Source organism: Myripristis murdjan, chromosome 10 (assembly GCF_902150065.1).
Source record: "Myripristis murdjan chromosome 10, fMyrMur1.1, whole genome shotgun sequence".
Taxonomy (NCBI): domain Eukaryota; kingdom Metazoa; phylum Chordata; class Actinopteri; order Holocentriformes; family Holocentridae; genus Myripristis; species Myripristis murdjan.
The window spans coordinates 6,710,677-6,854,855 of record NC_043989.1 but is presented as its reverse complement, the minus strand read 5'-3'; the positions used below and the strand labels follow the sequence as shown (position 1 = coordinate 6,854,855).

General features: G+C 41.6%; 1 protein-coding gene across 1 annotated transcript; it reads left to right on the top strand.

Annotated features, from left to right (window-relative positions):
• Window positions 1-24,437: 24,437 nt before the first annotated feature.
• On the top strand, window positions 24,438-140,064 carry glra1 (glycine receptor, alpha 1). Its single transcript, XM_030062805.1, has 11 exons — window positions 24,438-24,600; window positions 49,640-49,764; window positions 50,100-50,111; window positions 58,939-58,977; window positions 80,106-80,173; window positions 96,212-96,435; window positions 100,642-100,724; window positions 102,103-102,240; window positions 113,558-113,772; window positions 123,020-123,166; window positions 138,496-140,064. The coding sequence occupies exons 1-11, from the start codon at window positions 24,530-24,532 to the stop codon at window positions 138,781-138,783; spliced, it is 1,410 nt and encodes a 469-aa protein (XP_029918665.1). The 5' UTR covers window positions 24,438-24,529; the 3' UTR covers window positions 138,784-140,064.
• The last annotated feature ends 4,115 nt before the right edge of the window (window positions 140,065-144,179 follow it).

Genomic DNA, 144,179 nt, shown 5'->3' with positions numbered 1-144,179 from the left:
ATGCATCCACCAAGTCTGGTCCTTTAAGTCCTTCCCTGTCAGGAGAATGGGAGCTTCACTGGGAGTGTGCTGCTCCAGGATGAATTAAATACACTACTCACAAAAAGTTAGGGATATTCGGCTTTCGGGTGAAATTTCAGGATGAACCTAAAATGCATTCTAACCTTTACAGGTGAACTTAATGTGACCTTCTGTAAACTTTTGAATGCACATGTCCAACTGTTCAATGTTTCAGTACTTTTTGCACAAGTTGCTGTTCTCTAACAAGGAGTTTAACGGCAAAATTCACATCAGGTGTTTGATGCTCCAGCTCATCGAGGTCGTATCATTAGGGAACGGCTGCTGGAGACTGGGGTATCTCAAATGGAGTGGCCTGCACTTTCTCCAGACCTGCATCCCATAGAAAACCTATGGGATCAGCTTAGTTGCCGTGTAGAGGCTCGGAGCTCTGTACCCCAGAACCTCAATGTCCTGAGGGCCGCCCTTCAGAAGAGTGGGATGCCATGCCTCAGCAGACAATAAGTCGACTTGTGAACAGCATGAGACGTCGTTGTCAAGCTGTAATTGATGCTCAAGGGCACATGACAAGTTATTGACACTGACATTTTTTGTTGTGGTATATCCACCACTGTTGTTGGCTTTTGTTTCAACAAATTGTTTGAAATGAGGAAATCACCAGTGCATGCTTCTACTTAAATGCCCTACTTTCATGATATAATATCACTGTAGCGTGAACCTTTTTCCATTTTCCATAAATTTCACCCAAAAGCCAAATATCCCTAACTTTTTGTGAGTAGTGTAGTTACAAATAAGTAAAAAGTGCTGATACTTTGCCAAGCTTGTGCAGTATCATTTTAAAAATTGCTATGTTATACTTCACTATGCTATTACACTCTAAAGTGAAGATTTCTTTTGGCACAGTCTGCTAAAACACATACAGTTACAGTAAGGAAGGTAAATGTTATCACTGACTGCAATTAGAGCCCAAGCCTTGGGTGTCATGATTTATGACCAACTGACCTTTAAGGACCATTTGGATTTCGTGGCTTGCTTATGCTGATTTGCCCTGTACAACATCAGGAAAATCAGACCATACCTGTCAGAACATGCAGCACAACTCCAGGTACAGGCGCTTGTGATTTCACACCTCGAATACTGCAGCTCCTTCCTGGTAGGGCTCCCAGCAGGCACGCTCAAGCCTCCGTAGATGATCCAGAAGGTGGCGGTGCGTCTTGTATACAACCAGCCCAAAACTGCACGTTGCACCACTGCTCATATCCCTTCAATGGTTCCCAGTTGCTGCTCAAATCAAATGCAAGTCCTTGACACTGGCCTGCAAAGCAGCAACAAAACCTGCTCCTACCTACCTGGACTGCCTCTTTCAGGTTTACGCTCCCTCCTGCCCTCTTCGCTCCTCCGTGGAGCAACGCCTGGTGCCTCCAGCACAACAAGGCCCTAAATCAACAGCTAGTCTCTTCTCCTCGGCAGTGGAAAGAGCCACCAAACTCCATTCGATCCACAGAGTCCCTCCCAATCTTTAAGAGAAGGCTAAAAACCCAGCTCTTTAGGGAACACCTTCTCACCTAATGGCTTGTGTAATCCCCCATATGATAATAATAATAATAATAATAAAAACCCTCTTCCTTCCTCTATGCACTTTATGCACTCTATTTCCTTCTTTGTAGTGTATAAAAAAAGCGCATATGTATGTTGCTATGGATAAAAGCCAAATGTGAATTGTAATTGTAATGGTAATGGTAAGTCGCTGGAGTTGAATTTACATGACCACACGTTTACTTTGACCAAATTAATTCCTGTTCCCGGAATCCTCCACTTAACCCTTTCCTGGGTGAAAACTGTTACTCTCATTTTTTTTTTTTTTTTTTTTTTTTTTTTTTGTGCAAGGAGAGCACTATTTGCATTTTCAGACATCATGCTCATTTCACAAAACATCATTAAACCAAACAGCACAGATGGACTCACAGACCTTTAGATCTCAGACACCATCAGCAACAGAGAGAGTCAATCAGATAGTGTGTGTGTGTGTATGTGTGTCCAGCCAGGCAGAAACAGAAAACAGATGAATGACTCCAATGCATCAGAGCAATGATACCACCCCCATCCCAACTCACCAATTTAAACCTGAGGTCAGCAGCCATGCATATTCTGATCGATGATGTTAATTCTGAGGTTGCACTCTGTCTAACATCAGCAGTCGTCAGCCGGCTGAGGACCGACAGTGATGTCTGACATGACCGAGGATCAATTTGAACTTCTGATCCGCAGCTATAAAGGAGCACTGACCCACCTGAATTTCTTCTGCCTGTTATTTTTTTAATTTATTTATTCTTTTTGGCTCGTGGAATTGAAGTAGTCTTCTCTGTCAAATAATTTTAACGAAAAAGTAGTTTATGAATGTATCCACTCTCCGGGCAAACAAATTAATCACAGGTAGTTATTCATATTTAACGTTTAAGATATGAGATAAAATCTATCTCCTTCCACATTTGGTCCGGTTTTACATTTTTTTGCAAATTAGTCTTATGCCTTCACAATACATCTTGCTGGGATTCTGGGGTGCGGGGTGTGCTGCTTTAAAATTCTGCTGCAGTGTGGAGCACCTTTGTCACGTATGGATGGCATTTAATTCCACTTCCTGAGGTTTCAAAGGAACAGAGTAAACTTTTATCCTTCCATCGCTGCACTCTATATGAGAGCTCAGAGGGGGCACTTTCCCTTCTCTAACTTTATCGTAGAAGTCACAGAGGAAATTGGACCAAAAGGAGAACCCTCTGTACTCTAACACAGTTTACACTTTAGGCTCCCAGCTGGCATTGTTATCCGGAGTGAAGTAACAGTAATGAGATCTTGATATAAAAATACAAGTAAATACACTTTTTTGGCATAAATTATAAAATAGGTGCATGGGATGATAGCTGAAATGAGCTAAAAGGTAAATGGTGACAGCCATTATTGAATGGAGTGCATTTCTATAGCACTTTTCTCATATACTGACCAAAGTGCTTTACAATGTTTGCCTCACATTCACCCATTCACACTCATATTCACTCACTCAATGCCACGGTGAATGCAAGGTGCCAAACTGCCCATCAGGAGCAGATAGGGGCTTCAGTTTCTTGCTCAAGGACACTTCAACACACTATGTGGAGCAGCCGCGGACCAAAGTGGGAACCCTCCAATTACCAGATGAACAGATGAATCGCCTGAGCCACACCGCTCCTCAAAACGAATGTTTTATGGCAATATTCAGTGTCTTTAAATTTGCATGCCTGAAACATTTTGTGCTTTCCCCCGGACTTTTACTGTTGTTCAGACTGGAAAAGCCTCTGAAACAGCATTCAGACCATCATGGGACACTAAGGGGCTTTCTTGATCAAAGTGCTTTGAAGGCAGCGTGTTCTTCTCATCGTTTGCAATAGGATCACTGTGTATTTATGCTTTTTCTAAAAATGCCAGGAGCACGACAAGGCGCTGCATGTTTTTTTGCTGTGCCAGACACTGGGGGTGCTGGGTCGACTTTTTTGAGTTAAGTGGAAACCCAGAGTAGAAAAATGTTTTGACCAAAAAAAAAAAAAAAAAAAAAATCTTTTGACCAAGCACTGCACTTGTCCTCTGACACTTTTTAACAAGCTGTCCAGTCTGTCTGGAGGATGGAGGAGGGGCTGGACAAATACCACAAAGACTACTCATGAATACACAAAGTTCAAAACAAGGATCAAGATGGAGGAGAAGCTGATATTATTGGTAAAATAAAAAGCAAACAAAGATACTCTAATAAAACTCTAAAAATACTCAATTAATCAATCAAGAGGGACCACATTTTAATTTCATTATACAACCTGTTGTATAATGACCAATAAACTTCCTTGTATCCTTGTATCCTTGTAAAAGAAGATGCTGCATTACCAGGGAAGATGATGCATCACCTTTCCAAAAGCCAATTCATGCTCTTGAGGGTTTGCAGTGTTTACGGCACACAGAGTGCATTCTGTTTTCTTGCATGTCTCTCAGTTTATGGTTATTGTGGTCAAAGCGGCTTGAGACAACAGAGTTTGATCCACCGCCATAGTCATACGGCACCGTACAATCACAATGAGGCCTAGCAGAGAGCACCAAAAGATGTTGGTTAGGTTAACAATTTAGTATCATAATGTTGTGAAGATCTATGACTTGTATAAAAAAAAGGTCCAGTATTTATTTCAGTGACCAAAGGATGTAAGAATCAGTCATAATCTGTGTGCGAGTGCCTTTTCTTCCATTGAAGTGAATAGACTGAGGACCTGCGGCTGGTCTCTTAAGGTGGGCGGCAGCAGAGTTGAAGTCACCTGAATCGATAACGAAAAAGGTTCTGAGTTGGGCCTTCTCACTTGTAGACCGTCTCTGGAGCAAGTGCTGTACCCTGTGCTGACATTTTGAAACGCAATATTTCTTGACAAGACTGCAGAACTATGCAGCTATAACAGATGATTGAACTTTTACTTCCACATTATATTCTGCACCTTCAAGCACTCTGAAGTGGTCTTGTCCGGCCGTTTTCAGAAGAATGTCTGACGTTTTTCGGCTGGGGAAAAAAATGTTTTGCAAAAGACAGACCCTAAAATTCTCCATCAAAACCCAAATTAATACAATTCTTTCAAAGTATCAGAGTGGACAACACCGAGTGGTCAATATCTGAATACGTTTTTTAAAAATTGTCAGTGTCAGCAATCCAAAATGTCTGTCAAACCTTGTTTCCAGCACGGACCATGCACTGTATACTGGAAAAAGAAAATTATTTGGGGGGGCTAAACATCCACTGGAGGTGAAACTTCCATGTCAATATGCAGAAGATACAGCCCATTTAATCAGATTATGTATTGCAAAGGGGCCAAACATGCTATTATTGCTGTGTTCCAAAGCACCAAACCGTTTTAAGCTATAAGGTCACGAAACAATTTCCCGTCTTTTTGTTTTGCGCTCAATCTAGCTCTGCGATAATGCAGCTCAGTCCCTAGGCATGTACGCAAAAACCGCCACACAATTACAGAACAACCCCATGCATCCAGATCCGTTTCCTAGATACCCACATGAACTTGTGGCATCATCACGAAATGAATTTTTTGCTCTGCATGCGTTTTTTTTTTTTTTTTTCCTTCCTCCTCTGCTTTACTCTACAGCACTTGAGCACCTAAGGGAAATGTAATTGTATCCTCCTCCTAGCAATAATACAAGCAGACTAGCCTCATGCATTATTCATGTTATCCAAGTTGGCGCGCCGGATTTCAAATTAGAGGTCATCTTGTGTTCTGGCTGAGGACGTCGTGCCGTGTTATCCGTCCCTGCGGGAATAACCTGCTCCAGTCTGGATGTACGTGCATGTGTAGTTTAGTGCATTTCCAAATGTGTGTGTGTGTGTGTGTGTGTGTGTGTGTGTGTGCGCACTGATGCATGTGTGTCTGTCAGCACCTAGTGTGTATGCATGCATTTGTGTTTGTGTGTCTCCCTGGCGGATGCATGTACGCTTGTGTATGTCCTCTATTCATGTGTGTATTTGAGCCCATGGATGAGAACGCATGAGTCTCTGCCTTAGTGTGCGTGTGTGTGTGTGTGTGTGTGTGTGCGCATATGTGTATTCACTATTGTCCCCCCTTTGTGGGATTACAGCAGATCTCTGTTGGCTGTCATTGGTTGGAGAGAGCTGCATAAAACTTTCATGGTATCTGCAGCTGGAGGCATATGTCTGTGTGACCTGACTTATGTGTACGTGTGTGTATGTATGTGTGTGTGTGTGGTGTGTATGAGGTTTAGGGTCCATGTAATGCAAATTTGTCCAGTCTGGTCAGGCCAAACACATGGCACGAGTACAGAGAAACAGATGCTTTTTTTTTTACCCTCACTTTTATTCATTTTTTTTAGCTTTCATTTTCCCAGACAAATAAATTAAGAAAAAAATTATTCTTGTTTACAATGAGGGAGATGGAAAAAAAAAAAATAATAGTGATAGGAAAACCATTTTTAAGTTAATAAAAAAAAAATTCCGTCCCACAAAACTAATTAATTTCAAGCGAATGAGTCAATGCAGCAAAAATTTAATACAAGTACGCTTTCCATTACATGGTTAAGCAAATAAAACGCAGCCTCTTGTAGATGCCAAATGATGATGTATCCTACTATGTCATCATCACCGCCACCGCCGTCGCCATGGGCAACCAGCTTGCTTGCTACCTGTGTATGACTGTGTCTGGCTTTGCAAAGACGGGCAGAATCCCGTCTCCCATTTGTCATTTAATATCGCCGTTACAGTCTTTGGATATATAAGACAGAGGAGTGTCTTGGTCATCTGACCTCACCGCCACCTCAGCTTAAAGGTCAGAGGTCAAGGAATAACTGGTCATGTGATTATATCCTACATGTATATCCTGTTTTTAGTTGTCAAATGCTTTTCAATTGCAAATTATCATGTTTATTTTTCAATTTCAAATAAAACATTTACCCACCTCAAGTGACTGGATAAAGCTTTTGCTGCATTTTGGAGATTTTATGCTATTATTTGTTTCATTAAGTTTTTTTTCTTTTCTTTCTTTCTTTTTTTTTTTTTTACTAAATATGGCAAAAAGGGCATTAAGGAGTCCTGATGGAGACATGGTTACAGTCTCACGTAAACAACCATCACAGGGTTTCTATATTTTAGCATAAATTTGCAAAAACATGCAAATACAAATTATAGATGAATTCATTTGCACATGCATGGCCATCCTACCCCCACCACTCTCCACACACACACACACACACACACACACACATGCATATGCAAACAGGGAATACACCCATTCATATTCTTATGCATGAGTTAAAGCTCCATCTCACTTACTGTGACCCTGTGTCTCCCTACAGAGGTTTAATACTTGAGTATGCACTTGGAGACATGCAGAAACACACACACGTACACTCACATACGCACATGAAAAGATAATAGACATGCATTCATATGCACATGTGCAGACACACACACATGCACACGCTCTCCCATCCACTATGACTCTCCTCTCTCCTTCTGTGTCCCTCCCTCTTATACTGCTATGAAGTTTATATTCTATTCAAATACATTCACACACACACACACACACACACATGCACCCAGAAGTAAACTATCTGTGTTCATATGCAAATGCACACATACACTCTCACATATCCTTGCATTTTCGCCGCTGTCTGTCGCTCTGTGGTATCTTCCTCCTAATAGAGTCACTGTGCTGTATGGTGTGAGTGAATTCACACACACACACAAATACACACACACACACACACACACACACACACACACACACACACACACACATGCATACAAAATAAGCATGCATTCATATGCATATGCACAGAGACGCACTCTTCCTCTCACTCATGTACTCCTTCACCCTCCATGCTCCTCTCTCCCACTCTTAACAGTTTATTTTCTGTTTATTAATGCAGTCACATGTGCAATAATGTGCATTTTTAGGTGTGGACACACATTATCTCCATCTCACTACCTTAACAGTTTCAGCATAATTATGGGAAAAAAAGGATAATCATGTTTCTTAACAATAATTATTTTTCTCGGTTTCAGGAAACATTGTTATTGTACTTTTGCACATATTATGCAATCAGAAAAAAGTAAAATCTTGATTACCAGCCTTGTTCAACTGTCACACTGACCAAAATTAATGGACAGACCTCAGATTACTGTCAGGATCCTAGTGTTTCCTCCCCCTTTTTTGTATTGGTTTTTCCCTGTCTCTCTGTCTGTCTGTCTGTCTGGAGCTGCATCACACTCACCTGCACACCTGTCAGTCCTCTACAATCAACCCACCTGCCAGCCATCTGCAATCAAGCCTCTCTGCATATAAGCCTGGTTCAGCTCTCCACTCCTCGCCAGATTGTTTGCTAGCCTCTGTGGTAGTGCACCTTGGCCCATTATATCTTTGAAAGATTCTCTTTGAAGCTCTTGGTCTTGTTGCCTGATATTGTTTTTGTTTTTTCCTAGTCATCCGTTCCTGTTTTTCCCTGCCACCACTTCACTGGACCCTGGACCTGCTTCCTCACACTCACCTGGATTCTCCCTGGTTTTTCTACATCTCCTCACCACCCAGCAATAATCACCAGCACCAGCTAAGACAGCCAGAACTCCTTGCAATAAACCTTTTTGCATCAATCTTTTGGTTGTTTTTGTCTGCATTGTGGGTCCAGCTCTAACGCTCATTATGACAATTACTTGTGTTTAAATGCTTGTGAAGGGTGTCAGAACCCATTTAACCCAGCATTGGAACTTGTGCAAACTGGCTTGATTTCATTCAAAAAACATGGCTGGCAAGCTTTACAACCCCGGTTTCTACCAAACAGGACCAGTTTGTCAGCATTTTGAGACTTGGTCTGCAGCACAGTCCAATAACACTTTTAAAAAGTGATGTGGGCCACTGGTCATTCACAAGGATGGCGTCACAGCACCAACCACACAGCAAGATTATGGTCCCAAATTGCTGACAGTGTCAGAATTTTATTGATCATAAAGCTGCCAGTGAGCCTGCCACACAGAAGAAAACAAATTCATACTAAGACCAAAGAGCTTGCAACATTTCTTTCATCTTTTGTTGAGATGGCCAAAATCACAGCGTGTGAGCTCCCTGATGTCGCATGTTGATGAGGTCATACAGTTGATACATCTCTTCTTCATGGCTCCACTGGTCTTTGCTGAAGGTATCATTATCAAAATACCAATAAATAACCGAACCTACTGAGAGAGCTTGGGGACATAGCCATCTTATAATAAACTTTTTTTTTTTTGCAGCAATACAACCTGCCATCCGGAGACGTATCTCATTTACAAAGAAAATCTATATTGTATTATCATTCTATACTGTTGCATTTGGAGAGCACATGTTTCCATAACTTCAAGAGAAAATGAATTACTTCCTCCCACTAAGCCCCCACTACACAACATCCCCATACCACAGTGCATCTACACTGCCAGGAATATTTCATATATACATTGCGCAAGCTGAGCCAACGTCATTGTAAATCTCCAATTCAGATTTTTTTTTTTTTTTTTTTTCATTTTTGTCAGCACAGCATTCAAAAGCTGTGATTGATCAGGCATAATGGAAGCATTTGACATTGCCAAATCGTGTTATTATTAACTGTGGAAACAGAAAAATGTGATCATTATTGACAAGAATGCATCGAAGCATGTGATCATATGTATGAACAGCTCCTCTCCTATTATACCTGCTCTTGCTCTCTCTCTCTCTCTCTCTCTCTCTCCATCTTTCTGTCTTAAAAATATTTTTTTTTGCTCTTGCCCCTGGTGCGATCTGTCCATCCAGATAGTTTATGTGTGATTTGGTGAGGTTTGCAGTCTGCCATGGTCTCCCCTGTCTCCCCAATAAATTGGTACTGAGTGGGTATTCCTCTGTGCAGCTCAAATGCATCAAAAATTTACAGATACCCACAATAATCCACAGTCCTTGGGGTGAGGAACTCTACCAAACTGTGTCTATCTGCCCAAAATGAGGATGAATTAGAGCCAGATAGGCTCAGTTTGCCGCTGTTCTTTGGCAGGAAATAGATCCAAATGAAACTTTCACCCACTTTCGGCTGTGGATTATGCCATGTCATTGTGTTTGAAAAGAGCTGTTGCTGTTGTTTTTTCGCTTGTATTTTTTCGACGGTGTGAGCTCCATAAAAAATACCCATCCAGCTCCATTGTACTGGTGTTAGGGAGACAGATGATCATGGCAGACTAGAAACCTCAGCAAATCACATTGAAACTGTCTGGATGGTACAGATTGCATCAATAAATGGAGAAATATTGCTTTTTGCATTTTGGGTGGACATTTTCGGCATGTATTCAGACACGTGTGTGGACACGCTCTCTCTCTCTCTTACGCTGTCATCTCCCTCCTGCTCTTGCAGTATCTCTTTGTCTCCCTCCCTCTCTCTCTCTCTCAGTCTCTCCATCCCCTCCCTCCATCTTGACTGAGCAGCCTGCGTGTGAAGTGCGATGTCAGGCCCTCCCGCTGCTCGTCGATCATGATTTCCTGGTAGAGCTCTCAATAACTCAGCGGGTCCTCATGCACCATGAGAGCGCAATTAGGTCGGCTGACAACTACATTTTTCTCCTCAGAAATAAAGTGCTGCGACCCGTTGGTATTAATCTCGATGGAGATTTTGACTAATATAATGAACGGATGGTTTCCTGCCGCGCCCGGCGGTTGTATACAGTTGCCTGTCTTGCCCTGAATGTTTGTGCAAAGTGAGGAAGAGGTTTCATTTATTTTATTTATGTATTTGTTTATTTTCAGGGGTAGAAATTTCGGGGGAATGCCACAGGAAGTGGGTCAGCCGTGCTTAAAGGTTGCCGTACACCAAAGAAAAGGTCACAGATTCTTTTTTTTGATACCTAAGACATAAACATGGAAGAGGAGAAGTGCTACTGTGCAGTAATGGTGCAATGCTGTCATGGCAAAAGGCAGAAGAGGCCATGGTTGTTGGCTGATGATAGAGATCATCAAACGAGTATCATGTACAGATTTGATCACACTCGCAAGGATCCTCTTTCACAGTGTTGATTTCGATAGTTGTGCTGAATGTTACGTCTCCCCTCTGTCTGGGATTTGTTTTGGAGTGCACCTCCAAAGCCAGCATTTCAGAGAAAACACATTTACGGAGGTGGAATCGGACCTCACAACCTCCTTCATCCTGGAAATACACAATAGCACCCATTTCAGCACAGCCAAGGAAAACAACATGTAAACTGATAACTAGGTTTTAAAAAGTTTAAAGGAACAGTTCACCCTGAATGCGATTAAAAAAAAAAGAAAAGAAAAGAACATTGTCTCCTCACCCCAGTTCAACAGGGCTGGATGAGTATTGTTTAGTGTGTATCAAACAGTAAAAAATATACATGTGAAAAACTGCAGCAACAAACAGTGGTGGCGCTTTCCAAAAACAATAACACACATAGCCAATTTTAGTTGGAAACAATTTCCTTCCAGAAAACTCCAGAAACAGACAAAGACGACAGATAGACACAGTTTTCTGGCAAAGGTGGGCAGATAATCTCTGTTGCTTGTTTGCTAAGTCAACATCACATTTGAAATCACTTCTTTGAAACTTTATTTATAGACATGTTTTGGATATTTAATTTTATCCTGTTTAATAGTGCATTTAGCCTCCTTTTACAGTACTTTTCTCCTGCTTGAGCTTCTTATATTATTTCCTTCTTACGTATTTTTTTTTGTTTTTGTCCTGCTGCAATGCACGTTGTAATCTCTGCATCAGTAAAATGTAGAGATTACAGTTTGGTTGGCAAAGTGTTCATTTTCGAGTCGCTGTAGGTAGCTGGTAGCTGCAGGTCACTGTGGCTGTCTGACATTTCAACCAACCGTGGAGAAAACTAGCCAGCCGTCTCAAGGACGGCAGAGCTGACGCAAAAGAGGGTGGCGGGGGATGGCGGTGATCGAGAGGGAGAGGGGAGGGGGTGGAACGTTCGAAAGAGAGCGAGAGGAAGGAGGTGAGGGACAGAAATGGACAGAAAGAGGAAGAGATGGAGCAGAGTGACAGAGATGATGAGCTGAAGGGAGAGATGGGGGGAAAAGAGACACGGGGCCAGAGTGAATGAGACGGGGAGAGAGACAGAGAAAGAAGAGGACGAGAGACAAAGAGATAAAGTGAGAGAGAGAGAGTTTTGGCAATAGAGAGAGAGAGTAAGAGAGATTAACAGAGAGAAGATAGGAGAGAAAACGAGAGAGAGGGGGGTGAGAGAGGTAGACAGAGAGCAGGAGAGGGAGCAGAGCACTACTATTCATCAGTCTGGCTAAATTAAGGAGATTGCTAAATGTGGTCCCCTGTGTGAATATGAAGAAATGTGCCTCTTAATGTGATTGCCAGCGGCGGCCATGCCATAACTCAAGGTTAAGGTTGGATGTGAGCGGGGAAGCAGAGAGAGGGGGGGGTGTTCGTGGATTATACGAGGACATTTACAATGTGATGATGCCAGGCATGCATCAAGGGGAGAGAGGAGGAACAGGCCAGCCAGGCAACACATGAGTTACACTTTTAACATTTTTATTCATGCAGCTGAAGTGGATTGTCTCTTTTGGCATCCCTCCTGCTTCACATTCACACAGTAAAACTCATTCACACCAGGCAGCTGCTCAGTTTCAACCTCACTGTCTCACTGTCGGCCACTTGCAACTTCATTCATATCCTTTCATTCATAGTTTAGGATTTTCACCTATCACATGCACAGTGTCTATAAAAGACACCATCAACACATAAACCATTTAACTCCTTGAACTCTGATTTTCCTTTGAATTTTCCTTTAAGAAGCTTCACTGTTAGAAAAAAAAAAACATTTTCTCCCATATTGTACAACAATGTCACATACATATTCTGTATCTGCTAGCTGCATTTTTAACTGAAGCTACATCACACTTGTATTGAAGCAAATATTCATCATTTTATACACATTTCCCTGCAACCCATTCATGCACTAAACAGCAGCAGCCAGGAAACATTGTTTACCTGGTCCAGGCACTTTTCCCCAGTGGCACTTTTTCTTAGCTGCTACTGTCTATATTTGCATGGGATCCTATGGGAAGCAGGCACTCTAAAAAAAAAACATACATACATTGAAATACCGCTGCCAGCTTGTCAGAACAATCTCTTGTGAAGTGAAGTCTTTGGTCAGCTGACCAGTCACAAGAGGAAAACCTGATGCAGAACTTTGTTACGTCGATAGTGTGTTAACAACGTCACTGGCTGTTTTTGTCATATCACCCCCCCCCCCCCCCCCCCCCCCCCCCCCCCCCCCCCCCCCCCCCCCAAACAAAAATCTCTCGGCAGGGCAACGTTACAGAGGTTAACTAGGCTTTTATACATAAGATATGACGTTTACATGCACCTGCAAAAGACAAGATTCTTGATTAACCCAGTTATTAACAGGACAGTGGTACGTACATTAACACAGTCACTGCTTCCAGAGAGAATGACGAACTTTACAGTTTTTATAAGATCAGTTTTCTGCAGAAACTTTGATACTAATTGAATTATGGACAGCCCACAAGGCGTTAATTGATCGTCCTGTGTTGTGCTCGAGTCCTCCAACATCCATGACCGCAGCTGACTGGAATTAAAGATAACGAGCTGCTCATTTCCAGAGATTGTACTTTGTTGGGGAAATCATGCCACTGATGAGAGCTTCTTCTGCTTTGCCTGAATAAAAAATGTCAGGTTTTTCACCACATCATGTTGGTTTGTCATTTGTTTTGTCTGTCAATCATATGTGACTTACCCAGCCACAGTCTCACTGAAGCTGTTGGTTCACTGAGCAGCTCCACAGCAGCAAACTCACGGTATTATACAGACAACAAAGATAACATGAAACTGTTAGTAGAATAAAACGTCCAGTTTTATGATAGGCAGAAATGGGTTGCAGTTAAAATGCGTGATGAAAGTGGCATTAAATTGTGATTATGTGGTTCGACTAATGTGAGGAAGCCATTTTCCAGATACTTGTGTTACTTACCACCTACTCAGATATATTGGAGCCTTCATAAAAAGACAAGATTCATAGTTGTAAATACCAGTTGGGTGTCGACATGAGCACTGTTTTCAAGTTGGAGGATCGTGCTTACAATGAACACCATATGGCACGAACGCAACATTAGGTGTCTTGTTCAGCCCAGCTGCCACACTAAAAATTGGCATTTTACATTTCTGCAAACTAAGGATATGTTGAAATGTCATGTTGTAAAATTTTGTGTTGTAAAATGAGCAAAAAAACTGTTTTTGGTCCTGTGTCAAGCAAGAGCTGTGCTTGTTTTTAGGTCAAGCTCGCTGTCTAACATTTGCTAGCTATTATTAGTTGTTAGGCCATAGATTATTAGATGTTAGCTCGCATTTTGTAACATTAATCATGACATTTTCCTAACCATAACCATGATAGCTAACCTTAACCATGAACTATTCCTAACCTTAATCAAGTGGTTTTGACTGAAGCTAGCAAAGCAAACAAAAGTGACTAAAGTAGCTGACGAGCTTACGTTAACATTGCCGTGATGCAGGCTCCACCACTTTGGCTATGAGTGTAAATGTTGATATGCAGCGTATTTTTTGGTTCAAAAAACGTTGACATTTCAATTTATTTGTTGGTTTGCAAAAATGTCTAAATGGCAACATTTTATTCTGGAGACTGGGTTGCCTTGCTCAAGGGCAGGTGTTATGAAAGGAGGGGAGACTCTCCTTCATTTTTTTCCATACCTAGTTTTTCCCAGCTGGTCAAGGGTATTGAGCCATCAGGCTTGCAGTTACAGCCCAGTTTCAGTGCCCTTCGTCCTGCAGCCCTCTCTACACACCAGCTGCCTCACAGAGCCCTTCTACAAAATAATGAAAAGGAATGGCTTCTTTTTCTTCAACCTCTAAAGCACTGACAGTGTTATGTGACGGGTCGTAACGTGTGAAAAACACACCCTTCAAGACTGGTTAACTGCTATCATGAAAAATATTAGCTTTGTTGCCTTGTTGAGGAAAAAAGGATGAGGGACAGAGACTGAAAGGAGCAGACGCTGCCAGGGTGACACTGTCAAGGTCTTCCCTCTGTTGCCCTAGGATATTTACATCACTTTTTTTTTTTTTTTTTTTGTTTCAGGCATTTTGCTCACTCTGTTCACTCTTATTTGCAAGGAGTGCAGCAATGGAATGAGTTTCAAAGAATCAAGTCATGGTTGGTCATGAATGAAATCTTCCCTCCCAGTATAAAAGTTGTGGTCATGAGCTGGGAAAATGAACCTGGCTCGTTGGAGTTTTTTTTTTGGAGGTTAAAGATTTTTAAAGTGCATTTACTTGCAGAGAGAGACCTGTAATCTCACTGAATGAGGTGAAAGTGCAGCTAAATGGAATAATTACAATTAACATTTAATGAACGAAAACCAGAGATGTGCATTTTTGGAGAAAAGGTGCGTGTTTGCTCAGAGTGGAATTTACCTCTTAACTTTGTGTAAAAGTAAGCAGTGTAAAAAAAAAACAACAGTATGAGAGTGAAGCAGGAAAGAAGAGACTTTTTAAATGGAGTAATAAAGCAGAGAAGCAATAAATACGAGTTTTTCCAGTTGAAAGCAAACACATGGTGACAGGATGAAGGAAAGAGGAAAGAGAGAGACGGGGAGGAAGATAAAAGGCTGAGTCTGGGAGAAATACAAAGTGTGTAAGACAACCCGAGCAATTAATTACAATTAATTACAGCCGGAGTGAAGTTGCACTGATTGAGCCTCAACTGGAAAGCAAAAGACCTGAAAGTTTGAGGAGACGAGTAGAAAAAAGTAATGACAACAGTAGAAACAATGACAGTGGAAGACAAACCACTCAAAAAGTCAGGGTATTTACAGTTAAAAGAAAAAGAAAAGGTGTTTAAAAGTTAAAAGAATGAAAAAGGAACAGCAGGAAACGCATAAAGGAGAATTCTGAGTGGAACAAAGCAGTTAAAAGGTGAAATCAGGAAAGGAGAGTTTTTAAAGTTTAATGGGTGTAATAAAGCAAAGAAGCGGCCTATTAATTAAGAGTAATTATGGTGGAAATTGCTGAGTCAGCAATCACACTTTCGTTCTATTCACTCCCCATTCTCATTCTTCATATACTTTTTTTTAGTCACTTAACTACTCCAACATACTTTCACCTACAAACTCCATTCAAACTTTGTGCATTACTTGTATTGAGCTCAACAGTTTCAAGCAAGTGAGATTCATTCTTTAGTGTCCTCTATAGAGGACATATGAGAAAAGAGGAAAAGATGATTCTCTGCAATGCTGTGATCATAAAATAAAAATTCAACATGTGTCTGATCTGAGGTCCACTTGCCACATTAGCTAGTGAACCAAAAAGTTAATTGCAAATTTCGGTCGCTGCAGATCCAGATGGTGAAGCACAGACACATTAAACAGCAAAATACAGCTATGAATTTCAAATTTAAATCTTGAAAAGAGACAAAAATGCACAAAATGATAGATGACAATGTAGGGAGAGAGCTGAACGTTCAGTTATTACAGACTTGAATTGTTATGATGGGTGAATATGTACTATTTTGCAGCATGTTTTCAAACCAAATATTTTATCATCTCAGTATGGCTTGAATGGTCAGGATTTTCTTTTTGGCTTTCAAAAATGTACACTCAGTACGCAGGGTGTGCACTATTCTTGGAGATAAACACACACAATACAGTAATTGAACTGAAATGAGTGAGACGGTGAGTAAGAAAGACATAAACAGAGTAGGAGAGACATATTTATACACAGAGAGAGAAATACTGGTCTGCCCTCTCCATACTGTAGGTGTATATGCTCACCGTGGCCGATCCATTTCAGATATCCTCGCTCTCTGCCAGCGATACCGAGTGTTGCAGCACGGCCTCCTATACCGGCGATCGATTATCTGTTCTGATATGAAAAATGTTACAGATTAGGCCTTTCCCCAGGTCTTTCTTTGAAGCCTCCGAAAGTGGACATGATGACCTTTAGTAACAGATAACTGCTACTCTGATGCTCCTTTCATTAGGAAACTGGAGCTATTGATCCTTCCTGGAGGCCTGCTGCTAAACATTGTCTTTACTGGGAGCTTCTGCTCGCCCTCCAGCACCAAGCCTAATACTTTACCTGATATAAGATGCTCTTTATTGATAATAAATGTAATCCCGCTGAGCCAGGAGGTAATATGAATAAACAGACAAACACGCACATATACACATGGACGAATACACACAAAAATGTACATTTGTAGATTGAGGATGAATACAAACCCACGCATCATCACCCATTCATCACATCCATGAATATGCTCCCACACACACACATGCATGTAAACATTTATATTTCTATTAGCAGGGACACAAATGCACACTGCAAAATTTTTCGCTGTGAATTCACAGTAAATTATTGGATAAGTTTTGCATGACTTTCACAGTAAGGGTTACAGCAATATACTGTGAAATGTACTCACAGCAATGTACTGTAATTTCACATCTGTGATATTACAATGCATTGTTGTAAAAGCACAACTGTATACTGTAACTTCACAGCTTCAATGACAAAGCAATTACTGTGATATTACAGTACATTACTGGGGAATTACAACCTTTTGCTGTAAGAAATTCAAGAATTCAAGAAATCCAACTTCCTAGTCCTAGTCAAACTTTTCAAAGCATCTGAAAATGCCAAGAAACTGTGCAGAAACTTGCCATTCAACCACCCAGCTGTGTCACAATAACAGTAAGAGGATGGGAATGAGGCCTACATGGCAAGGTAAGAGAGGAAGGGAGAGAGCGATGAAGGGATGTCGTGAAGGGGTCAGGCGCTCCTCTCACTCTCAAACATTCTATAATCCACACGCAACAGCAATGTACAAAAATCTTGTAGTGCAACGTTGTCTTCAAAAAAAGTACAAAAAGAACTACTCAAAACTGAGCCTGACAACTGCTAGAGTGCCCACTCAAACTCCATTAGTTTCCTCAAAAGGTGCTCATATGAGGGTTATTTGTTGTCCGCTTCCTGGTCTTTGAGCCTCTTTCAGGATTGATGCCCAAGAAGTACCTGTTAATAAGCAAAGATAGTTTCAGTTTTAAATAGACTTATGTATTGCAGGCAGCATTTATCATGATGAGTCATCATCCTTCATAATCTTATCATATGCACACTCAACAGTTCAGTAAAAGCATAACGTACAGTATTTAGGTATTCAAATTTAAATAATAAGATCGGCTGTGGTAAAGAGCAAACACTAACATTAGCTAGGTAGCGTTAGCTAGCCTATATCAGACCACACGGGCAAATGCTACAGCTAGCTAACGTTAGCTAGTTAGCTAATAGTGCTAATATCATTTAAAACACCATGGGTGTACTGCAAACAGATGTTATGGATGCAGCTCACCTTCTCCATTCAGCCCAGAAGAGAAGAGGGAAATGGTCTCTTCAGGTTCAGTGTGAGTTTGGTTATGTCATGTGACTTACCAGGGAATATTTGAATACAAACTTTCACTGTAATAATACTGCTGAATGCTGTGAAATCCTAGCATTTTTTTTTTTTTTTTTTTTTTTTTTTACTGTGTTGCAGTGATAATTACAGACCTTGTTGTGATATAACAGGGGTGTTTTGATTGCAGGATTTTACTGTAAAATAACAGTTAAATGCTGTAAAATCCAAGGATACTGTAGTTTTTACAGGTATTCATTGGGATATTACAGGGGAACTTAATTACAACAAGTTACTGTAAAATAATACTGTTAATTATTGTGAAATGCTGGTAATTTAGCAGGTGTGCATGCACAGATATACATACATACATACATACATACATACATACATACACATATGCATACTAAACTGATGATTTTCACAGTGAATTAATCAATTCATTTAGCCTATAAAGTGTCAAAAACAATGACAAATGGGAAGCTCATTTACCCCCAAATTGCCTCATTACTCTGACCAGCACCCAAAAAAACCTAAAGTATTAATTTTTCAGTGATATGAACTGATAAAAGTCAGAAAGTCTCAGCAACTTGGTTGTTTTTAGTGAAACTGGAATGAGAAAATACTCTAATTAAACTAAAGTGAATAATCCATTATTGAAATTGATGAATTTTCAAAATCAAGTAATTGACTAATCCTTTTAGCAGTAATGCATATTCATGTGTGCACATACACACAAACAGATGCGTACTCAAATGTATGCACACACTGCCCAATACACACTAATGCATGATCATACACCCACAGAAAACATATACATACACTATATGGGCAAAAGTACACATTACACCTAGACTGCATGCATGGCTGCTGGATTTGATACACCTGTGGCAATGGGACTGAATGAAACAACTGAATTCGGTGATTAAGAGGTGTGGCCCAATACTTTTGTCCACCTAGTATATCTACACATCTATGCATGCAGGTGCACAACACACATACCTTTCATATATGCTTGTGCACATACACTACACACATACTGGGGAGGTGTATTGTGTAAGATGCTGTGTGTTTCCGAGTTACCACTTGTCAGTTTAAATGTCAGATTGTGTGTGTGTTGCTGCAGCGGTCCAGCACAGCAGAGCAGCCGAGAGGAGACACTGAGGGGGAAAGAAAGCACCAAAAGAGGCTCAGAGTCCAGGTCTATACAGGGGCTGACATGGAGAGCCTGGCAACAGGGAATTGGAGGGAGTAGAAATATCGTCATTGAACCTGAAGACGGAGGTTCAGCCCCTCAAGATATCAAGTATATCCTCCCTGCTGAAGTGTCCTGGAGCAAGATGCGGAATCCCTATCGGCTTGAAAAACAAAACTTCCCTGCAGGCATCAATAAAGCATCACATCAAAAAGGCTCAGAGTGGGATGTTACCCTGCGCTGACGCTGCAAGCAACACAATCAACAAGTCATTGTAATCCATACATTTCCTACAGAGCTGAGCAACCAGGGAAATCTCTGGATGCTGAAAAAACATGAGTAGAAAATGGTTGCATCCATCTCTTTGAACAAAACAAACAAAACAAAAAAAAAAAAAACACAAGTCATCAAACAGCATTGGCTAGCGAAGTTAACTCATCAAAAAACATGGAGCACTAGAAAACAAAATGCCAGACACAGTGAAAAAAAAAAAAACTCCTTGATTTGAATGTCGATGGTACAATATGTAATAGTTTAGGCTATGTCCACACAGTGATGTATTTTTTTTTAATTACAACTTTCTCTTTGCATTTGCACCTTCTGTCTACCGGTCACCAAGAACACAACTTATGGAAAAAGCTCTCTAGAGTGGAGTTTTTGAAAACTCTGTTTTCCTGCTGTTGTGTGGACAGGTGGAAACAAAACAATTTGAAAATGCTGATGTCACCGGTGCGACTTTGCTTCTTTGTGCTGACCTCACTGAGGTTACTTGCATTCATCAGTGATTTTTAGGAGGAGCTCCTCTTCTGTCCATACAAACTATTCACCTTGTGTTTACTATTCCAGGTTCCAGGTATCTATATTTGCAGTTGCCTTTGCAGACATCTGGGATGTTAACAAACTGCTCCAGTCACTCATCAGCTTCTTTACGCATGCTCACATTGCAAAAACATTTGTGTTTTTATGTGGACTGAGATATTTTCAAAAATCTTTCTGTTTGGATGGAGCTTTTTTTTTTTTTTTTTTTTTTTAAATGGATAAATAAAGTGAGAGGCACTCTAACTTCCTGCATCAACCACTGTCAGTGTACCCTTCAGCAAGGCTGTTAGCTGCCAGCAGCTCTGGTGTAGCTGCTCAGTGGACAGCAGAGCCACAAACACATTCCTCTTCCTCTGCATGGCCACTGGAGGAGCTGCAGGTTTGCTGCCGTGTTTAATGGCATCACAGTCAAAGTTAGAAGAGAGGCTTTCTCATTCATTTTCCCTGCTGAGATATTGCAAGCAGGGAACATCGACGGATTTGAACCTGCAGCGTTGCAGCCACACACCCTCCTGCCTCTTTCAGCTGCTGCTTCGTACTGAAGCTCATGCTGTCCAGAGCCTCAGAGGAATCTTGCAGAGGCATGTGCACTGCTGCAGCCAGTAATATGTCAGCTGGACGGTTCGACCCACGGCAAACGCTGAAAAGTCCAAGTGAAGCCAATTAAATTCTGCTGTGACTGTAAACAACTGCTATTGCACTTGACTCTACATTTACATCAACAAACCTATAATAGGCCTGTGATGGTTGAAAGCTGAGCATTACTGAAAAATTCATTATACATCCCTTGCTGATTTCTACTTTCCACCAAATTAACAAAAAAAAAAAAAAAAGAAGAAAAAAACTCATCCTGTTGGAAAGCCAGATCTGCTCACACTGTGTTCGTTAACTGAGTTCCGTTTCCATAGTGATGACCGACTCACTTCCTGTGTGATTTTTTTTTTTTTTTTTTTGCATTTCACACACATTTACGACACCACTGGTTAGTGTTTTTCCTCCAAAGTGCATCCTACGGTCACAATAAAACAGACTGAGTATTATTTTATGTTTTCTCTTTTTGTGCTTGTGTTGAATACAGATCCAGATTTCTAATTAAATTGAGGAATAAAGGATTTTACATTGCTGACCTAAGGGTTACTCTAACAGTCATCTAATAATGTCATAACTAATAGGTCCAGCTGTTTAGACTGTAGAGTGCATGTACTTTACCTATGAACCTATGAATCCCTGCAGAAAGAAAAGCCTCCCTCGCTACATTAATGAAAACACTGTATCCATATTTAGCAGCAGTGTGTATTTCTGTGCCTCTGTACTTCTGTGAGTATTCTCTTTTTTTCCCCTCTCTGTTGCTTTCAAGCATGTTCGTATTCTGTGTGTGTGTGTGTGTGTGTGTGTGTGTGCATGTGTGTGTCTGTGTGTGTCAGTGCCCCCACCTCCCCTCCCCTGCTCTTCAATCCCAGTATCACTCGGCCTTGTGATCCCTTTAGTGGCTGCAGGCATTAGAAACAGAGTCACGTTCCAGCGGACACTTCGGACAAAGCGGTCCTCAGGAGGAGGAGTGTGTGTGTGTGTGTGTGTGTGTGTGTGTATCAGCACTCTTCTAATACATTTAGAAGGAAATTATATCACATATCTCAGTAAAAAAATGAAATACTGTACATCTTCTGCTGGTAAAAGACGAGAGCCACAGAATTACACCCATAAGTCCTAAACACCATGGGAGATGGTATTGGAATATTATGCAGTATAGTGATACATAAGCACCATAAGTCAGCATAAATTCACTATAGTTCACCATAGACACACCACAACTCCTTACAGGAATATTATGCCTGTTTTGTAATTTATTAAGACAATTATATATATATATGAAAAAAAAATCAATATGTATTGCATCTAAATAATTACACATCTAAGTCATCGCTTGTTTTTAAAACTGCTGACCATACAGGGTTACAAAAACTGGCTCTTATGAAACTTGCCCTCGATGTTGCCATATACTGTATTCAGCCTAAATACAAAATCATTATCCATTGTCTGACCTTGACAGTGACTGCCAGTGACTTCATAGTGTCGTAACAGAGGAACAAAAATACAGTTTAGGGATGATGAAAGGAAAACTTGTACAGGATGAGGTTACAGTGAAACGTAATGTAAATGTACATTGTGAATCCCAATGGGCTATCTTTCCCTATGTTTCAGCCAGTAAACCTATTTACAAACTATTTTATGCTATAATCGACAATATAATAGATTTACAGACTGTAAATGACATGGCAAACAAAACAGGAACTATATATTTAATTATATTTATTGTATATCATAAATTGTTCATACTCCAGAGAATGCCTGTGTTTAAGCCCCATAAAGGGTTTTGTGTCTTTTTTTTTTTTACCTATTCATTGCATCTGTGTAAATATTGGTATTCGTTATGTCTACAATATTCCTATAGTATTTTTGTTTGTTTTAGTTAAAGTACAATCAATCATACAAACATACAAATACAAACTCACTATTGTAGGCCCTACAGTAGTAATATGTATGCTATATATTTGTTATCATAGGAGACAAAATAAAACCATAAAGATTTTTAAGCATAAATAACTGTTACTGCAAATGAATTTACCAGAAGGTCAGAACTGATTACCATATAGACTATTTATAATATGATATTGTCACACCACAGGAGATTGAAAAAAAAAATGCCATGAAGCCATGAATCCCTATAAGTCTTGTATAGTTTTTTTTAACGAGTAACACACACACACACACACACACACACACACATTGAAACACCATAAGTTACTTCAGCAACATTATAGGGAAATCACTGGAAAAACACAAATGCTATAATGTTACCACAAAATCACAGTTCCAATTGGATTTTTATGGTTATATCAAAGGAGATAAACAATACCATTAAGCACGTAAAGGTCACTGTAAACTCACTGCTGACTACCACAGACACTGTGAGTCTCTTTAGCCGTGTTATAAGGTCACCATAAACTCACAATAAGTTCCTATTATAGTGATTTTTCCTTAGGGGGGTCTATGCGTGTGTGCGTGTGTGTGTGTGTGTGGTGGGGGGGCATAACCCGCATGCGAGTGACACCTCCTCTGGCCAATCACAAGCTGCTTCCAGAACCGCGGGGGCCAATGGCAGCCGCGTGTGGGCGTGTCTGCCCAAGGTGAGGTGCGTTTTTTGGAGTTTGCTAAATGACTGCAGCAAGGAAATACAGTGTCGGAGCGCACCGAGGCTGGCTCAGCTCTCTACTGTATGTCTATGTGAGTGTGTGTGTGTGCGTGCCAGGCAGGGGCGAGTGCAGCTGCTATCCTGCCATGGAAGAGGCTTGCCCGGCCCGTCCACATCAGCCCACCGCACCGGTTTCCACGTTATTCTAATAGTCTCATTCCTCCTGGGGATTTAATCGAAGCGGTCCGCCGGATGGGAGCGGATGCGGAGCGCAGCGGCCGCCGGTGCGTCTCCAACTTGACCACCAGACAATGGGAGTAGCTGTGCTGTGCAGCTGCAGCGCCAACTACTCGCCCTTGGGAGACAACAACTACGAGAGGGAGAGCGAGAAGAGGCAGAAGGAGAGGAAGAAGAGGAGGCAAACTACCTGCAGACCTCCGTCTCTCAGCAGCGCCGGGACTCCCGCAACAGCCGGTGCGCACGGAGCCAGAGCAACGCGCCTGCTGTCTCTGGGATGCATGTGAGAGCAAACCTGCAGAAGATACCGCCAGATACAAGGGGGAACAAACACTTGTGTGTGCGGGGGTATATTCCGTGCATGTTTTGCGTTGGCAACTGTGGATTTAGGAGTATACACACATGCACAGTTTCTCAATCGCCTGGAGAAGTGAGACACTGAGACGCAGCGCGCATTTTTTTTCTTTTTTCTTTTGGTTTTCCATCACTGAAGGAATATGTTTTATTTCCCCTTCGACTGCCGTGGATCGCACAGACGAGACCTCAGAGTAATTGGGTGTAATTGCGTGTCAATTAACAACAGCCTGTGAGCAACTATCCCCTCAACCCCCCCAACCCCCCCACCCCCATCCACCCCTTACTCGGACCCCCCCAGCCCCCCTCCTTCTCCCCGCTTCCCCCAACCAAACCTGGACGAGATTCTTCCCGCAGCCCGCCGGTGTCTGTGCCGCTGTCCGTGGTCCTGAAAGAACAAACACAACAACAACTAAAAGTCCTGAGTGGATTTTTTTTTTTTTTCGGGGGGCCGCTTGAGGAGGATTTCCAGCTCCACGGTGGCGGCGTGAGAGCGGACACAAAGATGATTTCGTGGCCGGTGAGGTTATGAGCATCCCGCGGTTCGGTGCCGGCGACTCTGGGACCTGAAACAAGCGACGGAGAGGACGAAGAAATTTCGGCTCACCTTGGGGGTCTGGAACCATACCCCCTTCCTCCTCCACCTCCTCCTCCTCCACCCCCAAGGATTTGGGAATTCAGTCTCTCCAGAGAGTAAACCCCCCTCCCCACCACCAACACCTCCAACCCCCCCAAAATGAGACTGGCAAAAATGTGCCGAATAAACGTGCTGGGGATCTATTTGTGGGAAACAATAGTGTTTTTCAGGTAAGCAGAGGCATGAAATTGACTTCATATGGGCAAACAATGATGTGTGTATGTGCTGAAGGGGGGGTTAGGAAAGGATCATTTGCATTTTTATTGCTTTGCTGCTGTCTGGGACGCGCACGGAACGGGTGCCGGCTAGGGCAAAAGTCTTGAACCAGGTAAAAGAGACAGTTTGTCGGCCTAAAGTGACACGCTTGGCAAACTTGCCTCAGGTTTTTGTGTTATTTCTTTCTCTGTGTTAGCCTGCCTGCACGTAGTGAGTTGCACTGAGTCGCCAGCTGCATTGAATTGAGGCGGCAGTGGCACAAACAGCGACCGCTTGCGGACGGTGTGTGTCTCTGAATGTCAACAGGCGTGTGTGTGCGAGCATGTAGGGGAAGAGGGGACAGGGCTGCAAAGGGAAGCCTCTCTCTCTCTCTCTCTCTCTCTCTCTCCCTCTCTTTTTCTGTCTCTCAACACACACACACACACACACACACACACACAATTTGTATGTGCACACACAGTTTACACCACAGTCTTTGCATTTCATGATGTTCTTATCAAAAATGAGTGCAAAAGTAGACTAAGTTGAGTTCCCACATCAGCAACTAACACTAAGAGGGGCAAAGGTCAGAGTCAGAGCACCACACACACACACACACACACACACACACACTGTGAACTTACAATGGATGATCTTTCTGTTTCAATCAGTCGTTCTATAGAAGCAAGAAGAGTGAATTCTGTCAGTCAGACACAATGACAGTGAGAAAAAAACCTATATTTTTCTGCCAGTTAATTACAATCCTCCTCTTTCATGAAAATAATACATCTGCTCATCTCATTTGTCATCATTTGATAAGAATATTAGAGGTGCTGAGGGCTTGAGGGTGGGGGGATCACTTCTCATTAATTTCATTCAATTCATTAATTGAAACAGCAGTTCATCCTAATGGGAACTGAAGCTGATTTTACTATTCTGCTCTGTGTAATTCATACTGGATCAGAGCGTCAGCGAAATGTCCTGTAATATAAATAATAACAGGACAAGAGGGCTTAATTATTTCTTTGTGTGTGGCTCTCCATCTGTTGCCTGTGAGGTTATGAGGTGTAATATTTTGTGGAAATGCTTTTGCCACCAGCTGCAGTTAAACAAATTTTTGCATGCCACAATTGTTCAGGGTTTTTTTTTCACAGTGTTGTTTTGAGGTTATGGCCAGTTCCTGTTCCTCCTGGAAACAACATTTCTCTTCTTTGCTTCCTAAAAAGTTGCCTATTCATCAAAGCCGTTGCTCTGCGTTCACAGCCCTTGGCAACAGAATCTTCTCGCTAGTGTTGCAGCAATAGGCGGGACATATGGCGACGCCAGTGTGTGATTGGACGCTTATGGGTGATGTCGCTCCAAAGTTAAGCTGCAGCCAATCCTTCCTCTGTGACAAATGAGGAAATGAGGAAAAGAAGACCATGGTCAATATCAACAGATGCCCGTCTTCCCTTCCGGCTGTAGAGTATTGAATGGACTGGTTTGTCACTGGTGGTGTGAATGTGGATTCGCTCTGGGTGTTGAGCAGTGACTCTGTGTTGATGGCAGATTTAAACACAGGGAGCGGATGATAACCTGAGGCTGTGGGCTGAGAGCCGCTGGCAACACAGGAAAAGAAGACTAAAACGGTTGTGGTGTTTGTGAATATTCATTGTTGGTTGTATCCCTTGGGCGGTTTGTTCAAGATGAAGACGACAGCCTGTTAAAAATCTTCAGTCATCGTAAAATTTTAAACAATAACACGAAATGTGCAGGATGCATTCAAGCGATAGTTCATGATATTTTGAATAGTGTGTTTTTTTTTAAAAAGTTCCGCTTCATCAGGTAGTATGCAGAGGAAGCGATAGCACCGACAGGAGGGACAGAGAGAGAGAGGGAGGGAGAGAGATAGAGAGAGGTTCAGTTTGTGACGTGTGTTGGTGGCACTGGGCCAACAGGACGCCTAATGCATCATCAACAAGGTGAATGCATTTAATAAATAATGATAAAATGTTGGATGTGAGCACCTTTCACCTTTCTTAAATTGCCCTCCGGGGATTATAAACACTCTTAACAGGTTTTGGATTCTGCCAGTGGTGTTGAATATGATGGGCTCAGGCAACAAGTCAATTCTGGTTGCAAAATAACAGTCCACCTCTCAGCTAATGACTGCTAACAAGACAATAAAACAAAGTCATTTTTTAAAGAAGAGGATGTAATGTAAGTCCTTGTTGACAGTCTGTATCGGCTACATTTTAGATACTAAATGACTGACTATAGGTGACCATCGTTTGTTTTCCAAGAAGCCACGGAGTATTTTGGGAATATGCTCTTCGTATTTACTTGGAACCTCTGTTTCTCCAATTTGCACTGAATGCATATTGTATGCAAATATTTCATAATATAATTTAGTACGGTGTTTTGGTCCCGCTTTGCATTTCCACCTCACAGGCATGTCACACGTTTCACTTTATTGCATCACGTGTGGATGTTATTTCCCCCGACTGGCCCGGCCTCGCAGGTATTTCATTATGTGAACTATCAAAGGCATTTTTCTATCTTCTGCTGCGACTCCTTCATTTCCATTGAATAAGGCAGCCGTTTGCAGTAGGGAGGGGGGCGAGGGGGGGTGTATAGGACAGGGCTGGAGTAGTTTTGCATTCAGTGCACACTGTTTAGTTAATGAACCAGAGTCAGGATATTGCCGTCTCAGCTCCCGGGCTTGGACTCTGCAGTTCCCTGCTTAATTGATATCTCTTTCCCCTCCGTCCCGACCCGGACCCCCCACACCTCATTCCACATTCAGCCTTATTACTAAACATTGATTAGCCTGTCAATGGCCAGGGCCAGACCTGATGAATACACATTTAATGCTTGCACATCTCTCTCTCTCTCTCTCTCTCTCTCTCTCTCTCTCTCTCTCCCCTCCTATTATTCATCAAATAGGCAGGAGAGCTGTGAATTTAGATTCAGATTGGACCTGCAAGAAATATTCATTTTAACAACCACTTTTTATCCTGTATTCATTCTTAAATCTGTATTTTCTGTCAAAGTAGCTGAAAGAAGCAGCCGAGGAGGTGAGGTAATTTCCCTTGTCACCAGCGCATTTCAACTTGCTTTAAAGAATTTTCTCGAATCAAGTCACATGATCGTTAAAGACGCTGAGTGGTGTCTCAAGACATTGTCACTTGTTTCAAGAACATTGGTGGAACAAGTGGAGCGGACCCTTGACCTCTTTACTACTGGTTGCTCGCGAATGTTGGTCATCTAGGAAATGAAGCTTGTTCTGCTGTTGAGCTGATGACAAATCTCGCTGGATGAGAGCACGAGCTGCTCAGAGTGCCTTAAATGCAAATGTAAATGAAATTAATTCACTCCACTGGGTGATTTTCTACACTTGTTTTAAACTGAAATTATAAAATAGGAAATGAAATGACTCATAGAGGCTTTGCAGCTGTGTCACAAATCTGTCAACCACATCTGGTTCCATCATGGAGGAACATTAAAGGATTTCTGTCAGTTAGTAACGTCTTAGTATGTACAATTAGAAACAGAGGGTTAACTGGAAAAAGGCTTGTTGTGCTTAGTGTGGCTGCAGATCCATTCATTAATGCTCTGAGTAAAGGCCAATTTATACCCTGTGAGACAAATGTCACATGACTCATCCTCCAACATTTTGATGTAATTTCCAACATCTTGTAAGACATAAGCCACTCATCACATACCGGGACAACTGAAACAGCCCAGACTCAGGTCACAATTTGTCATGTTGGTTTGTTGGCCATCCACAGAGCACGGGCCGCCCTCCATTGCTGTGGAGAAACAAACAAATCTGAGGACTTGAGTGTCCCACATATTGCAGACAGGACCTTCAATGTTGACTAATGTTGTATTACAGTGTCAATTATGATCTCTAATTCAAAATACTCTTGAGTTGTATTTTGACTGCCAGCAGGCTAGTTATGTCCTTGTTAGCATGCTAACAATAGCTTATGTCAAGAAGTGTACCATTTATGATATGTTAACAACAAGACCACCAACCGTTGAGTTTTGTTGAGAAAGTGAAGTTGTATATATTGAAATATAATCACACCCACTTGCACCCTAGAATGGAACTGATCAGCAAAAAACAAAACCTGAAGTCTGTGGCGCAGTTTCATTGTTATTTTAAGGACGCATTATCAAGATAGTAATGTGCACCAACATAGGCCCGTGCCAACACATGCACACTCTGCTTGTACACAAGGATGTCTGCTAAACGTCATGGAGCTTTGGTGGAATCCTGCTTGTGCTGAAGACGGTCTACTGGTGTGATTTAACTTTGTGCATGAGCTGATCCATTACCATTATTGCAGAGAAGAGTCCCTTCTTACCTGGCAAGTGCACCATTATAATAGCAATCCACCAAAGTGCAAGTACACATGGCTTTGAAATGGAACGGTATATGGCACCCCGATTGGTTCCACCCAAAACACACCCATAATTCATTAAGAAACTCAGTACAACCCTTTTGAACTATGTGTCCGATGCAGCAATCCCTCTTTCCTCCGTTAAAATATTGAAAGTGGACTTGGACACACCCTAAATGCACTTGCGCCGTGTTCTTAAGACTGTGCACTTAGATCATTAAACCAGAGCCCTGTATTTTACAGTTCAAATGTAAGTGGAGCATGTCTGATCCAGAACCCCGGGAGAAGAATCAATTTGAAGTGTACAGAAGGTGGACATGACATTTAACCCTTGCTGGAAGTGTACAGTATAGACTCTGTGATCAGTCAATACGTTAGAATGGTTGGCAGACTTTTGGACAGTGATTGACACATCAGCCAATCTACATTTTTTAGCAAGTACAGGTTGGAGCTGATGTTGATATGGTGATATTTCAGGGTTTGTACAGTAAGCCTAGGGAATACTCTCTTGAAGCAGGGGGTTGCTGATATTTAAGTGTGTGTGTGTTGGCCTGGATATTTGTTTGTGTAGGTGGAGCAGGGTTTTAGGTGTTTGTATGCATGTGTACATGAGTTTGAGCCTCCGACGCTGTGTGCTTGTGTGTGTCCAACTGTATGTGAGATTGTGTGTGTGTGTGTGTGTGTGTGTGTATGTGCGTGTGTGTGTTTGTGCAATGAGCATGTGTTCCTGTTTCAGGGACGGGAGTTATATGCCATAACTGGAGCATATGTATGCCACAAATGTGGTCACACTCGCTCTCAAGGGAAATGCATATTCACTGATTTCAGTGAAATTAGAAACTAAATTTAGTATCTCACAATTGTGCAGAAGTGGAAAAATGAACTACACTGTGTGCACTTTGTCATTCAATCATTTATTTATTTAAAAAAAAAAAAAAAAAAAAAAAAGCCAGGCGATGGAGGTGATTTCCTAAGAGGCTCTTTATATGTTTATGGAGGCGTTTGACGCAGTGCAACCGCGACAAATAAAGCCTCTCCTGCGAAACAAATGAGTTTCCTTTCCTCTGATCTTGTGGTTTGGTCATTTCACATGCCATTTTCCTCGCTGTGATAATGCAGATTGATCACCTCGCACGTTTCTGGGGCTTGCACAGATCGTTACTATGCACGCAAGCCTGCAACAGCCCTCTGCATGCAAACTATTCATCTTACCACAATGAAATGTACAGAGTGACCTTTGCCTCCATGGATTTCTATATTGAATATGCTATATAATATATATGCCGTGTCTTCTCAAGCAGAACAAGCACAGTCAATTTGAACAGAGTCTAAACAATCCACCTCTCTGGGTTGAGGTATGGGCCCTGCTCCTCCACATCTTTATATGCAACACAATGAAGCTGCTATTCATGTGGCAAATCTATGCAGAATCCATATGGATATTATAATCTATAATTTATATCATCTGAGTGAATATTCACTCTTGTATGCAGCCGTGTACCTCTCTGTGAGCCGCTGGAAGGTAACCTTGAGGCGGCCTTGAAAAAGCAGTGTCACATAGAATCCCTGTACACCTTTATTTAGGAGACACGCGCACACACACACATGCGCGCGCATCCCTCGATCACGTCACGGGGTAAATTAAATCCGACTCCGCCAGCTCATGAAATAAATTGATATTGGAATTCAATGATTTTGAGAAGGTCATCCATTCTTAATTATGTTTTTTTTTTCTTTGTCTTATTATTTTAGGGAGAGAATCCTTGAAGGTCAGACGCTGTCGAGTCTTGGTATTAAACAGAAGTTTTCAGGCTGAAACGGTTGGATTGAAATGGAATAGAACTGACTTTTTTTTCTTCTGTGAGGAGAATGACTTACAAGTAATAAAGCCCTAGTGGTTTAGTCATTAAATAAAAGGTTAGCCAAGATGCAGACAGTCAAGGCACAGAGCTGACAGAATGACTTACAGGAATGTCATGTTGCTCTGAGTGATATTTCACTTCCGTGTAACGTTTCTAGTTTCGGAAGGCGTTGCTGGCTGTCACCACAGTATTTACAGTCACGTCGCAGGCTGGCCTCCATTTCCCTGACTGTGATTTCAGCCTAAACACGGCAAATGAAAAAAAAAAAAAAGAAGAAGAAGCTCTGTTCTTTGTTCTCTTGTGTTTTTGCAGAGGATGAGGTCAAATGATTTTTTTTTTTTCCAGAGCAGTAAAGTTGCTTCTTGAAGTGTCTAGCTTTATACTTAGAACAACACAGAGTGGAGTTTCCTGTTTGGTCTTGTGGCTCAGTGGGAAAAGCAGGGGAGTGATGCTGCCCTCATGTCAGATAGGATTTATTGTGAATGCAAGCCACTGACCAGGGAAAACATGAATCTTGGTGAAAATAACAAGTGGGGATTTTTTAAATCTCTAATATCTTCCACTTAACAAAGTTCAAAATTCAAAATTATTTATATTCCTTCATATTTATGTCCCTACTATTATCTTTAGTTAGAAAACATCGACAAGGATGTGACCCAGATGTGGCCCAGATAATGATGTTTTAGGCAGTTTTCGGGGGAATTTCTTTGTGAAAATTAGATGTTTTCCTCAATTAATGTGTATTCTCTATGATTTTTTTTTATTATTATTCTTAGTTTTGTGCTTATTTTGTAACTCTAGCAAACATTGTGTTAATATTATGGTGGAAAAAAACTTTTTCCAAAGCATCTTGCAGTATCATGGGTACATGTAGTTTGTCATTTGGGGGGTTGGTGGGAATTAAACTCTGAACTCTGGCAGTGTTATGTAATGCTAACGTCATATCATCAGACGCAGAGGAACTGGGGGATTTTTTCACATGTTTTAAATAGATATTCGCATATCTGGGACCATTCTGTTGTTTTTCTGATTCCGACAAACAAATGCAACCTGACATCATACTGATGTTTTTAAGTGTAGTTATAGTGTAATATGAGAAAAAAATTGATCTCCCATCAGTGGCAGTGTTAGTGTTTGGTGCTGGTCCCTCACAGTCAAAGGGCAACGGCTTATAGAACCGCCATTTTGCATCGATGCTCAACAACCATAAAGGGAGAAATCCATCATACAAGAGGCTCAGAAACGAGGACTTTCCACCACAGCAGCAGCAAATAGACCACAATGCAATACAGCAACAACACATAATGATTTCTGATTAAGCAGCGTGACTGTTGCTTGTTTGATCGCGCTCTCCACCAAAATATAAAAACTGCATGCCAAAAGTTCACACACCCTCCCTGAGGCTGTGATTGAAAGGCATTCTGGGGAAAGCTGGAAATCGCTGACTGAAGTTGAAGTAGATGAGGCAGGTTGAGAGATGGTGCGCAAATCATAACAGTTCATCACAAAATAACTCCTGCAACACGTCACAGATTGATGAGGCCTAACCGTGCAGAGAGCATGTCAAGGTGGAATTTTCCTTTGCGGGATGGCTTAATTTTTTATGTGTACTGGATGTGCAAAGTGCCATGAAATTTAATATTTTAGCTGATGAAAATGTTGCACCGCTTGCCCTTCTTCACACAGAGGTCACAAGGGTCAGCTACAGAGCAGCAGCCTGCATGATGGGGGATCGCTGCCACGAGGGACTCAACCATGAGTCTTTGGCTCGCTCATCAATGTTGGCCCTCCCTTACGGAAATCATCCAGCATCAGCTCTCACACACAAGGGGTTCAACTAAATTAAATCTAGTGTATTATTTATGCTCTTGTCCTCGGGCCGTTTCATTTGCTCTGCAGGTAGCCCGTGGATATTTATCACTCAACTTTCCCATCATAACAAATGGAAATATATATATATACCATGATCAATTTCCCCAAGTCCTCTAATGAAAAACAATCGACTGCTTTGGTGGAGTTCTCTAGCGTCTCTACAATAATTAACTTCTGGGCAGGTTCATTTCCAAAACTTGATGTATGATAATACATTATTGATTAGCCGACAGAGACAGATTTGCACCATAAATAACAGAATATATTATCAATGACTTTTCATCGCTGTGACTCAAGTTACAGTGAAAGTGAATTCTTGGGAATGTTGTGAATGTTACCGGGCTTTTCTGGAATGATGGTGGAATGAGTGTCAGCAGACGGTTTGTGGAAGCTAGTTGTTGTTGTGCAGAAAAAGCTCGTGATTTAGAAAGAGGAAGAGCAAGAGGAAGTTTTACCTTCATTTCCACTGGTTTATTTTTCATAGAGAGACTGACACTTTTTGGCAGTTTGCCCTTTTTTTTTTTTTTAGTAACACTTGTGTGTACTCTCTTTATCACTTACCAAGATTTGAGCATTAAAAGTCACTTGAGTTTGCTTGCAGGGTGTTTTTGACTGTAATTTAATTTAAAAGGGTTGCATAGATGTTGCCCTTCTCTGCCACTGCGGTCGTGGCCTATTCTGAGTCAACGAGTGTCAGCTATTATCTGATAACAAGGTCATATTTTGATAGGGTATCCCTCTTTTTAGCATATAAAAGGCTTTTTAATCCTGCTTCACAAATAAACAAATTGTTGGATCCAGGAAAATCCACCAGACGGGCGTCTCTCAGTGTAGAAATGACTTCAGGTTGTGGTTTCGTGATGTTATTCTCACTCCAAGGTGAAACACCAGTGAAATACAAAAGGAGGCAAGAAGCACCTTTATTTATTAGACGTACACTATTTTGTGTTTTTTCATTGAGCCATCAAATATGTACTCACATGAAAGAGACTCCTGTGGGACACTGTAGATGACTTGTGCATTTGGCGAGAAAAATGTAGCACTTTTTTGATCCAAAAACACATTAATACGCACCCCGAAGCTGCAGAATGTGTTGGCGCCACACAGCCAGCAGGAGGAGAAAATGCCAACCAACAAAAAACCACTGAAGCAACAAAAATAAAACAACCAATATTGGAAAAAAATAACCTTAACAATGGAGGGAAGAAGATGGACTTGGGGACAGGGAGAGGAAAACAACTCCATTCTCTTCTGCCAGTTTCCAGCAGCAGAAAACAAGTCTGAGTGTTTTCTCGCCAATATGCAGTTCAAATGTTTTATTTTGTTGTTCAGTAGAATGGCCTCTTTAAAGCAACCAAATAGTGCTCTGTTTGGTGTTGTTCTCAGAGCAGCAGCGTGTGTGACGCAGCTTGCCCACCCATGCGTTGGAAATTCGTTTGCAATGAGCGAGCAAAGGTTCGCCGGGCGAGCCAGGCGGCCCTTTTCTTCAGTGCCAGGGAAGCGAGCAGCCCTTTGCCTTCCTGAGTGCTGCTAAACGCCGGGATGAGATCAATTAGGGATTCAGGTCTTCAGAGGCTTTAGCAACATAATGAGGTACACTTTAGGCTAATGATTGGAGCCTTGTATTAGCCTGCACCTCTCGCTCACTTTCCCTCTTGGATGTGTGCATATTACACACTGGCACAAGACGACTCAGCTGTTATTTTATTTATTTATTTATTTTCGGAGTCTTTTTTTTTTTTTTTTTTTCCCACCCCTTGCTGCGTCAGCATTGGCCACAGGTCTCCACAGTAGCCATAGCCAGCATTGATCAGATATAATTAAAGCAAATCTAAACTTTGATCATGAAAACCCAGGGAACACGTCCTGGGGGAAGGCGATCAACAGAAACAGATGGAAGGCTTTGGACGGCGGATGATTACGCTGGCGGCTTTGTGCCGGTTACTTTCGATTCTGAAGCACTGTACTTCACACTGGCCCTATTCCAGCCTATTAACCTGTGCATGTAGCTCTGGAATCATATTCAAAGTGGACCAAATGATAATCTCCCTCACAGATAAAGGCGTCATGAAGCTGGAACTATAGTGCTGTATGTACAATGATGACTGTATACTTTGCATGCATTACATATTGAGCAGAGCTTTGTTACACACTTCACATTACTGCAAAAAAAAAAAAAAAAAAAAAAAAAAAAAAAAAGGGGGGGGTGTAGGCAGTTCTTACAGTTGTCATAATTTCTTCCCCTGTTTTTGGAAGCACTTTAGCTTGCATTAATGAGCGTGTGCAGATTCAGAGCTACTAAACAAAGCATTTTGGACATGGCGTATTTAACTCAATATGTCATTTGAGGAGTAGCGATGGTCTGGTTCAGAAATTGAGACCTTTGAGATGAATCAAGCACACAGATTTAATAAACCGAAACACATCAGTTTGCAATTTAATTACTGAGGATGGGAGTAAAAGACATAGATTGCCAGGTCATTATGTAACATCACAGCTTGTTGGAAAAACAAAAAAAAAAAAAGAAAAAAGAAAAAGCAGAGTCATAGCAGACCTGCGCTGACAAAACTCGACCCTCATCTCCTGGCCTCTCGCTCAGCCACAATAGGCAATCACAGTGTGTCTGCTGTTATGAGAGCCATGCTGCGGCGTGCTGCGTGCCTCAGGTATTCTAATTAGAAAATTGCAATTGACTTGATTTGCATAAGTGGCCTTAATAAATCAGGTGCTAAACTGGCTAGGTTTAGCACATGGTAGCAATTAGCGTGCCTCATAGCCTCGAGTCACAGGATATCGAAGCCGCATGTAAACAGGCTGACCTGAATAAGACCTTAACCGAGTATGACCTTTTGCCAGGTTACTTAACTCCCCGCATGAAAACGCAGCCACACTTATTAGGTAAAGCAGAATGATGCTCAGCTCACTGAATGGATTTTACCGAAGTAAATATAATTGTTTTCTTTGGGACTGATTATCATAATATTGATCGTGTGTAGCTCATCCTCTGTGCTTTTTATCCGTGCAATCCATCCTGCTGAAATGTTAGTGTTGCTGTTAGCATGACCTCGCACCTCCGTGTTGATTTGCAGCTGATGTTTTTCTCATCGAAGATTATTTTGCTCAGGGCCTTTGAGATTGATTACTTGGATTATTTAAAATTTATGTGACTTCAAATTTTATTCTACTAATTAAATATATGATGGTTTTAAGATAATTTACTATGCTTAATTTAATTAGGGCAGACGTGCTTAATCTTTCTCAGCCTGGCACCCGAATCAAATTTCTATTTCCCTTGGATGCTGGCTCATTAACTCTTATTAGTAGTCATGTCAAGAGGAGGCCCACCAGCAGAGTTCACAGCCTGTTTCGGGCTCTGATCCTCAGGTCAAGAAAACACGGAACAGATTATTAGATGAAGGTTGCCGCTTGTACGCATAAACATGCACACTAGTGAACTTTGATTCTAAAGGGACGGTAAACCCAGTGAAAAACTGGGATTTTAGAGTTCCTGAAAATCAATAACTAAGTTTTAGGGGCTGCGTTTCCTGCATTAATCATTCCTGCAGGCTTGAGTGCTTATTTCCCTGGATGTTATTGTCTCAACTGGTGGTTCAGACCAACTCTGGTGGAAATATCTTGCTTGTTGGAACTATCTTTGCAATAATATGATGGCAAATGTATTCATATTTAACATTAATGTAGAGCACACTGCCTAAAAACTTGATTTAAGAATGTGAGTTTAGCTCGAGCTGCATATCTAGATGGAAGCTTTTGTAAGTCTTCACCTCTTCTTGTCTGCTGATAAAATCCTCAGCGTGCCATGCTAATGAGCCAACAGTTACTGCTGCTGTTTGCTGAAGCTCGTGCGTGGTACCGCAGGGTAACAGATGCAATTGAAGACTCAGATCAACTCTTACATATGAAAGTAACCTTTTGATCCCTTCCCAGCAAAACTGACTGTTATAGTCTGGAGAAAACAGCTGTTAGGCCTCTTTCTGCAAAGAAAGGACTAAAAATTCTCATGGTTTCATGATGTTTTCTACACCCAGTGATGGCAATAAAAACCATTTTAATGAAAAATTTTGCATTTTAGTTTGCCATTACCAATAAGGGTGTGGACACAGCATAAGTCTGTTTGTGCTTTGGCTTTTGTGCAAACTTTTACTTCATTGCATTTTTGTATTTGGTTTGTTTAAGTGTGCACTGGCCAATTACAAGTAAGCCAGGGCTTATTATCAAAAATCGCATGACTCACAAGTATCTCATTTATTGGACAGAATTTTGCTAAGCTGTCATATCCAACCAAACTGGAGAATTTGCACTAGCATGAAGAAGAATTAAGCTTCATTTTGTTCTGCTTGGCTTTCCAAGCATGAGGAACCGCTGGCTATAAGATGTCAACATCTGTCTCTTTATACCCATTGGTCGGATTATGTTCTCACTGCAGTTATCTTGTGAGGGGACCGAGACATTTTCAGGTTATTTGGTGCCAACAGAGTTAAAATTGCATTATTCTTACATGGGCAAACCAGTTGAATCAAATGAGGAAGCACTGCAGATTTCAGATAAACTGCTCAGAACATGTTGGGGATGAACGTGCCCTGAAGGATCTCCCTGCTCAGGTTATTTCACTCATTAAATATTTGAGGAAGCTGGTAGATGCAGGATGACAGTGGGATTAGCTTAGAGAGTAAAGAAAGGGCCTTGGAACCAGGGTCATTTTTTCAGCACTTCTAACACAGATCAGAAGGATAATCACTGCTCTTTTGGAATCTGGGATCAGGATGATTTAATTGATTTTAGGTCAGTTTTCAAAGCAGGATCAGGTCTGATGATTATGATCCCGACACCACAAGATTTGTGTTTTAATAGTCCTCTGTCTTGGCACAAGTGACATTGCAGCATGTTTATTCAAAAAAAAAAAAAAAAAAAAAAAGTGAATTCTTTCAAGAACACACAAGAAGACAAGAGGGTGAACAGTGTTGCTAACAGTAATGTTCATTTTTAAAAGTTTTTGACAGCTTCCAAAATGACAGTAGTTGTGTAACTTTTAGATTCATTATAAAAATGCAAATCTCAAATATTATTAGTTGTGCATAATCAATTTTAGGGGGCATAGGGTGATTTTTCCCAAAACCCCCAACAGTTACAACACAATCCAATACTTGTACATTACTTGGATGGTTGGGTCTGGATGTTGAATCAGTGTTTTTCAGCCACATGAAGTCTGTATATAAGGTGATGTGTGACTCAGCTTGATTCGTTCCTGCACTCTGGGTCTTCCAGGGATTTTTCCATTCTTTATTTTATTTTATTTTTTTCTTGACCTCTGTTGTTCTTTGGAAAGGTGACTGCATTGTTGAAAGTTTTCTGCACTCACTTTCATGCCTGGGAGCTTCCAAGTGCAAGTACAGTGGCGGAGGAACTCCATGGGGGCAATCGAGGGTTAGGTGCTTTGTTCAAGGGCACATCAACAGCAGAGAACTCCTCAATAACCCTCCACACCCTCATTGTCCAAGATGGTGTGAGATTCGAACTGACAGCGTTCAAGTTACAAACCCATTTTTTTATCTCTAGACTTCCACAAACTACAAACTGTAGGAAGTGGGAGCACACACACACAAACACACACACACACACACACACCCCGCCCCTCCAAAATTTCACAGTGTCAAGCAAATTCAGCTGAAGGGGCTGGCCTGTGCTACACGTCCGGGAGAAATTATCTTTGTGTAGAGGACACGGTGGTTTAATCCCAATCTGTGACTAATCTGATTGCGCTGTTGTCGGCTCCCAACAGCATGTTTGTTCAATGCTAATTTGAAACCCATTTCACACGGGTCTTATGCTTTATTGTATCATCTCGGCGGTACGTACTGTGTCCAAACAACAGAAATTTGTTTTGCGAGAGCTTGATCCTATCACACTCCCGGTTGTCGCTGATGTAAAGAGGATTAAACTCAGATTCGTCACGTTGTGGCAGGAATTATTGGCACTGAGATAATCTCTGATCCGCCTAATTTGCCATCACAATAAAAAGAATTGGATGAAGTCTGATGCGTCTCAAAAACCTGATGTCTTGCTATTGATTGGTATTGACTCTAAGCTTGCTGGCGCGGCAGTTTTGGTAGATGCCATCAGCGCCCTTTTATCTGATCATTGACGATTTAGAGATGCTGCTTTTCACCCGGCCGACCAGCCATCACAGTGACGCCCCAGTGGTGCCTATAGTTGTTAGGCGCTGGCAGGCTATTGATAGTGTTGTCATCAATAAATTCATGTCACTCACTGAGTCTCGTGTCACCTCTGTGACCTCAGTCGGTCAGGGTTAAATGTTAAATCAGACCTTGAGTGCATCAGGGGCCTCGCCAATAAAAGTAGGTTTTGATTTAATCTTTACCATGAGCCTCGGATTTTTCCAGCTGTGTCTGTTACACCTTATGCCTGAGGTATGAAATTGTCTGCACGAATAAAGCTTTGTTTGCTGATTAAAAGGACAGTTTTCACAATTTTATTTTCAAATTACTGGACGCTGATTGGCCAACGGCAGCAGATCCTCTAATTCAAATTAAGTGAACCTGCTGAGTGGAGGCTTTCCAGCTAAAATGCTGCAGACTGGCCTGATTGGATGGATTTCAGTAATTTGTTAGTGAGAGGAGCCAATCACAGCCAAGTCACAATGTGATTTATTTCCTGAAATTCGTCTGCAACTGTCTGGAGAGAAGGGTGGATTTTTGAAAATGCAGCGGCAATGCATTTGCATGGACGGAAAATGTACAGTATATGGTCAATGCACAATTTGTGTGCATCAAACTGCAATCTGAAGTGAAGCTACATTTAATGTCTAATCGTGATTACAAAATTAATGGATAAAATTTTTTTATATTACTACATATTTGTAATATTTTTATATTACAGGTTGCTTACAAGTCTGGCAATCTAGGAACTTGTGTTTGTTCTGCTGTTGCTCTTGTGGGATACTAGCATCAGCAAAAGACCTAAAATAAAAATGCCATGTTAATATTTTTCAATGTCACCTTGTCAACGTCTGTTTCTTTCAGTCTCAACTCGTCATTGTAAGTCACTCAGGGTTGCTTATGAGCACTTCAGCCACAGTAAATGTGTGTTTTCAGTTCTATATAAAAGACAGTGTGTTATATCTGGTGAAGCAGGACATGAAATGCTAATGCAGTTTTAGAGCATAACAAGGCATCTGTTTGTGAACTGTTATGCCTAATCCAAAAATAAATAAGTGAATAAATAAGTACAGTTGGATGGCAAAATGACCAATGAATATCATTGTAGCTTTTAGCTCACATAACCACATGACACAAGCAAAAATCAGATTTAATCAGAGTGAGTGGCCTTAATATAATCCTATCTAGACCTCTATGATATGAAAACAAAGACTTATGTTTAAGAGTGTAGAATGCATATATTTTTGTAACTCTGATGAATATAAAATCAGGAAAGATTCTGTGAAGTGTAGTATGAAGATTTATTGTGGAATTAATAATCCTTGTTCTAAAGTAACAGTGAAGTTACACATTTTGGTTAAAATACATGGTGAGAAAAAAAAAGCACCATTCGTCACTGGTGCTGTATAGGTGCAGCTGTTTCCAAATTCAAACAGTTTGTCTGTCTTTCCATTGATGTGTCTCGTTGTCTTCATGTTGATGCTGCACGGCAAAGCCAACAAATTGTGACAGTCGTCTCAGGTGAATTTGTCAGCACTGACAAATTTGGATTTGAGCGTTCCAGTACCACTTTGCATGCCTGTAGATCTGATTTTTTTTTTTTTTTAACCCACCTCCATGTAGAGCAAATGGCAATTGAATATAAACGACGGCATGCAGTATTAGATATTTACCAAATGTGATTGAAAAAATCTTAATTATTACATTTTTAACTGCAGTGTGAATATGAATGCAGCCTAACAGACAGGGAGAAACTGCCTTTTATGCAGATTTTCAGTTTCTGTTGCCTTTTTTTGCATTGATCAAATTATTGCTATAATGTTTAGAGTAATAGTGACAACAACACAAGACGAAGTAGAAGAAGAAGAATGATAAATGCACTATGCTAATGGAAATTTTAACTTGTTTTGGCACTACATGTCAAATGTCAGAGCAGTATCTCACTGAACTAAATCAAACTGAAGTGAACTGAAATGAACTGGAGGAAATCGAGGATGCAAATTATCAGCGATAGAAAATTGCTCGGTTTTGCCACTAAGCAGCCTGTTGTTATGATATCTGGGAGGAGGGAGAGAACGAGAGAGAGAGGGGGAGAGGGAGGGAGAGAGAGAGAGAATTTAAAGAGACAGATGGCATCATCACCCTTTCAAAAAATGTATTATACCTCTGTCCCGAGTTACTATTTTTATTTTTTGTCCCCATGCTTGTCCTTGATGATGATCAGTGACCTCTTGACCTCCTTCCTGCTGGTTGCTGATGGGGAAACGCTCATGGTTTCAGCTGCGTCTGTCAGATGGCATGTCAGTCTCCAGCCTGTGGATTTCGCCCAAATGTGGAGGGATGCATTCCAGCTTTGTGTCCTGGCATTTAAAAATATCACACTGATTGGCCTAATGAAGGTGCCATCATAAAAGGTCACAATTTGACCTCAAACTCAAATTTGGTATCTCACAAACCACTGATTCAATTTTGACAAAACCTCAAGACATGACGCATTTTGGTGAGCTCTGGCATTTAAAAAAAAAAAAAAAAAAATGCACGATTGGCGTAACACAATTTCAAACTATGACTGTCCATAACTGCTACACCAGCCATCTGATTTTGATGATGCTGTGATGCATCTTGTTTCTGATTGGCCCGGGAGGTTTTTGGGAGCAGCCTGTTTACTTGCTCCAGATTTGTCCATATTCCAGCGGGCTCAGACTGAATCATGAGGCAACAGACTGAGTCAATAATCCGTCTTACACTACAAGACTATCTGTGATTGAGTCTGTCGCCTCTAACTGTGTCTGTCCCCTCTCTGTGACTATGACTATGTGTGCCGGCCAGAGATGCAGCGGGGACTAACCCCACTCTAAAACTGACATATATAATTGTAAGTTATATGAATGGAAGATGTTTTGACACTAGAAAGGCCATTTTGAAATTTAAATATGTCATTCTTTCTCTCAAGGTGTCGTTTTACAGGTTGCCCCAGACCCATTTTCTGTTGAAACTAGTGTTGTTACACTTTAAAAATCACTCATGTAAATAGTAGCTATAAATATTTATACAACACCATTTTAATGTTTTAATGAAAATGTTTGTATTGGTGTTTTTAACCTTATGTTAAGGTCTTTTTTTTTTTTTTTACATCACGGGTGGTCAGTCCCAATGTGCCGCCAACTATGCTAAGAATTGGGCTAAAAGTCATTGAATGGCACTTTGTTGTGAGATGGACACACTAATGGGAATACTGGGGGCCTGAGTTAATCTACAACAGAATATAGAGCAATATGGGCTCATGGGATATAACTTTTTTGTGCAAATCTTCATATTACTGGCATGTACAGTGAGTGACATAGGTTATACTGTATGAACATGTGTCTATGGTATAAATTTCAGAAGCATCGACAGAACCATGATGGCTGCCTTGTGAGAAACTCACATTGAGATGAAGCCATACAGTTTTCTGTAGTTTGGGCCATAATCCAGGGTGTGTGAGCATTCATACAGAAACCTAATTCAAATGTCAAAAATGTGATGAACTAACCCGCAAATAGTGACTGCAGAGGACGTTGGGTTATGCCACCATAAATCTGCAGGGCCATTAGACGGGCAGCCCCATTCATCAGCCACCTGATCTAAATGTTACAGGGCTGGATGTATGAGCGTGGCTATGTCAGCGGGGTTATCAAGTGCTCTCCTCTCATCACCGGGCATTTGATGAATGTTTCATAGAGTTAGGCCCACAACAGTTTCAGAAGGTTAAAGCAACTATGCAAGGAGTTTTTAACTGGTTATGAAACAGTCTCTGTTTAATACTGACCTACATAAGCAAGACCATCAACAAGATGATTGGCTATTTCTATGTAGTTATTCTGAATACCTGTCACAAGGTCGGTGCCCCTGTTGAATCTGATGGAACAATTTAAGGCACGCACACCGGTGACCTATGTGGCTCTGCTGTATTAACCCTCACTCTGCCTCCGGCTCCATGTCTTGTCCTCCCTGCCTTTGCTGTCACTTCCCTCGGCCATGTTTTCCTCCTTTGCACAAAATATCCTTACTGCCGGTGTTGCATTTTGCTGCATTGATATCTTTTTCAGTGATGCCAAGCCAAACTTTCAAGGGTTTGCCACACTCAGCCATAATCGGAGATGTAAACAGACGTGTCTCTTCTCATGTTATGTTAACAACTTTCTTTCACTTGCTTTCAAAATGAGGCCAGACCCCCCCCCACCAACTCACCCCCGCTCACACACACACATAGCCAGGCTGATGTCAGCACTGTCAGGCACCACTAGTCAGCAGAGTGGTGTTAGCAGGCTAGCACACACACACACACACGCACACACACATTTCAGGCTGTTGAAAGTGTGGACCTGTCCATTTAGTTTGGAATAATGTTATCATAATGAAGCAGCAAACCTGCATGCAAATTTTGTGTCACTAATTTTATTTTCACAAGGACAGGAGCTCAATGACAGCGCCACGCATCTGTTGCATCATCAATGTGTAGATAAAGCTCTTTCATTTTAAATGTCATTATCATTACCATTTATCAAAAGCTTGAGATATTTTATTGCCCTCTAAATCATTATAATATCATCAGTTATGTTTTATGATTATTACAACATCATCAGAAACACAGTCATCAATATCAACAGCAACGGGCAGGCACAGAGTCCATGTCATATTACAAACCACTATATCTTGCATGGTATGCTTCTATGACAGTAGTTAGCTAATGTTAGGTACATTAGTTTTCACTACCATGGCTGTGATATCATTTATCATATTCTGTATGTATGCTATATCATAGATTTATTTTTACCAGACAGAATTACAATGTGGTGTAATTGCACAATTTAGCTGTCACAATGTATCATTAGCAAAAATCACTCATATTTTATGATAAGCATTACACATTTTCCTTTAAAAGACCCCTCAGATAACTTACAGTGATAGTTTGATGCTACTCACTATGACATAGCCTGCTATGAATTGAGATTATGGAGTTTAATGCGAGCCAACAAGGTCAACAAGATGTATCAAATTATAATGAGGATACGGTGGGTTCACATTCCTGGCATTTAGCTCATGCTAGTTAGTCTTCCGCACTATGATCATCATTCATCCGATAGAACTACGACTGCATTATTTACCCAATCTTATCTTCTGTACCGTCATCGATGTAATCACTCCTGATCATCAGAATATCGTTATCGGTGTCATGATTTATGACCATTAGCGGCATCATCAGCATCGTCGTCATCAGTTAATGCTGGAGACAGAGGGATGGAGACTGCATGGCTGGGTCCTTCAGCAGCAGTTGCCTCTGGGGGTGGAGGGTCGGAGGGGTGTGTGTGTGTGTGTGTGTGTGTGTTGGGGAGGTCACGTGGCTGGCGAGGCAGCTTGGCCAGTGACCTGACAGCCAGGGTGACCCAACCGGCTGGTCGCAGCATGGAGTCTGGACGGAGACAGCAGCCAAACCTAATTTACTGCTCTTCTCCTCCTCCTCCTCCTCCTCCTCCTCCTCCTCTTCCTCTTCTTCACCCCTCCTCCTCCTCCTCCTCCTCCCTCTGTGGCTGCTCCCTCCGGTGCCCAGCATGATTTGTTGCCCGATGTTTTTCACTGATGAGGGTAAATCGGTTGGATGGCTGATGGTGTGTGTGTGTGTGTGTGTGTGTGTGTGTGTGAGAGAGAGAGAGAGAGAGAGACAGAGAGAGAGAGCTTTTTTGTGTCCATGCCATTGTGTGTGCATGGACAGTTTTATTTTTGTGTGTGTACATGTATGCAGATGTGCATGTGTGTTTGTGTATGTGTGTTGATGTATGATTTTTGATTGTGTGCATGCAAGTGTGTGTGTTTATGTGAAGGGTTTTGGGGAAGGGGGTCGAGACTGTGTGAGTGTGTGCATATATGTTTTAGTATTACTTCCTTGGGTGTGCACATATTTGGATGTGTACTTGTGTGTGTGTGTGTATGTGAGTGAATACATAATGCGAGTGAACACTAACAAGGGATTCAGGCTTTCATTTTGTTTTCCCATCACGGCCGCTCTGTAATTCTGGTTTTTGCCCAGCGGTCTGCGATTCTGATCAGCAGTTTCCTGATAAAGCGACGGCACTGACTGGATTACGTGTTTATGAATTGCTAATGGCGCTATTTATCATGCCGCGCTTTCTGATTTACCACACTGAAAGTCATCCTTGGCACGACTTACAGTTCTACATTTAGCAGGTGAAGTTTAAGAGCGATCGTCTGTATCGTCTGTCATTTTAATTTACAAGAGATTAATGCAATGTCATTCTCCTCTCCTCTCCTCTCCACGCTCATCAAGAGTTACAGTTAATGACTGAATAATAAACTTTCTCACTTTTACCCTTTCAAAGTAATTTGATGTTTCACACTGGGAGAATGTTTTTAACTTTCTTAACTCGCTCGTATTCACCGCTGCTTTGGTAATTGTTAAAGAACTTTTCAGAAACTCATCTTTAACACAGCTATAAGCAAGAGAAGTTAGATCTAGCTCATATTATTCCGCTCTGCAGCCTGGATCACAGTTTTTCAAGAGATGATTTTGCCTGTTTTCAATTATTGATACTGAGAGCTGGGATGAGTGTCGGAGCTGACAGCAGATCCCCAGTCCAGCTGCTGCTGGAGAATCGACTGCTGCTCAACTCTGTTTGATATTTCTCATAAACACAGTGGATAACTTTTGGTTACTTGGTGAAACTTCTGCTCTGACAGCCCAGAGCAGAAGAAAATTGCCCATTACATTTTTTTTTTTATTATTATTTTTCACAAGTATTTACATATTATATGGATCAGTTTACCAAAGTGCCTTGCATTTTGATGTTGATGTTGTTTGATGATAGTGTTGGCCAGCAGAGGGGCATAGAATTATGGATTCCCCATCTGAAACAAAATAAATACACATGGTTGGTCTTTTTCAGCAATGTAATCATGTTACTTTGAATAGTTATTAGTTATTTTTTCAACCTAGTGTGTCAGTACTTGAGCTTTTCTTTGATACCGTTTCATTTTTGTTTTTAGAAAATAGTCACGCAGCATCTGTAGACAGCATACTGCTAATGGAAAATACACAATCAAAATTTGTTTGATTTGACTGAGATAGTCTTCTTGTTAAAAAAAAAAAAAAAAACAGAGCAAAAGACCTTAAAATGATAGACGTACCATTTTTCACGATGACAACACGTGTTACAGCACAAATCATGTTGCTACAGCTTTAAAGAGCTACTTTTAATAGTAATAGAGTAATTGTCACATATAGGTACTGTTCAAGGCAAGTAACAATGTCAAGTAAGTAAAAGTAACTTCCCCCCACACTGCAGCATATTATCACCATTTTTAATTTATGGAATCAGTCAGAAAATTTAAAGTTTCTTTTTTGGTCTTCACTTATAAGATCATTATATTAGATGCATGTGAATGAAACAGAGCAGCACAGTGGGGTATTTATAGCACAGATCACACTGGTTTCTTTGCTTTTTCTTGACGCACATTGAAGAATTGTGCCACAAAATACAAAGTACGATATCAGTGGCTGCTAATGCCGGTCCAGCTGTCTGTGTCAGTTACTGAGAAAGAAGACCAAGGGCAGTGAACAGTACCAGGCTTTCCGCTCTCTTTAATTTCAATTAATTTGGGCAAAGTATTTTACTTTAAATCAGAAAACTCCTCTGTTAAAAGGGCCCCTACTGTATCCAGTAATATATTGAATGCAACAATGTATGATAGATATTTTATGAATAACTAATTACTACTTGTTTCACATGACTGGGTTTAATTTAAATTAAAATGGTTCCCAACCAAAGTTTTGCTGGTAAGCTGTTTTGTTGTGGTTTTGTTTATCTAGTATGCAATTAAAACATAACAGTGAAATGATAAAAACAATGAAAAATACAAAAGAGAGACAAAACACTGCATTTATCCAGGAGAGGAAAAAAAGTAACTTCTCAGCTGAGCTGGAGATCAAACGAAATAATAATTAAAAAAAAAAGAAAGAAAGAAATAGAAAGAAGAAAGATGGTGAACAGAAGAACAAGATGCATTAAATGGAAATAAACAGTTTACTGAATTTGAAAAACTACTTAAGAGTAAAACATGAAATAAAAATATTTTACTTTTTAAGGACAGCAAAAATATAAATTAAGTCAGAAAGCAACAGTGAGATCATGAGCAGAGGTGTGTGTGTGTGTGTGTGTGTGTGTTAAGTGGTCAAGCTGACATGGATTATGGATGTCATGGATGTAATTACTCTTCACAAGTTTCATGAATCGTACAGTCACAGAATCGACCTGAGCGTGAATTACAGGGTGATATTGACATTTACACAACAAGGCGGTATGAGTCGAGCGATCTGATTGGTCAAAGGCACTTTTCCAGCTTGGCTTCATTGGATGCTGTACCAACATTTGTGATAACCAGGGAGCTAATAAGTAACCTTTGGTGTCTGTTTTTTTTTTTTTTTTTTTTTTTTTTATCCTTAATTTTGAGCCCTAATTCTATGACAACCTTTTAGACTGTAAACTCCAGGTGAACAAGCTGTCAGCACACTTGTGTTTGACCCATGGTCTTGGTGTGTGTGTGTGTGTGTGTGTGTGTGTGTGTGTGTGTGTGTGTGTGTGTGTGTGTGTGTGCGTGCCCATGCGTATGTATGGGGGCCTGTTGACATTTAGCAGTGCAGTTATTGTATTTCGATGGGGTAAAGGGCGTACTGGGGAGCTGACATTATGCAGAATGCACCTAATGAGCATGATGGTCTTAACAAGGTAAAGAAGTCAACTGTGCAAATACCACGGCCTTATTGTAAAATCAATAGCACTCCTCCATAGACCGCCGCAGGTCACACTGATTAACTGGTGTCCCTAAAAAGAGGAAAAGGAAAAAGAAAAATAATGTCCATAATAAATGCTATCATATTACATTCAAGCCAGCATGGCCTTCTCCATGAATGTAAAAGTACAATCAGAGTTTATCAGTTAAATTAATTGAACTCAGTTAATTTATCTTATTTCAGTTGCTCAGATGGACTTAACGACCTGTCCAGCGTGTTTCCCCGCCCTCTGGTGCATGCTGGGATATGTTTCAGCCCCCTGTGACCCTGAATAGCAATAAGTAGGTGAAGACAATGAGCAACGTAATTAGCGAATAGTCTAGGTACCCTTCCCCAGAAAGTCGAATAGCCAAATGATCAGTCATAGACCTTCGCAGTCGACTCAAAAATAGTTGAAGAGTTGTCGTTTTTTTCTTTCTTTCTTCTTTTTTTTCTTTTAGATAGCAACTGGGCATTGCAAAATGACAATAAAATGACACATTCTCTTAAAAATGCACTATTGCAATAGGAAATGGAAAAGAGTGGGCGATTTGTCACATGGAGAGGCCGACTGTGAATCGACTCTGGAAGCTGTGAGTCGGGCACGGCCCTAGAATAGTCTTATTTCAGTGATGGGTGCACAGTTTCGAGGAAAATAACCTGTCAGATATGATACACCACCTCAAAACGAGTGTCCATTTAAACCATTTAAAGGCACTCCATTGTTATCTAAATCTGACATGCTGCAGTAGTAAAGTGTGATATTTCAGCTCCACTTCAATTATTTGCTTAGTACACAGGCACTTACTTTTAATATGAACATTGTAGGCCACTGATCCAGTCTTCATGTATTTGATAATTATGCAGCAGAGGAAAACCGCAGATCTCAGTGACCAACTTCAGCAGGAAAAAAACAAATTAGTTGATGTTGTTGCAAGTTTTATCTATTTGCAAGCACTTATGCAGTCAAAGGAAAACAGCAAGCTATATGCAAACGAGCAAAATGAGCTCATCTCAAGCGAGACCTGTGATCTAACTCTGGTGTGGAGCATTGGTAAGCAGTGCAATCAAATCGCAAATGGCACAGTAACATCCACTCATTGAGTCCAGATTTACTGAGCTGAATGGAGTGCTGGGCGTCCTGTGTTAAGATTTCTCAAGTTGCACACGAAAAGGGAAAGTTAAGTTATTCTCAAGACAAACAAGGAATTTGAAGATGAAAACCCATAGCCACAAAAAGACACACTGATAATCTAGAATATGTTCTGTTTTTTTTTATTGGTATTTTAATGTGATAAGAAATTGCGTGTTGCACCTTTAAGATTCCCCAGAAACATACAGTATTAGCTCCGCCTGGTCTCTCCTCTTCTCCGTCATCGCATTAACTTCCCACTCGAGTCGGGACAGCAGAGCCTCGCCGCAGCCTCCAGAGCTTCTTTTGTTGTAGCCTGAAATGTCAAGTGCAAACTGCAGTACTTCACATTATCTTCTGTTTCCCTAATAAAAGGAATCTTTTTATAATATAGGCTTATTCTTGCTTCCTTAGCAGTTCTGTCTTTCATGATCGTTCTGTCGTCAGAAATATTGCTAACCTGCATTGACCTCTGACCTTTAACCTCCTTATTGCTGCTTTGGCGCTTGTAATCTTGTCGATACAGGAAATGTTGCATTGTAAGTCACACCAAATGAAAGTTACCAAAAAAAAGACAATATTGCAGTAATTTTTGTCTTTCTATTTCTCTCTCTGCTTTTCTTCTGTAAATATAAATGTATTATAAGAGTGTAATCTGCTCTCGCTGTTGAATGCGTCCCCATCTCTGTGTATTCGTCTGTCTTAACTACCTCTCCCTGTCTGTCTTGTCCTTTTCCAGCTTGGCTGCGTCGAAAGAAGCCGCAGCGAGGAAAGCTGCCTCCCCGATGCCGCCCTCCGAGTTCCTGGACAAACTCATGGGCAAAGTCTCGGGTTACGACGCCAGAATTCGGCCTAATTTTAAAGGTAGGTGTCGCCACCAAGACACAGTCGGATAAGACGGGAATGTAGCCAAACATTATGCTGAAAAAAGAAAAGAAAAAAAAAAATTGGTAATGCTTAATCTGCTGTCTCTGCATTTCATTACCTTTTGTTATTGCCTTTTAAAAGGGTTTTACTGAGGTTTGTATCTGTCTTTTTTACATTAAAAAATTGTAAAGACAACAGGAAAAAAATATTTTACATGTAAATGTTATTGAAATTACTTTGTTGTATAACCACTGTTTGATACAGGCCTTTTAACCATCTCAATGTTTTTGGTTGTTTTCAATCTATTGATCTCTTTTATTCGCCCTGTGCAGTGTGGAACAAAGGTAACTCTGCCCATTCTTCAGTATCATAGATAGAATGAGGCTCTTTCAGGTGTTTCATTAGACTCCTAAACCCCCTTTTCATTTGTTTTATTTACATAACCTTCCCTCCTGCCCTGCCCAACTGCAACATGTAGCTCAAAAAAATGCACTTTCTTAAAGATCTATGAATTATCATGGTATTAGGTTGGCTACATTCCTTGGTATTCTTACAGTATCCTGAGTGCTTGTTTTGGTGGTCAAGGTAATGCGCCTCTCCCGGAACCATGCTGCTGTTTTTTCATGATGATGATAATGATGATGATGGTGATGATTATATAACATTCAGTGGCCGCCTCATGAAGTGAAGACCCCCCATTAAGACACATGTCAGAGGTTTCTTTTATTCTTTAACTTATTCACAGTAGGAACACAGTCTAGATGTTAGAGTTAGTGCAGCACTCGAGAATTGGGGCAACCCTCCATATTCATAATGCATGAATAATGCAACAAGTAAGCAAGAAAAGGAAATGACTAAAAAGTAATTGGAACAGACATAAATATTACCAAGTAGTCACCAAAACAAAACTGGAATTGGCTCCCGTGTCACTTTCCTTTTCAGCACGAGGTGATATTACTAATTAATAGTGAAAAATCTTACGCCTGACCCTTAAATGCCAACATAACTTGGGTTTCGAAAGATATTTCCCCCTCCTCTTACACAGTTTGTGGGCAGGTCATTCATATACACTGAGTGTACAAAATATTATTCCACCTTCTAAGTGAATTACTTCCCCATGTAGACAAATATGTTCTGTTACTGAAATAACAAATTTCTTCCCTACCTTTTCCTCTTAGCTCGTATTTCCCACTCTGTTTTTATTTATCATACATGCTAAAGATTACGACTTCTGGCCCTTGATAATCGAGAAACTGACACTTATTCTTGGTCAGTTATTCTTCTCATGCTCCTCATGAATGATGCAAGCAGCCTTTGGCCCAATCAGTAACAAAGATCGCGCATGCATCGCCATTCCAAGTTTCATCAGAATTTGACCAGTGGTGTAAAAGTTATGGCCTTCAGAGTTTGACATTTTGACCAGAGAGCATTGTACCAAAATGCATCAAGTCCCCATGTCCTGTTAATGAAATGAATGTTAATGAAGGGAAACCATTGGGGTCATTTTATGATTCAACTGATGCATCTTGTTGCTGATTGGCTCAAGCTGTGACAGCATCATACGTAGGATGAGATGTTTGCTTTTATCCAGCTCCTCTTTCATCATTTATCTGGGTTAAATTAAAAAAGGAATCATAGGATTTGGCTGGATTCAACAGAAGGTGTTGCTAATATTTTGTACACTCTGTATACCAGCACATGGAGGAACAGGCTGCTAGAGTGTTCAGCCAATCTCGGCCCATGTTTATCAATGCTGCCACAGAGTGTTTTTTTTTTTTTTTTTTTTTTTTTTTCCCTCGTTGAGCCCATAATGGTATAACCCATTACATGGTGATCTCTGTAAGCGGGATATCTTGGCTTGCGCAGGATAGAATGGATGGGTGTAAGGGTTTTACCGTGACTAAGTACGTGTTATTAAACCTGCCGCAGCTGCAAAACAGCCGAAACCACTCACTCCCTCCTGGCCTGCCTCCTCTCTTTCTCAAAGCCCACGGCCAAACACATAATCAGGAAAGTTTGGATTTTCCAGTGCCATGAAAATTTGTTTGGGTGTTTTGTGTAAGTCAGTTTCAGAGACCATTTCTGTTTTTAAATTTGATTTCTCTTGGCGTAAGATGGAAACAATCCAGCATGATTTACTGAGCCTAGCGCTCCGCTGACCTTTAGAAATCAGGATTTAAATAGGCGGACGTGACAGTTATTTGGATTTATAGTCATTGTTTTTTGTTTTTTTTTCCTCCGTTCTTCTAATGCGGTGTAATGAAAAATTAAAATGCAGATGCTCTCTGGCAGTGTATTAAGCATGCAGAGAATACTCCAAATGATGGTAGTGAGCTTTCAAAAACACCAAGCAGATGAATCTTAATGGTTTGAAAATAAAATGCTGCAGCTATTAAATAGTTAGGATTTTTTTTTTTTCTAAAGTCCCTGAAATTTTTTTTTTTTTTTTTAAACAATCTACGACTAAACGTGTGCTAAGGGCTGATCTGTGAAGTGGATGTACATATTCAGGAGGATGAGTACATCTTTTATGTAATCTACAATGCTAATTGTGTGAGAGGCCGTTGTCAGTAGACAGGGGCCGATGTGAAATCCCAAGCTTTGTCATGGCTGTCAGGTCGACAGCGTGGCATAGCATGAGCTCCCGACTCGCTCATTCATGCACTTTCTCTCTTTTTTTTTTTCCTTTTTTTGTCCCCTGCCAGCTAACTAAGCCACTGCATTAATCACATTCATGAAATAAACAGCTTGACAGCCCTGCTCCTTAATAAAAAAAAAAAAAAAAAAAAAAAAAAAAAGTGTACTCGCACAGTGTGAGAGTGAGGGGCTGAAGGCAAAACACAGGGTTGCATTAGTGCAGTGGTTCTCAAACATTTTCATGTCACTGACCCTCAAATAGACACACAGCGGGACTGCAGACCCCCATTTGATTTACTGCTAGGGACAAATCTGAGAAGGTTGCAGTTGTTGATTTAGTGTTGAATTATAGAATTGTATATCCTGCACATTTTTGATGAGAATTAAACTTTTGATCACAATAATTTTGCTCATACATCCCTAATGAAGTAAATTACAATAAATTCCTGTTGGCACTGGAACCCCCTCAAAGGAGCCATGGGGGGGTCCCTAGACCCCAGTTTGAGAACCATTGCACTGGTGTGATTAAAAAATAAAGAGTAAATAATAATAATAATAATAACAAATATACATGCTAGAATTTGAAGTAAATGTAGGATGCCACTTAGAAATGTTCTAGAGCACGGAACACCGGAAAATGTGTCTGAACTGTGGAGCTCCTTTATGATGTCAGAGCACAGGATGTTAAAGTAAAGTGCTGAAAGTGCCACAACTGTTAATTCATTCACCGCTGACTGATAGAATGGGTGGAGAACGTGGAATGCCCTGTCGGCGATGTTCTAGAACACGGAATGATGGAAGACTCCCTGTTTTGTCTTTGCTGGAATGTTGGAATGTTAGAAGTTAAGAATGTTAAGGAGGCCAGCGGAATGCGCCCGGAATGCGGAATGTCCTCACTAAACGCTACACTGTAGCACAGCAGTTTTGCAAAAAAAACACCGCTCATCTTCTCCGCCTACTGGGTACACTTTGCTGTGGGACTGTGACACACACAAACGCACACACATACATATACACCTCATCAAATTACCACCAGCCCTGCTAATTTGGCAGTGCAGCAACAGTGGGTGTTGAGGGTGGGGGGGGTGTTGGAAACAGGGAAGGGAAGAGATGAGATTTGCCTGAAGCTACGAATGTGCCAGCATGAGAGGAAATTACACTGATCATGACCGGGGGTCCACTGTGTGGGCAAAAGCTTCCGATTGATTTAGCAGGTTCCTCCATCGGACAGGGAGGAAAGCAAATACTCCTGACACATTCGGGACAAGCCATTCATAATCCATGAGTTCATCCGTTCCCTCATTCTTTGTTCCTTTTCGTCCTCCTCGTTTCGTTCCTTTTTCCCCTTCCTTCCCTCCTACTTTGTTTTGCAATCAGTCATTTTCGTAGGCTAGCCTCCTTCTCGAACGTTCCAGCGCTCCTCTCGCCGAGCTGGAACTCAAGGTCGTCGCAGCCGTTATCGCCCCGCGCCTCCCCTCTCCTCTCTCCTCCTCTGACCTCCCCCCTTTCCGCTCCCCTCTCCTCCCCTCCTCGTGTCTCCTCTGTATTCAAGCCTTGTTTACCGATCCCAGTGATATGTGAAACAAATTGGACTCCTTTCACCCGGGTGGCCAGGCAGGCAGGGCCAGCAGCACCCGCTCTCACAGACTCCAGAGCCGGATGAGCCGCTAGTTACTCAACAGCGAGACGTAGAGGAGTAGAGCGGCAACACCAGGCCTTTCTAATCTACTGGCCTTGGTAATGAATGGCCACCCGGCACCACAGATAAATGAGTGTGTATGAGACAGAGAGAGACAGAATGAGAGAGAGAGAGAGAGAGTGTGTGTGTGTGAGAGAGAGAGAGAGAGTCTGAGGGAAAGGTGTGCATATGTGCAGCTTTGCACGTGCGTGTCTGTGTCCACGTGCTTGTGTGCTTGTGTCCTTATGTGCTCATATGTGGGAATATGAGTGCATGAGTGTGTGTGTGTGTGTGTGTGTGTGTGTGTGTGTGTGTGTGTGTGTGTGCGTGCTTGATGAATGGTGCAGGCTACAGCTGCGACTCCCCACTCCCTCTCCACCATAACCTTGTCCCTCCTCATCACTCAAGCTGAGCGGCAGCGAGGACGACAACCGCGAGCTTCTGGTTTTAAGGCTCGACCAAAACGGGCAGCCAGCGAGCCGGCTATCTATCGCAGACGCTACCCTCTCCGTTCCCAAACTCCCCCCCGCCCTCCGCCGCCCAACAATTCCCTCTGGAGACCGGACAGGACTCGCCCAATAAAACGATGACCGTGTCACCAACCTGGAGTCAAATTCCTCGCACATTAGCGGCCCCGTCTGCCACTCCAGGTTTCGCTCTTTAGCTGTCAGGGGTTTGCGAGCTTGATCAAACGCACAGAGCCCATCGCCGCTACAGCTAGGGGGTTCGCTTCTGCGGATTCAATCCTTTTATTTCGCACTTTATCCCATGGTTGGTTTGACAAAGCTTCTCCCCCTCGACTCCCCGAATCCCAGTGATGATCAGTGTAAAAATCCTCTGTTGAAATCCACCAGTGTCACTTTGCTTCTGAGCTGAATGACGCCCTCTCTCACTCTTCTGACTAAATGGACATGTGTAAATATACAGAGTACGGCAGTATATTTACGTGTTTGGCTTCCTCCTCCTCCTCCTCTTCCTCCTTCTCCTACTCTTTGATTGCTCTCTCGTTCCTTCTGTCTCTCTCTGCAACTGTAGTACTTGTTACTATATTATGCTATATTATACTAGAGTTGTGTTGTGCCATTCTCCCTGTTTCTCTCTGCATCTCCTTTTCTCCTTGCTGGGGTTGAATGCGCCGAAGTGGGACTGTAGTTATTAGCTGTTGGAGCTTGACGTTCATTTGGTGTTATCAGCACTTGTTTAATGGCTACTTAATGGGATTAATGGGCATAAGGTAATGAGCGTGGGATGGAGGAATGGCTGCAGGGAGAAAGGATGGATGAGAGAGGAAGGGAGAAGGAGATGGAGGGAAAGAGAGAGAGAGAGAGAGAGAGAGAGAGAGAAAGATGGAGGGAGGGAAGGTAGCACTGCAAATGGTGAGTGCTAACCAACTGGAGGGATTTGCTTACTACAGGAGATCCCAAAGAACTGCAGATGGCAAAAGTGCAGAAGTGCAATCCGGTGGTCTCTCACTGCAAACACACAGTGGTTCAGTGTTTTCCAGTAGTGGAGTGCAAGAAACTCGATGCCAACACAGTTCCCAGAAGGCCTCTGTATTGCTCAGTTATGTATAACACTCGCAGCAGACATGAATAAGCAGCCGTGAGGCGCAGACTGTAATCTCTACCCTCTCCTCTTTCTTTTTACTCCAAGAACTACTTTCTAAATCTACAAGGATGCAAGCGTAGACATCTGCCTGAGCGAGGGACATCCTTGCTCAGAGGAAGGTCTCATGGCTCTTTTAGTATTCTGGGTAATGGCCCTCTCCCTTCCCAGCCAGAAAATTTGGATGGGGACTATATTGCACTGAGTGAGGAATTTTAATGTTGTCGCAGAGGTGACTCTCCCCTGAGTTATGACAAAAATATTGATCACGCTTCAGCGTCTAGCAGGAGGTGGAACGGCAAGGGCACCATAGAGTGGAATATTGAATAGGGTAATGGTAAAAGGCAGCCAAATCTATGAGGGCACTCAAGACAGACCGAGACAGAGACTGATTGGGAAGGGGCAAGCAGGCAAGTGAGAAGAGGCGAGGATGCTCACGTTGACCGGCATACAGAGCAATGGGTACAGCCAATAATAGCGGCGACAAGCTGACATCCAAACTTTTTTACTCCAAAAGGAGAACTGATCAAAGACCTAAAGCATGCAGAATGTAGTAAAGTGCATTGAGACATCCTGTCACTGAAAATTAAAATTAGTACTCCCAGTCACTTCAGTGACAACAGTTCTGCCATATATTTCTTACTATGGAAGCACATCACTATTTTTTTTTCCTTCTTGATCCAAACATAGCAAAAAAGCGGTATCACTTTTTAGCTCAAGGCAACACAAAGCTGAAATGAGATGTGAGAGAAGAGTTGATGGCTACATTCCTCTGTCTACTCTCGCTCTCCAGTCCGCTGGTGCTTGGCTAATATGTTTGCAGGGAGGAGAAGACGGCTTTATAAAAGGCCATTCACTCCTTGTGGGGAATCACATCACACCCCTAATTACCAGCTTGAGGAAAAGGTTTAAGCCCACCGTATCTGTCTAAACGGGGTGAGGTTGAGGTTGTCGCATAATTGTTTACTGCTGTGACATAATCACTTAGGCAGGGAGCTGGTGTTTCCAGTCTCTACATGGCAGACGTGTCTAATCGTCGGCTTTTGGGAAGTGATGCATGCAGCCGATGTTACTCCTGGGAGTACGTCGAAGAGAAGAAACACTGAGTACTCTTTTACCCAAAAACACCTTTTATTTTTCAAAGGCAAGGCTTTTTTTGTTTTGTTTTTTTGGCCTTGTGTATACCTCCCCTGCAAAGCCAGGAGAATTGATTCTGCACAGCGCTAGTAATTAGCTCCCGTTATGAGATCCCCGCTGCCAGCAAGGCAAAGCCCAAAACCAAAGCTGCAGTGGTTTTAATGCCAGGATCAGGTTTTCAGATGTTCGACAGGATGCCTGGCCTCAGGGCTAAGCCCGGGCTTAGCCCTGACACAGAGAGATTGCCGTGTGTAGAGGAAGGAGGAAAAATTGCCTTTCATGGATTCAGGCAGATTATAGAGTTTAAGTCACCTGTCGACAACAGTTCATGGTCACGACGAATACTTTCCATCTATCTTAAGAGCGATTTCCCTTTTTTCAGCCTGACAATGACAGATTACAATATCGCTCCCAGACTTCCACTCGGTGTAGTTGCCATCCCTCACAATGGCAGTTGTCAAGTACAGGAAAGCAGGCAAGCGCCCGTTTTGCTCAGTTTAATGTGGTTCTGAGGCAAAATAGGACATCTATCAACATATCTGAGCTTCAGATGGGAAAATGCATTTCCTCTCTGTGTAGCGGGGGGATATTCATCGACTTTGTCGGCAGTTGAAAGTAATCAGAAGAGAACAAAGCATTTCATTTGCCGTTTCGAACATTTTCCGCAAATTCATCATAAGTAAGTCTCAAAGAAGAAGACTTGCTTAGTCTCACTGGTTCTGTGTCAGGAAGGTCAGGAAGATCCATATGCACAAATTGAGCTTCTTACATGCCCAAAGATGTTTTATTAGATGGATTCTAGAAAGCATAATGTGCCCAAAATCCATTGGACCCCTTGGTATTTCGATACGTGAATACCTAAAACTTTCGTCCTCCCTTCGGGTATTGGCTGACGTCCCAGAGGAATCCAATTGGTTTGATGATGACACATCAAACACCTTCAGTAATAGCAACTTGTAGAGGAGAGGGTAATTTTCCCAGAATGATTGGGGGAGAAAGGCCTTGTCACTTGGAAACAATGAATTGCTCGGCTCCAGCTTCCAAATCCTTGACATTAGCAAGTCGGCATTTTTCTATTATAAATCACTTTTTTCTGCAGACTAAAAGTTCCGTTTCTGTGGTAGGATTTACATTTTGGGGGGAAACTTGAGCCTTTTTTCATTCCAGTGGCGTGCGGCTTCATCTCTGCCAAATGACTTCAAATTATGCCGCCCATTTGAGGCGAGAGGTAGGAGAATTTTATTTTAGAATTCAAGAACATTTATCCATTCCTTTGGGGGTTAGGGCTCCGTTTCCGCAGCTGGAGCCAAATTATGCACCCATTTTAGAGCAGGAGAAGGAATCCATTTTGAGTTGTTGTTTTTTTTTTTTTTTTTTTTTTTTTTTTTGTTTTGTATTTGTCGTTACCGGATAGATTCTGGTTCATTCAGTTTGGGAGTCAGCCATCCTGGAGAATACAATACACCATCAACTTGTTGCCCAAAAAAAAAAAAAAAAAAAAAAAAAAAAAAACACAAAACAAAAAGAAAATACCAGAATGTGTAATTTCCTCAAAGGCCAAAGGAGGCAAAACGAAACCAAAAACCAATTTGACATGTAGTCTTTGCATTTTCCGCACCCTCCTCCTCCTCTTCTTCTTCTTTCTCTCTGGTGTCTTGCATCTCCTGTAGTGCATTTTTCTAGCCTACCTTCAGCTCCTGTTGAGAGAACTGCATTGCAACCCACCCCGCCCCCTCCTCCCCCGCCACCCCTCTTCCTCCTCTCCCCCTCTTCCTCCTCCTCCTCCTCTCATCTCAGTGCATCGCCTCTCCTCTCTGGCCCGCTACAGTATGGCAGCAGATTGTTCCTCTACAAACTCGTGCATCCCTCCCACCTGCTATCGCCTTTATAGTATGTTGCCCCCTCCCTCCCCCCCTCCTAAGTCTCCCCACTGCCACACACTCACCCCCGCTGAGTGTTGGCAGCAGTGCGACACCTTGGATAACCGAGCCTTGCTGTCTTGTTCGCTCCTTGATATACCAAGCGGTTGTTTCCCTTAACGAGGTGAAACAACGTGTAGTTGGTTGCGTGTTGTTAGAATATGCTGTGTTTAATTCTGATCTTTTTTTTATTAGACCCACAAGGCTCCAAAAATGAGGCTACTCACAAGAAAGGTACTTTTCTTTTCTTTTCTTTTTTTATTACCCCCCCCTTTTTTTTTACTCCTTTTCTATCTTTCTTCCCTGACCATGAGTTTGTGTTTGTCAGTCACTCATGCAATGACGAAGCATTTTGAGAAACACTAATAGCAATGTAAGGAATTTTTTAGAGAGATGACTCTTTGGTTTAAGAATAAAAAAAAAAAAAAAAGACATGCATTGCACTAGCTTTAGTCTTGATTTACATGTGTTCTTGTAGGTGATGTCGAACAAAACTGTTCAAAGTTCATTTTCTAGAAATCACCACACAACATCTGGCACCCTGAGCCGTTAAGCAAAAAAACATTTGCCCAACATCAGCGATATTTCAGGGTTTACTTCCCACATTGTGTTGACACAGACATTTTTCTCCCTTAATGTCATGCATAATTATTTCATTAGAGGCAAAAAAAAAAAAAAAAAAAAAAAAAAAAAAAACAAGCTGAAAAAATTGCTCAGTATGACGACCATTAATTCTTCAAAAACAGCAGCTATCAAGCCTTTATACGCCGAGCTTGGGGTGTGCCTGCTCCCTCGCCATAAAACTGTCAATTGTCTCTGGCAAAACAAGGCCATTTTTAGATTAGGTAATGGTTTTTGTCTCCCTCAAGAAAGCTAATTCAGAGAAATAGCACTTTTTACCTTGGCTTGTCTGTGACCTTACCTCCATTCCAAATCACTGGGCTGTTTCAGAAAGCCCAAAATATCCTGTAATCCTCAGCATTACAACAAGGCCTTCCTACACTTGATTATGGCTGGTGTGTCGTGTTAATTGCATATGTGATTGTTGTAGCTGTATTATGCACATAGTATGGTGTGTTATGTCATAGTACAAAATAAGAGTTTTTACATGGATTTGTGTGATCTAGTGTTTTATATAGTCCAGTGTCCATGTACTATAGAATGATTTTGTCTAGTGTAATGAGACATGCAGTGTGGTAAAATACAGTTTTGCATTGTACAGTGTAGTATGCTATTGAAAAAAAAAACCTCTACATATGTGGAAACTCTCTCAGCCCATTTGGCTCGTTAGCTTAACATGCTAACGCTCAGCAGCATAACAAGCCCTTTACACACTGGCTCCTGTCATTCGTAACTAATGTGTATGTGGCCCTAATTTGAATGCACAAAGTGGAAGCTGCTGGAGAAATCCCCCCCACCCACTACACCCACTATCCTGCAATTAGTGCTGCAGGATTTTCCAAACAATTACTGTCGGTGATGGAGCGACAGCAGAGGTGATGCACAAGGCAATTTTTTGGGGAGGCGATGCTGCCAGAAAACGGTCAACAGGGTGCGACACAGGTTAACACAGCTTATTTAAATGTTTCCTGGCAGAGGTGTTTTCCTGTGTGTGGCAACAGTGCTGGGGAAAGTCCTGAGGCACTGTTGCCCAAAAAAGTTGCCGTGTGCTGCTTACTGCTGCCTTAAGAAGATTAAAAAAAAAAAAATCCCACAGGAATTCCACAGCGGGAACCTGTGTGGGACTGCAGATATGATCCTGTTGTGGCTGATTACGCAGGGTGACTAATGCTATTGAGAGAGGCTCCACTGGTTTGCAGACTAAAGACCCCAATTACCTCCTGAGCTTATTCTGCTGGCCAATACTCTCAGCTTCACAGGAAACACTTAGCAAAGCAGCAACCTGGCTGCAGCAGTGCACCACCCACAGGCCTGGCTGGAGGGAGAAAGCGTGGTGTTAAATGTAAATGGTTTGGGATTTTCATGGTGAAATTACATCAGGAGTTATAGCAATACACAGGTGCACTAGAGAGGCTGGGGATGTCACAACGCCAGGTGACCTAAAGGCATTATTGGAAACTTGCATCAATGTTTGATTACCTGTTGTTGTTTTATTTAACCTTTATTTATCCAGCCAGGGTAGTTTTGGCTGAGCATGCATGCTCTTTCTCAGCAACACTCACACAGATCCACACATTCACACCTGGGAGCTGCCCAGTACAACCACAGCCTTCACTGCTGGGCGCTTGAAGGTGGAACCGGCGACCGTCCAGTCACAAGCCGGCTTGTCCAACCTTTAGGCTTTATGTTTGTCAAAGATATCACTGTTTTTAATCAGCCACAGTCCTTTTTTTATAAATAGTGCTGTGCCTTGCTTTGTTGGTGGTATGATATGGTCATTCCAGTGTATTAATTTGTGTATTAGCCTGTGGAAAAAAACACACAATAACACAGTGTTGGTATACTTCATGGAAGTCTTCCTAATCTGTACTTGTGTGCTTGTAGTTTTCCAAAGGTTAATACACAAATCAATCCATTGTAATGACACCATTTTAAAGTGTTATTCAAGCTATTTAGTATCTTGTGTTTGTTAGGTAAAGATGTATAAGTTGGGAGAAACATCCTCAAGTTTGTTGTTCACAGATTATTATTATAAGATGGACTTCTTTACATTGGTTCCCACTTTGTCATGTATAATGTACATCTGTGTGTGAGTGTGTGTGTGTGTGTGTGCACGTGATGTGTGTGCAGTTTATCAGTGTGTGTGTGCACAAAAACAAGATGAAACAGATTTGTCTCCTAACCTGTAGCCTAAGAAGAGTTCATCAGACTGAACAAACTGTCAGCGAGCTAACTAACCAGTGGGCGAGTTTAGTGAAGCAGCTCATGTTAATGTCCACATCATCTAGGCACAAAATCAATGAAATGGATCAGTGATAAAATGATCAGCTCCCAGTCCAAAACAGCACAGAAATAACCGGGTCTCCTCAGTTCTTTTGAGATGCTGAAGTCATCCGTTTAGAGAGCCAACCAGGTGTTCGCAGACATCCAATATGGCCGCTGTGGGAGGGGAGGAGGGGGGTTATATGTTACCTGAGAGCCATCTATTTTCATCTGACACACACTGACAGAGCGAATGACAACAAAGCTGCAGAGAGTGGCTCATCGATTTCTTTTGTCCTGATCTTTCTGTCTAAAGAGCCACAGGAAAGTTTTTTTTTTCTTCTCTGCGCTCCTTTAAGTTGATATACACCGAGTGTGCTTGTGAACCTTATTCTCCAGTTATGATGACTGTTGACAGCGTGCAGACTAACTCTTTACCATCAAAATCAGCAGCACTAATGTGGACTTTGGGGAAGTAGCGTGCAATCACGTCTCTTTATAATCCGCTGAGCCAGTTGGCTTCAGACAGCTCAGGTGAAAATGTCGGTTTTACAGCAGCAGGGGAGTAGAGGAGAAGAGACAAGAGGGGGAAAAAACACGAGGAGATGAAAGTAGAAGTGTAGGAGAGGCAATAAGTAATATGCAAAGAAAAGAAAATACAGGATGAGGGCACTGAAATGGAAAGGAAAGGAAAGGAAAGGAAAGGAAAGGAAAGGATGGAGGGGAGAGAGGAAAGGAATGCAAAATAAAGGGAAAGAGGAGAGAGAGTTTATAAAAAAAATGAAAAGTAAATGACAAGTAAAGGAAAACAAAAGAAAAAAGGGAAAAAATGAAGAAGTGGAAATGAAAAGAAGATGATGAAAGCGAAGGAAAGGAAAGAATATGAGGAACGGAGAAGAAAGGAGAGATAATGACACTCAAAAGGGAAGTAGAGGACAAAATGGGAAAGGAAAGAAAAGGAAAGGAAAGGAAAGGAAAGGGAAATAAAAGGGAGAAGAGGAATGGTAGGAAATGAAAAGGCGGTATAGGAAAGGAGCTGACAACAATGAAAAGGAATGAAGGAACTGGCAATGAAACGACTGGACAAGAAAGTAAGAGCCAAGAAGAGGACAGGAAAGAAAGCAATGACAAGCAAAGGAGGAAGAATGAAGAAAAATGAAAATGAAAGAATAAAATATAGAAATGTCGAACAGACCGGAGTGGAGATACGGAGCCCAGCAGATGCTTGACAGGCAGAGAAAGCCGCCACCGAGGCGGAGGGAGAGAGACAAGACGAGGTGAGAGCAGGGGAGGGAAGGAAACAGATAGGAGGGAGAGGGGGGTTTCTCATCCCGCCTGTTCAGCAGAATCCAGCCAGCAGGTCAGCGCCTGGAGCCTCGGCACGCTCGGCGTCGGCAGCGGTGCCTCCTGATTAGAGGCACAGCTCTCCTTCTATTATGGGATGTTCAGCGCACATTACACACGACTCACCTCCTCGCACTGGCGCTTTATGCAGATTAATGTTAGGCCGAGGGATATTTGTCTGCTAACAGACTCTGGGCTCTGCTCCCCTCGGTGTCGTGCAAGAGGCCCGAGGATTCAATCTGTCTCTGTAGATTTATGCTTATCCAAGTAGTGCCCTGTTTCGCAGAGCACGCCTCTGTAATGTGATTGCATAGTGCTTTGGAAAGGTGACACTTTAATATGATTACAGCAGGTTGGAGCACACCGAGGGTTTTGTTTGGGGTGGAAGCAAAAAATTTGTTGCTATGTAGATTTATGCTCAGCACACTGCAGTGTGATTATTGCAGTTTGGGGCAAATTATGCCATTACAATGCGTGCAAGGCAAAATTTTCCTATGCGGATCTACAGATTTATGCTTATCCAAGTTCTCTATTTTACAGAACACCACTTTTTTTTTTTTTTTTTATACATAAGAGGACTTAAGTGGACACTTATCCGTACTAAATATACACCCAAAGTGACAAAGACAACACAAAACAGATATCCAACCATAGAAATTATCAAGACAGCCAACAGAGGCATTTGGCTTAACAGGCAAACAAACAAATAACGGATTTTAACAGCTTTGTGAGGATTAGCATTGTAATATCTAAATAATTAATAAATAATCAAAAAAAATGAACAGCACATCAACAACAGCCAGCTTCAGTAAAGTTGTCCCATATTTTGAGGTTACTTTGAGTGTCATTGCAGTGTACCTTTCCAGCATGAAGCTGTCTCTGAGAAAGGTTTTAAATTGATGAATATTTAATATCTCCTCTCCAGTCGCCTGAAAGATACACTTGTTCCCGAACCGAATCATAAGATTGTTAATATAGTTCCTTTTTTTTTTTTTCCAGAAACCCATAAAAAAAGCAAAAAATCCCTAAAATGTAAGTACAGCTACTGTACAACAAAAACTATGGAGCACGCATTTGTCATATCACTGCATGGTGCTTTATGAAGTTAATCCTGTAGCATTAGCCTAATACCGCAGGTTGGAGTGAATTAAGTATTTTGAAAAAAGAAATTAAAGCAGAATACTATCATATACATATATTACTCCTCCGGCTGCCCTTTCTTGTAGATTATGGCTTGATAATATGACTGTGAATTACTTTGCAAAGGTAAAACTCTGCAGGTGGGAGCAAATTATATTATAAGCAAAAAAAAAAAAAACTCCACTCCACTGTAGAGATATGCTTAAGTGCCCTGTTTTATAGAGTGCGGCTTCGTGATGTGATTGCATAGCGCTTTAGGGAAGTAAAACTCCGGTATGGCTGCTGCAAGTCGGAGCACATTCTGTTCTGTGTTGAGAGCCGAAGCATCCGCCCCTCCGTAGCTTTATGCGTCTCTTAGTGCCCTGTTTCATACCGCACAGTTTATTTTGTTGGCAGCAGGTCGGCGTTGAGATCAGGGAGACCGGGGGGACGGAGTTCACGCATCAGCACATTTCCTTAAAGGGGGCAATAAAGATTTACATTAGTACTAATTAAGTCAACACTGTAGTGCGGTTACTACAGGTAACAGACACATTTTGTGCGTCTGCGTGTGTTTAATTAAATCAAAAAACTAACTTCTCTGTAGATTTGTAGTGATCTTACTTGTCTTACTTATATGTTTTACATATTATTTTTACAGCAAATCTATACTTATCTATATATATACATCTATCTATACATTCGGTGGCCACTTTATTAGGTCCACCTGTACAGTCTAATACAATACAATCCTACTGTTATACCATAAAGTTTGCTTTTCTGATGCCTATAATGCTCAGGTTTTCTTTTTGTCACTGTAATAGAGGTGTCAATCTGATTATGTTTGGCACTGAGCTTTTTTTTCACTTCATTTTCCTGTTTTGAGCTGTTTTATCACTCTTTCAGACACCTGCATTTCTATTTTACAGTAAAACCGCAGTACAACTACTGCATGGAAACCAAGTTTTAATCAAAGCCAAAATTGATTGTAGATTTCAGTTTAGTTCCTGTTCCCCTTCATAATGCAGATCACTGTGTCGAGGTGACGCTGAACCTGAACACGAGTGCAGCCTGGGAACATCCAGTGTTCATTTAAACTCCCCCCAACAACAGAGTTTGCATATATTTCTGTGCTGTCAGACAGCTTAATCAATATTAGTGCTCATGAACGTCTCTTTCCCAAAGCGATAGCCCAGACAGTTCCTAATTAAATTTTATGTCACTGAACTAAACTTTCTGAATTGCAGAGAATGCATATTACAGCTGTTCACATCCCAGCGAGCTTCATTTGGTGGTAAAGCTGAAAGGTAGGAAACTAATTCAGTATTTTTATTTCAGCTCCAGCAGTATGGTGGACGCGACAACCGTGCATATTAATTTTTAAGTTACTCACATTTTTAAGACATACAAGGTAAAGAAGCAGCAAACATTAAAACTGCAATAAGCAAAATAGTTGATCTGAGTGAGGACAGGTTAGACAAACAACAACAACAAAACAAACAAATGTGGACTAAGCATGTAATTTGATGGATGAGTCTATATGGTTCACGCTGCCGGTGTGATTCACCGAATAATTACAAACTTACTCAACAGTTTTTTTTGGCCAGTTGAGTCTAAAACAAAGCTCATTTCAATTACTGCAGCATGGACCGTCCACATGATGACCATCTGCCTTTCACTTCTTCCACCACCTTCCAGAAGCTGCCAGACGCTCTGGAAGCTCTTTAGCTCCGTTTGCTCTCAAAGAACAGCGCCCTCTTCAGGCTCTGTGTCGTAAATCAACACGGGAGCTGTCCCTACCGATCCCACCTGCGCCTCAGTAATGGAAAATGCGAGGCCGAGGCTGCTGGAGGCCTTCTCAGTGATGGTCTTATTATGATTATGATTATTTTTTTTACAGTAATTCTACTAATGTTTCAGAGAAAAAAAAAAAAAGGCTCCATGTGGAACGTGTGATGTGAAGCTGCGCTCTCTACCTGGAAGGGAGTACATTTGTCAGGCACAACAATGTCACACCAGGGCTGTTGTTTACTGTTCAGACCGGCGGTAATCCTCCAGAGCATCAGAGCGTGCAGGTGCTGAGCCTCTTGATTGGCAGAGCAACCCGCCAATCAATATGAGTCAGGCCCGCCTCCAGAAAGGAGAGCACTGCATTGTCACCTGATTGGTTTACTACATGACCGAGCTTGTGTGTGTGTGTGTGTGTGTGTGTGTAGCTGTTGGATGAGGTGGTGGAGTGTATTTGCTTTATCAGTGAGGTTAAAGGAGGGAGTGTGTGTGTGTGTGTGTGTGTGTGTGTGTGTGTGTTCAAGGGATGAGGTAAGAGGGTGTAGTGTGTGTGTGTGTGTGTGTGTGTGTGTGTGTCGCAGCTCCACTAATCTCACTTCTTTGTCTATCTACCTCTCAAGATGATTAAAAGCACTGAGCTAACAGTGGAGCATCACGACACACTGACTGCACCGTTAATCACGGACTGATTTATTGAGCAGATGACACACACACTCATAGTCTGGCACACACACGCATGCACGCACACACACCCATCTGCACAAACACACACCGAGGCGAACAAACATGCGAACAAGCAAACAAACATGAACAGGAAGGATCAAGTAAACCCGTACGCACACACACACACACACACACACACACACAAACTACACTGCATCCTGACACCCAATAACACAAACAGATGTACGCATTTAAAACACACACACACACACACACACACACACACACTCACACATATTACGCTGGTCTGTTCCCTATAAAACACACATGCACACATTTCATTTGTCATCTATCCTCTCTCTCTCTCTCTCTCTCTCTCTCTCTCTCACACACACACACACACACACATACACAGCCCTGCCAGGACCCAGTACCTTTCAGTAATCCACTGGAATAATGCCCCAGCCACCTCTTCTGCGTCGCTGCCATAGACCTGATATTGATTTCTGTCCCTCTGCAGTCAAGCTGGCTGCCAGGCTGTCATGTCCGCCCATCACTCAGACTCTGGCCTGGAGATGCCTGGAAGCCCCGGGACAGGTGCTCGCTTATTCACTGTGCAGCCTCAGAACGATACTTCAGCCAGCGTTTACCTTGCATTAAAGGAATAAAAAAGGTTTTTGGGAGATTAGCCCATTGATCAACGCACACACACACACACTGAAATTAAAACCTAAAACGACGGTTGGTGATGTAATCTGCATTTCTGAGTCCATTGAATAAAGGGAAGAATGCAGACAAGGCAGCATCATGCCCAAATATTTCCAGCAGCTTCAATATCTGATAGCGGAACATGTTTTTGGTGTCGGGCTTTCTTGAGCCGCCATTTTGCAGCGATATTCAACAGTCGTACGGGGAGAAATCCATCGTGGACGAGGGACATAGAACCAATTTCTGCACCACAGTGGCAGAAACATAAATTTGTATATAAATAAATAAATAAATAATGCTATGCAGGCATGAATTACAACTTTACAGATCTGGGTTTGACATGTTGCGGTATTTTTCGATCTTTTGCTTAATCATTATCACTCCGTCCATCCACAGGGAGGCAACACAGAGCAGGTACTCCTCTCTCTGTCATTGGCGTTACTGTATTTATTATTTTAACCTTCACTGCAATGGAGGCACTTAATGTCCTATGAGGCTTTTCCCCTCTGATTTAATAAAACTCTCAGAATGTCAATCCATGTATTTCTGCAAGTTTGGCATGAAAATAGTTAAATTGAAACATACTAAACACGAGCACAAAAATCTTTGGCTATCAGCTAATAAGGTAAATGTGCAGAAAGGAAAGGAGCTAGATAGATAGATAGCATGCATATGTGTGTGTGTGTGTGTGAGTGAGAGAGAGAGAGAGAGAGAGAGAGAGAGAGAGAGAGAGATGCTTGCGTGGCTCAGGTAATGCATATAAACAGAGGCAACAGGGGCATAGGGAGTGCACACGCAAGCTCATGCTGACACACACACAAATGCACACACACACACACACACACACAAACACACACTCACACACAGAGAAAATGCTCACGGGCATGAATACCATTTTTGAGTAAATATGCACAGACAAACACACACAGTTACACACACAAGAATAAATAGTAATTTTAAGTAACCATGAACAAACACACAGGCACACAAATACACACACACACACACTCACTCACACAAATGCCCCAGGTGATCTCTGACCAAGGCTGCCATACATCCATCTCATCTCTCTATCATCCTCTCGCCTGCCTCCCATTTTGAATACATTTCATCTCATAATAAAACCTGAAAACCCTCTGGCAGAGAAAGAGAGAGAGAGAGAGAGAAAAGCACAAGAGAGGAAGGAGAGGGAGAGCTGCAAAGAGCAAAAGAAAGGAAGAAAGATGAAAGGAGGAGGCAGAAAAAGCACGGGAGAGGAGTAGATTCATGGAGAGAAAGAAGGGAGTAAAACATATAATAATGGCATCTCTCCCCTCCCAACGTCATTCTCGAGGTGGGAAGAAAATGAAGTTTTTTTTTTTTCCTTAAAGTTCACTCCCTGGAAGTTGCGATGATGGATGGCAGAATATGTCGGCGGGAGGAAACGCCATTCCTCATCTCGCCACTCCAATTAAAATGTGACAGGAAGTGGTTCTCTCCCCTCGCCGCTGATCAACCGCGTTGTTTACCTCCTCTCTTAAAGCCAACGCTAGAGGGTTTAACGTTCCGTGGGGCAGCCAGGTAGGCTTTCATATGCAAACGACTAATGAGAACCGTCTTTGTAAATGACAAGGAATGCGGCGCGGAGGAAGGGCTACGCCGTCCACGTTAGGAGTAAAGCGGGAAATAAATAAGAGCGAGAGAGGGTTTCAACAGTGTTTTCAAGTACCGATATCGCTTCAGGGAACGAGAGTAACAAGGAAGAGAGGGGGGGAAAAAACGACTGTTGTTTCAAGTTTTTCATTGAGTCAGGAGATGGACGACGCTTTCAAGCTTCTCAGCTTTCGAGGGTGTGTTTGTGTATGTGTGTATGTGTGTGTGTGTGTGTGTTTTTTCCCTGGCATTTCAGCCTTGATGTTTATGCATGGAGAATAAGAGCTAAGTGATCGCCTCCTCTGCTGCCGTGTCCGGCTGTAATGGTGAAAAGAAAAATAAATCTGTTTCCCTCCTCGTGGAAGTCCAGCTTGTTGGCGTGCAGTGAGCAGATCCGGATGCCCAAGGTCCCCGAGACTCCTTGAAATTTTATGAGCTCGAGAAAAACGAGGCCTTAAAACTTTTTGAAATTGAATTGTTGGCCTTGAATGTACCTCACCAGGAAGCTTCAGTTCTCTGGACGTTTCTGCGCAGGATTTTTTGACACAATAGGAGTAAAAATGGATCCTCTTTGTCTCTTTAATTTTGGCCAACACAAGGCAAAAGTGAGTCCTAGAATTTCACCATAGCAGACCTTGAACGTCACTGAGAAGTCTGTGAGTTTGATGACTAAGTGGGATATATAGCAGATGAAAACCACCATACACAGCCTAAAACATAAGACAAAATACAGAAGCAACAAAACTATAATATTGTTTAAGCGGCAGTAAAAGTCAAACAGGATTTGTAGTGCTGTTTGAAATTTTTTTTGGATCTTAAAGTGAGTCTACAGCCGTTTTTAAAACTTGTTTTCAAGTTCCAAAGTATTGTCAAACACTATCTGTAACTCACATGTCAACAGCCTTTTCTTAATAGAGTGCAGGCTCAGCTTCCTGACTTTTGGTAAACTTTTTGAAGGCGGTAAGTTGAGTTGAGTAACTTCCCGGAACATAAAGCTCTCAGCTTTTGATAAAATGTTCATTATTTCAACACAGTTTCATTACTGAGTCAGGAGATTTATGATGCTTTAAAGTCCCCCCCGCTGTCGAGCAATTTCTTTTTGTTTTTCTGGCGTTTGAGCCATGATGTTTATGCATGGAGGATAAGAACAAAATGATCACATCTTCCGCTGTCGTGTCTGGACATAATGGAGAAAAACAGCAATAGGAAAAGAGCAACAACTCCCTCTCTCTCTCTCGCTTTCAAATTCCCTCTTTCTCGGCCCTGTTTGTAGGCGTACAATGAGCAGTGCTGCCCAACATCCGAAAGGATGTGGGAAGAATATATATTAGTTCAATAAAAAGTAAAACCCTTTCCCCAGACCATATAGCCCACAGACGACGCACTATAAATATTTAATGCCTCACAGTCATTGTACTATTTTTTTGCTGAAGGCAGCTCAATTGCAGAAGAAGCGATCCAGTGTAATTCAGAATATTATTCATATCATAATTTGTAGCCTGCAACTTTTCCTCCCTCTCTGCCTCTCATTCGCTTGTTTAGCACTTTGCCATTTGTTGCGGTGAATCAATTCAGCCTCGGCGCTGTGGAGCTGAGGTGTCACTTAGAGGGAAGCTATCAGTGCAAATTGGGCATCGGGAGAGGAGAGAGTTAAGTAAAGCATAAGAGTGCAAGGCCAAGGCAATCCCTGGATACCTGTGTTTTACAACCCTCCCAAGGCCCGATAATGGAGCGTGCACCGCTGTACCGCCGAAACTCTCCCTGCTCTCTTTCTTGTAAAAGCAAGAGGTGTGCTTGATTTATGCTGCTTCATTAGTTCCACTTGGCGGTCCAGGTACGCCGCAGCGGGGAGGTGCTAGTAATGAAGATGTCAGCAGGGATAGCGGTGTGGCTGATGGGTTGACCAGTTAATTGGTAGCTGTAAATGCAGTGCTGATGAGGGGCACTGGCTCTGGGGTTTAAGATGCGTCCCTGTAGGCCAATCTGTCAGCAACAGTAGCTGGATAAATACATCTAAGTTTGAGATTGTCCAGCTGATGCACTAGGGGAAGACCGTTAGTGTCAGTCTCACAACAGAGATGGACAAAACACATTCACATTATTTTTTATCCAGACACATATCCAGTGTGACTTGCAATGATTGCAGTAGCTGAATAAGCTCAAATTCCTGCATTGTCAAACTTTGAGTAATATTACTGCAGATTGATCATGGACGGTGAAGGAAGTCCTGTGAAAGCACTTTCCCAGCTGTAAAAGTTGATTGCTATGCAATCAGACCACAAATGTGCATTAATATGACAGAGCTGCACACCTACGCAAGGCTGATAGAGACTGACAGTAAACTGGTGATGTGGAAGCAACAAAGAAAAAGGATTCTCAGATAAAAGGATTTTAAGATAAAAGAGCTGCTGACGTTGCTGTTTCAAATTTTAAAAGTGAAATTTGAACTCAATACAGATCCAGACATGGGATCCAGGGTCCAGTTCTGGTTCCAACCAGATATTAAACGCTAGATCTGGAAAACGTGGATCCAATGAATATTTTTAATGGATATTTTTAAATTATACAGAGAGCTAAAGCATTCAGAAACTGAATAAATCAAATACGCAATCTGATGGTTGACCAAAATAAATACAAATCATTATTCTAATATATTAAATTATCTCTGGTTCAACACTGCTCATGCTTTATGAGTGAGTCTAGAATAATGCTGCTGTCTGGAAGAAGTTCTCCATTTAAAAGCCAACCACCAACAACCACATCTGGCAGTTTGTCTTTCCTAGACAGACGCAGCACATCCGCCATCGTCCTCAGCAGGAAATGAACTGTCACCATCACCGCCTTCTCCGCTCCTCTGTATCGGGTTTGTTTTTGTTTGTGAGAAAGTTCAGCTGCTCCACTTTGAGTCATTCTGGGCAGATGGCAATAGAGCAAAAGCGGCCAGGGGCATGAAAAGGTCGAGGTCCTGAGCTGACATTGATTAAACCTCCATACTATGCTGCAGTGGGATCCTAGGGGTCGTGGAGATGTCGAGAGCAATATAGCTGATGTGCGGACACCAACTTTTCTTCTGTCACTTTGAAGTAAGTTGAACCAGGTTGTTAAATCAAACCAAAACCCAAGGAGAGACGGTGGGTCTTTCTCACTTCTTATTCTTGTAAATGCTTGTGTCCTGCATGTTGAGTTCACTTCCAAAGCTAAAAAATGTAAAAATGGACAACAGTTGAAATCATGGAGGTTTACTTGCAAGGGAGAGAAGTGTTGGATAGTGTCTTGGCCAACAGGAATGAATGAGACGCCCCAAGATTTATTGCTAGGACAACACATCATGCATTCAGCAATGAATTAAACAATGCAACAGAATATAGTAGGGAGCCGGTTGAAAGGTACCTCTCGCTTCTCACTTTATTGAGATGTTTGTTGTCTCCAAGAAAACTAAAACGAACAAGTACTGACTGGATTTGAGAGTCTGTCTTCCTGCCATGCATTGGACAAAAGATACCCTGCTGTTTGGTGGATGCCTTTATTTATTCAATTACCTTATCATCTCGTCTCTTTTGCTTGGGTAGCCACGGTACAAGTGGAATCCCTTGATTTGACAAGTTTAAACAAAATTTGAAAGAAACGATGACAAGAGGTGCGCCAGCAGGTCCGTGTCTGAGCTCACAACCTCCACCCTCAGCTGACAGCTTGATGGTTGCTCCAGCGTCAAGTGCGCCGATGGGGAATAGAAAACCCAATAAAGGATTTATCATTAAAAAGCGATTGCAGGCACTTGTCTGGCAGGTTTATCAGGCTGTCATCTTCATACCATCTCTATTTAGACCTTATCTGCTTCCTGAATAACGACCAAACATTATGCTCTCAGTCTCTTTCTATTCGCCATTTCTGCTTGGAGGTGAAAAATGACTGAATGATAACCACTAATGTGACACTAAAAATAATAAAAGATAGGGAGAACCAACGTTGTAAGCAAAAGAGCATTTTTTTGCTGCTATTTAGGAGATTTTTTGCATTGTTTAAATGAGGCAATGACCTTTGAAGAACCTTTAAATCCCAAATTCTTCCAAAAAAAAAAAAAAAAAAAAAAAAAATGTATATAACACCAATATAATTCCATGGGTATGTAACTTTCCCTTAAGAGTGCTGGATTTTCAGCATAGCTACAATATACATACAGTTCCTGCAATTTAAATTTCTGAATGCATATATGTATGGCTGATTGATTTTGACTGACCGGCAAAATCATGTGGCTCACATGGCAGTATCACACACATAGCTGAGTGGTATTGCTTTTCCACATGATACATGAATTCACTATCTGGTAATGAGGTTTGGCATTGAAGAGCACAGACGCTGCGATAATCAAAGTATTTTTTTTTTTTTTTTTTTTTTTTTTACATAGCAGAATAGCAGAGTAGACACTCTGATATAGCCAGGGGATTCATTTTATGTGAATTGCAATATCCTTTACATTTTAAGTACAACTTATTCATTTTTGTGAATGGTAGATATATCTACTTGCCTATTCTGTCAAGATACAATGATGTGCTTTTATAGTGCATTCATTCTGCTGACAGCTCTCTCTTGAATGTTGTAACTGTAGAATTAAATCAGTATATCACTTTTTCCAGGTAAGGAATGTCAGTGAAGGTTTTGCTGAAAAAGAGTATATTATATCACTAGAAAGCTTTTGATGAAGTCTTTAAATGATCAAACTATAGACTCCTTTGCCATAATACACAAAGTAAAGCAAGTGAGAGAATCGGAAAGATGAAAGATACAACCTTAAATTTAGTGTGAAAAGGGCATGACTGCATTTTTTTTTTTTTTTTTTTTTACATATATATCAGGTCTCTGTGTTGATGCTTCCTATTTGATGGTTTAAACAAGAAAATATGTCTGATGTCTTTGAACCAGTAAATTTCTAGACTATTTGTTGCATTTTGCATTAGATCATCAAAGAGTAAAACTTCATTTCCCCCCCAAAAAGTGACATCTACAGTACCTTCATCTATGTGCTAATGACACAGAATTGTACAAATTGGTTTATAAGCATTGGTTTTATGCAGCCATAGTGAAATCATATACATGGCACGACAGCCTGGGCATTATGTTGAGCATCACCACCGTCCGGCTGCAGTCGCTGCAGTTAGCAGAAGTGCTGAGGGCCACAGCCAAGTGCTTTGTTTCATTCTGCTTTATTGCTGTTGTCACTTGTTTTTAATGAAAGTGGAGCTTAGCTGAAGAAGGGAGGGATTTATTTCGGCCGACGCACCTCAGCGGGGCTTCAGCACAGTCACTGGCCTAAGTTGGCCTCCGCTGTGTGTGGGTGAGACAGAGCAATATTGTGAATGTGCATATGCAGTGGCTGAAATTATCATTCCAGCTCACATGCCAAGGGCTACTAGACTAGATTTTATCTGCCAAGATTATTTCTCGCCTGTCCAAAAGAATAAATAAACACTTTTTTCACAGAGGAGTCACCCGAGCCATTCTACATTCTGTTTTGCATAAAGTACTGTCGACTCATACTCACTTACTTAAACAATAGATCAAGTTTGTGAGCCATCGCTTGCTTCGATGCGATTGGCTCACATGAGTGAATGAATGAATGAATGAATGAATGAATGAGTGGCCAGGAGGGAAAAAGTTGTTAACAGTTTGTTATTTTCTGAAAAAGTTAGGGGGCACTGTGGCATATTTAAAGTATGTATGCACGCAAAACTGTGTGTTAGTATGTTTTATTTATGTGTGTGTGTGTGTGTGTGTGTGTGTGTGTGTGTGTGTGTGTTTGGACAGTTGTGTTTGGGGTTCAGGCTGCATGCTCCATGTCTGTTTTTTTTTTTTTTTTTTTGTCGTGTGTGTGTGTGTGTGTGTGTGTGTGTGTGTGTTTGCCCGCTAGTTCGTGTGTGCGCATGTTTGTGTGTATGTGTCCATTCATTTAATGCATGGGCTCATTTGTGCATTTCTGTGTGTTTGAATGTGTGTATTTGCACATTTGTGTGTATGTGTATCTGTCCATGTGGTGTAGGTTTGCTCATTTGTGCATGCATGTTTCTCAGTTTGTGTGTGTGTGTGCATCAGTACATATTGTGTAGTTGTGTTAATTTGTGCACACGTACCTTTTAATTAAGTGTGTGTGACTCTGCTTTCATGTGCATGCGTGTGATCACTCATGCACGTGTGTTTAGCTGTATTTGTCCATTCATTCATCTACTGCAATGTTCTTTCATACACACGCCTTTGGATTTACCTTGTATTTGCGTGTATGTGTGTCTGTGCCATGTTTTAGTGTATGTGTGTTCATTTATGCCTGTGACTGTGTGTGACTGTGTGTGTGTGTGTGTGTGTGTGTGTGTATGGGGCTCAGACCATTTGCCATACACAGAGTAAGGCAAATAATTCTGCAGCTACAGTAGCCTGTGACTCACACTGCCAGCCTGGCCTGCCATGACAGTTAATGAGCTGTCGTTTTCTGCTCTCTCTCTCTCTCTCTCTCTCTCTCTCTCTCTCTCTCTCTCTCTCTCTCTCTCTCTCTCTCCACACACTCCCCCTCCTCTACATCCACTTCTCTCTCTCCTTTCTGTCTCCTTTTTTTGCTGCATCCCCATCTTCTGTCTTTATTGGAAAGCTATAAAGCACACTCTCTCCTCCCTCTCCCCTTCTCTCTCCTTCATTGGATGGCTATTAAATGAACTGCTGTGGAAAAAGAGAGTGGGAGGGAGAAGAAGGAAGTGGAGGGGGCATTAGCGTCTCTCCCCCGGCTTTTTGCGTCACACGCCGCAAGGGACGTCAAGAAAAGACAAATTATGATATCCCTCCACTTGCGTCCCTCCTGCCACGGCTCAGTCATGTAGTGAGAGTCGAGGCGGGGGGATTTTAACAAAGCCAGGATGCAGAGGGAACGTGTCAGAGGAATTGAGTTAGGCCTGCAAAGCTATTCTCAGAAAACACAGTGATACCGTAATGCCGTTTGGTTTATAGATACGACTTCTGATGCACTCAAACGCATCATCGGTAATGCAGCTTGTTTTCACTGGCTTTTCTGGGTCTTTGTATATCAGACATCAATGCCCAGGCGACCCGGCTGGGCTGATCCTTCCACTGCCTCTGTGCAAGTAGCATCTACAGCAAAGATCCCTCCACTTCAACCCTGCTGGTCCCTTTGGTGGGTTTGTCTTTGTGAATAAATGCTGTGTGGCCGAGTTTTGCTCAGAGCCACAGAACTTTATTTTAAATTCTAGTGGAGATCCCAAGATTTCCAAAGACACCAAACATGTCCCGCTGAATTAAAGGGAAATATGTGTAAAATGATGCACAAGACGTAGATATTTTCTGTTTGATGTAACGCTGCAGCCATAACACAGTGGCATCTTGGCTTGAAATATTTCATTCAGTGTAAGTGTGATGTAACTTCAACAAAGCAGATACACAATATAGAAGTGACAATGTTGCGCAATATGCAAAAAACTGCTTTTTCTCTTTTAGTTTTTTTTTTTTTCTAACTTTGAGCAGCTTAAGGGGGAATGAGGGATAAATCAGAATTCAAAGGGTTAAGAAGATTTGAATTTCTTTAATTGCTAACTTTAGAAGTGGTGGAGCCTGTGCCGCTCAACATCATGACAGACATTGATATGCAAATGAAATTCAGCACTTCCTCGTATAAGAACCTGCAATACATGTGGCACAGTGGTAAACCTCAGATTTAAACCAGTTTTGCTCTTAGATGACAGACTAAGTATCAAATTTACAGATACCTAACAACCTGTGCAACTGAATAATCTGTCTAAAACACTTAGGAACCAATAAATTAAGAAGCTACAGCTTTTTGTGTGACTTCAGCTTCTACTCTTGGTTAGCAGAGAGACTTACAAGCTTCTCGCTATACTTCTTTTTTTTCTCTGTAATCCATAATTCTTCACTGCCAGCATGTTCTGAGGAGTTTATCTGAACTCTGCAGTGTTTCCTCTTTGACTTCAGTTTGTTTGCTCAGGTGAGAATGACGTCACCTGAGCTCTGGTGGCACCAAATAATCTGAAGAAGTGTGGTGAGAATCTAATCCAACCAGCTACAGGAGACCAACCCAAAATGCAAGGGATTATGGAGCTCTTAACAGTTATAAACACCAGAGAAGAAGATACAGAGAAATCCATCGTTGAGATATACACTGGAACAGATCAATTCAGATTTATTTATCCCATGAAAAAAATGCCTCACAGTCTCATGAGCACATTGGTAGTTCAGGTCGCTTCAGTAGGAGCTAAACCTCCGACCAGTTTAGTCTGGCAGCTCTTCCTCTTCTTTTGAAACAGTGGAACAAATTCATTTCATTATTTCCTGCAATGGAAGAAAACCTGGCTGATTTATCGTGTTTTTTTTCCTATTCTTGATTACTTCCCTCTACTTTCCTCATGCAATCCAGTGAGTAATCTATTGTTTGCTTTAATTAGATGCTGTACATGTAAGTCACATAGGGGATGATTGCCCCGGGCTAGCTTTAATGATTTTTTCCTCTTAACCGTATATCTTCATCCCTGTGGTTCTCGTTTATGGGTTAAAATGTGCGTGCTTGTAAATGTGTGTGTGTGTGTGTGTGTGTGTGTGTGTGTGTGTGTGTGTGTGTGTGTGAGTGACTCAGATGATATTCTTCCAGTGGCCTACAGCGGCACTGAGACTGTGACAGGGAGAGTAATTGGCCATCAAAATAATCCAGACCCCTTCCTTCATTTTTGAGTAGCTGCCGGCTACTGGAATTAGAAGTTTAGGCAGGGACATTAAACACGAGCTTATGTGTGTGTGTGTGTGTGTGTGTGTGTGTGTGTGTGTGTGTGTGTGTGTGTGTGTGTGTGTGTGTGTGTGTGAGTGAGTGAATGCATGAGGCAGAGTTTGACCTTCAGTGAGATCAGCATGTATCAGGCTATATATACATACATACATACATGCATGCATACATGTACACTGTGTCTAAAGATACAATTAATTTACACTCACATGTCATGCAAAGATGCTATTCTGGTAACAACAACCTGATGCCTGTATAAACATATGGAAAAGCACTGCAGTAATGCTGTGTTAGTATTTTGTGAAAATCTCCCTGTGATATAATTTACCAAGAGGCCCAGAAGGTTCCCTGGAGAACCGCTTTGTAAGCAGAATAAACTCAGGCAGTAGTCTACTTCCAGAAACTAATACCAATACTGCATGTGGGTTCATCAAGGAACCCTTTAGGGGTAATTTCCTGGTGAGGAACCTTTTTACAGATGCTTATTAGCTCCCTTTAGACCTCATAAGTGCTGGGATGACTTCCTAGTGTTTCCTCATTTCAACTCTATGTGTCTTTTTCAGTGCCGCGCGCAAGTGCACCTTCAGAGCCGAACAGAAATAAAAGCCCCATGTAGGCTGTTCAATCCAATCCTCAATCCATTTTTAATACCAGGAAATAATACTCAGAGCCATGAAGTTTGATTTATTTTAGTTTAGTTTAGGTTATTTTAGCACAGTTAAAAAAAGAAGAGGCTACAAAAAGCACATTTTTTTAAGTGTAGGAAAGGTTGAAGAAACCCAGACAGACTTATGAAAGTAACCTTCGCTCATAAATAAATAGTTTTTAAAAAAAAAAAAAAAGAAAGAAAGAAAGAAAGAAAGAAAGAAAGAAAAGAAAAAAGTTATACAATAAATTAAATATTTGGTATGCATTGTGATGAGATAGTGTTTTTTTTAAGTGAGCTTTGAGATTTATTCTTATTTTTGAATTTTTTTTTTTTAGATAACTTTCTCATGAGGTTTGGTAGACTGTTAATAAAAAAAAGTGACAATTCTGAGTCGTGTTAATGACAAATACATTGGGATTGGGAGAGTAATGAGTTAGTGGAGTCAGGCTGCAATACTTACTTTTTTTTGCATGTTAAACATGTTTCAAATTCCTTTTGTAAATATTCACCCACATAATATTACAGCCAGATAAGTATGAAAATGTTCATGCATAGCTCAGAGTTTTGCTTCTGTATGTGAAAATGTAGTTTTTACAAATTCAAATGAATCGGACCTGGAGACAGTTGTTTTTTGTCAGATCTGAAGTGTGTCTGCTCTGGACGGCAGGTTGGTGGAGACTGGAAGACGAGTTTGACAGGCCGGCAGCACTTTGATGAGCTCCCACTGTGCAGGACTGAAACTGTCGATGCTTCCTGGTATAAATGTGAAATGTGACATGTTTTCACCGCCTCGAGTTTTTAATTGAAGGCCGAGCACCCGTGATTTTCCTGGACCAGGAGGAAGAGTGGTGGGGAGAAAGGGGAAAGAGGGGGGGTCACTCAATATGATTTAGCGCTTAAAGCCAATATCATGTCTCGTTCCTGAAGGAGATGAGAGCCGGCCTGTTTGTCTGGCCGCCCTCCACGCGCCTCATTGGAAGTCGCCTCTCGCCGCCAAGTAATCGCATTTGTGTTTGTACAACCTGGTAATACAGCGCTTCGATGGACCGGCCGCAGAAAGACCCGAGCGCTGTTTGCTTTCACCTTGACTCGCTCATCTGACAACAACCTTGAACGCAGCCTCTCATCTCTCGGGGTGTAATAGCAGGATAGTGAGGGAGGACGATTTTTTATTTATTTATTTATTTTTTATTTTTTTTATTTTGGACTCCTTTGAAATGACATCCTCTGTTTATTGATATTGCGTGGGCTTGATAGACAGGGCTTTTATTAAGTCTGAAAGGGGATGTGAAATTGATTTTCCTCCTCTAGTTTTTTTTCTTTTCTTTTCTTTTCTTTTCTTTGTCGTAATAAGACATTTCCCTTTCTCCGCTGCCCTGGAACAAACTTCCTCTTGTAGTCAGGGAGTCGAGTCAGACGGTGTTGCAGAGTAAAGTCCAGACTACACACACATCTATTCAGTGCAGTCGACATTAACTCCCACTTTACCAACCACTCCTCTCACTTTGTTTACTCGCCTGCAGTCTGTTATTCACTTATTTCTCCTGCAGACCGCAACGCCGCTCTAATCCCAAATCATGCACAAGGACACAAACACACACTCTGGCCCTGTTTGATTTCTTTATTTTTAATTTCTTATGTACTGCATCTTATTTTTTTTTTTAGCATTGTTTTATCTATTAATTTGTTTTTGTTTTGTTTTTTTTTTTGTGTAAAACATTTTTTTTCTTACCATCCTGTTTGTTAAAAACTTGACCTCTCTTTCTCTTTCCCTCTTTATTTTCTCTGCAGGTCCACCTGTAAACGTAACCTGCAACATTTTTATCAACAGTTTTGGGTCCATTGCTGAAACAACAATGGTAAGTTTAATCCGTCTTAATGCCACGTTGTAATGCAGTTTGACGTCCACATTTTGATGTTATTAATGTGTTGCTGAGGATGGATGTGGGTAATGGGAAATGTCATATTTCCTCCCAGCCCCATTTGGGCCTGTGCCTCGAAAAGTACGATTAATTGATACGCCGACGCTGAGACTCGGCACGTCCGCAGCTTTATTTTTTTATTTTCTTTTTAAAAATTACAAGCCTTGCCCTCTGAGTGTTTAGAAATTTTTCTGCCTCATTGAGCCTGCCTCCCATTTAGAAGACTTCATTTGAAAGACCGCATCATCGCCGCACCATTTGCATAACAATGTGGCGGCGGTGCTGTCGTGACTCTTTGCAAGCGATGGGGAAATTTCTGCTCATTCGTTACATCGAAAATCCATTAGAGCTAATATATCCACACCATCAGGTCCGTCACAGCGCAACCAAGCCCAAAACATCCATGATAGCATAACTAAAATGCCATTTTACTGTGTGTGAGTATGTGGGTTTGTGTGTGTGTGTTTGTGTGTAGGCTGGCACGTGTGCTTATGTGCAGAAGGAGAGGCGAGCTCAGTGTTTGTCTGAACTCTTTCCAAGCGGATGTGTAGTTTGGTGTCTCAAAACCAAAGTACAGGAGGGTCACTTTGTCTTTTTCAACCCATTTACACATCTCATTTGGGATCATGTTCTTTTGTGTTTCCTGTTAACGCAACATATGGCTGTCATCGTGTGAAATCCTGGCAAGCCATTTAATCTCATGTTAACTCTTAAAATCTTGATTTCCTTCAATCAAATGAAAAGATCTTTCAATGGGATGAGATACTCCCACTTGTTCCCACTGCTAAGCAATTTGTCTCCAGACTTTTCTTGAATCAAGTGTCATTTTCTTGATACTAACGCTCTGATCAGCCATATTGTGCCTTGTGTCAACATATTCATACTTGTTCCCAGGAAAAATCCGTCAAACAAGTGAAACTGCATTCAAAACAAGTGGGATTTTCTCATCCGACATGGCGTGTTAAGATGGGTTGCAGTGCGGCTTCAGTTGATTACATGCTTCTGTAGTGGTTAAAAAAAAATGCTACCCATTCAGCTGCTAAAACCATTTTAAATCTGTTGGATAAACTCAAAAAGGTTGTTGTTTATAGCTCCTGAGAAGTCGACATTTTGCAGGTACGAGGTTTTCACCTGACAGCAATGGAACGGTAAAAAACCAAAAGGGAAAGCTATAATATTGTCTTCTACAGCTTGTGTGCAAATCTGGACATTGAAATGAACTGGGTCATTTTGCACACTTAATTTGACACAAAATGAGGTTTGATTCCACTCCTGTGTCCTGAGAAACTTTGTTACCTCAGTTTTTCAAAAGACTTGGTGGTGTTTATATGCAATGCTGTAACACCATTAAGGTTTTTCAGAGCCTGTCGTGTCGATGACATCTCCGTAAAAATCTTCCAATCATTTTGAAGAATGGAAGAAAGGAAAGAAGGGCATTGCAACCTCTTTGGTGTCTTGAGTGAGGGGATGAAGGAGAGGAGAAAGGAAGGACGGAAGGAAGGAAGGAAGGAAAATAAGGAAAGGAAGTATTTTATGAATGAGCAATGAGAGAAGGAAAGAAAAAACAAAAACACTTCAAGAGAAGAAAGGAGGATATCCCTATCCTAACATCCCCCCCAACACACAAACACTCACACACACTCTCTCTCACACACACACACACACACACACACACACACACACACACGGTACGGTGTGGAAACTGCTGGCCGCTGCAGAAGCTTGTCATGCAGAACAAATTCCAGATTTTCCACTCTGTTCCCTCCTGCAGAGGCAGGAATCGATCCTCCTCACCAATGAGGAGAGGATGGAGAGAAGGAGGAAGAAAAGAAAATGATGGGTGAAAGACCGAAGAAGAGAATGAAAATGGGGGAGGGAATGAGACAATCAGGAGGGAAAGGGTAAACTGAGGAGAGAGAAAGAGTGGAAGCAGGACAGAGAGGAAGGTGAAGGGAAAAAAATAGAAAGAAAGTGAATGCTGGAGAATGAGAAGAATGGGGGAGAAACAGCCAGGAGAGCAGGAAAGAACAAAATGGAGCGGAGAGAGAGCAGAAAAAGAGGGAGAAAGATAATGCATGGAAGAGACAAAGAGAGTGAAAGAAATAAAGACTGAGGAAGGGATAGAAGGTAGGTGTGAGACAAAAATGAAAAGAGAGACGGAATAAAGTGCAGAAGAAAATCGTGAAAAAATGAGGAGTCAGAGAGCGAGGAAAGAGAGGTGACGATTTAAGGCCACGGTCACATGGAGGCTTCCTCCTGCTCACATGTAAAGACAGATCTCTCTCACCTCCAATGCACTTTTAAATGCCGTTTGGCAGTGTCTCACATTCAGACCAGTATCCTTTTTGTTTATGTCTGCAAGAAACATATTTGATTCATCTTTGGCATCGCTACCAGCAGAGAGCAAGAGGGCAGAGGTCATGTTCACGTGTTAACGTCACTGTTGTTGCTATTACAGCATCTGTTTAGTGTGAGCCAACCTGAAGCAACAAAGGGGCCAACATTAGTGGACAAATGGGCAAGCAAAGGCAGCCATTGCTCTGCTTGCTCGTAAAGAAACGAGTGGCTTATAACACACCCAGGTGCAAGAATAGTTGTAGCCTGGCATATAGCTTATATGAATTAATATAGACCCTTAATTAATATAAGCCCTCGCCTCTATTCATACAGGCTCTGACCCATGTTATTTAAGGGATGAAAAGGACTGCTAAGCCATCCAACGTTTTTATGAGTGAAGGAAACGTACAATGACAAACTTTCAGCACCACGGACAGCACCCAGGGGCTCCTCAGCACTGAAGCACCTCACTCACAAAACCTGCTACATGTATCTGGGCATCATTTGGCCACATACAGTTTGCAAAAACACACTCGAAATAGCACAACATAAACACAAAGTACTGTCTTCAGATGTGGAACTTACTAATTATCATCAAACTGAAATAATGAACGTGGCAATGGGGTCCACGTGTTGGGGTTGTGGGCCTGCTTGTTATGCCGGGTCTTTTTTATTTACACAGCTGAAGTCGATGCACTGCTGGAGTTCTGGTGCACCATGCCCCAAAAACACCAGGAGTATCATTTGGAGGAGATTCACTCCTGCAGGAACCAAACTGTTGAAAAGAACTGAAAAAGGCCCCAGTGTGTGTGTGTGTGTGTGTGTGTGTGTGTGTGTGTGTGTGTGTATGCAACCCAAACGAGCAATCCAAAGAGTTATGTCGATAAATCTTTAAGCCTTAAAGGCCCCAGAGGAGAACAGAGAGCAACCCCCGTCTCTCTCTCTCTTTCTCTCTCTCACACTCACACACTCACACACACACACACACACACACACACACACACACACACTGCCTCGAGGGCTCGATACCATCCTGATTGTTTAGCCAAGGCCCTGGGGAGCCACAGTTATTTAATCAGCTTTCAAGGAAATCTGAGGAGAGACAATACATCAATAGCCTGTCTGTCTGTCTGTCTGTCTGTCTGTCTCTCAGCTTCTCTGTCTGTCAGCATCACTGCAACCTCTCTTTCTCTGTTTCTCTGTCTCTCTCTCTCTCTCTCTCTCTCTCTCTCTCTCACACACACACACACACACACACACACACACTTTCTGTCTCTCTCTCTGTCTCTCTCTCTCAAATCATTTTACTGTCATGACTTTTTTCTTAGAAACGATATGGGGAAAATATCCAGTGTTTAACCACCAACATATTACCATTTATATATTCAAACCATATTAAAATCATAAATTATTTGTTTTGAAAATGTGTACTATGCTATTACAAACAATTGGCTACATATATTATCTCAAAAGTCAATATAATATCAGTAGCCCTTTTTTTGTCTCGCTCTCATTCATCAAATTTTCCATTTTAGGCACGAATCCGATACTCTTAACTGGAGCAAGTTATGGAGAAATCCAATCCAGGAATTATTTTCTGACTAAATGTAATCATGTTTTTGGTGTGTTTTGGTGTGCATCCTACCAGCTTCATCTCCTTCCCCATCCGTTTGTGATTTCTTACATTTCCCAGACTATGGAGAGAGTGAAAGTGATTGATTTTGTTTGTTTGTTTGTTTTAGTCATGAAAAGAGAGAGTGGAGAGAAAACAATGCTGTGGCTCCTTGCTGTACAAATTTTAAAAATGAAAGCAGAAAAAAAATGAAATGCTGAAGGATGGATGGATCACACACTACTGACAACCACTCTGAAAACTTGCAAGCCGTTGTTGGATTGCATTCCGGGGTGTTTTCTGCTCCTGCCGTGAGGAAATTGCTCTTTTTGGCCATCGGTGCAGAATGGCCGCTCTAGAAAGAAGCCCTCGCCCTTTGATTGTGAGGCACTGACACCAAAACATGACATTTACCGCTGATGTTTTAGATCGCCGAAACATTTTCTGCTATCAAACTCAACTGTTGCATGGTATCATGTTGTCTATGTTTGGCCGGTCATCCACAGGAAGAAGAAAAACACACGAAAGACACGCCAAACATCCATTTTCTTATAAATACATGTCTGTGTTGCTATTCCCTGTTATTCACTGCTGTAACATAATAGTGATTCAAGCTTTTGCTTTCTAAACACTCTGGTAGCTCTTTCCTGGGGAAAAAAATCCTCTAACAAACACTTTCCCTCTCTTCTATCTCTCTCTCTCTCTCTCTCTCTCTCTCCACTGTATGCAGTATTAATGTCTCTCTCCCTCTATTCCTCATCTTTCTTTGTTCATGTCTCACTATTTTTTTCTCACCCTTTTCTGTCTGTTTTTCTCTTCCCTTCCTGCACTCTTGGTTCCCCTCTCTCTCCCCCTCACATTTACCCCATCTCTCACTCTTTTGCTCTCTCTCTCTGTATTTCTCACTCACCACCCTCTCTCTCTCTCTCTCTCTCTCTCTCTCTCTCTCTCTCTCTCTCTCTCTCTCAGCACCTAATGGAGGAAAGAAACCAGGGAAACTTTCTTTTTTTCCAGATCACTCGGTGTCAGGAGACCGTGTTGGCCCTGGGCTTGAATCCCATTACACATATGCAGTGTGTGTCTGTCTGTCTGTGTGTGTGGATGTGTCTAAGTGTGTGTGCGTGCGTGTGTGTGTGTGTGTGTGAGAGAGAGAGAGAGAGAGAGAGAGAGAGAGATAGATCCAATATGCTGGTCAAGCCTGTGGAGCCGTTGAAGAGTTTCATTCCAAAATGAAACCTCCGACTGTTGGAAAAGAAATGGGACTCTGACAAAATGATCGCTGCCATGAAATGTAGAGTCACTGCTCAGCATTAAGGAGGTTATTAGCTTCATCTCCGGCAGCCTGTGTGCAAAATAGCAACACTTCAGCTGAGGTAACCGTGTGTAACTGTATATGTCAGCCCACATCACTGTGTGGCAGCAGGTCAGGCAGACTCAACATACAGATCTCCCATTTTGTGCCACTACATAAACTTATTGTAATGGAGAAAGAATTATATATGAGATTTAAATTACAGCTTAAAGGTGAAGGTTTGCAGTTTCACAACAAATATTTAAGACGAGTAGACATTGACACAAAAATGAGTGTAATTGTAGTAGCAAAGTTCTAACTGCATCATTTTGTGAAACTGAGAGTTAAATATCTTTATGAAATCAGCTCAAAACAAAGCAAACAAACAGAAAAATGGTTTAATGTTAATATACATATTTATTTATTCTATTGCCATAGCATTATGTTGTGATTTTTTTTTCTGATATTGACCCTGTAGCTCAGTTATAATAAAACTACTAACTACATAGTGCTCGATAAACAGTCGGCGTGTACACTGTGATGTTTACAACACCCAGACGATGTTTCACCTTGTTCAAATGTTTGAAGCTGAGCAAGCATCCGCACCGCTCAGCGCAGCAGTGAACAGCGCTGATGTGAAGACGCTCACAGCCTCGCTCAGGGCCTCGTGGTTCTTATCTGTCAACAGCAAATCACATTTCCGTGCCTCCATGCCGATGCGATTTGGCTTCATGAGGTGCAAAATTGACAAGAAGTTGATTCCAGACATTCAAAGCTCTCCTGTACAAACTTTATTAGAGAGACTACAGGACTAAATGTCTCAAAATGATACGGAGAAAACATTTAAATCCATCTTTGGGGGCAAAAGTAAACTCTGAACTGTGTTGAGTTTTTGATGTTTGTTTTCCAGTAATGCGCTCACTATAGTAAAGCTGAAATCCACAACCTTCTGCATGTTGTCACTCCATGGCAGTGATGTATAAGAAGTGGGAACATGTCTAGCAGAGTGAAAATATCACTGATCAACGAGGTAACCCAAGTGTGAATATCTTATTTATTCTTCTGGTGTAATTTGGAAGCAAAATAGCACGAGATGATGTACACATGTCAATGTGACGGCAGGTTCACAGCAACGAGAACTTTGTATTTACGGTTTTCCAAAGATTATTTTCCGTGTAGCACTAGCTAATCTTTACCTGTGTGTATCTGAGATTGCAGCTGCCGTGTCTGTGGTTCATTAATCTGGTGTATAGTGTAACAGCTCTGTTGTGAACAGACTTTATTGGCACTGTCAACCAGGACAGGTGCGACCCAACAAGCCGATTGATACTCTCTTAATCGCAGAGTGCGGAGAGAAATGGCAGATGTGCCCGTTTTACAGGTTTACCGTGCTCTGCCAGACACAAACTGATGGATTAAAGCTACAGAAATTGAAACTGCAACTGCAAAAAAGTATTTTTTGTCAGTTAAATCTAAACTGTCCACTCCTACATTGACCCTCAACATTTTTTACCATTGCAACTTTAATAAAAACATTTCAGATTTCAGCTTTACCTCATTGAATCAACCAGGACAGCAATAACACATAATTTCCCTGTTGAAAACTTAGCTGGCGACCTCTTAATGGATGCAGTCAGAGGCTGTGGCCCCGCCCACAGTTTGGCTCCATCCCCAATCAGAGCAGATGGACACGCTGGCTGAATTGATTGCAGTGTGAACATACACTTACTTCTGGCTGCTGGTGCTGAATGTTTGCTCTTGCAGACCACAGGGGCCGTGGAGACCGTGTTGCGGTAAAACACAATCATCAGGACTAATCCCGCCTGCCCCCCGAGAGTGCATTAGAAGCAAAACAAAATACTGAAATAATTGGATTTATCCATTATTACCAATCCATAAAATCCATTCCAGCACTCAGGGGACAGAAACACACTGCAGTGCACTCAGCAGAGGCCGAGGACGGTTTGTGGGGCCGGCGATGGAGCTCATTGCAGTGTGCAGCTTTTGTTCTAAGCTGCCCATGGCTTTGTATAGTGCAGGAGTCCGTCCTGCACGCACACACTCACACACACACACACACACACATACACACACACACACACACACATACTGCTGCTGGGGCCAGACCACAGAGCAAAATGATAGATGGAGTCGGTACAGTGGCGCAGTGCTTGTTGAAATCCCGGCGGTACACGGCTTTATTCCTGTTTCAGCGTCCTCTCTGCTTCCTCCAAGCTCGCTCGTTCTCTCTCTCTCTCTCTCTCTCCCTCTCTCTCTCTGTCACACATATATACTATGCACTATGTATATATCTATATTCATATCCATATATATCTATATATACATACATACAAACACACACACACACATGCAGTTCACTTCATTTCTCCTTGTTTCCTTTTTTCTCTCTCTCGCACTCTCTCTCACACACACACACACACACACACACACATACACACACACACACGCACAAAACCTCTGGTCACCTTATTTCCCCTCGCTTTCTCTCTCTCTCTCTCTCTCTCTCTCTCACACACACACACACACACACACACAAAGCCCTCACTCTCTTTATCCCACTCACACACACAAACCCTCAATCACTTTATTTCCCCTTGTTATCTCCCCCCACACACACATACACACACTCACACACACACAAGCCTCACTCTTTATCGACCCCCTCATACTGTCCCTCTCTCCCTCTCTCTCTCTCTCTCTCTCTCTCTTTTTCTCTCTCTCTCTCTCTCTCTCTCCCCCTCCATATGTAGATAGCTGGGCACCACGGACAGGCTTTCCACAGTATTACTCACAGTATTATTGCCAGCTTTATCTCTCTCTCTCCCTTCCTCGCTCTCTTGCTCCTTCTCACGGTGCAAAACCCTGAATATGGGTGACTCCAGTTTAAAAATATCAAACAACAGCACTGCTAACTGAAATGTCTGACAAAACGGGTGCAGACGCCCACGACTGTGCAGCAGCTCTCCAGTCTCATCTTCCAACAAAGACAAACTAGTGACTAAACAAGAGCTTTCTCTTGTTATGACTGGAACATTTTGGATTTTGTTTCAGCTCAGCCAAACCAAACTCTTGTTTGGCTGAGTTCTCCTATTTCCCTGCTTGGCCTCCTATCCATTTACAGTGGGAATCGTATTTGGCAAGGCAACAGTAAACATGTTTTCCCTGAGGAATGCCCAGTCCCCATCTGGGCCGATCTGTAACAAATATGTCACTTTGTGTTGAGGATGTATTCTGTTTATTGTATTGTGTGTATAGGCTTCCCCCCTGGGCTAATCAGTGTAATTTCAAAGTGTTGGAAGACAGTGATGAGATGCATAATTTCCTCAGTCTTTGTCAAAATCCTATTAGGTGTGTCTGAGCTATCACATGTGATGCATGGAATAGCAAACACATCTATACATCCAGAATACTAATTCCTGCAAAGTGCCCATTAAACAAGTGTCAATTAAATAAATATAAGAAATGTACAATAACCCACTGCCATTTAAGGTTGTGATGTGTGCAATTTTTGCACGTTTGCAGCCCCAACTTAGGGAAATGTTTAAATTTTGAGAACTTCATTGGCACTGGGTTCAGTGCCACTATAAAGTGGGAAGCCTCCAGCATTTTGAATAGGAATTATCCATTTAAACAGCTCTCTTTAGCATTTCTCAGCCCAGTCCTCAAGGCCCACCTGTCGTGCAAGTTTTTGTTCCTCCTCTACTCTCATATACATGATCTAATTGAGAGTCATGCACTTTAATGGATACCCTGTTCAGATCCGCTTGAACCAATCAACACTAAGTCCCTATATGGATCAGGTGTGCAGGAATAGAGCTGGAACACAAACTTGCAGGGCAGGGTATCCTTGAGGACACCTGTGAGAACCACAGTGCGATCTAAAGCCCTGGCATTGTGTTTGTATTTTGATTATCGTCCATCCATCTCCTCTTAAAGCTCTGAAATCAACAAATGCTGCCGTCTTTTTACTCATATTCCTTCCACTTCACCACTTGAATGCTGCCATTTCCCAGTTGTTTTGAAGGCAGCATCTGCCCCGAAACTCAGGACGCAGAGCTCTTCCAGTTTTCATACACCTGTGATGCCAGTTGAATGCAGTTAACCAATTAACTGCAATTAACTACTTGGTAAGACAGAAAACCTGCAGTTCTGTGAGTCCTGAAAACCAGAGTGGAGAAGCTTTGTCTTATACTAAATGATACTGAAGGTGAGATGCAAACCATCTGATTTTTTTCCACAAAAAGTACAAATGTTTTCCTTGAGCTGGCTAGATACCTGTATTTGTATTTTTCCTCCAAAGATGCTCAGTTTTGATTTGTCAGATGTTATGCTTTACAAACGCCAACAAAATGAAAAATTAAACTGCAGCATCTCAATCACAGGTGATGGTACACTCTCTCCTCTGTTTGTGATTTAGTCTGATGAGACGGTGGATTTTTGTGTTTGCAGGAAAAAAAAAATTATCTAGTGCAGCTTTGACAGGTCAGGGTAAATTGCATCATCATTATAAAATGGTTGAACCTCCCTTATTACAAAATCACTGCAGGAACTGGGGAGAAGTCTGCCACTGCAATTGATTTGACACCCCATTGCCGGTGGTATTTTAGTGTTCTTTTTTTTTTTTTTTTTTTTTTTTTTTGTGTACCCATGATGTAAAAGCAGCATCTCTCTCTCTCTCTCTCTCTCTCTCTCTCTCTCTCTCTCTCTCTCCCTCCCTCTCGGTGCAGTGCTGCCTTAGCAGGGCAGATGTGCTGCCATAATGTGTGAGATATTACCTAGCCACCGTAACCTCCTACCTGCCTGCCTACCTGAGTGGCATCCAGGGAACCAGCAGGATGTTATGACAGGCGTGGAATTAGAATATGGCTGCTGCTGTCCCTGTTGTTATCATTGTTGTTGTTCTTGGAGGAGGAGGAGGAGGAGGAGGAGGAGGAGGAGGAGGAAGATTGCAGTCTTCCATGCGTGGTTTACTGCCTGAGTTTAATACAAGCCGAAATGAGTGCGGCGTTGTGTAAGTACAGCATTTCCTCTGCAAATGGCTTCATGGCGTGGTTGATGCTGGTGATGGCTGCTGGTAATTTCAGGGTGGCGGTTAACACTTTGCGATGGCCTCGTGCCATTGTATTAACCCTGCATTTGAACCTCCAACTGCTGCTGCTGTAGAAGTTGGTGTAGAAGTTGGACTTTTTTTTTTTGCTGCATATGTGCTGAACTCCTGCAGTACTTTTCCTCAATCCCCAAGAGGAAATGTTTTGGAAAAGTAAAGGTTTGCTCCATTTCTCAAGGAGTGGCATGGTGACTAGCTGGTTGAGAGACACTGTAGAGTTTTGTGTTTCGGTATACTAAGTTGTTTCAGCTGCATGATGTTCAGGAAACAGTTGTCTGCTGTACTGATGCAGGATAGATATGGTTTATATAGATCAAAGGGGCGGTTACAGTAACTGGCTCTATATACATTACATTTACAATGCAGGAAAGAAGATATTTTTTGAAGGGTTGCTGTCACCGACCCCCTCTGTCAGCTATGAATCTTCAAGTCAAGCAGTGTGTATTTTTTTTTTTTTTCAGTGCCAAAACACACCTTTATGATCAAAGTGACAAATACCAGACAGAGGTAAGAGGGTATAGTCTTCGTATAGTATTTCCATAGTTATTCAGTAGTGTCGCTGCTGCTGAAAATACACTCCACAAAATATGCCTTCAATGTGAGAAAACTATGAATTTTTGGCCCATTTTTATTAATTTATTAATTTACAGACGACAGTGGAAATCTAAATAAAAACAATTTCTGGTTTCCACAAGTGCATGAAGCTTCAGAGTTCAATGATAGAGTAACGTATAAAAAAGTTCAGATACATAGACACACACACAGACACTCACAAATGTGTAATAGACCCTATATAGAAATGAATATTCTAGTAAAAACAGAAATACATCATAAGGGTTAAGCTCTTTAATATGTTAATAATTTCCATCTAACATTTAAAAACATTATAAATGAGTAACAAACGCTTCATTAATCCAGAAATGCATGTGTGCTGTTCCATTATTCCAACAAAGCCACACACTGTGGCAAATTGGCAATTAAAATTATGATTATTAATGGTGCTGTCTTAATGAAGTTAATGATTTTAAATGCTGCAAAATATATTTAGATCAGTGCGTTACATCTGATTATGATTGTGATTGCTGTGATTATTATTGACACGGTCTATCAACATTGAAACCTGTGCCAATCCATTTTGTAATTGCCAGAAAATCTGATTACAAATAAATAAATGAACAAAACGAGGAGTCGCCACATTGTCGTATTGACCAGCCAATCTTATTCTAATGAGGGAGCCCTTGTTCTTACTGAGAAGCCACAAGTCCCGGGGAGGGATGGGGCAGTAGTGCAGCCAATGTGTAAAAAGTGCGTGCAACTCCCTTGATGGCTGGGCACATAAGTGTCTTTGTCTCCGGAGACTGCATCAGGGCTATTTCAGCAAGCCTTTTGACCTTTTCCTGCCAGTATCAAACTGACTGATTATCCCTGTGTGAGCCTGTACACACAGCTGCTATCTCTCTTCTCTATTCCCTCACTCCCCGTCTATTCCCCCCTTCCTCCAAGAGACACTCCTCATTCCGGCCCCATTTCAGGTTAGTTATGAAATTCTCACGCAGAACAAAAGGCGACTTATTTATGAAAGCGTAAAGGTCAGGCTCATTCCCATCGTCTTGAGATATTCCTTCCAATAAAAAGTGATAAACTGCGACGCGTCTTGCACTGCGGCGGATCGCCTCTCCTCCAATACTGTGGCTGATTGCTCCTTTAAATGTCACCCACTGGGGCTACTGGCATGGCCATAGCCCGCCCCCATGATGCATTTCTGCCACAACACGCAGCTTAATGATGGCAGCAGAGTGGCCGAGGTGGCCGGACTCCATATTCACAGAATAATTGACAATTAGGGGATGGAGGAGTTCAGTTAAATGTCACCTCACGCTGAATAAGGATGCTCTTGATTGTGAAACAGAGACTGGAGAAGGGGTGTGTTTATGCAATAACATTCAAAGGAAATGGCATTTTATATTGTCTACCTCTATCGATCCATGCACATGCAATTTTGAGAGGGAGAGGGAGGTTAATACCATAATTCTCCTTTTAAAAACCTTGAGTACTTCATGTCAAGCAGTAATACATGTGATCTAAAACTCATAATATGAAATCATGCACCATACAAAAAAGTAAGGAGAGTGAGACACTTAGAGAGACAAAAGGGATGGGAGACAGAGCACATAACAGGGAGTCAGGAGGCGAGCGAGTCAGAGAGTTAGTGCACATTAACTGTGAGAGAGACGCTGTAAACGAGACGAGAGACGTGTGATAAAATGAGAAAAAGCAAAAAGCATGATGGAGAGAGATGGGGAAGCGAACACAGCTCTGTGTAACTGCAGTATGATGTGCAGTAAACTTATTGATCTTTATCTTTCAGCTAAACAGTCAAATCTGAGGGCTTTCAAACCTCCTGTTGAAGGCTCATTCCCACACTCGAGACTGGATTTAACCTCAGCTTGGCTCAAATTCGAATATTGACGGTGCCGACTGCTTGAGGTGAACACGGCCCTTTCAAAAACCATGACGGTGCAACTGACTTTGAATCAGCATTTATGATTCAGATCAATACCCATTGATCATTGGCTGTTATGGTTCTGGTGGTGAGGGTAAAATCAATCATGACATTTGAAAAATGAAACCCTTGTTTCCAACAAATTACTGCCATATGTGGACAGTGTGTTTAATTAATTAACCTGTGAACTCTTTTGTTAAATGCGTTTGCACAGGATCATGAATTTGTGAAAATCATTCATAAGGTCAAGAATTTAGAGCTATATTCACCCCCTGGCTTTGCAACTTTTTGCATTAAAGATGCATTCAACCCTTCCACTATTGATTTCACTACTGCCTCCATTTTTCATGGCGGGAGAAAGATAGAGATCATACTGTACATGGAGAAAGTGAGGCAGTGAAAAGCAAACGATGCATGGAGTTTGGTTTGCTCAGCATCAGTATTAACAGAGGCATCTCTGTGAAATGCACGAGACAATTTACTTTAAAAATTACAGCCATGGCCAATTGTTCATTTTTCTAACATTAATTTTACTGTCAGGCAGTTGATTGTTGAGATCAGAGCCCCTTTTTCTGTGAAATAACGAGTAACCTCCTCCTCTCCCCTAAAGGCTCTCCAGAGCAGCATTTGTGTTGATTTGCACCACGAAGGAAGTGCGTTTGATTTATGCTTTAATGACGGTTTAGTTCTATATGCTGTTTTGGAGTATCTTGATTTGGTTTTCTATTTGCCTGTGTCTGTATGTCCTGTGTTTTACCAGAACTGCTCTCTCAAAATCTCATAAACACAAACTCTGAAAAGCAGATTACAAGCTACAGACATTAAAAAAAAAAAAAAAAAAAAAAAAAGTGAAGTTTGCTTTTGTTGGTTCCCTTCCCATATCTTCGCTGATGGCCAAAACTGAAGCAAATTTATGGACTCCCAAAACAGTTTGAATAGCTCTGTTTTGCAAAGTTTTGCCACTTGTATGTTCACAGAAAACCCCAAACACCAGAAGCACAGTCAGGCACAGGACACACACATGAATTATAGAGTCGTGTGTAAGTATTGAATCCCAGATCACCACATTGTTTAACTTTGTTCAGCACAGATCCCAGTGCTCTACCTGCTGACTGAGCAACAACACTGACAGCTTCTTTAAATGTCATGTGCTCATCCAGGATAATAATACTGATCAGTGTATGACAACAGTTGACCTTCTCTCCAGTTATTTTTGTCTGACATGTACTATTCTATTTGTCTTTTGTCTTTATTTACCACCATCTCCGTTTTCAACATCAACCATGACTTGTGAACCCGCTGCAAATGTCCAGTTTCATCCTGCAGGCCTTGTCTTTGAAAATGTGCGCTACACACCCTCCACCTTTCATTCATCTATCTCTCTGTCTGACCACTGTATCTCTCCATCTCTCTGTGTAAGAACATCAGTTAAATGACCTTCAGCTGCTTCACAGCTTTGTATCTGTCTGCCATCTCTGTATCTGTTTCAGGCAATCTCTTTTCGTGATCAGGTGTGTTTACCATCCTTTTTTTTTTAATCTTATAAAGGGACTTGTATAGGAAACCGGCGTACAGAGAGATAAAAAAAAAAAAAGAACAGAAAGCAAAAACAGCAAACACCATATGCCTACAACAAATAAAAACAACAAGAAAGATAAGAATCAAGACCTAGAGACTATGTATGGCAGAATATAATGGGATAAAAGGTAGCACATGAAAGCAAAGATCTATAAATAGTGATTGAAAGCCCACGGTGATTCAGCTACGGCCTCACATCCCGCGGCTTGTTATTCCAAAGCTAAATGCCCAGTCGACTTTAGCGTCAGATGATGAAGAGGTTCTGAGGCTGCCCACTGGCTCCTGCGGGGTTAAAATATATGGGATATAGCTTGGGGCCAAAGCTAAGTGTGCTCAGTAAAATCTCATAAATTCACATGAAGGCAAAATTGACATGCGGATGAAGACCCATAACAACCTACCCATCCATCCACTAAATCCCATCTATCCGTCTATTTCTACATCTATCTATCTCCCCTCTCCGTCTCTGTATGGGATTACAGAGTGAAGTCAGCAGTGCAATGACCCTTGACGAGACTTTCATCCCTTCCCTCCCTTGTCTGCAACTTTCCTTCCCTCTCGTGCTAAAGGAGCAGTCCGCCTGCATATACCCTCGTTGTACGCTGTTACGCTCGATGCATAGTAGGATGCGTGGCAGGATTTTGTTTTCTGTGTTGTATTTGAGTCCTTTGGTGTGCCCGTGCTCCCGCAACCTGTCTTGTCTGCTTCTGCTTCGGAGTGACTTTCGGCAGCCTCCAGAGAAAGCACTCATCTTTGAGTTACATGTGTAGGTGGAGAGAGCAATACTGATAGCTTAGCAAGAGCAAAACGGGCAAGAGGTTTTTTTTTTTTTTTTTTTTTTTTTTTCCAGTTGTGAAATAGTGCAACTTGTGCCTCTCTCTCTGAACTGAAAATATAGCATCCAGTGGTTACAGTTTGTCAGTCTCCACTGCATTTTTAAACACAGCTGGTGAGAGTCTTCCTTGACATGACAGCTACTGATATCGCTGTGAAACTTCAGACTTGTGTTGTATGATTTGGGAAATTAGGATGCTGCAAGAAACAACTTTTTTCCATTTTCATTCCCCTCTCTTCCCTCCCCCCAGTCTCTAGCCATGTTACACATGCAAAACCTTTCTGTTACTGTGCTGAGCAACTTCGAAAACCGGCAAAGAAAGAACTTGACTTCTGTGAAAAAGGTGAACTATCACACCCCCAGTCATTTCTGTTGGAAGTATGAGAGCTTCCTCAGAGCATGCAGTGCAAAACTTTGGGTTAGGCGCAGCTCAATGCAGAGAAATTTAGGTCATGTGCAGAACAAATCCTCAGAAATAATGAGTGTCTTATGTGACAGCAGCAGCTGTATCCTCAGCGATGTCGCTAATCATCTTCACTAAGTGTCTGATGAGTTGTTTTTTGTCTCATCTTTCCCTCCATCTGTCCGTTCAGACATTCATATGCAGAATCACGCTACTTTTTGGCAGCCGTTACATCGGCCCTTCTGATTTGCCACTTATTATCCAAATGTCTGTCCTTTATTTCCACAGGACTACAGAGTGAATATCTTCTTGAGACAGCAGTGGAATGACCCTCGGCTGGCCTACAGCGAGTACCCGGACGACTCGCTGGACCTCGACCCCTCCATGTTGGACTCCATCTGGAAACCTGACTTGTTCTTTGCCAACGAAAAAGGGGCCAACTTCCACGAGGTCACCACCGACAACAAGCTGCTACGCATCTCCAAAAATGGCAATGTGCTCTACAGCATACGGTGAGTGTAAAACATGTGAGGGCTTGTTGTGGCTTGAAAAAAAAATAAAAGGCCTAATTGGAACAAATGGTTTACATGCTCTTAAATTGCAGGGTGTTCGGTCAGTGAATAAGATCACGCTTGATTATGAGAAACCCAGTGATGATTCTGAGCTTCTGTGGCATGGAAACATCTTACTGCTTTCACTTTTGAGTCACAATTTGATGTCAAACAAACAAAAACGGCAAGAAGCAGGACTTTCAGGTATTATGGGATCTCTGGGAATTGAACTCTATAAATTATACCGCATAAAGTCTTTTGAATTTTTAGGGAAGGTAAAATATATGTAAGTTCGTCTGTTCAAATTTAAATGCTGCAGAAAATCTTGTCATTCAGAAAGTATGCTAATGCACGTATTTATTGAATAAGAGCTGGCACTCTATTTCTTTTTTCTATAAGCTTTTCAGTTCGAAAGGTTTTCATTATTTTCAAATGGCCTTCTGTTCTAAGAATTTGAGGCATGTTGTTATATCTCATCTCTGTCCTTGGTAAATGTTTTTCCAATTGGTTCCAGTAACTGGCAGCCAACATTGTCTAGCAGATACTGAGGAGGTTTGTCAGCCCAAGGGCCAATGCATTAATGCATTATGATCGATGACAAAAAATCAATTACATTTTTTTTTTTTTTTTTTTTTTTTGGGGGTCCATTTCTGATTTTTTTAAAATTCATTTTTTATAACTATGCTGTTGTTGAAGGAGAGTGCCGGTATGCATGGGACATCCCCTGAAAACAGTCTCATAATTGATAAATACTAGATTGCATTGAACATCTTATGCAAAAAAAACAAAAAAAAAACAAAAAAAAAAAAACATTTTAATTCACCAACAAAACAAGAACTAAGAGGTCAGTGGTCAGAAACACAGATTTAACATTTTTTCCCTTTAACCCTCTAATCCTTTAATCCTTTAATTTATGAGAGAAGTGCAAAGATAATGAATAAAAAACAGATTTTTTTCAATTAGATGAAAACAAGTTGAGGATGAGGGAAAGGGGATATGAGACGTGAGTTAGTTATTAGTCTACGATGGACGATAAAGAGTGCCACTTCCCATCCTGATACTTTTGTATTCGAGGCCTTCCTCCGATGCTGCAGAGTTTTATATTTTACAATTTTTTTTTCCCCTGCAAAGTTGGAGACTTTTATTCCCACCTGGGCTGTACTTTATGCCTTTTTCTTGGTAGCACTAAGACATCCCGTCCAAGGCTCTCAGAGTTATAGCCGCCTTCAGCTGACAAACGTTTCAGCCCAGCGTTTCCTCCTCCTCCTCCTCCTCCTCCTCCTCACTTTATTGCCTCCGCTCAGGGGCGAATGAGAAAGCACCGGCACATTCCCCCATAACAGCCATGGTAATACACTCAGCCTGTTAGTATTCCAGCAGTGTATCTGATCTGTTATCAACCTCGGTTTTCACCTTCGTGTCCAAATGGAGGGTGCGGGATTGGTGCTTTATAAATAGCATCAGAAAAAGCGTCGAGAAAGACGAGACACCCTGCAACCCGGCCCGCACCCCTCACCTCCACCCCGGCGCTTTCATTTTTTAACTTGACACCATCAAAATGAACCCTCTGTTGATCAGTTTGATCTCTGAACGACGAGGCGGCTCTGGATATTAAACCGTCCATGGGGGAAAGAAAGTGGGTCTTGTAAATGTTGTTTACTCTGTTTTTGATGTTTATCGCCCCACAGTAGCTGTACGCTGTACGGGGAGAAGTCATGACCAATGGCTGCACCTCCTCCAAGATGAAAGTAAACTTGTCGAGATTGGACTACTAGATTTTCATGTCGTCCAACGCACATTGCCTTGTGTACATCAAAAGGAAATGCAGCGTTCGCTCTGAACTCATATACAGCTCCATGAGCGTCAGCTAAATCAAAAGGAATACATGAGAATTTCATTTGAGGAACGAACGTCTATAGCCCAAAGCTTTTTGCATTTTGAAAAAATGCACAACTAAAGTTCATCCTCCAAGATGTCTAAAATAGGATCTAGGTTGTAAAAATATCCACCGAGAACTTCATTTACTGTGTCCTTTGAAAGATACCATACGTTTTTGATTTTTTCTGTTTTCATTCGTTCAAGAATCCAGTATCTTCAGTGACAGCAGTAGTAGAAGTTACCTTATTATGCATCACATCTTGCATTAGCACTGCAGGATTTTAAGTCCTCTTGCCATGGAACAAAAGTACACAAGGTCAGGCACTGAGTTCCCGCTGACATGCCAAATGAAAAATACAGCCCACTAAATTTCACATGTAATATTAAATCTGTACCTTCTGCGGCAGAAAAGGTTCAAATACCTATCGTTTTTGCAGCCATGGTGCGATGGATGGACATTTTTAGAATTCTCCCACAGCTACAGGAACTTATAGACAGGGACCTGCAGACAGAAACAACCTTATTGAACCTTGTGAAAGAGCAGGACGACTGTGAAAGCTACATCTATATCATATGCAGTACATATTCGACATCCTGTCATGGTGGGCAAGTGTTATTGGGTAACTCGAGCCTCCTGGATGTATGTGTTGTAGCTCCTGTCAGCTTTATGGCAACGTACAGCAAGGCTTGATATCTGTTACGATCTGCTGTAAAATCATCCTCTGTACATCACAACAACCTCCTGTTACACTACAGAAGTTAAACACAGGTGAAATGGGTTTTCCCACTCAAATAAACATCCTTGAATATGAAAAATAATAGCTAGTGGGGTGTTATTTAGCATGCTCCTAGGTATGGAGGTGATGCAATAGTAAGTAAGTAACGTTATTTTTATAGCACTTTTCAAAACGGCAGCCACACTGTGTTTTGCAAATATAATGAAGGTACAAGAATGTATTAGAAATGAGTAAAAATGGGTTTAAGAAGGTATCATAACCTGTTGTATAGCTGTTATTTGCATAGAGTATGTGTATAATCAGTACAAGAAAAGTTTTCCTCTAAGTGTACATAAGAATGAAGAACAGTAGTAGAAAGCAGGAGAGAGATTAAATGGCTCTTTGATGAGCACAACCCATTGGTACAGCTTCCAGTAAAGCAAAGTCGGTTTTCATGTGCAGGCCTTCAGTTTTAATAGTTTCATGCATGTGCAAGGAATTGTATCAGTTCAGTCAGTTTCAGCTCAATAAAACCACTGAAAAGAAATCAAAACTACATGATGCATGTGTGAGAAATTATTGTTACTGATTGGAAAGAAGTTAACTGATCAATCAGCTGTCAATTGCTTAAGATAGGGAAATAGTTCAACAATAGCAAATTATGGGTTTTCCTCCCATTAAGCTTTCACTTAATTTTAATATTGTATGAGGATTCATTTGAAAACAAGGCTTTTTCTTTAAATCTTTAGAAAATGATTATTGTTATACACCTTCCATCTTGTTATAGAGACGTAGCTAATTTCTTACCTTGCATGAGGATAAAAAATTAAAATAGGTAACACTTTACAATAACAGTACAACAATCAATGTTAGTTAACGTGAGTTAATGCCTTACTGGTTAATTAACTGTTAGTTAATGATTATTATGGCATTTACTAATGTTAATAATATCTACAATAACCTTTAAATAACATATAAATTAATACCTTAGCATGAACAGCATTAGTACATGATTCTTAGACACATTAGTTAACGGTTAGTTAACTGTTACTTAATGTTTATTACGGCATTAACTAACGTTAATTGTTGTACTCTTATTGTAAAGTTTTACCTTAAAATAAAATAAAAGATATCAACCACAGGTTGGAATTGTTGCTGTGCTGTCCTCTGCAAAGTTTTGCAGTTTTGTTGCTGATTTTTCCACAGAACACAAGCGTGAGTGACATAAGGAGAAATTGTACCTCACAAAATGTAAATGTAATGTAAATTGTTTGCTGTGGTGTTGGTGATCTCAGACCTCAAGGTTATTTTACTGTTGCACACATTAGATGTCATTCCGGGTAACAGTGTCAGCTAAATGGCTGGAAGAAAAAATGCATGAAAATGCAAAAATGTATTAATATTAATATCAGTTTCACATTCTGTACATCCTGATATTTCAGACCAGGTTAGTGTTTTGTGTCATGGCTTGGCACTGGTTGGTTGAATAACAAAGATAAAACCCTAGATAATCCTCTTATTGTGTGTGTGTGTGTGTGTGTGTGTGTGTGTGTGTGTGTGTGTGTGTGGGCAGAATAACACTGGTCCTGGCCTGTCCCATGGATCTGAAGAACTTTCCCATGGACGTCCAGACCTGCATCATGCAGCTGGAGAGCTGTGAGTACACACACACACACACACACACACACACATACTCATACACACACATACACAGACATGCATGCACGCGCACACACATGCACACTTTTATTTTCTTCTTTATCCCCATAGATACATGCCAACACACACACACTTTCTCACAACCAAGCACACACACACAAAGACAAATTCATTTGTACAAACAGGCAGCACACATTCATTACTATTATTTCTGTAGCACATGCGTGCAAACATTTAGATGCACAACACACACACACACACACACACACACACACTCAGACACTCAGACACACACAGATAGATGGAGAGCATCAGTCAGGGAGCGTCTGGCAGGCTGCTGGATATGATATAGATTTCTCTGCAGCCTCTTCATTGTTCTAAGAGACGTGAGAAGAATCACAAAAGTACTGGCACTGAAGTTCAAAGTAGACTGTACTTATAGAGAGAGCTGGCTATCAAGAAAACACGAGACTCATAGTTTAGAGCATCAAAAGGTGGCAACAGATACCGAAACGCTTCATAATGTCGGTGTCTGATGATGGGCCACTAAATTTTTAACAATCAGAATTAGAGCTGGCATTGGAAAAATTTTATATTCCACAACTCGGCTCAGTTTTATTTGTTTAATTTTTTTGTGTGTTTTACTCCACTGACGTTTGCTCAGCCACCAAACACACAGTGAGTTAGCTTCGGCGGTTTGATCTCAGATTACTGCCAAACAAACTGAGTGATATTTGGTTGTTTACAGTTCAAAAAGAGGCATAAAATGATCATCACATTTCTCCAGTGCAGCTTAATCCAAGTGTTTTTTTTGGCCACACGATTGTACTATGAGCTTAAAATGCCTGTATTTACAGTATTATGTCGCATTATTTTAGGTCAAACTGCAACTATTTCATGATGTGTGATGTGAGACGAGGTTGGAGGCGGGGCCAGATAGCAAGGCAGGGTGTCTATTGGCTGATGATTTTTCCAACATCAGTCCATTCCCTTGCTTATTATACAGTAAATCACATTACACCAACACAAGGACTCACATTGTGATTGAGTGCAGAACATTTTGATAATGCTCTCACTTTTGGGAAAATTTACAAGTCATTTTCTGCCCCTTTTGGAGCATTAAAGCCCCCAGACTTCACTCACTTAAGTTGTTTGGGGTAAAGCTGTGGAAGTTAACTTGCTGTGTGATTTGGTGCTACGACAAATTTCAATTTGCTTTCCACTGACACGGGTCAAAATTGACATTTTGAGGTGAACTGCTCCTGAAAAGGCAGTTTCCTCCTCGTGGAGGGGGAGTAACTTATATCACCTGCATGCTGGCGGAGACATTCCCGAAACAGCCTTGTAACCTCGCTGTTCATTCGATCTCCTGCAGTCGGCTACACGATGAATGACCTCATATTCGAGTGGGACGAGAAGGGGGCCGTGCAGGTTGCTGACGGCCTGACGCTACCTCAGTTTATACTCAAAGAGGAGAAGGATCTGCGCTACTGCACCAAGCACTACAACACAGGTTAGTGGCTTGGTCTTAAATATTCTGTTGGTTGATTTTGCTCTGTCACAGTCTCTGTCTCTGTCTGCTCAGTCTTTCTGTTTGGTGCAGCTCTTCCTCTCCCAGCACAGTCTCAAAAGATTTGGTGAAATGAGCTCACACTCTGAAAGGCAGATTTTTTTGTTATATGGACGTGTAAAGAAAAGATAAATGTGAAGAAGGAGAAGGTATTGTGGCAAAAGCATGAATTTAACACATTTTCTTATGTTTATCATAGGAAGTTTTAAACCTATAGTTAAAAATAAGGTTTGAGTTCATCTTAAACGACTAGAACAGTTAAGTTAAGCTTTGGTTCAGGTTTCTAATACAGAAAATAGAAACTTCACTTTACCTTCATTTTAAAATGATGTGCTTATTTCACAAAGTGTCATGAAAGCAGGTTGCTCTCTTATCTCTCTTGCATCCCTTGTCTTTCTTGCTCATGGGAAATCACTTCCCTCCGCTCTCTTTCTTTCTCAATCCACTTTAAAGTAATGATGTGCAACTTTTTCCACATAAGTAAAAGTCCTTTCTCTCTGTCAGCTGCAGACCGATACCATACAGTAGTGATTCAGCCCAGTTAATAGAGCTTTTTTCATTTGCTGCTCTAAACACCTTTGAGGTGATCTGTCTTTCCCAGGAAGAAATCTTCAACAACACAGGAAGTGAGGCATTAATTTACACAAGTTATAGTAATAGTAGAAGCAATTATGCTTTTCAGTAAAACAAGGTGGAAGGAATAGGAGAAGCCACAGTCTTCCCTGTCTGTCTCCTCCTCTTCTCTTCTCATCACCCTCACATCTTCGCTCTCTCCATTCCTCACATCACAGGATGAATAGCAGTGAAAGAAAGAATGTGTGTGTGTGTGTGTGTATGAGAGAGAGAGAGAGAGAGAGAGAGGGAGAGGGGCGGGGCAAAGGGTAACTCAAGTTAAGGAGAGAGAGGGACTTAAGTTAAGGGAGAATGGAAACACTAAAAACCGTGGCTCCCTTGCAAAGTGCGATTGTGTCTAAACTAAACTGTATTTTGAAATATATCCACCCTATACATTTTTAATAAAGTTTGTTTTGTAATAGTTTTCCTTTATTGTCATAAAACTTTCAGAAGTGAGAGGAAAACGCTGTGTGTTGCTGGAAAGTTTGACTTTTTATTGGTTCTTTATAGTAACATAATGCAAGTTATTGACCAAGAATGGTTTCATCAGTTCACATCACTTCAGCTCTTGCATTCATTGTGTTTTGTGTTTTCTCTTCTGTCTGTGTAATGTTATTCTGAGGTAAATGCAATAGGCTCAGTGCCTCGCAGTGCACAGAATTGCCTTGGCAACACTGGTTCTCTAACATTCATGCCAATAAAGCTTATTTGAATTGAACTGAACTGAAAAAAAAATAATTGATAAGGATTTTAAGACGGTGAAATTAAAGGAACTAAAGAGGAGAGGAGAAACAAAAGAGAGGCAGACAGAAGAGAGGAGAATAGAAAGTAGGGGATTGGAAAGACGAGAATAAGAAGTTGGGGTTGGAAGTGGAGGAAAAGAGCAGTGAGACAGGAACACAGCACAGGAAAAGACTGCAGACAAAAGGAGGAGAGGATTAGGGAGGAAAAGAATAGTTGCATGTACAAGAGGACAGAAGGGGGAGAGGAACTGCGTGAAGAGGAACATAGCATGGGAAAGGATTGAAGACAAGAGAAGGGGATGAAAGGAGATGAGGTGAGAAGAATAAAGAGTTCGAGAGGAAAAAAGCTGAGATGAGAGGAGAAGACAGTTGAGATTGAGAGGAGAAGCAGAGGAGAGGACTAGAAAGGAGAGGAGGTTCAGAAAAGGAGAGGAGTGGAACGTAAAGCCATACATGCCAGAGAGGATTCATGTCGATGAGAAAAGAAGAGAGAAGAAGAAAGCAGGAAAAGGCAGGAGGAAGGAGAATGTAGCAAAGAGGACGGGGGAGGACGGGGGCGGCCGCCACGCTCTGTTTCTCCCTGCAGGTCTTCCAAGTGTGGCTGAAAACCATCTGTCCAGTCAACCTCGCCAGTCCACAATTCTTACACTCCAGAGAAAACAGAAAAAAAATCAGCCTCACTAGCTGATGGTCTCTGTAGGGCTGCTTTGAAATTATAATAATGAGAATGAGAATCCTTACTTACATAGCACTTTTCCAAACAAGAAAAACAAGAAAATCTGTAATGATGGCAATAATTAATAAAAGGTAGTATAAATAGATCCAGCAATAACAACAAATAGAATGAAAAAACAGCTGAAAAGACAAGAGGGATGAAAAATTAATAAAAATCAGAGGTTATAAAATGGCTTATGGTAAAAGTGAGTTTTAAGAAGAGAATGGCAGGCGGTTCCAAAGCCAAAAACCCAGTCACCTTTACTGGGAAACCCCACTGGAAGTGAGCCGCAAACAAGATGTGAACAGTACGTAGCAATCTTTCATCCAGCCGACAGTGGCTTTGTCTTCCGTTTGAACGTCTCTGCCCATTAGCTGTCTGTGGAAGATTAAATTCAGAAGATTAAATACAAGTGTGTATAATCCGGTCTGTATCATTGAAATTCAGCACAGAGCTAATTTCAATAATGGCCCTTAAATAGAAAAAGCATGACTGGGCAATTTGATTGGAAGCTCATTGAGCGCAAATATCAAGGACTTCGATTTTGTCCACATCAGACATCCAGTCCTTATCTCAGTTTAACAGCTGTGCAGAGAGGTGCCTTATTTAATTCACTCAGCTTTACAGAGAGATACAACAGTGTATCATCTGCATAACAATGCAAGGAGATACCATGCCCTCTAATTATGTAACCCAGAGGAAGTGTATACAGAGGAAATATAATTGGTCCAACAACTGAGCCCTGAGGAACACCAGAAATGATTGAGGACTTTGAGGAGGTAACCCCTTCCATGGACACAAGGAGGTTCCTTGTCGCCAAATAACAGGAAAATCAGTGAAGGTCAGACCCAGAGGTCCCAACCCCATTACATCAATCTAAGAAAGATACCACAGTATCAAATGCTGCACTCAGCTGTGACGTTATTTACTTTAAGACACAGCCTCTTTTCATCTCAAATAAAACACCAAAATAAAGCTTGCAAGTGCCGTTTTTTAATTATGCTGCACAAAAAAGTAGTCCCCCAAACTGTTTATGGCCTGAATGCAGCATTACATTTTTACAATGTTACTTTCCAACCAGCTGTTATAAAATTCGAGGGCCCATCCTGTCTTGTGGTAGGCAGCTGATTCTCTTCTCCAGCTCGTTCTACTCGCCTTCTGTGGTCGTTTTGTGGCGAGGAGTTTAATCGGTAACCTTATGAACGGTAACATTTGTATTCTTTTCTGCTTCATACTCAGATTCCAAATCAGGAGTTATAATTGGAAACATATCCGTTGCTGGCCACACAGAGAGTGTTGTGTCAGCTGGTTGTTGTCAGTTGTTAACGAGCTTAACGAAGCAGAATCACTTGTAGGTGTTACTTAGTCAGCTCTTAGTCTGACAGCCGTTGTTTCAGAGTAATTCCGATGAAGTGATGATGTTATAACACCCAGCTCTTGACCAATCAGATTGCCTGGATGGAAACTGCACAGATGGGAACTGGACTAGATTTTTTTTTTTGTTGTAACTTTTCTATTATTTCCAGTACTTAGAGGAATCTGAAAAAACCTTCTTCAAAACTTCAGAAATGAAAGGTAATTTTGTAACAAGTAACAAGCCTGCAGTTGGTAAGAGCAAAAGGATCAATACCATTTTATTTATTTACTTTAAGTAGAGGCTGAAAGCAGTCCTAAAGTATTCAGGGACACAACAGAGAACAGAGAGCTGTTGATAATGGAGAGCAAGCTGTTTCTAAAACTTGTGAAAGGAATTTAGTCTGTTCTATGCCCAAGGGTCGGGAAGATGGTCTCTTGTGTTAAATAGCGTCTATTAGTTTCTTAAGAGAAATTGGCCTTAAACTGACTCAAAGTGTCTCAATAAAGACAAGAAACATCAGTGAGATAAATAGCGCAGGAAATCTGAGGCCGGAAAATGGGAAGAGAATGACACAAATGGAGCAGTAGAATAATGGACGGAGATATTTCATGGATTTTTGGGAGAGAGAGTTTAATTTTGGTCTACTGTGGAAGGATATCAACATGAAGTGAGAGCACAGAAACATTTGATTTTTGGGTTTAAAATGGCAAAACAAACACTGGAGGAATTAGGAAAAATAAAATGTATCATGGACTCAAAGAAGTTAAATTCACAGAGAAATTCAGAAATTCAAGCTTCCACTTTAGAAACTAATATTTGAATTCATCGTGTGCTTCTATTTAACAGTAAATTACAAAAAAAAAAGCAACTCATATGTTTATTTTCTGAGATTTCTTTTGCTTTCTTGAAAATGGCTTATGTTTAGTGCTTACCTCTGCAGCAGTAGGCAATATAAAGTTTCCGGTTAATAACACTAAAACGTGATCTCTGCCCTGTGTTATGTCCCAACATCCTGATCCTACCAGAAACATGTTGAATTACAGGAGAGAGGTGCTTTCAAGCTGCTGTCTAACTGTGACTGCAAACACGAACCACAAGTAGAAAATTAAACCTAGATGTACTTCAGATTTTATTCCGTTCATATTTAGCCTGTAGGACGTGTCACTAACTCACCCCTCCCAAAAACAAAAACAAAAAAAAAGCAAAGCAAATCAAACTCGCATGGAAACCCATTTCTGCAAAATGGAAGATTGCAAGGAAACTCATTGCTAAAATGCCAAACCATCGCTCTCAGCTGAAGTGTGTGTGTGTGTGTGTGTGTGTGTGTGTGTGTAAAGTGAGTGTGGTGTGTGTGTGTGTGTGTGTGAGTGCAGAAGCAGCAGGCTGATTAGTTCAGATTCAGAGCCATCACTCATACAGAGGTTGACGTCTGCTGTCGCCGCTGTGGAGATGAATGATCCACCTCCAGACGAAAAGCCCTGACACGGCTTACTTCACACACACGCACGGACACACACACAGACACAGACACACACACTCATACACAAATGCAGATGCATGCTCCGAGATATACAGCTACATGCAAATACACACACACACACACACACACGGGCACACAGCTATACATCAAAACAGATACACACAAACATATAAACACGCACGGATTTATATAAATTCACTCACACAGATGTGCAAAAACATACTCACACACACAAGCATGCACACACACTCACACAGAGACATTAAAGTAACAGTAACAATGTCAGCTTTGCCACTTGTTGTCAGCAGTTGATGTAACACAAATCTCAAGATCACCTGGCGTCATGTTGTGACATTTATGGAGTTTCTGTGATAAACAGAATAGACCCTCCCTGATCCCAGAGTAACTGTTTCCACAGCAACAGTGTAAAGCTATAATCCGTGACACTCCAATGTAGATAAATGCCTGCTTTCATACTCTTGTCACCAATTGGAGTAACAGTAACAGTGATTCAGCATATATCCAGTTCATCAAAGCTTTAAAAAGTTAGTTTTAAAAGTAAATAATTACTTTAATACTTACCTGCCAAGATATATTAAAAAGTTACTTTATTATTATAAATATAATAATATATATCTTTATTATAAATGAGCTTTAAGAGTAATGTTGGATTATGCACTTCAAAAACCTGCTGCAGCAACATGACTGCTCATTTTGTTGTTCGTTGTTGTAAAATGCTATGTAAGACAGTTTCTCTGCATTTAAAATTGTACGCCAGTCCCCATTTATATCAAGCAGACATATAATCCCTTTTTGAAACCTGTTTCCTGGGTACTGGAATCATCTCCATTGGCGGTGGCACGGTCCTGGGAAACGCTCCTGGATCCTAAATTCAGAAGGTGACACTAAAACCTGAGTGCCGGCAACCTTTAGGAAGAGCAGGCCAAGAGCAGGTGTTATCAATCCTGATCGATCAAGCACTGACTTGGCGACGCTTTTGTAAAGATTTTAAGGGCCACGACACAGCGCACCCATTAAACACAGCCACACCACAAACTGTAAAACAATGGAGACTTGCAGTGGAAACAATGGAAACAAAGGACAAATCAAGATGTAATGTAACTGCGGCATTATGTCACTGCACTACCATTGCACCCTTCAGTTAAGATTTTTTTTTTCTTCCACAATTTGCAGCATTCACTTTAATTCTCCTCTTTTAAAAATTTGCATGAACAAAGGAACGGTTCGGTCAAAAGAAACACAAGTCAAAATGTTCAAAATTCAAGAAGTTCCTGGTATCAGATTAGCAGAATTGAAAAGCGGAGGTGTTTAGTTACTCAGGACCCCCAAGCAGAACGTGAGCGCTTTACCCCGTTACTCCCAGCGGAGACTGTAACTAACCAGTAAAAAGGAGTGCATGGCTCTCTGCCGCTCTCCTTTCTTTCCCTTTCTTTCCGTCAGTGTAGCAGATATGAATTCTTCAAGGACAATTTAACCCTCTCTCTCTCTCTCTCTTTATATTTCACTCGCTTTTCTATAAGTCTCTTTCTGCTCACTTCTCCCTCATTTCTGGTCTATTATTCTCATTCTCCAGCTATGGTGCGCCTCCGTATGTGCGTGTGTGTGTGTGTGTGTGTGTGTGTGTGTGTGTGTGTGAGTGTGCACTCGCCTCGCTGCTTCCCAATCAAGCATTAAGAGGGAATTAAGGTGTCGTTTTTCCTCAGATTTATTAGCTGCAGTCTAGAGAAAGAAAACCCGTTCCCCGTTTGTCTCTCTTTCTCTCGCTTTCTCTTCCTCTATTTTTCTCTTTCTATACCCTCCTCCACCCCCTAGACCCCTCCCTACACAAACACACACACACACACACACACACACACACACTTCCTACATGGAAAAAGATATTGGTTGAAATACTAATTACGGTGCCTGGTGCATTGCAGGGCGCTTTTACCAATGGCATTTATCTTTGGTCTGGGAATATGATGCGAGACTGAATGGATGGGGATGGAGGGGGCTTTCTTTTACACACATGCACACACACACACACACACACACACACACACACCTACGCACGATTGGAGGACCTGCATGCATTCAAGGAAATGGGGAAATCTGCACGCGCACACACATGCCTGGAAGCCCTTTGCTGCATGCATTTTCAGAAATAGACACACATGCAGTTATAAATGCAGCAGAAAGTCTCACACACACACACACACACACACACACACACACACATGCTCAGCCCCCCATAGTGAGATAGGCCCGGCTGAATAATTTCAATCTTCTTATCAGATGGAAAATATGGACAGCACTTAAAAGCTCTGAAGTGTATCAGAGTTATAAATCAAGTCCGACCAACTCCTCTCCTCTCCTCTTCTCTCCCTCCTTCTCTCTTTCCTCCTCTCCTCTTCTCTCCTTCTCTCCTCACCTTTTCTGTTCTCTATCCTTTTCATCTCCTCTCCCATTCTCCTCCTTTAATCTCCTCTCTCCATCCTCCATTCCCTTTCTCTCCTTATCCCATTTTCTCTATCCTCTCCTCCATTAATCTCACCGTTCTCTCATCTCCTCCTTTCCCTCTCCCTCTTTTCCCTCCTCCTCTATCCTCATCTCGTCTCCTCTATCCCTTTCTCCTCCTCCCCTCCTGCTCCTTCCGTCATTTTCTCCTCCCTCCCTCTGCCTCTACTCATTTCCTGTCTTTTTCCTCTTTTCGCACGCCTTCATGTCTTCTCATTTCCTTTCATTCTGTCCTCCCCCACCTCTATCCTTTCCTCCTTTTCTCCTCTCTGTCTTTTCCACCCTTTGTCTATCCTATCCTCACACATTGCCTCTCCTCCTCTCTTACTTCTCCACCCCTTCCTTCTCTTCTTCTCTCCTCTCCTCTCCTCATCCAGACGTTTTGGGGTTAACTCTAATTGATGAGGCAGTCTTCCATTGATCCCCCTTGATTAAATGGCTCTTCGTTCTTCTTGCTCTCTACTTGTTGCTGTGGTTTATTATGCGACTCCGAGCTCTCATTACATTACAAAAGAAAGGGGGAAAGACGATTTGCTACCGCTGCAGTGCAAAGAGTCCGTCGAGACAAGTGTTAATTTGCTCATCCTTGCTGTTAAATTTCTTTGCTTACATACATTTTTTGCAGAAATTTCCAGAATTCGATATTTTTTCCAGTAGAAATTCAATAAAAAAACGAATAGCCCCTTGAAAAATGAAAACTATTTTATTCTTTTTGTAATAGTATTTTTTTATACATTCATATATTTCTTTACAACAGATATATTAATGTTATTATTGAACTGTATTCCATTAAATCCAATGCATTTTACTCACACCACTCGTATACATTCATCCAGTAGTCTGCTAAACAGAAAAAAAGTAGCAGTATTTAAAGATTTGCACATCATATCATACTTTTTATGTCTGTTTGCACTTTTTATGTCTCACAATATCACAAATAGCGCTTAAACTTTATTAGTTTGTTGTCTCACAGAATGCCATTTCAATTTTATGACTTCATTGTGCACTGCAAGTTTTTTTTTTTGTACTTTTTGTAGACTCTGTAAAGCGGGTGAAGTCTCTGTTGTCCCGCTGTGCTGAAAGCATCATTTGTTCTTGCACATGTGATGTTTATGCTCGCAGCCTGTCACAGTAAAACAGGGATTAGTTAGCTGATGAGTTGAAAGCGTGGCGATCTGTGACTGTCCACTGTTACGCGATGCCAAAAGCGCCATTTGTCCTCTTGTGTCTCTGGATGTTTACGCTCGCAGCGCGCCGCGGTGAAACAGGAGTAGAGGGATTAGGAGATGGAGTGACGAGTCGTACCTCCTTCAGAAACCTCCGTCTCCTTAATCCCTCCGCTCCTGCTGTACTACAACAGGCTGCGAGCGTAAACAGAGTTACCTTCCCTCCACAAGTACAAACGCTGCTTTTGGCATGGTACAGTACAACATTAGACAGATCACCACACTTTCAACTGCAGCATTGTACACAGTAAGCTGCCTTTTTTTTCTGTGGCAAATAAAACTGTAAATTGAAGATAAGACTCAAAGTTAAAGGAAGGTGACACCAGGACAAATACAGGCTTATCCATGTCTGCATGTGTCTGTATGTCCCATAGCGGCGTGGATCCTGTCCCAGTTTTGCAAGGAAGAGCATGGTGGGAAACAGGGGAGCCAGCTGACTGAAAATGTCCCCATACTTTCCCAGCATGCCTTGCTTGCTGGGAAAAAAAGGGGCAAGGCCATTTGTGGCAGGAGAGGAGAGAGAACATTGTTGGCTTGCTCGCTAAGTAAGCAACGCTGCATTCATTTCAACTCAGAGTTCAAAATCTACGACTTGTGAATGTTCGACCTGCGTTTTCCTCCAAGGGGGGAAACCAATAGTGTACGCAGGACTCTTTAAATCTCAGACTGATGAAGAAAACAGGAGATGCATCGATGACTATCAATGCATTTCCAGCAGTAACCTCTTACACATCATCTTACACTTTTTACATTTTTAAATTTTACAATATAACCATTTAAAATATGTAATTGTACACCTATGATACAATACTAAATTTGATCCAACTGTTAATGAATCTGTCGATCAGTAATGATGATAAATGATTCTTGTATATCATCATTTTTTTGTGAATTCTGAGTTGAAGTAATCCCTGTCAGCAAGGAGAGACAGAAATGTTAAATAAGAGAAATAGTGCAATGCCTGATTTTCTGTAGATTAGCCTTCATAAATTTTAAAATCTAAAATCTTTATTTTATCAGGGAGGAAAAAGCATTAAGTGTAGTTTTTTTTTTTTTTTTTTTTTTTTTTTTTTTTTTTTTTTTTTTTTTTTGCTCCTTCAACATGGAGACACATCCTTCATAATCACTCCTCAGACACTCTCTGGAATATAAATTCAAACCCGCTCTCCAGTTTGTTTCAGATATTTAAAACATTTTCCTTCATTTTATAGCTGCCTAACCCGAGTTTATGCGCCGCTCAGTTTTTTTTTTTTTTTCCTCCTCCTCATGATTTACACTTAAGCTCAGTCTGAGTGGCAAAGCCTGAATGACATTTCGGCCCAAAGCTGTCAACTTCACCGCCCCACATACCCCATCTTTCTCCCTCTCCTCCTCATCCCCTCTGTCTGTCAGTCTAATGCTTCCTCATTTCTTTTTTTTTTTCCCCAATCCCCTCTCTTGCTTCCCCTTTCCCTCCAGCTTTATTTTTTCATTCGCCGCTTTCTCTCGTCATCTCCACCTGTTTGTTCAGGGGACGAGGCTGTCGCGGTGTTTGGATAATGTGCCCTTTCATATAAAGATAATAGGGAATTCAGAAACTCTCTGCGCTGCTAATGGGACCGTGACGCTTCAGGGAGACTGATGAAAGAACAATTTGCTTTCAAGCAGAGTTAAAACATTGACTCTTACATTAATAATCCTCCGCATGTCGCTGAACATTATTTTTTAATATTTTCTCAGAACACCTTGTACGACTGATGTGCTGTAAATTCATTCACTCCATGATGAGATGTCCACCGCTTCAGAAAATAGGACGCCTAGTCTGACAAAATGTTTACTGGCACAGAGCTTTTTACTCACAAATTGGCGACCTTTGGAGAATGCAACAGTCTTTCTTTTTTAAATATCAAACAACAAACATCAGGTAACATTTTTTTTTTCCCAAAACAGTCATATAACAATATAGCATCCTGTTTTTAAACCTTTCACATCATGTAAATTATAACAATGAAACTGCAGAAAGACAGATAATGATTTTAACTCTTAACAAACATTCAACTTAAACACCCAGAATCCAAAATCAAGTGTATCATTACTGACTTAAAGGGATTTTTTATGAGATTTAAACAGATTTTTTTCTCTAAAACTCTCACTATCTCTTGCTGTCTCCTCTGTTCTTCCCATGCATCAAGGTCTACTTCCACTTTAAAGGAATAATTCACCCCAAAACTGTATATTTTATATCATTTACTCACTCCACGTTGTCTTGAATGTCCCCTTAAGGAAAGCTTTAAGCTCATGCGTCACAGAGAGAGAGGGCTGATTGATGATGAAAACTATGTGAAAATGTTTGTTTCAAATTCTCCGTTTTTTTGTGCATGTAATCTCAGTCTTGACTCTCCATTGGTGTGTTCAGTAAATCCCAAACCAATGTGCTTTCTCTCACACAGAGTTAAATAAACCACGTCCAAAAAGTGCCTCAGTGCCTCAAAATTGCACCTGAAATACGTAATTTCTAGGTTACATGTTCCTTTATGCTTTAAAATGTGATGAAATCTGATCATGACACCTTCCATTTCCCTTTACTCCCTCTTCTCTGCGCCCACCTCCACCTGCCTCGTCCTCCAGGTAAATTCACCTGCATCGAGGCTCGCTTCCACCTGGAGCGTCAGATGGGCTACTACCTGATCCAGATGTACATCCCCTCCCTGCTCATCGTCATCCTGTCCTGGGTTTCCTTCTGGATCAACATGGACGCGGCGCCGGCCCGGGTGGGTCTGGGCATCACCACCGTGCTGACCATGACCACGCAGAGCTCCGGTTCCCGAGCCTCCCTGCCCAAGGTGAGACAAAATCAGATGCACCCTCGCATCATCTGTCGGAAAAGTTGGACTTCTCAGGGGCTGAGAAATGGATTATTTATTTCTCTCAATCAAATCTATGTGCCTGCCTTTACATTTACTTTTGTGGCGCCCTTGAGCAAGGCATCTCATTGTCCTTGTTCCAGTGGCTCAGTGGCCAGAAACAGACAATTGTGGTTGTACTGAGCAGCTCACAGGGGTGAAGGCATGAAAAAGAAAACCCCTTAACCCTATAAAGCAATTTGTATCATATATGATACACGTTATCAATTCACACATTCCATTTTCAGTTTAATCAATACTTGACCAAAATACTGTTGTATAGCTTTGGACACTTCCCCTGTTCACCCTGGACCATACCATTGGCACTTCAAGTACATATCATATATCATACAACAGAAAGATCGTGTAATAACATTTTTTTTTTTTTTTTTTTTTGTTATAGGACTAAATAAAGGGTTTAATTTCAAAAAATTGGAATTTTCTGCCAATTCTTTCATAGTTCAGGCTTTATAGGGTTAAATAACTGTAGTATTTCTGATATTTGACTGTGTTTTCCCAATTCGAACAAGATTAGCAGAGTTAGAACAAGTTGTGGTGCCACACGGTTCAGTGGTTGGTTGATATTGCAATAGTTTAGGGGTCTTGTTCCCACCGTTGTAATAATAATCATCATTGGTGTAACATCCTTTAAAATAAAAATCAAACAAGTTGTGAAATGTAGCCTTTGATATAGGGAGGTAGTGAACTGCTGGGGTAATTTCAAGTTATTTTGAAGCTCATTTATACATTGTGTAAAACTGATGACACTGGGTGAGATGGAATTTCAACCAGAACTATTTCCTGTTAATTAAATTTTAGTCAACAAGAGTGGACAGATAAAACCGAGTATAGTGTCACAAAAATGAAGAAGCTGTTAAGTGCAAGGTATTTTTTTATTTTAGTGCATTATTAATATATAGAAATTGAGTTTCTCTAAAACTCTGACCTTCTGAGTGACCTGCCGGTGTGTTTTTACAGTTATTTTGAAGCTCATTCATACAACAAAAGCTGATGTCACTGGTGCTTGGTTCAGTCCCATCAAACCAAATGAAACCACCTGCGCTCATGTTACTGTCAAGTGTTTTAGAGAAAAGATGCCACGAACTGGCCTCTGTTGTCAATTGACGTCTTTACTTCGTACTACTCATGATCAGACTCGCACTGTGCACCGGGAGCGGCAGTGTTTTCACATCTTTTGTTACCTCAAAACTGTTCGCATCACTCGCGTCGAGCCGCCGAAGAGGCAACGCGGTGTAATGAAGCCAGCGTGAGATAAAGACGTGATGGTTGTAGAAGAGATTTAATTTGCGGTTCACTGCAAAGCCAGAGACTTTTTCCATTACTCAACTGTCATTCCGCAGGGAGCGTCCGCCACACAGAGAACAAGCCACGTCCTCAGCCGAGTGTGCAAAGACAAAACTAGAAAGAAACGGAGAGAGAGCGAACTTATGTCTGCGCAAAGAGAGGAGAGAGGCAGAGAGGAGATCGACGTTACATCTGGTCGATGACCTTCAGCTCATCGTCTCCGTTTCTCTCCCGCTCGCTCCTGTCTCGTCCATTTCAACTCTCCAATAAAGACTCGAAATGCTATAAAGGATTCTCAAAATACTTGGATGGAAAAAGTGGGTAGGCACAGGCAGGAAAACACAGAGAAGATGGTGACAAAGAGACCTTTAATATCTACAAGAGGAGAAGAAAAGGCAGAGAGAGCAGAGTTACTACACAGAGAAACAGTTCATGTCTTCGAGAGGAAACACGAGAACAGACAAAGACTAAAAAAGAGGCATTCAGACGGGGCAACCTCCTCGCAAACAAACACTTTTACACTGCTGTTGCACCATAAGTCATCTTTTTTTTTTTTTTTAGCCCCCGTGTTTCCTTCAAAATTCCCAACTTTTTCTTTTATCAGTTGTTGTTGACGCTTGTTTTTTTGAAGCTGTGCCACCTTAACGGGGCTGCGCTTCTTCTGTTGCCTTCACTCAGCTGATTTGCTCTCACTTTGAACAAAATTAAACAAAAATTAACCCTATTTCCAAGTCTAACATGAGGTCAGAGATTGTACCAACACACATTTCCTACATGTTTCCCTACTTGAAAAAAAAAAATTGTAAAAAAAAAACACCCCCGCATCACAGCTGATCATCATCCGATTAATCACAATACACCCGTAATAACTGCTCAGAATGAGCCAAAAGAAAATAAGTCAATAAGTCAAAAGAAAAGATGTACAACACCATGATAAATTAGAAAATTGTGAAAATATGATTTGCAATCTACATGAGATATGGTGCTTAATTTGACCCCAGTGATTTAAACCTCCAGAAAAATGATTATAATAAAAATTGTTACCCAAGTTTATATGTCAGGTACTTGGCATGGCATGGCATGTTATAGTTTCTCAGTGTCATCCAAAACATCATAAGCAAATGTGTGTAAAATGATACTACTTATATGTTTTATACAGCTCGAGGTCAAATAGACCCAAGTGTGTACATAGAAAACACAACATCATGTTAATTTCATGTTTACCCAATTAAAATGGGAAAAGTTAAATATGAAAAAAAAAGATGTCAACTATGTATTTAAGGTGTTAAACATCAAATGGGGTCAAATCAACCCCAAAGATAATAGCAGGGGTTTGAGTTAAATCGACGTTTTGACCCTCAAGTCTCTTCCTGGAGTGGTTTCATAGTTATTGCTGAAAAAAAAATGATAATCATCTAATCCCGCATCTGGATCACAACCAGAATCTAATCAGTTGTTCTTTGGCCCGAGGCTGGTCTGTCCACCAAATTTCATGGGAATCCGTTCATAAGTTTTTTGAAATATCTTGCTGACAGTCAAACTACCAGGGGCAAAAACATAACCTCCTTGGCGGCGGTAATGACAGAGACAGAAAGAGACAGGAAACGAGAGGACAGGAGCGAAGAGGAGAGGCGGGAAGAATATATATTTATTTAGAGAGCAGAGGGAAGATGAGAAAGTGTAAGAATACAGAGAAAGAGGATGAATCAGAAAGGGGGGAAGATAGAGGGAGGCAGATAAGGTGTCTGCTGAAGAATTGATGTTTCAGAGGAGGATGACGGAGAGAATACGGAGCAAAAGAGAGAGAGAGAGAGAAAGGAAAAAGGGAGAGGAGGCACAGAGAATGAAAGAGAATGGCGAATTCGTGTTTAAGTCGGGAGAAAAGGATGAAAAGAGGTGGAAATGAGAAAGAGGGGGAATTCAAAGAGAGAGCAATGGGGGGAAAATAACTTTAAAAAAAAACTGACAGAAATCTTTTCCTGTGAGGGATTTTCAGATTAAGGAAAAAAAAAAAAAAAAAAGAATTAAATAAATAATCGGACGGAGTTTGCGTGAGCCAGTAGGGTTGTATAATTATGTCCAGGGAAGCTGTAATCCCCTACATGCACGCACGCACACACACACACACACACACACACACACACACACTCTGTTTGTTGACATTAGGTGCTTCATGCGCTCTAAAAATTGAGCAAGTGAACCGTGATTCCTCTGCAGTTCAGCTGTCACAATAATGATCACACAGCACAGCTGAGCTTAGGTGGGCATACTGCTCTCTCTCTCTCTCTCTCTCTCTCTCTCACACACACACACACACACACGCACATGCACACACACACAGATCGACACTTCACACACCTGTGAGTGTCTGTGCGTGATTGATAGCACACACACTCACACACACATATTGCTCTTTTCACATGCCACTGAGGAGAAGTGCACCGTGTCAGGCGAGGCAAGATGGAGGAGGGAGGAGGAAACAGGGAGAGGCGGAAAAGGAAGGAAGGAAGGAAAAGAAGGAAAGGGAGGAGACAAAAATTGAGTCGGAAAGAAAGAAGAAAAGAGGATAAGGAGAGAAGACAGGAGGAGGAAAGGAGAGAAGGATTTGTGACTTGTGAGAAGAAGAGATCTTGACTCTTGATGCTTCATTTTTTTTTCTTTTATGGAGTGGCTCGTGAGTGGCTCGAGTGGCTCGTGAAACAGCAGCACTAACATTTATTATCATAAGCGGCAATCGAAATAAAACCTTACAAAGTAACACATTACTGTAATTCCACTACTTTTCACATTAACAAGAAATGTAACTAATTACTTGCCAAATTACATAACGCAGATACCTGAAATTTAAATAGGTTATACTTGCTATTTTTGTCGACTGTAGATGAACACAACATATTCCCCGGATTAATAAGAGTGTGCATTAATAAGATAATTGCAGCAAACAACTTAACTTCCCTAGTAACTGATTACTTTTTTATGCAGTAACTGGTAAAGTTTTTCCAATTACTTTTGAGACAAATAGCTAGTATCTGTAACTAAGTACTAATTTTCAGTAACACCGATCATGAGGCAGTGACAAGAGCTCAGTGGGTAAACAGCGATCGCCATTAATTAACGAGGAAAGTTGTTAACATATAGACAGATCCGGTGACTGATTGGTTGACTGACTGTTTTGCCCTCTAGTGAAGCTGCAGTGCCAAAGTCATACAAATCGCTGCTATTGACACTGAAAGCTTGGGTTGCTGGACTGATGACATCAGGCAGTGGCCTCCACTCACAGATCCAGTCACCCTATGTGGAGGTGCATCTTAACCCAGATTTATAATAGTAACTGGAGAAAAATATTACTTTCGACCACCTGCTGTATGACGTGGCCTGCGTTTGAAATGCTGCATGATGGTCCTGCTGCAGGAAGCATCGATGGATTTGTCATTACAGATGCTTACCATGTGTCTGAGCTTTGTTTAAACCTATAAAACTTTATTTTTAATTCTAGCGGAGATCCCAAGGTTTCCAAAGATGCCAGCAATGTCCTGCTGAATTACAGGGAAATGTGTATAACATGATTTCAGTTTGATGTCATGGTGCATCCAGAAAACAACGGCATGTTGTGTTTGAATATTTTGACTCAGTATAAATGTGAGGAAGCTGTAATGAAGCGGTGCAACAAGCAGATACAGAATGTATGTGGGACTTTTCTTTCTAACTTTAAATCAGGGTTTAAGGGATTGGGACTTTGCGGGCATATCATTATCAATCAACACAGCATTTCATGAATATGAAGACGCTCTTGTCATATTTGTAGGAAGTAGTAAAAAAATGTAAAATCCTATAGCCTTGCATACAAAAGTGCAAGAGTAGTGGTGAGTTGCTACCACAATAATGTCAGCTTTTTTTTACTTCTACCTCCTTTTCAGTGTATATAACTGGGGATGGAAGTATTGATCAAGAACCATTGGTGATCAGTCTTAAAGATATGGGGATTAGTTTTGTTTCTTCTTGCTGTAAATAGAGTTGGGTCTGAACCCTGTTTCCTGTTGGGAATATTATATTGGCTTTTAAGTGGATGTCCTGTGTCCGGATTTGTCTCGTTATTTTAAACAGAGGTGTAATTTCCCTGCATTTGATTCCACGGATTTAGACTGAAATATTGATGGCTTTTGATATCTTATGTTTAGTTTTGTAGAAACTTTTAGGACACTAAATGAGGCAGGGAATCCAAAGGCGGCGATGAGATCTATAAAGGAGGAAAAAGAAAGGGAGAGGAAAGGAGGAAGAGAGGACTGAGGAGAGGAAAGGAGCATTTTCGAATCAAGCTCCACAAGTCGTTCCTTGACTAAAACCTCCAGACTAGAAAAGGTTGTTAAAGTTAATACAAGTCTGCAAATACGAGCGTGCCTCGTAAAGAAATGCTCCAAAGGATTCCAGCAGAATATTATGACCCCATCAAGGAGATATGTATTTAATGAAATGTTATATTTAATATCTGAGGTTTTATTACAGTCAAATCTGCAGCACGGAAATAGTCCCGTCTGCGGCTGTGATGTCGTGCGCAATAAAAAAAGTCTGCCAGCGGTCAGACAACTAGTTTGGCCCATCAGCCACTCAGTCGGTCAGAAAACAGCCTTTCAGTCAGTCAGCCAAAGCTGTTCAGTCAATAAGTCAGTCATTTAGTCAGCCAGTCAATCAATTAGCCGATCTCCAAGCCAGCCAGTCAGTCAGCCAGCCAGTCGTCCAGTCAGGCCGGTTGCCGTGGCCGCTGTGATCCTGTTATTTGAGGCGTGCGTTCAGTAACGACACCTCAGCGCTGGTCAGTTGGTCTGTCACAACGTGTCATCCTCAGACGGGACGGGCCTGGCCTGGCTCGTCTCGTCTCGTCTCGGCGCGGCGTGCCTCTTTTCCAGGCCAGAGGCTCCTCGTAGCTCCTGCACTAACACTGGCTTTGCCCCTGCTCTGTGTTATCTGCTCTCTAATTTCACAGCAGTGCATCTCCAGGTCCCAGAAAGACACACTTCCACACTTTCTAAGACTTTTCAATTAATTTTTGATGTGCCTGTTGTATTGACCTGGCTCTGTGTTAAAGGAAAGTCCACTCGTGGATTACCCGGCGCCGTTAGATCCAATCAATCTGGGATGTTCAGCACATTCCAGGAGTTAGTTTGTGATCCAGTGTAATTTACTTTCTTGCTGAACCCTCAGTTTCCCTCAGCCTCCCTTGTGTACTTCTCCTTTTCTTTTTGGTTTCCAACAATTCCCAGGGTGACTTTCAACAACCTCCAAACTGCGGGGTTCTCTGTGTTCGTTCTCCAGCAGAGGAAGTTCTTCCAGACGAGCAAAAAAGGCGTCAAAAAAAGAGCATTTCACATATTTCAAAACCAGCACACCAAAGCTGCATATTTTGGTGAAACTGCAGAATTCATGGCACCACCTCACGTTCCAACTGTGCTGTTGACTAGTAATGACTAAATGCAGATAGCGTCAATATTTCTGTCTATATTTACATTTGAATGAAATATGATTTAAAAATTTACCATAACGTGGTGAAAAAATAAGGTCTGGTATGAGAGGGGATGCCTGAGTCCAGCTTTGCTTTATGCTTCCAAGCCATTAGTCTGATCGCATAAAATGGCGCTCACTCGAATCGAGGATAAAAGTACAGTAAAAAAAAAAAAAAAAAGGAAGCCAAGACCTTTTTGTGTGCAAATGAGTTCCCTGCTTTTCAAATACCCCTAAAACTGTATTCTAATATTTTAAGAGGCCCTAAAAAGACTCTTTCAGACTTTTCAAGAACGCGTGGATACCCCGCGGACATGAATTCTCCAACGACCATGAAGGCCTCTCCCCCTCTCTGCGCCCCCCCTCCCCCCCTCCCCTCGTATCTCTTTCTTTCATCCCCCCCGTCTCTCTCTGCTTGCATGACCACTGAACCCAATGAACTCGCTGACCATTTAGGCATCAGTGGCTTTTGGCAGCTCTGGGGGGGAAATCAGAGTCGGACGTTTGAAGATAAATGTTTCCCTAAGCATCACACTTGGCGCAAACGGGATCGCATCGAGGCTGAGCCGCGATTAGATGTATTTTGTGTTTGTGTGGAGATACGGGATCTCGGTTTAATTGGATTTAAAACAGCTTATTGCGGGCTTGCCTCTGCATGAGAGAACAAGGATATCCCTCTTAAACCGCACAGCGTAATTGCGTGCAGAGATGGAGAGTTGTAATGATAGGCCAGGGTGAATGCACATGAATAATGGTACTTGACGAGCAGATAGCAATCAGACAATGATCCGACCAGACTTCATTTAGCCCTCATTATCTGGACAGTCTTTACCCCTGTCCATCTTGCTTGACACTGCACTGATCCTATGTAAAAGCTATTGACATTCCACCGGCCTAATGTGAAGATTGTATCTTGTTCGGGGCCTTTTTTGTCTCTCTGGTGATGCCATACTCTGTCCGTCCTGCCAGTATTTACTCAGCAGCCCACAGGAAGTGTGATGTAAGCTGAGAAAGAGAGCTTGCATACCTGTATTTATCCAGGGAAGCTTGACTGATCATGCATGCTCTTATCCTACATGGTCCTGCTTCATGTTCATACAGTAAAACACACTCACACCGGGGAGCCGCTCAGTACAACCAGTCTTCTGCTGCCGGCCACTGGGAGCTGACCAGCTCAGTGTAACGAGGAAAAACCACGGCTTCAGATTCACTTTTCAGTCTCTGCTTGTATGCTTGAGTGCTTGAGTTACAAACCCTGAATCCTGTTAGGCTGTAGAGTTTGAAAGTTGAACTACATCCTTCCTTCCTTCCTTCCTCCCTACTATCTACACTATATAGATGCTCATAAAAAGCCCCTGGGCTATTTGTGTATGTTATTTATTTATTTTATTTGATAGGGACAGGGCACATTAATGAGCATCAGTGTAAAATACAAGATGTAAACATGCCGGCAAGCATGTTAATTTACATCCGTAATCCTTATGCAGGCAACAAAAAACACAAGCAGTACAAGTAACAATATGCAAATACAAATATATAAATACACAAATAGAAAAATATAAAGTACATTAGACATATGTGTATACATATACACACACGTTTGAATCAGATCTTTTATACTTTATAAGCTTGAAATATGATATGTGGTTTCTCTAAGCTCATTGATCATATACAAAATAATCATCAAAAGCACCATATGTACTATAAGTGCTATGAGTCACATCTTCACTGTGTGTACTTAACTTGTAGATATTGGAAATTTGACATAGCGTGTCTTAACCAAGATATTTTTTTTCCCCTTACAGAGGCTATTTGCACCTATAACAGTAAAATCTATAATACCAAGGTCAAAAATTCAGTGATCTTCATGGTAATAAGTTCCTTGGCTGGAAAGAAGTTTCACAATAAGATGAAACTTAGCTAACCATGACTTTCTATTGACTGACTCGCTATAATTTATGGAGCTGAAGTAACAGCAGGTTGTAGCTGCAGCATCATATTAAATCCAGGGGTTTTACTAAATTAGCTTGTAACCATTTCTTCAGGTAGCTGAGTGGATCCAAAATGGAGTTCGCCCTGTGTTCCCTTGATGTATTTTTTCTTTTTTCAAAATGAAAACAGTTCCATGTTCCCTCAATCCCTCAATCTCACATCATTTGATATTTGATAGTACAGCAATAAAGTAAGTATTAATAGTAAACAATATCTAAAATGGTGTTTTTAAAACTGTGCATGGAAAAAAAATAATAAATTGAGGGAAATATGGGATTCTGGGACCGTCCTCGGCACCACATGGCTGCTGGGAGATTGTAACGCCTCTGCACACACTTCTACCGCGACTCTAACACCTTCCTAATCCCTGCCCCCTGCCCTTCCTCCTCCACAGGTGTCCTATGTAAAAGCCATCGATATCTGGATGGCCGTATGCCTGCTGTTTGTGTTCTCGGCCCTGCTGGAGTACGCCGCCGTCAACTTCATCGCTCGCCAACACAAGGAGCTGCTGCGCTTCAGGAGGAGGCGACGACACATGAAGGTGAATATAATCCGTAATCTAATGTGATGTTTTATGGATTTTGGTCGCCACCGTGTTCGCCCTCACACAGCAGCAGTTTCTCCTCAGCCATGGAGGAATCAGATGAGCGGAAGTGGTTTATTCCAAAATGCAGCACTTGGCACATGAAAACAATGTCTGCCAAACACCAGATAAAATCAATTTTTAGGTACTTTTTTACAAATGTTCAGTCGAGGTTTAAGGCCTTATTTCACAAGTGATAATACATTTACACACTGGACCCTCTACATTTTAGATATGCTTCGCTAAAAAACTTCAGGTAATGTCTTTTTTTTTTTTTTTTTGAGTACACATAGCATTTTGGAATCAAATTCTTAACTGTCCACGGCCTTTTACCTTCTTTTCTCTACCTGTTTAAAAATACATTTGAGGAGAACCATAGAAAAAGCTGCTTTGAGAGGCCGGTGTGGAGACGGGAGCTTTGGGCTGAAAGGATCAAGGCGATCGCTGTTATCCAAGCAGACACGCACTGTTTTCCAATGGTCAACAAACACCAAAAAGTTAGAGATTTGGAGATTCCACACACAAGCCTCATGTTGTGGTGTTCAACCAGTCAAGGAGAAGAGAGACAAATGGCTCACATCACTCTTTTTTTTTTTCTTGTAAGGGTAAAAAAAAAAAAAAAATGGACTGTTGTTGTGGAGTGTCTGCAGCCGGGCAGCCTGACGCTTTTAACAGTATTAAACATTTTAAGCTGCTGGGTTGTGGTTCGGGGGGGGAAGGTTGAGACGTCCTAAGCGAAAAGCCTGTCTCCTTCTCCTGCCTCTGCGTTTGATATTAGCGTTGTGTGGAAACTCATCACGGGCAGAACGCAGCACATTAATGTTTCATGGACGGGAGTATTGAGCATGATTAAAGGCACAGCAGCAGAACACACAGGCGCATGAGACGAGGCTCATAAAGGATTCACCGTGTTGAGAGAGAGAGGGGGGAAAAATTAATAAAAAAAGAGCAGGAAGAGGGAAAACTTCTCCCCTCGGTCCTGAAACTTTTGTTTGCAGAAATGCATCATTTACAAGGAGCAGCGGTGCGAGCGCTGCAGCCTTTTTATGTGTGTTTAGGAAAAGGCCTGTCTATGTGTGTGTGTGTGTCAATGTGTACATATTTGTGTGTATGTTTAGAGAGATACAGCTCATCATAAATCAGACTGAAAACTACGGCTGGAATATGGGCAAAATCAAATATCACAATGCCTTGATATCAGTATTGTAACCATATTGTTGGGATTATTTATGCTTTCATAAGTTATTTACGCACAAGATTTTTGATCAGCAGTCATAAATAATGTGGACATGATGACCAAGCAGGTAGAGAACAGCAAGGGCAGTCTAATAAATTCAGAAAATGACATTTACGCCATATCGCGATGTCTAAAATCTCAGATGATATCTATTCTCAGATCACAATAACAATATAATACAGATATATCGACAAGCTCCACTGAAAACTCCTATTTTGGTCAACATAAAAATTACATTAGCGTCCTTTTTCTCTTATTTCTCTCTTACATTAATTAATGATGTCAAAACCAGAGTGAAGAGTTTTTATTTAGTTGTGTATTCATCATTTTAATAATTCATTCATTCAGTCTTTTATTCATTTATCACTTATTTAATAGGGACAGATATACAAACATCGGAGACTGTTAAAAAGTAGTCTTATGCCACACATCATAACATTTACAGCAGTAAGCTAATTCACATTGTTTGTCCCTAAGTGGACCTTTCATAAAGCAGATATTTATAAAATATTAGAGAGGACATGAAAAGACAAGATACTATAAGGTGAACAACATATTAATTCTCAATTTAAGTGCACTGAAATGGCCTCAAAATGTCTATTTAATCTCTCACGAGTGCCTCGGATGTTTTCATTAAATATGTTTATGTGTTTATGTGCTATAAACATCACCTGTTGTTTGGATTTGTTTGGATTGAAAACAGCAGTGCTCTAACTTCCACGTCAGCACCGTCTGTCTGCTTTAATTTTGACATTGCAGTGAAGTCTAAAACAAATACCACCGGTGTGTGTGTGTGTATTTTTTAACCATAAAAAAAAAAAAAAAAAAAAAAAAAAAAAGTTACCCTTGATAAAATGAAGATGAAGCGAGGGCCTCAGACTATGTCTCTTATTTAATTTCTAAGAACGCCGTTGGATATATTTAGTAAAAATGAAGAAGGATGCTGTCAGATTTTCCCTGAAGGTTTTGTTGGCAGCATGGAGGGTTTCTTTTTTTTCTCTCTTTCCTACGTTCCACTCTTTTCTTTTGCTGCTTCTGTCTTTTATGCATTTAATCAATCAATTTTATCTGTCCGGTCGAATTTATCAGTCCCAGGCCTCAGTATTGAATAAGTGGTAAAGCTGTCAGCCCTGCAGGGAATATTGAAGTGCTGGTTGACTGTGGCTGAGGCATTGGCGAAGGCTGCTGGTGTGTGTTCTGGTGTGTGAAAAAAGCAAACACCCACAAGAAACCCAACTAATGTGCCTGCAATAAGCAATCCATAAGTCCCTGGGTTTGTATTTGTGTGTGTGTGTGTGTGTGTCTGTGTGTGACAGAGAGAGAGATTGTGTCTATGCTCCAATATACATGCATGAGTGCATTTATGGCTGCCGTGCATTTTTGGTGTTGCAGGGCATGTGTTCGTGCCGGCCGTCACGGAGACCGGGTGATTGGGTTTGACACCTTATCGTGCGTGCGTGCATGTGTGTGTGTGTGTGTGTGTGTGTGTATGTGTGTGTGTGCTTCTATTTCTGTACTCGTGTGGGTCAAAATGTCCTCTCAAGATGAAAAAGATGAGAGAAATCCCGCAAAGTGAGGACATTCTGCCAGTCGTCCTAGTTCAGGGCTGCGATTCAGGTTTAGATCACAGGTGGGATTAGTTTTAGGTTAAGGTAAGGGCTAAGGGTTCCTGTTTCTTGTTACATTTCGTACCTCAATGAAAATACGATCTCTGCACATAAACTGATGCCGGCGATGAGGTCGTGCCGAGTAAGCTCCATCATGTTCTCTACATTTGTTACCTTTGACTGTAAAATGCGCTCAGTTGTGCAAACTACTCAAAAATATGGTGAGAACGATGAGTCACTCTGGCCTTTGTCAGCGTCAGGACACCACTGGGCAAACACCCTTTATATAAAGTTTCTAATTTGGTTCATTCAGGCTCACACTCCACAGTTACAGACCGACCAGTGCTGGAAAACAAATGTTACATGGCTCTCATGTGGCTTTTTTATTTTTGGTTTGAGTTTTGGTAAAGCGTCATCCTGTGTGGAGAGACATTTTGGCGGCAAAACAAACCTAATTCTCTAACATGATGTGTGTGTCGTCTTGCACACACCAGTGAAAAACACATGAAGGCAGTCCAGCCTTCATTTTGCTCTTCGTGGCTCTCCAGGTTATCGCAAACTGATTTTGTCTCCCTCTACCCCTCACATAATCCCTCACATTCTGGAGTGTGTTCTTCTAGCCGGTTGGATTACCGTCTCACCGCAGTTGCTGCTGCTGGAGGACTGAGACATTTTCAGGTTATTCGGTGCCTCCAGAGTTCAAAAGACATTGTTCACACCGGGACAGACGAACCACACCGAAAGCAGGAAAACGCTGCACAGACGAGATAAACCGATCAGAACGCCGGCTGTGAACGCACCGTGAGTTTAGGTGGGCTTACAAGCCACTACATCCCTCGCTGTGAGAGAAAACACAGCCCGGTTACTAAGAGAATAGAGGCTGGATAGTGCAAGTGGGGGTTGGAAATGTCCCAAAAAAAAAAAAAAAAAATGTATACATATATATATATATATATATATATATATAAAACTTAAATCCCATTGTTATAATCCCCAATCCTCTGAGCTGTGTCGGTAGCAGTCTGTAATAGGTGAGGGAGAAGATTATCGGTCCGCCTGTCACTGCACTTTCAGGTGGATCACACATTGCCCTGACCACCTCGCTCGCTCTACACGTGTATCTCCTCCGTGTCTCTGCACCCTCCCTCCATCCAGCCGCCGGATGAGAGAGCGAGAGATTCCTACATGCAACCGCTGGCTCGGGATTGACCCAGATCTGAGATGTCAAATCTTTTACCTTTTTTTTTTTTTTTTTTTTTTTTTTTTCCACATCGGGGAGGATGATTCCTGCTCATATCACCGAAACAGGAGCTGAATTCAGGTTGACAGTTTGTTTCATTATATGGGTTTGGTATATCAAGATTTTTTTTTTTTTTTCTGCTCAGTTTAGGCCAATATCTCTTTTTTTTTGTCATTGGGGAGTTCATTATTACTGAGTTGCTTCTGCTCATTTCACAAGATAGGTAAACGAGGCTGGGTTTAATGCATGTTCAGTCTTTCAGTTAATGTTTTTTTATTTTATTTATTCATTTTTTTGGGCAACATATGTCTGTCTGCTCATGGCGTGTAGCAGGAAATGAGATTAGGTCAATATCCGGTCAGTGTTGTACTTCAAATAATTTTTTAATGAGTTATCAGGGGAGATTCTTATGCTCATATCACGTGGCTGAGGGCTACATGTATGCCAATGTTCACTCAGTCTTTTATTTCATGTAATTTTAATCTAATTTACTTTAATGGGGAATTTATTTTTTCCCCTCTGGTTGGGAGTACATATCATTTTCATATTGTTTACCGAAGTTTCTGTACATTTCAAATGACCGACGTCAACTTTTTACATTATGCGGCGTTTTTAATTTGGAAACTTCTGTGCATAATGTGAATGTAGGTGAATACACGTCTAACCAGCCACCTGTGATGAAAATGTATGGAGTTATGGTACTGTGAGGCAATTTCAATAAAGACACCCAGCAGATGGCGGAGATGTTATTAAAAGTTGACAAATCACTTTCACCAGTTCGATAAAACTTTAATGAAACTTGTTTCTCAGCAACAGAGAGTAAGATGGAGATAAGAATGAGGCAAGTAGTGGGCAGTGAAGGTATTAAAACAAATAATTACTTGCTAAACTATTCATTACTCACCGCTCACCTGCATGAATGCTTAAATCAACCACCACAGAGTTTATTTGCTTACATTTAAATGCTTCACGTTTATTCAAATATGAGGAAAAAAAAGACAGACAGGAGGCTGAACTGCTTCTCAGCTTACAAATTTTACGATTGTACAGATGGGAGTGCATTAGATGAAAAAAAAGTAGGAAAAAAAAGAGCGATCCAAAAAATTTGAAAAAAAAAAAGGATTTTTTTTTTGGTGGTTGCAAGTTTAAAAACCTTTCAACAGATTCCAATTCAGTCTTTCGAGATCCTCCATTGCTTCAGACACAGCGAGTGCAATGCATCATTACAAGCAGGGCACCCTCAATAAGATCATCACTATTAATCCCCATTGCTCTGTGATGGGGCAGCAATGAAACCCCACTGACACACACAGAGACAGACAGAGACAGACAGAGAGAGAGAGAGAGAGAGAGAGAGAGAGAGAGAGAGAGAGTTGCCGTCCACATTCTTAATTAACCTCTCTCGGCCAGTCCCTCTAATGTGAGTCTAATGTGATCCACAGTGCGAGCACGGCCCTCCATTACAAACCTGAGAGGGCTATCAGTCAGGCCTCGGCTCGCTGCAGAGGAAACTGTCACAACCGAGCTCCAGCCAATAAACCACCGCCGAGGCTGTGGTCCCCGGCCGGCTCGCTCGCCCCTCGCTCACCTCAAAGCGCAAGGGGAGAGAAGGAGGAAAGAGGAAGGGGGGTGGGGGGGGCGGGCGTCGTACAGCTCGTCCTGTTTGTAAGCACTCTGGCCCAGGTGGTGATCAAAAAAAAAAAACGCAAGAACTGCAAAAGAAAGGTTTCAGCGCCAAACGAAACAAAACAGATGGAGTTGCTGTAGGGCCGGCGTGGCGAGTCTTTGTCGCTTGAAGATATTAAAAGCCGCATCAGGAAAGTGTTTGAGCACCGCCGCAATACCCAGGAGGGCCGTTCACTGTCATCACGGGTGTGACGGTGATGCTTCTCAAGGGGATTAACGGCTTTTATGCAACTGTTAGCGATGCAGAAAGGTGTTCTTCAGAGTGGTTCGCAATCATAAAAATAGAAATCATGAAGATGGCCAGAAAGGAAGGAAGGGACGCATCGAACAGCGGGTCCTGTTCATAAGCAGTACGAGGGAAGGAACGTGGTTTATTGTCAAATGAAGCACACAACTAGTGGGCTTACTGGGATGGTGTGTTGCTAATGGAGGACCTGATGCTCTGTCCCCATGTTCAAAGATATGAAAATTTATCAGGAATGTGTTTGAGCGCAGCTGTAACACCCAAGAGGGCTGTTAGCTGTCATCAAGGGTGTGACGGTGATGCACCTCGAGGGGATAATTGCTTTTATGCAACAGTTACGGATGCATGTGCACCTCCTGAAATGCCGTCTACGAATCAGCGCACGTCCAAGAAGAACGGAGAGAACGAAGCTCGCCAAGTGGCTCTGTGTTTACCACTAGACTCGGTGTTAGCAGGCGATGCTTCACAGCCATTCGTGTTTTACAGCAATTATCACCATGGTTGGAATGCGTCTTTGTGTTATGCAATCGAACCCAAGAGGGTTGCTGTGTGTCGTGGGTACAGCAGTGGTGTATGGGTTCATTGGCAGCGTCGTAGTGTCTAGAATCCAAACAAGGAACATCCTCAAGGGTATTATGGCTTTTATACAACGCCTATAATGCATGTGTTCTCTCTGAAAAGTTTACTTTGAGATGGTGCGCGTTCACGAGAGGGAAAAACATGACAGATTACTAACTACCTCTGTGGTTACGAGTGGAAGAGACGCAACAGCGAGCAATAATGGAGCCGCGATCAGATTGCGTGGCTGAAATGGCCTAATGTGTAATTCAAGTGGTTGTGCTGTTGTTCTTGCATCCCTGTGCAGATGTGTGCTCAGTCTGTGTGCTGTGTTTCAGCTCGTCTCGGGCCGGCCGCGGTGTGGAGGGGAGGCTGTCGTTGCAGTGCAGGTAGCTGCAGCAGCAGTCCCAGTTGTGCTGATTTCTGTGGTTTCCACCCTGACGCTTTATTGATTTGTTAGTGACACTGATTGTCCAAGGAGAGAGAGAGAGAAAGAGAGACAGAAAGAGAGGCAGAAGGAGCAATCTCACTGAGGCTACCTGGTTCAGAAGCCTGTCTAATTAGAAAGACAGAGTGAGAGGACGTCAAATGGACAGATACTGCAGCCCTCTGAGAGCGATGAGAGGGAGCGGCGGCTCCTCTGTGTGTTGAGGCGGATGCAGAGTGACATCCCCCCCTGGTGGCCAGCTGCCGCAACTGCGGAGGGATCAGATCAATAGCACCACTCATCCTTGAAGGATAGGCCCGCCTGGCAAGAGCTTGCTTGTTTAACACATACGGGCTCTCTGGATTGAGAAAGGGAGCCCCTCTAGAAATCAAAGGGGAGTCGAACGTCGCTGCCTCTTGTTTCCATTTCAAACAGGACGGTCCATGTCATCAATACAGTCTCTGAGGTTTACAGCACAGAATATGAATCAATGCTCTTACATAAAGAAAGACATTCATTAAAAATAATTATTTGTTTAAAAAAATGTGCAGGAATCCAATTAAGTGCACATTCATCCCTGTTGAATGCATAGAAAATAACTGGCCTACATGACATAGCCCAGATTCCATCCAGTATTAAAGAGGGGCAAAAAAAAAAAAATGCATTAACCCATGTTTCATTTAGCTCCAGGGCAGAAAACTATTAAAGCCTGATGACTGTCCTCTTCCACTCCTCCCTCTCCTCCTCCACCTCGGCAACACGAGGAAGGAAATAGCCGAGAGCAACCGTGGCGCTTTAAGATGATGTCCTCCCTGCAGCTGGCTCTGTTTTTGGGACACTTGGCCTCCTGTGAGCAGAGATGAATGTATGTATGGGGGACAGTGGCCGGAGAGGCATGACCCACTCCCCACGCCGCTGCTTAACGATGACAGCGTCTTATTAGAGAAGCTGAGTCCCTGATTGATCGACTATAATCAGCTCATCAGCCCCGATTAGGTGTTCAGGGGGGGCGCGGAGCTGTTCGTTAGCTCTAAATGCCTCAGTCTCAGAGGCCGCTGTGCAGCTTTGTGAACAAAGGCAGATAAGAGATCAGGGGGATTAAGAGGCCTAAGGAAGTGGAGAGAGTGATCGCTGAGCTGAGCTTCAAGATGGGAAGGTCATCGGCCAAGTGGCGCGCAGCAGACTTGCCCGTTTCCTGACAAAAAAAAAAAAAACACAAAAAAAACAAAACACTTAATTAACATTGAGTGCTTTCCACTGTTGAAGTACTCTGTCATGTATTTATCCTACATCTGTCCTGCATTAGTGGCTACTGCAGACAATTATATCTGGAATATAATACAGTATACCCAAACTAAAACTTCCAGTTGAGCTGATTTTTATGTTTTCACTTAATCTGAAGGATACTACGTTCTTTTTTTTTTTCTTTTTTTGGGTTGAAAAAAATTCCCTGACCTGTTTGGCTTTTATATGAAATCCTTTAAAACCCCACATGATAAAAAAAAAATGTATGGTTGTCACCCCAAAAACAAGGGAGTTTTTCTGACATTTTGGAGATATGACATATGACTCATATCGAAGCCATTTTTTTTTCTTTACCCATAATTCATCTTGTAGCATGCAGTAAGAAAGGTGACATCTAAAACACACACACAGCCACACATTTCATAACCCACAAAAAGCTTGTTTTAAAAATAGAAACGTCTGATGGCGAATAAGGAGTCGAGTAATAAAGAATATACTTATGACGAAACTGAAATGTACATTTATTAATCTGAATGGAGCCCTAACCTGAAAATGAAATGAAAGCATCAGATTTAGCGTGTGAGGATAAAGGTGTCTCTGGCTGTTAGTGGGATCAAGTGTTGGAGCTGGAAGAGAAAGAGGAGGAGAAAAACGCAGCGACAGATCATGTGGATAATCATTCCAGGTCAGTGGCTTGATGAGCGAGAGACATTAACACACCATGCCTTTTGCAACCAGGGACTCCAAAGGAAACAAGTGGAGAGAGAGAGAGAGAGGGAGAGAGAGAGAGAAAAGCAGGGACGGATGGACAGATGGATCGGTGTGAGGATGGATAGATGGTAATCGCGTTACGTCTGGATCGAAGGTGCTGATAGCCAATATTTGTCGCTGATGTGCATTAAATTGTACTAATTTTCCGCCAAAATGTCTTTAAATGCGACGTGGATTCTCTTCTTCCACCACGATTTTGTTCTCGTCAGGCTGGAAAAGCCTCTGAAGCTGCATGTTGATCACGACGGGATCCAAAATAAATCTCTCCAGTGAAACCCAAAAGAAACTGTTTGAGGGTCAGCGGCTCTTTAAGGCAGACTCATGTATTCACAAATTAATTTACAAAAAGACATCGATTAAGTGAATTAACGTATCGTGCAAGGAAAATCAAACATCAGGTTTCCCAGCTTGTTTTTTTCTGTTGTGATGTTCATCATATCAAAGATGGACAACTCTTACTGGTCAATATTTGATCTTAATATCTAATGAAAGGCCAATATTGGCACATCCATATACAACTGTAACCCTTCTTTAAATTACACATTTGAATAAAGTGGATATCAGAAGAAAATTCAGTCTACAAGCAGCTCTGTTACCAAAATATCAGTGTCAGCCTTTAAAAATCCATATCCGCCCAACCCAAGAGCTAAAAGCGAAATATGTAAAACCACACCCACTTAGATATCCCTCTCAGCCCAATTAGATTTGCTCATCGCTGAGTTATTGATACTGAAATATCCTTAAAAGCCCCAAACGACCTCAAAAACAGACAAAGAGAGGGAGCAAAGGGACAGCGGGAGGGGGGGGGGGGACGCTTTGAAACGCATCCAAGAGGAAATAAATCAGAAAATGGGAATATATTTATCTTTATATTTATATTTCGATTCAGATTTCCCTTCCTCGCCGCTTGGCCGGAATTGCTTTCGGGGGGGAAAATCATAAAGCGCAACGCCAGCCGTGAAATTCCTCCGGCCTCTTTTGGGGGAGACGGATGCCGCCGCTAGTTGGGCCTGACACTTTGCGAGGCATGTTTTATGCAAATGCGGGTCTCTAAAACAAGTATCCAGGGGTAATATTTGCAGAGGAGATGGCTGAGGATAGCAGGCCTGGTGTAGTTTGCTTTCTGCGTGCTGCTAATCTGCCCTATTAATCACATCAGCACAGGCACAGACATAAATGCATCAATCAGGAGAGGAAAGCATGATGGATGAGCGAGCTAAGAGGTCCTCTCTCTCTCTTTCTTTCTCCCTCTATCTTTCTCTCTCTTTTTCGATCTTTTGCTTTCTCTCTTCACCTCTGCTGTTGCTTGTATTCACTTTCCCCTCTCTGCTTTTTCACCCCTTTCATTCCTTTGTCTCTCCTTCCCTCCTTCTCTCAGCGCAGTTCTTTTTCTCCTTCGCCACGTCTTTCTCCATCTTTTGCTCTTAGCCTCCGTTTATCGTAATCTCTCCTTCCCCACCTTTCCTTCTTTCTTTTGCCACCTCTTTACTGTCTCTTTTTTTTGTTCTGTCCCTGTTTCCTTTCCCTTTATTCATCTCCCAATCTTCTCTCTTCCTCTCTTTCTGTTTCCAGCTTTTTTCTATCGCCTCTCCTTTCTCTTTTTTTGTCTTTTCATCTTCTTCCTCTCTCCTCTGTTTGTCAGTCTCTCCATGTTTTTGTCCTCCCGCCCTCACATCGTGTCTCTCACGAGAGCCCAGATGTGTCTAAAATAGCGAAAACACCGAATGGAAACCGCATCCGCGTCTTTTATTTTCTTGTAAAACTTATTCCAGCCGCTGAATATGAATCAAACCACAACATTATGTATCACCTTGCGATTTCAATTTCCTAATTGAATTTGAAGATAAAATCTGTTTGACTTAAACTTCAGCAGCGCTAATAACAAAATAACAAAGATACTGGAGAAGGAATGCCTGCAGCTGTCTAAAATAATCCAGTATTACAAGATTACCACACTGCATGATAGACAGATAGGTGAGGAATCTCCTGTAGGGGATTAAGAGCACTGACAAGAACATAGAAAACTAAAAAATAAATAAATAAATAAATAAAAAGGACCTCTAACAACTGATCTTGAGACATTTTTATACTTTTCAAGTCCAAAAAAAATCCCATTACCTTAAAAAGAAATCATTGTATCTTTAATTGTGACATCATGTTGCACCATTAGGGATGTATAAAAAATTCCACCAATAAAAATCTTCACTTTTTTATTTTTTCAATCCCAACACACCACCCAGCTGTGTCTCTCTCCCTAACTGGTATCTGATTGGTTAACACTTTTTTTTTTTTTCTAATGAATGTTGTCCATGTTATGTCCCGCCCCACCATCCTGTCATTACAGGAAAATTAAGGAAGTAAATATATATACTCTGGACTGAATGAATGAAAGGCAGCTCTCACGTCTCTTCCTCCTCCTCCTCCTCCTCCTCTCTTCGTCGTCGCCCTCATCGCGCCTCCTCCTCACGTCCCTCCGCCCTCCACATTAATCACATGGCAGGGAGAATAAAGCAGAGCATCTGTAATAGTTTAGCAGCGTCGCTGAAGGACGGGCAGAGGTCGGCTAGCATGGCAGCTAATGTGGAGACGTGTGTGTGTGTGTGTGTGTGTGTGTATGGTGTAGAATGTGTATGCAAAGAACAAAGTGGCACACACACACATACACATATACATATATACACAAATGCACACACACCCCTATATGGAAGGTTGGCATCTCCCTTTTTGTATCACACACACACACACACACACACACACACACACACACACACACACACAGATGTATACCTGCATGCAGTCGTGGCTGTGTATGCACCACGTGGATGTGTTCCAGAGGTGTGTGTGTGTGTGTGTGTGTGTACATGTATTAACAGTAATAGATGGGATGGCGTCGAGACAAGGACAGAACGGGGACATGAGCGCTAAAAATGGATCTGTGCCTGGTGGTCTGACGCACACGCACTTTTACGCACACACAAACATGACACATACCACACATGGACATGCATGTGCAGATGCATACAGGCACACACACACACACACACCATGAGGAAAAAAAACTCTACTTTTTTTTCAAGGGCATTACAAAAAAAAAGTCATCCCTGGATCTGATTTTTGGGGCATTTTCATTCTTTTTTTTTACTGCAAATTGATGACACATGATACATTTCTGTGCATATTTCCTTAAATAAACCTTCAAATTGCACCACTAAGATACTATTCTGTCTCTCCCTGTGCTAGAAGCTGGCCCCAAGCCTTCCAGAAACTTCTCTGCTCCCAACAAGCCCATTCACTTTTTTTTTTTTTTTTTTTTTTTTTTTTTTAATCATTTCAGTGGTTTTATCTTTTGTCACTGCGGTGGTGTGTTGATGGACATTTTTATCCTCCTCCTGCTGCTGCTGCATGGTGCCAGCACTCAAGTGTCAATTTTGCCGTCAGTGAAATAAAGTGTGAATAAGATTAAATGTAAAAAAAAAAAAAAAAAAAAAAGAAAAAAATGGCACCCTTTTTTTTTTTTTTTTTTTAATGAAAGCATTTTCATTGATTTCACCAGTACATCAGGGGCATTTTTGTACCGAGCTCCTGTTCGTTTATGACCCTGACACACACACACACACACTCACACATGCCAGCGGTGTCTCTCAGCCCATCTCAGTGTTTGTGTTAGAGTCCCTGAACCAGATAAGGGATTCTTTGTGCCCGCTGTAATGAAAAGGCAGGGTGACAGTGCAGATAGCATTTCCAGTATCTCAACGTGCTCGGGTTAAAACACCGTGCACGCCCTAACCTTGAGTACAGCGCATGCCAATCAATCCGATCCATACTGCCCCCACCTTCCTCACTAGCACACACACACACACACACACATACACACACATACATCTCCCGACGGGCAAGATAATAAATGAGCTCTGTGTAGCCGGTGGTGTTTGGCTTCAGCCTGTATCAGCGACCTTTATAAAGGGGAGACATCGGCTCATAAGGCTCGTATAGCCGTGTTGGGTTCATGATTGATCCAGATACGCACAGAATAAATGAAATATTACTCATGAATCATTTCAAAAGTAGCCTAATATCGTTATGTGTTCGCCTCCTGGGAGCAGGAGGTAGTTCCTCTGCTTGTACCTCCTCCTCTCTTCTCCTCTTGTAAATCACATCGGTCAGTTTCCTCCTCTGGGAGCGGAGACCAAGACACTGAACAGCGTCCACGTTTCCATGTTCCTGCTGTCCCCTTTTTACCGCAGAAACCCAAAAGCAGCGGGTACATTTTCACACATGGAAGGTCAACGCTTCGACTATTCATCATCTAACTTGGGGCTCAAAGCAGAGATGGGGACTTGAGTCATTGCGACTTGGACTCAAGTCAACTCGAGTCGCTGTTTTAATGACTTGTGACTTGACTTGACAAAAAATAAAAAATTTCAGACATGACTTGGACTTGGAAGTTTAAGACTCAGGACTTGACTCGACTTTGAGACATGATGACTTGAATGACTTGATTGTTGTTCATTTCATGTTTTCAGTTTGAATATAAAATATAAAATAAATATCTCTAGCCTGGAATATTACCCGGTATACGAGTGCACGCTGGGAATCGTGTTGTAATGATTGGATGACAACCCTGTCAATCAGTTACTAATATCTTATATTTTCTCTTTATTAAGACCGGATTCTGCAGGTAAGATTGTAATAATGTGACTTGACTTGGACTTGACTTGATCTATTACAGCACTTGACTTGACTTGATATAACCTGTGACTTGACTTGACTTGACTTGCCCAAGAAAAAATTACTTACTTGAGACTTGAAGGTTAAGACTTGAGACTTAGTTGAGACTTGCACATGGGTGACTTGATCCCATCTCTGGCTCAAAGTCATAGGATGGCTCGTTTTAAGGAGAACAGAGGAAAAAGACGGGCGTGGGATGTATTTTCAGGAAAATGCAACGTCGATCTAGTTTAGTGCAAAATAACAAAAGCGAAAACTGTGTTCATTGGCAGCTGAAACATAAATAGTAGTGCATTTCTCTACTCAGTGTCTGTGTGAATCCACACGATCCAGTCCAATTGATGCAATTTATCCAAATAACATTCAGCCACAACTGACCATTGGAAAACAGAGGGATCCGTTTATCCATCAGTACAATAAATGTCAAAACTTTTTTATGGTATGACAGCATCAAGTGTGATAAAATATCTATCTATGTTTCTATCTATTTTATCTAAATGTCGTCACTTTGATGTTCATTAGATACTGGTGAGAGCCGAAAGGTAAAAAGTGACCCATTATTTTTCTTTATTAATGTAATGAACTCTGTTTGTGTATTTTTATTCTTATGGTGATTTTATAGTGGTTGAAAAAGAGGCGACACATGATGGCAGAAAACATCCAAACTTGCTCAAACCTGCAAAATGAACACTGCCCTAAAAGGAAAACACCGGTCGTTGTTACGCATCACTTCCTGTGTTATCTCTTGCGGGGAAAAACCTGACGAACGCGAGTTTAGAAATATCAGATGGAGGAGCGTTCACAAACGGACGCTGGCTGGTTTGTGAGTTTTGAAAGCCAGAGATCTCAGCATTATCTCAGTATTGATCAGCAAATATGTTGGTCATTTTGTGCTGCGGGCCAATAACAGCCCTACTTTATGCCCTTTTAAATCATATGAAGAATTAGGCGACACTCGTCTTAGCTCGGCTCCAAGGCCTATTGGTTTTATACTTGGTATTTAATCTTGTTATTAACGGTAAGTGAGCTTTCACTGAAAGGAACTGAAAGGATAATAATAAAGGAATAAAGGACAATAATACCAAAGAAAATGGGATTCAGTGTTAAAGTCGGGGTGCGGCAAAGGCAATTATGAAAACATGAGTGTTTTCCTTTTCAGGCAGTCTGAGAATAAACATGAAAAAAAAAATTCAGAATGACATACACACACATACACACACAGACACACTCACTGGCTTGTCTCACTTTTAATTTTAAATTCAAACTTTCCAAAATATGTGGTTTTCATATGTAAATCTCACCCTAATTATCAGAAGTGAAATTGACTTGACCTCCAACACTGACACACACACACTCTCACAAAATACACACCTAAAACACCCCTACACCTCTGATTGGCACACACACCTCCTTCAAAACACACGACACACTCAACCTCCAGCACACACACCCACAAAACAGTCAGCGTCCCGCACACACACGCACCTCCAACAGTAACGTCTTTTTCTGGTTCCTAACAGCCTGAGTGTTGGCCTGTGTTGCAGGAGGATGAGACGGGCGAGGGGCGCTTCAGCTTCGCCGGCTACGGCATGGGCCCCGCCTGCCTGCAGGCCAAGGACGGCATGGCCATCAAGGGCAACAACAACAACGCCCCGGCCTCGGCCACCGCGCCCGAGAAGAGCGTGGAGGAGATGAAGAAGCTGTTCGTGAGCCGGGCCAAGCGCATCGACACGGTGTCCCGCGTGGCCTTCCCGCTCGTCTTCCTCATTTTTAACATTTTCTACTGGATCATTTACAAGATCATCCGCAGCGAGGACGTCCACAAGCAGTAGTGGGGACGGGAGGAGGGCGAAAGCACGCGGAGTGTACGTACACAGAGAAGGAAAAGAGAGAGGGAAGGGAGACAGAAAGACAGAAAGAGAGATGACTTCCATAGGAGATATCATTGCCCCCCCCTGCACACCTTCCTCATCATCTTCCTCTTCCTCGCCCTGCTGTCTTCCTGTTCAAGGCTAAGTCGCTTTTTGTGGTAGCCCCCCCCCCCTCCCCTCATCCTATTAGACGTTATTTAAAAAATATTTATTGATATCCCTCTGTTCTTTTCTCGTCCTGTTTCACCGTCCCCGTCCCCGCCTCCGTCTCTTCACACCTCCTGAATAATCCGGACCAGTGCAATAGCAATGCAGTAAAATGCATGATATATGAATGTGGCAATATATTTAAGAAAAGATGAAAAACGAACAAGTAAACCATGAAGACTTTTGCAGGTACACGCAACAAACTTTGCGAGAGTCGATGGCTGGGAACTGGACTTGGAATGAGAGGAAACAAAGTCTTGTAAAGGGTCTTGTGTTTGATTTTGGGGTTTTTTTTGTGTGTGTGTTACGACTTGAAGACAGAGATATAATTCTATGAGAAATGATGTGGGGGATGGGCAAGAACCATACAGCACTGTAATATACTCATATATATATCATAAATGGAAAAAAAATATAAACTTTATTTCCAAAGGCGGGCATCTGGAAATGAGGGATTTTTCACAAAAAAAAAGAAAAAAAAACAACTAGGATCGTAGGCGGATCGGTGCTTCCATTAAATAAAGCGATGCAAGGATCATGCGTCCTATATATATCTAGATTTGCTTCAAATGTGTATTGCAAGCACTCGTCGACGCTTCTCTCCCCCCCCGAAACCTCGAACTGCAAAGACACTTGAGATTTCGCGTGGGTTGATGCTGTTGCCGCTATCGACCACGTGATGGACACACACACACACACACACACACACTCACAGACACTCACAGACACACACACAAAAAAATTAATCCGGACGAGCAGCGCTGAAGATAAGAAGACAAAATATCTAATTTATACAGCTGTGGTCAAACGTGTTCCTCTACCTTTCCTTTATTTGTTTCATAATTGCATTTGTTGTTTTGTTTGTTTTTTTTTCTTCTTCTTCTTCTTAAATTCATGTGCCAACTAAACATGTCGCCATGGCCGCAGCTCCAACCTCTCACCCGGAGGACGATGAGGGACGATTTCGAGTCGGTTGTTGCATCGATTGATCTCTTCTCGTGCTTCTTCTGTCTTTGGGGTTAATTTTTTTTTTTTTTTCTAAGATATTGATGGCTTCTGATCTGGGGTTTCATTGATTTTAAAGAAAAACAACAACAAAAGAGTCTAATCGATCCTGGACGGAGCATACAGAGCCCTATTTCCTCGTCGTGTTACTTGAGACTGCACCTGAAACATAGATCTGTTTACATCTTCTTAGTGCTTCCTTGTTTTGACCCCGCCTCGATGTGACACCCCCACCCCCCCCACCCGCCCACCCTCCACCCCATCCCGGCTGAGAGGACATACGTAGGGAATTAGACATATAATAACACCCGTTGTACCTTAATTAACAGTCAGCCATCCCCATCCGACCTCATCATCCACGTGCACCGATGTAGCCGGCCCGAAATTAGCTTTACCATTTGTTGAAAAGCCGCATCGGTCATGGAGTGTGATCTCCTTTATGTAATCATAACCATGTTGGACGGGATTTGATCATTGAGGAGGTTGGTGGGTTCGACTTTGGGCAACTGATTTTCTTTATTTTTCCTTTGCAACAGGCTTTTCTATGCAATGATCAGTATATGCAATTATTATTTTTTTCCTCCCTTCCTTTCAGCTCCTCCATTTCAAAAGCATCACCTTGCTGTGGGTTTTTTATTATTATTATTATTATTATTATTATTATTATTATTATTATTATTTTGGTCTCATAAATCCCCGTGCTAACTGTTAACTGAGTTCCTGCGATATGTAGCTGGCAAAAATGGAAGAAATAGAGAACATGCAGCTACACAGAGGAGACGATACACAGGTTTTGTCTCACCTCTGAGCCGATCACAAGAGCAGAGAGCTGAAATTCAAGTAGCTTTTTTCTCCTTTTCCTGCACATAGGGGCATTTTTTTTTTCTCTTGTCACCTTGGTGCATCTGCCTCATTTACTCAGACAAAAGTGCTGCTTTACTGCTTACTTCCCCAGAGACGTTTACACATTAGGGGGTTTAGCATGTGAGTGACATTTTCCTGATTTTATAAAGCAAAACACAACAAGCCAAAACTTTGCATCACTGCATTTTTGAAGCATTCTTACTTTTACAGAGAGTAAGATTAAGAAAACATGTTCTGTGAAAAAGCCACTTAGAGCAAAGAACATGTATCTTCTCTGCACCACATTTGGTCTAGGGCTTTGGATTTCCCCTTTATTTCTATTTTGTTTGTGAATACAAAAATGCCTCTGACCTTCGGCTAGAGCTCAACGAGACATATCCGATGAAATATTCATTTTTCGCCAAAATGTCACTGCCGTCCCTTCTGAGCCAAACCCTCCACATATCGAGAACTCTTGGATCATCACATGCAGGAGAACATTATCTACCTGAACTCGTGGGAGAATCAACTCTTCATCATCGTCGTCACAGTGCCATTTCACTGAAACTTTCTTCTTCTTGTTAAGACGTTTGGGAGCCTGCCGATGTTCCCTCAGCTTTGTGTTTCCCTCAGTCTGACCAAAAGTTTGTATTCATCAGTTCAATCAGTTATATACATATATACATATATATATATATAGAGAGAGAGATAATAAGATTAAAATGTTTTCCCATAAAAAATAAAGATATATTTTTATTAACTTGTTTATATCTGATAGTAAGTGGTTTAGGGTTAGGCTTAATATCCTGTTACAGCCACTTACTAAACTTAACCTCGACTCTAAAGCTCCTAACCAGACGTCTGGCTTTGGGAACGCCGGGCTTTGGGAACGTTGGGCTTTGGGAACGCCGGGCTTTGGGAACGCCGGGCTGAGGGAACGCCGGGTTGAGGGAACGCCAGGCTGAGGGAACGCCCGGTTGAGGGAACGCCGGGCTGAGGGAACGCCCGGTTGAGGGAACGCCGGGCTGACCCCACATGTTTCAGCCCCAGTCCAACTTGGTTTTGAAGCAAAACCAAAGAAGCGTTTTTATTGTTGTGTCTGATGTAGGTGCCGTTGCCTTTTCTGGTCTGCCGCTGGAGTGGATGGCTTTTTCGAAAGGCCCGACACAATGACCGCCATCCAGCTATTTTTTTTTTTTTTTTAATCTCTTTTCACTGAAATTGTTGCTGAGTACGATGCATCCATTTTGGTTTTGTCAGAGGAACTTAATATCTCTTCATGTGACATGTAAAGAGATGTTTCAATGTGGGGCTTTTTTTTTTTTTTTTTTTTGCATCTTGCCTCCACATTTTCCCTTTTTCCTAATCTCACAGTTTATGGATTATTGTTTTGATGTATAGCAGAACAAAAGGTTATTTTTTTTACCTGTATAAGGTGGAAGGAGGGAGAGCTGCTGTTGAACATAGAGGGAATTTTACAAATGTTCTCATTATATTATATATTGAAAGAGTATTGTATTCTTCTCAGCAGATAAGCAGGCTGTTTTAAGGTGGAAACAAAAAAAAGGCAGGTGTATTTTTCATGTAATAAATGTTGTCACATTTATTTTACCTTATTCAAGCAAGAGGGAAAGAATGAGAGAATTCCTTTTTTTTAAGCTTCTGAAATGTTTTACATTCGTTGCATTCCATAAAAAGACAAGATTTGTCTCCGTGCTTCAACATTTGTCCTTAATTAGTAGTTAATTAATAACGAGATTGATCCGAAGGGCTATGCCACACATTCTTCTGCTGCCAATTCACATTCCAGCATGAGTTGAACTGCTGAAGCATGACAGAATCTGCTTCAACCCCAAAAACTATGCATCTCACACACACAGGACGCTCTCGTCTGCAGGCCCGCGCCTCCTCTCGGAGGTTTCGCTCGCTGCGCTGCAGACGTCCAAACCGTTTACCAGGCACTTTGTGAGCTCAGTGGCTCCGGGTTCAGTGTGTCTCCACGCTGGCTGTGCATTACATCAGTTTCAGCCAGACAAAAAACGAGTAGCGCCTGGGGGAAAGTTAGCAGCCTCTCACAGTCGCCCGGTGAGTAATATTAACTTTAGTGACACGCTCTGTTGCAGAATGGGCTCCTCATCCTGTCCCCCAAGAGGAGCTACAAACTTCCTCTTGCCTGGTTTATTTTCAACATTGTCGCCGCCCTTTTGTTTCTTAAACTCTGGCATACCACACGGTCCCACCGCAACAAGAACGATGTAGCATTCCCCGCGCCCTTTGACCTCTTGCCCTCTCTGTTTCAGCTGAGCTTTGCGTCTCCACAGGCCAAAAAAAAAAACATCCCTCCCATCTGATCATGAAAAAAAAAAAAAAAATCGGACACGGCGTCCTGATCGATCCTCAGTTTAATTAGGACGATCCGCTCCGCCCTCTGTGCCATAGACGCTGCATCGGGGAGAAATCAGAAGCACTTGTGTTCTTTCGCCTCTCGCCCGGCGGCGGGGGTCGCCCAGTGAGAGCGTACATATCTCTCTTTCTCGTGCCATATGGGGGTTGAATATGCAAACAAAAACGAGGACCTATAAGCATATCATGCATTCATTCAACCGCCATTTTTACATTTTCTCATTCCCCTCTCCACAGGCGTGGGTGTTGTGTGTTTCATAGACATTTTAGAGCTTCCTCGTAAGCCTCACCGTTGTATTAATCATTATAAAGTGTACGGGGGGTGGCGGGTTGTGGGGTGGGGGTGGGGGGTGTGTGTGTGTGGGGTTCGTACCATGAGATAGACACTGGGTTTATATAGCGTTAGGGTGCAATATGATATATATGGAGCGAGTAATGAAGGATGCGTTTTGGAAGTTTATACGACTTTATGTTCAGATGTCAATTTTGAAGTAGCATGGTATGATTTGTCAGCTATTAATGAGTCCACTGATTTATTTTGTTTATTTATTTATTTATTTTGGGGGGGATGGGGATGGGGGTTCAATTGAGTTTTCTTGTATTTTATCGTATGTACACGATATGTATGGTACAACCGGCCGCCCTGATGTAGGCAACTTCTACCGCTTTAGGAGAAGGACACGGAAAAATACAGTGACTCTCAAAACTGCTGTGAACTTAAGGGAACATTATTCTTGTTATTCTAATTTATATGATTTATTTTTTCTTTGCACAAAGTTGGAATGGCCTTAATTTTGCTTTACTTGCTTCTATTGTGTATTGGCACAAAGTGCACCCGTTTAATTTGCGAAATTACGATGCTCATAATTGGAGAGTGCACTTCAAAGCAGGATGAAAAA

Bases quoted from the DNA above. Each gene is read 5' to 3' on its own strand.
- glra1 (XM_030062805.1), top strand. From the start codon at position 24,530: ATGAGACTGGCAAAAATGTGCCGAATAAACGTGCTGGGGATCTATTTG. The intron at 58,978-80,105 runs GTACTTTTCTTT...TTTTCTCTGCAG, and splicing joins TGAGGCTACTCACAAGAAAG to GTCCACCTGTAAACGTAACC. The intron at 96,436-100,641 runs GTGAGTGTAAAA...GTGTGTGGGCAG, and splicing joins AATGTGCTCTACAGCATACG to AATAACACTGGTCCTGGCCT.